Source organism: Mya arenaria, chromosome 15 (assembly GCF_026914265.1).
Source record: "Mya arenaria isolate MELC-2E11 chromosome 15, ASM2691426v1".
NCBI classification, from domain to species: Eukaryota; Metazoa; Mollusca; class Bivalvia; order Myida; family Myidae; genus Mya; species Mya arenaria.
The window spans coordinates 50959663-51087813 of NC_069136.1; the positions used below are offsets into that span (position 1 = coordinate 50959663).

The window sequence follows — 128151 nt, forward strand, 5'->3', positions numbered from 1 at the left end:
TGAGGAAAGGAAGTGTTGTAAGCAGATTAGTTGCATGAACTATTTTAATATTTGCCAAGTAAAGGTAATCTGAGGGTAAAAAATATTTGCTTTCAAAACTGTACTCATTGCAAAATTTCATTTCTGTATCTTTAAAAATAAAAAGTCGGTCAAAGGTCAAAGTCAAGGACATCCGAGGACAACATTAATGCTTGTTTGCAAAACTGTTCACATGGTCAAAATTTCATTACTGTAGCTTTAAAAATTAATAAGTTAGTCAAAAGGGATGGGGCCAGCTTTTGCCCAAGGGGCATTATTTCAGATGTTTTCAATTGCATCATATGATGCTCCACAACAAATATCAAAGGTATGGGCCTTGTGGTTTAAGGATATTAACATTTCCCAATTTAAGGGGGTGGGGGTCCGTCCCTTACAAAGAAAAGAGAACTCTTCCTTGGGCCTCCGCTGAGGTCGTTTGCATTTGCCGCACTGGTCCCTTGCGGGACAATCTCCGTGGGGGGGGGCAGTAATGACCCCAGGGGCATAATTTGAACAAACCTTCACAAGCAATTGTGACTTTACATGTAAACTTGGCTAAAATAGACTTTGCTCATGTAGACTTGGCTAAAAATAGACTCAGCTTAAAATAGCATTTTTTATACTTTCAAGACCCATAATCCAGGCATGCATGGGCAGATCTGGCTGGTTTTCAAAAGGAACCAAGTTCTAATGGATATCTAAATACTGTATAAGTTTCATCGAGATACAATCAAAACTGAAGACTGTATCGTGTTCACAAGCTAGTGTTTACACAATCGCATTTTTTATACTACCAAGGGCCATAATCTAGGCATGCATGGGCGGATCTGGCTGGTTTTCGAAAGGAACCGAGCTCTAATGGTTATCTAAATACTGTACAAGTTTCATCGAGATACAATCAAAAGTGAAGACTGTATCGTGTTCACAAGCTAGTGTTTACACAATAGCATTTTTTATACTATCAAGGGCCATAATCTAGGCATGCATGGGCGGATCTGGCTGGTTTTCAAAAGGAACCAAGTTCTAATGGATATCTAAATACTGTACAAGTTTCATCGAGATACAATCAAAATTGAAGACTGTATCGTGTTCACAAGCAATTGTTTACAGACGCACAGATGCACATACTACGTACACGTTACCATCGCATTTTAAAACAGCCCATAAGCTCTTCTGGCCTTTGGCCAGTAGAGCTAAAAAAAACGACCCCATTTGTCTTGTTTCACCATCTGGAAAATTCCAGTAACATGATTATTATAGCCAGAAAATACCTTCCATTACTAAAAATGGAAACATCTGATATAGGCTGAGTATGTACTTTGTTCAACTATTAACAACTATTTGTTAGAACTAGAGGCGATATTTGTTGATGTTATCAGATGTTTCTGAGGGGTATTACATTGCTGATACCTTAATTCGGACACATTGACATAAATAAGTCATCACGTAAATAAATGATGAAAGAAAATTTGTTTAATTACAATTTGATTTCACCAAATTATCCATAAGGCACAGCTTATATTCAATAATAATTGAACAGTCTTAATATACTTTTATTGTTTTCTTAAAATAAATGCACACTGTCCTGACTAAAATATTCTATCAAAACCATTTTAAAGCTGCCCTCTCACAGATTGAACGTTTTGACAACTTTTTTATTTTTTGTTTTGCGAAAATCCATAGAAACCAGTTATATAAGTCTGCTGACAAAAAATCAGATCACAGATTTTTATATTTAAGTACAAACAAGAGCACCGCGGAGTGGGTGCCAACGCTCGTCTGATGAAATTCCAAGTCGAAAAGGGGGGATAACTCAATATTAATTAAAGGCAAAATTATATGACCTGCTATAAACATGCATAGTGTTAATAGGAACACGTGTAGCAAGTTTAATGTGAAAATGTTGAACGGTTTTTGAGTTATGAGGTAAGGTTAAAGTTTTTGGACGACGACGCAGACGCAGACGACGCCGACGACGCCAAGGCTATCACAATAACTCGACTTTTTTTCTTCGAAAAACAGACGAGCTAAAAATGATGTTTTATGCATTTTTCTTAAACCATTAGTAACGGTTTAAGCCATAAAACATTAAATTTCTAAGATCTAATTTTTTGTCACCAATCTCATATCATTGGTTTGCAGATATTTACGAAAAAATTTGCTCTTTCCAAGACATAAAATAAAAAAGTTGTTATTAAAGATGGTCAATCTGTGAGAGTGCAGCTTTAAGGTTAATATTCTGCTGCAAATCTTAAGTAGAACAGTAACAGGCAATTTAAAACATGACTCTTCTGTGGTTTCAAATGTGAAAATCACAATGTACTTCTGTAATAATCTTAATATTTAACTCCTAAATTTATGCCAGCCCTGATAAATTATCTTCTGGTATTCTCTGAATAGTTTTTGTCCATATTTGGCATACCAGATTCCAAACATAACACCACCTAAATGTCCGGCATGATCAAACACTTTCCAACCAAGGACTATTCCAGTAATGTCCAACAAGACTAATCCTATCACAGCACTTCTTGCTTCAAACGAATGTGGGATGATTTTATCGACAAAGGCAATCGCAAGTTTTTCTTTGGGATATAACAAACACATAATCGCGACCACTGACAGAATACCCCCGGACGCTCCAACAGATGGGATCATACTCTTCATTCCGAGCTTCTGTAAGGTACTTGTGACAGATGAAAATGTCGCACCTCCGAGAAAGATGGCCGTTAGCTGTTCTTTGCCGAAAATCGGGAGGAGCAACGGTATAAACGAGGAGAAAACGTACATGTTTACAAACAGGTGAAGTCCATTCGTGTGGCTTATCCCTGATAATGTCGCTCCCAGCAATGAATTACCTGAGAATATACAACAGATACTGTTTTAGGAATTAATTTCTTTACAAGTCATGTGAAACACAGTTTGATTTTTTACAAGACAGAATACATTTAGCATACCCCTGGGTTCATATAACGGATGAATCTAAAGGAAATTTTAACATATTTTAACTTAAGTGTAAAGTTTGGAATGTTATATATATATATATTTTTTTTTTTAAATGGTTCTTCAAAAAGCATTTTTCAATTTTTTAAAACTAATGTTGCCATGTTTTAATTGAAGAATTTACACCACAGTCGAAAATAACCCAAGCCCGTAAAATAAGCCCTGCACTGGTTAAATGTCTCCCGGGCTTGCTAAAATACTGAATTTCTTAGCTCAAGTAGTACTCTCTTTATAAACATAGTCTGCTTCTGCTGATTTGCGATGTAAGGTCGTGTGTCAAATTGGCATACTTTTAAGCTCGACTATTCGAACAATAAGGAGAGCTATCCTAGTCACCGGAGGCGTCGGAGTTACCACTTATGTTAAAGTTTGCGTACCACCTCAAATATTTTCAAAGTCCATTGACATCTGGCTTTGAAACTTCGCACACTTGTTCACCATCATGCCCCCAACCTATACACAGGAGGAGGTCACTGTATCAAGCATTTTGACAGAATTATGCCCCTTTTTCGACTTAGAATTTATGTTAAAGTTTGCGTACCACCTCAAATATTTTCCAATTCAATTGTCATCTGGCTTTGAATCTTTGCACACTTGTTCACCATCATGCCCCCAACCTGTACACAGGAGGAGGTAACTCTATCAAGCCTTTTGACAGAACTATGCCCCTTTTTTACTAAGAATTTACGTTAAAGTTTGCATACCAACTCAGATAATTTCAAAGTATTTTATATTGTCAATCACTGAGAATAGTCAAGCGCGCTGTCTACTGACAGCTCTTGTTTATATTGTGACCTCATTTCCAGTATAATGCCATTCTATACATAAATTTGCCATGTCCAAAAATGTAATATATAGAGTTTCTTTGTCAATCTCTCGAAAAAGGCCTTAAGGCTAAAACATCAATAAAGAGTTTCTCAATTTATGTTTGATTAATAAATTATGTTGTTTATTTAATGATTTTTGTTGAGATTTGTTGAGGTTCATAAATTTCAGTATAATAAAATCAAAAAATTTCAAATGTTTTTCTGTTTGTTTATAAATATCAATTTCATTCCAAATAATTTAGACCAAATGATAAAATTTATATCAACTGGCTTTGAAATTTAATTCTCTACAAACTTTACATTGATTACTAATTGATTAAACCAAAAGAAATACTAGGAAATAAGTTTGTAATGCATGAGGGTCAACACTCCAATAATAACCAATAATCTCCTATGAAGTAGAGCTAGTCATTCACTGATAAGTCATTCACTGATGGGCCTAATATGGCTTGCTTTGACATGAAGTAAAGGGTTAATTTAGGTATATCTCAGCTGTTCAATTTCCGTCAAAAAATATTAAAAAAAATTCTGTCTAATGTGATATATGGACTTAACACAAGCGACTCAAATTGAAATGACTTTACATATCAACAGATTTACATAATATTCCCTATATATGGTTAACTTACTTGAATGTGGTAGGTGTGTGAAGTATCTGCACATGGTCGGGTAGAGTGCAGGGATTTTCCACAGAAAAAAGACCAGCGCATTTACCGCTACAAAAGTGTATGTAAACTTCTGGGCATGAGAAAGGTTGTTCCATAGAGCATTTATCTGAAAACATGAATTAACATTAGCTGATACCAGCATTGTGATGATTTTGGATATCTTCTTGAATCACAATCAAGATATTATTATCCTGTATGCAGGCCTGGTACTGAGTTTCCTCTATGAAAAGCTTCCAAGAAATAGACCAAATTGATATCGAACCAAAAACCTCATACATATGTAATTTATGGTAAAGGTCAGACTCAAGATGTTAGCACATATGGATAGGCCTTGGCTTTGACCATATCAGCCTGAGTCTGATGTTCAAGTGTTTTAGCCAAAGAGTTAAATGTATGGCAGGGTGCTGGACCCTGTTTGTTTTGGTAGCACCCTTCTGCCTTTAAGGAGATCAGCATGGGCATTTTTCTACCTTCATATAGTTAGTTCATTTCTTTATCAAAACTTATTATAATTATAATAAATACATTCAAACTTAAAATATTTTGCAATGAAACATAATTTAACATAATACCAACATTTTCTGTTAAATTCATATATTAACTTTTCACAGCCTGATACCATGTGCCCATTTCTCCCTTAGCATAATCTGACCCTTTTCTGCAGCAGCCTACCCTTTCTAAGACCTGGCTTAAACCCTACACTTGATACACTTACACTCATCCATTGCCATCGATAAATCATATAACATAATTATCCTGGCTTAAATAACTCGGCCACTTGTTCTACCTGCATGACCTGTGGACTTAAAGTCCTGCAAGTGTGTTGGGTTATCTGACACATAACTGGTGCATAAGTTAACAAAGATTTATATATTTGAATTAAAGCTGTAACAAGGAGTAAGGAATACCCCCAATGTCACCTGGACACAGGAATGTTAGACTAAACTGTTTCCATTTGGAAATAAACTCATGTGTTGACCCTGTCATCACCAGTTTCTATTTGGAAAATGTGGGCTCTCTAATAATTTTATTGAGTCCAAATATATATAAAATATTATTTTTGGTCCGAATCTTTGGGCTCATAGCAAGAACTTTGTGTCAGGGACTCATTTTGTAGCAATGGTAAACCATTTTCAAAGAAGTACAATAATAATAAACAGGGACAAAGCTAGTCTTGTGAGAAGAATTGACTCTCTTTAAACTATCAAATTTCTCCGTATTTTGAGGGAAGAAGTTTTTTTTAAAGAAAAAACATGGTTTGCTTAAGTTGAGGAACCTTAGTTTCCAAAATTTCTAGCTTGATCCCTGTGAATTTCCATGATATAAAGATGATACATACATGGTCTCGAAAGCCCATCTCTTTTTTCTCCCAGTGGGCACCCACCACATGCTCCTTACGAATGGTTTCATACCTCCATATAGTGCAGCCCGTGAAGATCGCTGGGATGGCCTGAAGTACATTATACAACTCTCATGTCAGGGTTGGTATTCATAAAACATCTTAAAGCTGCACTCACACAGATTAACCGTTTTGACAACTTCTTTATTGTTTGCGATTTTTGCGTACATTTCTAACAACCAGTGGTATAAGACTGCTAACAAATGATCAGATCGCAGATTGATATTTGGACTGAGTCATCATGGTCCTTCATGGAATTTCACACTCATAATATTATGGATGCTTTCCACTGTCAACCTTATAAAATAAAGTAAGTTTTTAAATTCCACGGGATATGGATCCCCCGGCGGGTGACCAGGGGATGGGTCAAAATTCCGGGGGATTTTTCTCCTCGCCGAGGGATATGGCATGTATGAAGTGTGATGAAGTTAGAGGTAGTGATGCGGGTCTTAATGTACCAAACACATACATGGGCCAGGATGTTTTAAAATCCTTCCTTGCTGGACAAAGTCACCGCCCTGAGTGGTATGACCAACTATACTCTATCCCTGTTCATTTTCGCAGCATTCAATAATGATTAAACTAAAAGTGTGACCTTGTTTTGAGGTAGCATCATGGGTCTTGCACCAGAATCATCCCAAAGTTAACACATCTGCCATTTTTTTTTAAATTTCTCCACACATGACAAGGGTACAGCCTGGTCACAAAAACTATACCTATGTGTATAAAAGCAGCATTTCAAAATGATTTTGATATATCCATTTCGAAAATTTATGTTTTAAGGCTAAAAGCATTACTAGTGCTTTAATTAGCAGTTGGGAAAGTGGGAACATACCATCTACTATTAATCTTGTAAATTGCTTAAAGGCAATTAAAAAGTAACAACCAATAGCAGAACAAAACAATAAATTGCTTTAATTGTACATTGTATCTCGAAGGCCTACACAATGTACTGCAATGTAGATATTTGACTTTTTAAGTTTGCTATGTAGCTGCTGCCGATCTTCAATAAATAAGTTGTTAATGAATTGGAATTGCCAATTTGGTTGCTCAATCGTATTGTGATTGCAACTATTGAAAATTTGAAATTAAAGTATCAGTACTTACAACTGCAGAGTACAATACATATTGTAAAACTCCCCTGGTTTTGCCTGTTGATGGTATATTCCCTGGTTCAGCTTTTGGGGTAGGATTTTGCTTTTTTGGCTGTTTCCCGCCAAAACCAGTTAAGTTACACTGCTTACATCTTTGGAGAGAGGGAACTTTCAGTGAGATGTGTGTTTTAGAAGCAAGTTGTGGTAAAGACCTGCAACAGAAAGAAATAAGGTTGTTCAGTAGTTGTAAAAATGTATCCGATGTAGGAGGGATGAGACATTTTCATATTTTGCCTCTTGTAGTCATTTGAATTTTTAAGAAAGCATCGTATCTATCACTAGGTATTTAAAAAAGAATATACCTAATTCAGGGTTTCCCCCAGGCCTTTATGGCTTGTCGGGCCCGTCGGGCCTTCTGCCAGCAAGGTTTATTACGATACACGTTAGCTGTGCTGACCTGCTTTAAGCCGCCCAGCAACAAGCCTTTTTCAATTTAAATCTAAAATTTCTAAATCAAAGCAACAGAACTGTAAACAAGCTTAAAATACAGGAAATTGCACCATTTGATTCCTAGAATAGAAAAATCGCCAATGGGAGAGGCCACCTCTTCCAAACGTTCACCTGAATGAAATTTCCGGCGGAAATGCTGTTAATCAATTCTAGACATCATGATCATTTTCAACCTGATCACATGGATAAATCCCACATTGTCTTGATTGTACCAAGTCCTCATGACAAATATCAAGTCCTCCACAGGATCAATTGACAAGTTGACGACACATTCATTGTAAAAATAAAAGTTTCTAAGCATTACAGTAATGTTATTCATTTCATTTAAAGCTGCACTGGTACAAATTTACCGTTTTTACAACTTTTTTTTATTTTTTGTCTTCGAATGAGCAAATTTTTGTGTAAATATCTGCAAACCAATGATATAAGATTGCAGACAAAAAATCAGATTGCAGATTTTCATATTTCCGTTGGAAAATTAATGTTTTATGGCTTAAACCATTACTAACGGTTTAAGAAAAATGCATAAAATATGAATTTTTGAACTTGTATATAAAAATCTGTGATCTGATTTTTTGTCAGCAGTCTTATATAACTGGTTGCCATGGATTTTCGCAAAAATTGGCTCGTTCCTAGACAAAAAATGAAAAAGTTGACGTCAAAACGTTCAATCTGTGAGAGTGCAGCTATAACAATTTAAAACCTCAAAAAAGTGTTCAATGCAGGACAAAATTTCAAGTTGCTCATGAAGTAACAAGATAGCTTTGGTGCACAAGTAATTTCTGCTGCATGAATTTTGTAATAAAAAAAAATCATGATCACATGGCTTCCTCCATCGGACCACTACAAACATTAAATAACCCCCAACAGGTCCGAGGAATAGCTGGCACTTTGACTATTGGTCCAGCCAATCCCAGGTAAAGTCCCTACCCTGTGAACACTTACTGCTGGTAAAATCCCCGCTTAATGCCCCCGCAGCTGGGAACATCCTTAGTCTAAAATAATAGACGTGTCATAAGGGATTCTTCCAATCCCTAACGTCTTAACGGGAATGTGCTAAAAACGGGGGTGTTTTAAAAATATTGAAATTGTTTTAAGTAAAGAATTTTATGGTTGAAATTGATCATAAAGAGTTAAATTCATATTTTGCCATGTAAGTGAAATGTTATTTTGCACTAAACAAGCATTTAATGCATTAAAACAAGTTGTTTCCAATAAAATGAAAGTTGACTGACACAGATAACAATTATGCGAAGGGGAACAACTCGATACAATCGAAATAACTCGGCCTCCTACGACAAAACTTCAAGATAGACCTCGTTATACAATCGTAACAACTCGGCCATGGCCGAAATGTTCCAAGCGATTTAAAACTGTGCCCTGAAGCCTTGCAGGTGCCCTTCATGTATATATCGTTATGTTTTGACAGAATGAAATGAAGAAAAGCTGTCAAACTCATAATTACAAGTTGGATATTTTTTTGTGTGCGTACGGAACTAATATAAAATAACATTTTTTGGTAATATGTCTTGTTATTATGATATTTTATAGACGCTATATGCTTTAACCCGGAATCCTGATCGGAACAACTACCCACTTTTGATACTAAACAATTTGTACGTGAAGGATTTGCCATATCAAAAATCTAAAAAAATCCGTCAATGTACAATTATTTGGACTAGGAACATCCTAAGTAAGGCCCATTCCCCACTATTTTCGACGTTAAAACAAAATCACATCATTCACTCGGCACTGCAGAGCCACCTAGAAGGTAAAAACATGGCCCCTTTCCGCCGTTATCCCCTGTATACCGGGGGGGGGGGCGTGGTTACAAGTAACTGGTGCATTATGCAACACTTCCCAAGTGTTACAGTATCAAAAACATGGGTACGTCTATTAAGTTCGTCACATGGCATTTACGCTTTGAAAGTACCATTTATATCGGGCATTCTTTAGTTGCTTAAAATTCTTTTTACATTATGAACTTTATAAAACAACAATTTAAGTCCAATTATGGATGTATATACCTAAAAAATGCAATTCTTGACAACATCATTGGCGATAGACGTTTGATTACTGTCTGTGAAAGCTTTTTGATGACCTTGATGAATTAACTTTAGCTATAACGTTAACAGTAGGACGGGTTAAAGCGCTCCACGCATTAACCTCCCCTAACATACTTTTCTTCTATATTTGAAACGTATATATATTATTGAAACGAATGTGAAGAGGAAATTACATTTCCCATTCTCAACGTAAAAAACGCAATGTCTGTAAAATAAAACGGTTCATTTTGACACGTTTTGGTCTTTTATAAAGTACGTATAAACAGTTAACATCCGTATATAGGAACCACGACTGGTATCGTTTTAATCCTGAAAAGTGTGATTTTTTTTAACACGAAGTTGCGTGCACATTTAGGAAATATTCTTAAAGTATCATAGATGACGTCTATGCTCATGCATGGCATTTATTTTGCAGAGCAGCAAGATTTCCTCCAAATATTCATCGGAGAAAAGTGTGAATGCTCAGGAAACCAAGTCCCTTGTTGACCCATATACTGAAATGACATACCCAAATGCAGACATAAGAGTGCTCTTTCTTTAATTTAATGAAGGCCTTTAGGGGCACAGCAGTCATAAAAAGCAGTTAAATGGAGTCCACAAATGGTGATGTTTGTAAGCATTATTTATCTACATTTCTCCAGTGATTAAAATAAGTACCAGTTGGTAAAGCCAAACGAAGACACATGTTTCGTATGTTAAAGTTTAAAAAAGACAGCTAGATATGATTCGAAGAGTAACTAGTAGGCTGGTAATGCTTCAGGCGCATGTCCACCAGGCCTTTTATTTAAAAAAATAAAATGTTTATTGGCCGATATTCGTAAAGGGAGTCACGATTCTAATATTATAACTATATGATACCTGAACTACACTGCAGAATCTTCCTGTCGCAGTTTTCCGTTCATTCCATTGAAATGTACCTGTGTATTTGCCAAAAAGATGGCGCACGTAAAAGGTTTCTTGACGTTGATTCCTGATAAAAATGTAAAATTCACGAAATTGACAAATATACAATTCGCACGTTGGAAAGACAAATGATTTATGAACATGTGAGGAGTGGTAAGCACAGACATTTGTCACATTGAAATATTGACTAAGATGAGATATAATAGGAGTAAACTGTTGATATAATTTGCAACACAACAGTATATCTCTCTCTCCTCTGGTCTATAACCAAGTATTAATATCTTTGTTCTATCTATATCAATATCAAAATTCCATAATTTGCTATTATTAATTCAAAAATTCTCCATCGACTCTCAGTATTTGCAAATTTAACCATATCATCAGCATACAAAAGAACAACAAGCTCGAGATAGGACTCAACATAAAAAGCTCTAAATCATTAATGAAAAAAAGAAAACAAATTTTTAGATTTACACCTTGACATCAACCCCATCCATTGCCCATGATAAGCTGACCCCTAAAAGTAGAGCTATTGGCTGCCCTTATGCTACGTTTACACTATGTTCCCGGTGGCCACGGCAGCCCCGTTTCAGACAACCGTGGACAAAACGGGATAAACGTGAGACAGCGTGGGGGAACGGGATATGCAAACGTGACAGACCGTTATTGCCGTGCATGCCGGGCCAGAATTTTAAACTGTCAAAAAAAATGCCACGGCAGCCACGGTGTGGATGAGGAACGTAGTAGGTCGTAGTAAAACGGGGTAAACGCAATGACACGTGACAATACGTGACAGTACGTAATAGGCCGTTACACAACTTATAAATCGTCCGTAGGGGGGCGGGAATCATATGTAATCCCCGGCATCTGAAGTTCCTTTCTGGTTTTGTCACGTCGTGCTTCGTTTTGTCACGGTTTTCACGGCAAGCTAGGGTGGACGATAGCCGTTTCGTTACGTTTCATTTGCGGTGAAAACACAAAATCTTTTCATCTTGGGAATTCATGTTTACTTGTCGAAGCATTCTCAAACAGTGATTGCTGTTGCCTGGGGGATTTTCTTTATACCGTGGACACAAACGTAATCCAAAGCTCTGCGGTGTTCGCGTTCGATACATAGGAGGCCTTGACAAAACGTGGAAAACGCATCAGACCTTGATCAAGACGTGAACAACGGGAGGGATCCTATCAGAACGTATCGGACCGGGACGCAACGTACATGCATCCCTGGTAGACCGCGCCCGGACCTTAGTGCACCTTGGACGAACCACTTTTTCGCCCCTACGGCTTGTCACGGTTACCTCGATAAAACGTGAGGAAACTTAGCACAACCTAACAAAAGTTGTTTATGAAGACAAAAATGGCCAAATTCCCACGGCGCAATACGTTTCGGGCAAACGGGGCTGCCGTGGCCACCGGGAACATAGTGTAAACGTAGCATTATTGGCTTAGTCACGCCCATTACGGTAGCGCTTCATTCGATCAGATAAGAAGATACCCATTCCATTGCCCATGATAAGCTGACCCCTAAAAGTAGAGCTATTGGCTGCCCTTATTGGCTTGGTCACGCCCATTACGGTAGCGCTTCATTCGATCAGATAAGATTTATGGTGTATCTATCTATAAACAGGATATCGGCTAAGGTCCAATAAATCACACCTATACGATGATCATAAAAGCACCCCAAATAGACGTTTAATGATACTATTTTCTGTTGATTTTAACTTGTACGTTTTGAGTGATGATAAATAGCCGTTCAATGATACTATTTCTCTGATGATGTCAAGTTTTACGTTTTCAGTGATAATAAATAGTCGTTCAACAATACCATTTTTTAGTCGATATCAAGTTTTACGTTCTGAATGATTGAAATATCTTTGATTTATTTTTCATTAAGGTCAACAAAAAAAATACCTGTGTTTCCGGTAACCCGACCGACCCCGGTCGATGGAATTACCGAAATCCCGAAATCCCCGTAAATACCGAAATCCCCTTTCATTCTCTGAGGTATATAGCGTTTTCTTTCATATGCCCGGATTTACTACTATTTTTTCCTCGCCGACCCTAATCTTTTTTTAGACATAAAAGTAAAAAATAAACATTTTTAAATACTTTTGTAAAAAATACATTTCTTCAAATATATCGTTATTATTTTCGTTGTTTGTCTTTTAATGTTCCAGGAGAATGTACTTTCATTCCTGATTATGTATTACCGAGAGGGAAAAACAAAATGGCGGAGGGCGGCGAACCCTGTCCGATATCTTAAAATTGCCAAACGCATGTTTACGGTCAAAACACGTGGTTGATCACCGGAGACATATTTTGCTGTCTTTTTAATGAAAATATTTGTTCGCGGTGTTATTTATCCATATCCATGTCCAAATTAAAACTTACTTTTTTACGATAAGGCTTTGCGTATATCATGCAAGCTTCTTACGATTAGGCTTTGCGAATTCATGCAGGCTAACTGCCAGGTTCCAATACACATTTCATTTATCGTTATATTAATTTATCCGCAATTATCAATGGTTATTTATTTCGCCTTATTTAAGTCCCATCAACTGAAATCCAAACAAAAACCTGTGAAAGTTAACACATTTATTGGAATGTGTCGGCTGCAGATCAAACGGTACAATTTGTGACGTCAGAGCACGAGCGGTGATAAGATCAAAAGCGCGTGGCTATGGTTTGTATCTAATTCGGTCAGTCGGATACCGTATGATCCCATTTGATTGCCAGGATTTCGCCTAGGCTGGTACAAAAATACCATACGATCGAAAAAATAATAATCAATAATCGTCGTCTGGGAATCTTAAAACAATGACCGAAATATTTAAATTCACTATAAATATGAATGAAACTTTGATTGTAGTAATGTACGAAAATAAGATAAATCCATAACCACGTTTACTTGTTGTTTTATTAACCTACCTCCACTTGAAGGCCTAGTTTAAGGAGCTCACAGTTGACAAGAAAATCGGCGATTTTCCTCAAGCAAATTCAAAATTTAGTTGATAATTGACTGTTTGGCTAAAACATTATCAAAGATTTGTTGAAATTGAAGTGCTGGATTGTTTCTAAAAAAACCGATCACGACTTATAAACGAGTATTATATGCAAAAAAGCATTAGATTTCATGGGCAAAATTGGCCGGAAAATACGGTAGTCGAAGGTAAGGATATGATTTCAGACATTAAACAATGCTGTTTTATCAGACTTTTTATAAATAAGGAAACGCGTAGATATAACATAATTGATCTGATGCAACAGAAATTTGCATGATATGGAAAGTGTAAAAAAAAAATAAAAAAATCCCGACCTACCGACCCTATTTTTTTCGCCATGTTACCGGAAACACAGGTATTTCTTTTTGGCCTAAAAGTTAAAAATTGTTTACACTTGTTCTAAATGTGCCTGACAGTAAACTATAGTAAATCAAAGATATTTGGGTAACGATTAAACATAAAAAAATTTTATAACGGATAATGATACTTGCACGGTAATGTTCAGAAATTATCTGTTTGATACTGACTTGTTTTTTATTCATCAGAATATCTTTATTCATCATAATAATTGATTTATTCTGAATTCTGTAAATGCATGTCAGATTATTCAGAGTTAAAAATGCTTTGTATCATACCTTTAATGGTACATATTGATGTTTAAATTTTCATAATCACATTTTGTTATTAAATTGTGTAGACAAAGATTCAATTTGTATAACCTTTTTTCACGTGACACATGATCGAAATTGTGTCAATGTTCTTCAACGGGAAGCTATAACCATGCGATGGAGGCCCTGATGCCATTCAGAGTCTTATCCTGTAACACGAAACAAAGAAGAGTTAATGAATATTCTATGGTTTTCCATTAATAATTTTAAACTAGAAGTAAACTTCCTTGTCATCAGTTTTGAAGTGGAAAATTTTCCGAACACTAAGTTTACCCTATAGTTAACGCTTTAGTCCGAGTTAAATGAGAAAACTTCAATGTTTTGTAAAGTTTTATAACTTGTCAAAAATTGCATGCAAATGATGATTTTACTTACTAAGATTTATTGAAAATGTGATCATAAAAGAAACATTGATACCAGGTTGTGATATTTTAGCTTCCAAGTCTTCACTTTTTAAAGGTTTCTTCTAAATTATGGATTTTGTGGTTGTTGTTTTCCAATTATTCAACTTTGAGTTTTAGGGAATAATTTACGGTGCCATGTGAGGAGAAACCAGCTGACACAGATGTTAAGGTTCGTGAGCTCCTAAAATCTAAACTAAATCTTGCACAGGAACTGGTTACTTCAATGAAGATTGAACGCGCTCATCGTATCGGTGCCCATAACAAGAATGGGGGTAAACCACGCCCTCGCAACATTGTGTGCAAATCCACCGAATTCAAGGATCGCGAAACGGCCCGAAAGCAAGGTCGCCAGCTGAAAGGCACAACTTTCTTCATAAGTGAGCAGTTCCCTGCTGAAATCATGGAAGCGCGACGGAGGCTTCTACCTAAACCGAAGGCGGCCAAGCAAGCTGGAAAACGGACCTGGCTAGTGAATGACACGTTATACGTCAATGGGAGTCCGGAAACATCTGACTAGGATACATCGGAGAATGAACTAAAAATACTTGTCTGGAATTGCAATGGTCTAACGGAAAATAAATTGTCTGACGAACATTTTCAATAAAAAAGACATAGTGGCGGCATAGTTATTTATGTAAAAAATGAAATAAGTAAAGAAATATCAATTTTGACACTATTGTATGGTTGAAAATTGATAAAAAAAATACTTTTTATTGGATGATGATATATATTTAATATGTTGTCTGTATTTATGGACAGATGATTCACCAATTAACTCTGTATATGATGTAGATTTGTTCGATATTGTTAGTGATGATATGTATCCTATGAAAATCAAGGGAAAGAATTGCTAGTCGGAGACTGGAATTGTAGAGTAGGTGGTAGGCCGGATTATATTTTGCACGATAATGTAGTATCTGATTTAGACTCGGACGGCTATTTACCTGACGAACCTAAAGTACGGGCCTCGCAAGATCAAATATGTAACCACGAGGGACTTGCATGCTTATGTTTTGTAAGGCCACTAATATGCGCATTGTCAATGGAAGATTAGGCAAGGATAATAACAAAGGGTCATATACATATTTCAGTCGTAATGCAAGTAGCACTATTGACTACTTGGTGATGAGAGAATCGATTTTCCAATCATAAGGCATTTTAAAGTAGGTCCGTTCAATGCATTCAGTGATCATGCGCCGTGATTATTTGAAATTCGAGTTTATGAGCGTAAACTAGATACAACTAGATAAAACCCCGCGACCTGTATTTTTGGCAACTTTGAAACGGAACTGCCATACCTGACTCATGTAAAATTTGGCCGCGACAGAAAAAAGTTTCATTGATCGGCTATTTATAATCATTCAGAAGGTATAGAATCATTAAACGGCTATTTATCATCACTCAGAATGTTAAAATTGGAAACGACAGAAAATAGTTTTGTTGAGAGTCTTTCTCATGTAAAAGGGGGCCGGGGATACACAATTATTGAAACACGTTTTCAGAACGTTACAACATTTACAAAAGTTACATACAACTAATATTGATACATTTACGTAGGTATTAAACCGATATAAACAAGTTTCATTGAACGGCTATTTATCCTCATTCAGAACATAAAGGCTGGAAACGAAAGAAAAATAGTATCATTGAACGACTATTTTGGTTATCATCACTAAGAACGTAAAAGTTGAAAACGACAGAAAATAGTTTCATTGATCGGCTATTTATCATCATTCCGTAGGTAACAGTTAGAAACGAAAGAAAAATAGTATCATTAAACGGCTATTTATCATCACTCAAAATATAAAAAATGGAAACGAGAGAAAATAGTTTCATTGAACGGCTATTTATCATCATTCAGAACGTAGAGGTTGGAAACGAAAGAAAAATAGTGTCATTGAACGGCTAATTATTATCACTCAGTAAAAGTTTGGAACGACAAAGAAATAATAAAGTTCATGGCTGTTTATCATCACTTAGAACGTAAAAGTTGAAAACGACATAAAATAGAATCATTACACGGCTATCTAAAATAGAATCATTACACGGCTATCTATCATCACCCAGAACGTATAAAAGTTGATATCAAAAGAATATTGCATCACTCATAACGCAAAAGTTGGGTCAGTTGTATCAGGCCATTTTCTATCACTTAAGCTCTGCTCTGAATATTTTATGTATACATTTAAAAAGATATAATACATATATGTATGACTTACTTAATACGTTAAATGTTTAACGTGCACTGCCTAGAGATAAAAAGTAGCATACTTATTATTTTTACTTCTGGTGACAGACAACAGATTTTGCTGCTGTACACTCGAAGTTTGTATGATTTTTGGGTTCGAAATTTGTATAATCTTTTAAATTGAATAAGAATTAAAGTAATTAACCATAGGGCCATGTTCTTCGCACCTATGTAAAGAGCAACGATGGCATTTGAATGGAATTTATCGTGTTAAGAAATTATTTTCATTTAAACACTTGTTTAACGCTTGTTGTCTGTTCTTTGCATCAATACCTTTATTTACCTAATCAAGTATGAACACAATATTCAATTGATTTAAAATTATAGTAGTTAGATCACAGGGTCGTGTTTTTCAGAACTAAACCCCGGTATTACCCGAATTTCAACGATGACTTTTAGACATTATTTACATCGCTTCTAAAGTTAGTAATTAAAAGCTAGTTTCTGAAAGCGGGTTGTTTCTCGTTTACAACAATGCAAACATTTATTAAATTGGTAATGTAATTAAAAAGTTAGATCCTAGGGCCGTGTTTTTCTAACTTAGATATGGCCGGAGATGACCGAGTTGTTACGATTGTCATCTATAGTTATTTCTTTCGGTTTTGATGAGCGGTATACATAAGAAATCTATCACTATGGAATACGGTGTTTACTGCTCCGGAAATAACGGGCAATCTGAAATCTGACCCGTTGAATTCATTTTATATTCAGGAAGTGGTAAGCATTTTTATATTTTATCGTCAATAATCACATTCAAACAGAATAATTTCAAGCAAAAATGATAAAGAAATAGAAAAATGACTGAAATTCATTGTATTTTCAAATGCTTCATCGTGTTTGGTCGTAGCGATTATCTTTTTGTGTTTCAGTTTTGATTGAACATGAGTCGTTCCCCAATGTAATATGATACGATCAGTTTATTGCGTAAAACAACTATACAATGTTCATAGCATATACACATACAATACAAGGCAGAAGTTTTAAATCGTGCAAGAGCATATCAAAATTTATTTTCATGAGTAGTATTTCTCTCTGATAAGAGCATGTTTGTTCGTAATCTAGGCGAGCTATTGTTATCTGCGTTCCAGATTTGTAATTCTCTTCTTTATCTTCAGTTCACCAAATATCAGAACATCCATGTACATTCAATATATTTTAACTTGAGTGTCCCAGTTCGTTTTGTATGTTTTAGTACTTGACTCGTCTGTTCGTAATACGTTATAAGTGTACACGTATACACGTTCCCCGTATAATGCAGTTAAGTATGTTGATTTTTTTACTTCAAGTATATAGCGAAGACATTTCACATAAAACTTTTCTATGTCTGTGGCTTGATTCATACCCCAGATTTCCGACCATAAATTAAGAACTGAGCCCACTAACACACATTCTCATTCATCAGAGGATAATGATTAACCTAACGTGGTACGCATATTACCATCACTCTGATGTACAAGAATTACTAACACGTCAAACAGTTTAATTTTCTGATGAACGGGTAGTTCAGTACTTTTACATATTTGATATATTTTATTCAGTGAAAATTATGCATGTTGAGCAATCAGTTTATGAGAACTATTAAAGTTGCCATTTTTAAACAAAATGATTCCTAGGTATTTAAAGGAATTAACAACTTCTATTATATATATATATATATATATATATACTTTTATTTCCTCCATAATGCTATGAAGAGCAAAACTACAGTTTATAAATGTACAACAAACAAGTTTACAACATGACAGTATGCAAATAGAGAAATATTTAAACAACATTCACACTTCATATTGCTTTATCAATATTTACTTAACTCTATAAGTAAACACAACGCACAACTTAGAGACCAATATTAAAAATACCGTTTAAGACAATATCCACATTGCATGCATTTCCTAGATACGAAAGCGAAATATCTAGATAAATTTGCTTAATGAATAGCACATCCTTTCTACACATAAATAATATATATAAATAGTCATAACGATATATCAGTTATGATGTGCCAGCATGTCTTGGTTTATAAAAATTCTCAGAAAACTATGTGAACAAGCTGCAAATAAGGTTCACAAGATATACACACGTGTTTCTTATGAGGCAATCAACAGCACATTCAATCAGTTTATTGCTCTGTATGACTGGCTTTAACGAAATGAAACTAGCATAATTCAATGGAGTGTCAGAGTTGGTGAGAACATATCTCCACAGCACAGCAAATGCCGTTTCGCATCATGAGCACTACAGAAGCAAATTCGATGCACAACTAAATTGTCTATTAATAAATCACAATTAGTGCATTGTCGTATATAGTCCCTTTCAGTTGTTAGGCTAATGATATTCATCTTTTCTTTACAAATGAATCCAATATTATTGCCTTTGTTGGCCAGCAACCAAAGATATGCTGGTTTATTGTCACATAAAAGTTTGGACATTAACTCTCCAACATCATCACGCGAGCACAAGGACATCAACTGTCGCCGTTTCTCAGCATAAATTACATGTTTGTTCAATATGGTCTTTCAACATGATTTCGACGGGAATGTACCATAGAATATATACTCACTTATATAATTTATGAGATTATACTTCTGTAAGAGTCTATATATTTCAGGTATGAATCCAAGGCTTTGTTGGTCATAATTAATGAATCTCACCAGCCTATGATTAAAAACTGTTTTAGCGAGATACGCATTTGGTAAGCGGCATAGCTGTCCTAGGAACTGTAATTTCCTCTTGTCAATACAAGTCTCCACTGATGTAATATCAATTGCACATAGCGCAAAGTCCGTGCTTACTGTGGGCTTATAGGACTGTATAAATTTAACACAGAACATATGAGATCTCTTCAGTTTGACGTTATCGTTTTTGCATATGTTTGTCCATAACTAACTGCCAAATAGTCCTTTTGGTATAACAACGCTATTGTATATAGTTCTTAGGGTCATCGCGTTTAGTGAATATGGGTTAAGCCCGCTGTTACAAATTTTTAAGAGTGTACCTCGCAGTTTTCGACATGCGTCGTCGATAAGTTTTGAGGTTGAGAGGAATGCATCACACAGCAGTCCAAGGTGCTTATAGCTATTAACTTCAGATATTATAGTATTTCCAAGTTTAAAGCATCTATTCATTTTAGCACGTCCACGTTCGTTAAAGACAATAACGGAACACTTAGATGCATTATATTCATAACGCCATCTTTTAGAGTAAATGTCACATATCCTTAACATATCATTCAGTCCGTTAACAGAAAAGGAAGCTAAAATCATGTCATCTGCAACAGTGATGTTGCCAACTTTCATTCGATATAAACATATACCATGTCCACTGGCTTCTAGCTCTTTAATGAGACCGTTGATATACAGGAGGTACAAAATCGGGGAACTCCGTCCGCCTTGGCGCGTTCCTTGTAGACAGACAGACAGACATTTTTATTTAGACTTGTACAATGTACATCATCTACATAAAAATATATATTTTCATAAAACAAGTCAACGTGTATATACAACATGTAATGGTAAATACGTTTTTGTTTTATATAACACAACATACTATGTGTAACAAAGCAACATACTATCATTTACTATGTGTAACAAAAAATGGAGGCTGAACTTAATACTTATCTTTCAACATTCAACAAATTATTTCGAATAACAAGAGCATATTTAATATACAAAACTAGTTTAATTGTAATATATCAAAGTAGGGAGAAAATAGACCTTGGTTTTTAACACAACTTTTCACGTTTTTATACATTTCTGAGTAGGCAAGAAGTGTTGTTGGGTCTAGCTTGCACTCTGTGATCAGTTTGTACATAATGCCGTCGTGCCAAACGGTATCAAACGCTTTTCGGCCATCCATGAAACACAGGTATACTTTAGAGTGACATTCACGTGCATAAAATATACTTTCACGCAATGTAAACGACGCCATCAGGCAACCGAGTCCGTCTTGAAAACCTCCTTGCTGCTTGTTGATTACATCCATGATTTGTTGTTTAGATCTTGTAAGCACGACAGTTTCGAACAGTTTGAATATTACCGATGACAAAGTGATCGCTCGATAATTATCAGGGTTGTCTTTCTTCTTATTACCTCCCTTGTGTAGTGTTATGATTGTCCCCAATTTGAGTGTGCTCGGAATATAAGCGTGACGCAACATCGCGGTAAATAAAGAAGACAACACTGGAGATATAGAGTCACACGAGTGTTTTAAGTGTTCATAATAAATGTTGTCCGGTCCTGATGCCTTCCCTGATGGACATTCTAAAATAGCCTTGCGGATTTGGCGGGGACAAACAGTGGCGTTGGGGTCAGGATGCAAACTTCGAAATTTTTGTTTAACTTCCGCGGAGACATATTCATGCCACTCTCCGTCAAATTCTGTTTTATTAATATTCGTATATAATTTTTCAAAGTAATGGCCCCATTCTTGCGTAAGTTGTAGGCGATCGCGAACTACAGAACCGTTAAAGTTTATACCCGCCCCTAGGCGGTTAACATTACAACGCCGTCTCCTCATTAATTTCCAAAAGCGTTTTTGGTCGAGTTCAGCTGCATTGTCAAGTTCCATATCAAGTGTCGTTAAATATGTGTTTACAGATTTTCTGTGAAGTCTTCGAAAGCGCCGTTTGGCGTTTTTATAGTCAGCACAGTATTTGTTATTACAACTTCTAGGGCGTCCTTCACTACACCACTTGACACGCAATGAGGTCATCGTACTGTGTAAATCTGATAGTTCTTGATTCCAGTATGGCTTTAAATGAGGAACGAACTTTTTTCTCGGAAGAGATATTGATGAATATTCATTAAGTTTGTTCCTAATTATATCATATGCATTGTCTATAGAATCTACTTCCAACTCGCTGTGTATTATATTATTTAGCTCAGTATCATCTTGCAGCAAAGTATTATATTCGGAGATATGTTCCTGGCGTGTTTTGTTCCAGTTGATCTGTAAATTAACATCAACATTTGTATTATTGCTTTCAGAAATAGTGTCTCCTAACTTGAGCGTGCATAATACAGGCGTGTGTCTAGAAGTATTTAAACAATTGTCGTCAATCATTTCACAATGTGTACAAGTGCATACAATTTCAGCAGGTATACAAATACAATCAATCAAAGTTTGACAACTATCATCATAAGACACATAAGAATAACTAGCTCCTGTACATAACGGAAGTGTGTTGAGTGCTACCATATTAGTAGCAGTGAGTATAGTAATCTGTCACGTGTCACAGGGCTATCTGAAGTATATTTCGCATTAAAATCACCAAGAAACACTACTGTGCCCCACTGGGAGTAACTACACCATAAATCATACAACTTATCAATATAATCCCTAAATATCAGACTTGTGTGGTTCGAATAAGGCAGATACACTTGTATAAAGTACATATATTGCAAAGGTGATAATTGAAGCTGAACACCAATCAGTCTGTCATCATCAATTGGTAACGGTGACATTAAATGATCTAGTTGTTTATGCCATAATAGAGCTACTCCACCTTTACCTGCCCCTTTGGCAGATGTAACGCATAAGTCTTTATCACATTTAGCATACACATTGTTATTCATACTTAATGCATTTAAAAAATGTAAATTGTGTGGGTACAGCCAATGTTCTGAGAGGCCGCAAATGTGTATTTTCTTTTCAATCAGCACATCCGACAGGTGACTTGAGAATATACCAGTTACATTCCAAGTCATAACATTAAACATAATCAAACAATTGTTTAGCAATACAATACCATACAATAACCACGCAAAGTTCACATTCATCATTATATGTATTATGTTTAAACTAGCGTTTCAAGGAACACTCTTTTAGAATACAACCCATAAGGTTTCTCGTGATTCTGCAGGGGAGTCGTACGAGTCTGCTGACTAGTGACTATATTGCCACTGGTAGTCGCTCGCTGAAATCTGGGCTGCTGCTGTTGTCGCAGACCTCCACGCTGCTGCACATTGTCCTGTCGGGGCGACTGCCGATCCTGCCGACGAGCATTTGTGTTGCCACACATCTATTGAAATCTTGGTGGCTGGCGCTGTTGTCGTATCTCAAAGCGTGACAGCCAGGGTTTGCACATAACAAATGGCGGCCAGAACCCTTCTTCTCCACCAGAGCCGAAATTGAAATAATTGTTGGGTTGGGAGTAAATCCCCACGAAAAAAATAGAGTCCGATGTGGGGTATTTTAGCGTATATTTTTCCGATACTGACATGAAAAAGTAAAAAAACAAACTGGACGATTTAAAGGGGAAGGGGCGGCGGGTGCACCCACACCACAGCTTTTTGTGTTATTACAATCCAATTTCTACCGATTATCATTGCGGCAATGCCGCTTTTGTAATGATTACATGGAATTTTGAGCAGAATTCATCTCAGAATGACAGTTCGAGGCCAAGTAGTTCTCAAACCCATGAAGGCAGTGTACATGAATTATGGTTGATCTTGTTTATTTTTTTCGGCAGTTTTTTCTATCAATGAATGTTGAATGATCTTTATTTTATTTTATTTTCATTTTTTTCTATTTAACGTACTAGTTATGCACAAATAAAATTGAATATATCACTCCACGACTATTTCAAAAGCCGAACGATTTTGTGAATCCGCCCGAAAAAGCATTTCCAAATATACATCGTCGAGACATTAACCGTTCAAACGTTATAAGTGAAATTATGTTCGAATTTTAAAAAAAATTCGACAAATTTAACAGTTTTTGTTCGTAAAATGATATGTACATGACCGATAAGTTTCCAAAATATTACTCGCGGACGACTACTGTGACGTGAACTTTATCATGTACTTTCTGGGTCGACGTTATATTCTATACACGCTCACGGTCTGACCACTGGAATCTATACACCCCCATTGAATTGTCGTAGAATATATATAAAAAATCTTTATCCACATTTTTTGAGATTTCAGATAATAATTAAGACAAAAGATGACAATTCTAAATAAAATAAATACTTTGCAAGGAAATAAACAATTATATTTCACTGTTCCCAAGTTCGATCGACATTGGAATCTATACAGCTACACCGTAGGACAGACAATGGACTCTTTTCAACTCCAACGTAGAACTAACATTGGACTGCATACAGCTTCATATTAAGACAGATATTGGAATCTAAACAGTTTCAAATTTGAGAGATCTTGGACTCAATACAGCCTCAAATTTGGACAAACATTGGACGTTATACAGCCTCAACTGAAGACAAACATTAGAATCTATACAACCTCAGCTTAAGAGAAACATTGGAATCTATATAGCCTCAACTGAAGACAAACATAAGAATCTATACAGCCTCAGCTTAATACAAACATTGGAATCTATACAGCCTCAACTTAAGATAAACATTGGAATCTATACAGCCTCAACTAGACAAACATTAGAATCTATACAGCCTCAACTGAAGACAAACATTAGAATCTATACAGCCTCAACTGAAGACAAACATTGGAATCTATACAGCCTCAATTGAAGACAAACATTAGAATCTATACAGCCTCAGCTTAAGACAAACAATGGAATCTATACAGCCTCAACTTAAGATAAACATTAGAATCTATACAGCTTCAACTCAAGGCAATCATTGAAATCTATACATCTTCAAGTTGGGACAAACATTGGTGTCTATACAGTCTCAGTATTGTCTTGTACATATACAGCTTTTAAAAAAGTATTTAACAACAGCTTTGATTTTTAATCTGTTTTATTGATCATATATAATGTATTATATAACATGAGGTACACTCAATGTAGCAAACACATGGAGGGAAACCCTTAGATATTTTGTAAGAAAAATGCTAAGTGTTGAGTTCTCTGTAGCCATCCTATATGTATATGCATAAAGAACACATTTTACAACAAAGAATATATCTGTTTTATCTTGAAGGCTAGGAATGGACATGTACCCTATGACACCGAAACAATATAATCAAAATAACAACACATTTAAATTTGTTAAAATGTTTGATAATATAAGAATGGCTATTCAATGAAGAGTATAATAAATACAGTTTAAAATGGTTAAACTAAAATGACACATTTGGTCTTGTTTCGTACAGAAAAATGAAGAGAATGAAGGTACACATAGTGTCAACATAAATACATACTATCCCCAAATAAGAAACTGTTATGATAAAGGTTGATTACTCACCACTTAACCTCATAAAAGTACATGTAGTTACAAGACAAATTTCAAGTATGTGGATGAAACAAATGGAACACATCCAAGTTAACTGAAGAACTCTGACTTTGTCTGGATTTATCTTATCTTGCACTGTCAAAGAATATTTTTTCCATATCCATGTTTAATGGATTATCATTACTATTAATATAGATATTCATTATTGTAGTATATACTTGTTATGTAAGTTAAAATAAATCATGTTCAAATAACAAAGGAAACACGTCCAGATTGTCAACTGTAGTGTGAACTTCATTATTTCTTTACTTTCTATGTTAAGAGAACCTTTCTTTCTGTTCTTTGCCTGAAAAAATAAATAATAAAGATATAAATTAAAAGCATCCCCATTTATCAAAGATCAGCAGTTAGCAATTTTTTGGCAATCTTGGGCATTTATCAGTTTATATGCAATACAGGAATAAATGCTGTTAGCAGGAAATTACAAGAATTTCACATGTATAAAAAACATTTTTGCACAAAGTTTAGTTGTAGAGGATCGTTTAGGATTATGATATAGTAATACTGGCAAATTGAAATTGGAATGCATGATACTTATTTCATGACAAGATTTAAAGTTTAACACAGTATTCACATATATAGAAGAAAACAAATACAACATACATATTATCGTTCTTCAATTCTGCAAGAAAATCCGTATTCGCCACCTCTCGAACACCATTTTTCCATGAGTACATACTGCAATAAAATAATAATATAAAAGAAAATTCTATGAAAAATCTTTCTTTTGCTGATCACCTTCAAAAAATCAAAGTCTTAAAACCTATTGTGCAAATATTAAGATGCCTGTACGATAGTATTAGGCAAAATATATTAAAACATACTTTGTGGTTTGCTTTACTGTCATGATAATATATATAAAGTAGGGATGCAAACGAATATTCGAATATTCGATCAAACGTTTGGTATTCGAATGTCAAAATCGGTATTCGAATATTCGATGTTTTTTTGTTGACTAAATATTTGGCCTACAACTCTGTTGTTGTGTTTAAATTCGTTTGTCTTGTTTTTACAACATTTGGGCCATAATGCCAGAGGTGTGAATGTGTTGACAATGCACTAAACACGCGTCATGTGACATATCGCCGGCTTCTATAAAAAGTCCCCGTAATTTCACAATAACTGGCTGTTAGACAAGTGACACAAAAAATCCAATTATTTTCGGTAAAATGCTACTACCAATTAAGAATTTCTGAATTAAACTAGTTCCCAAATTAGTTTAATTTTTTAGTTTATATAGTAGGAGTCAATCCCAGAACGAGGCTGCTCGTCCTACGGAAAGACCCTCCATTACGCCAATTGACCAGAAATCCATCTAACTTCATGTTATTTACAAATACGAAGGCAGAGGAATATAAATTAAAGGTTTTTTTCTTTGTTCATAAAGTATTACTTTTTGTCTTTCTGAAATGAAGAATTTCAGGGGCTCATTTGGTGAAATTCAGCGTCCGCCGCGCGTAGTTGTTACGACAAAGTAGACCTAAAATGCCACGGCTATTACTTATAACTACTAAATATCCTACTACGAATATTATAATAGTTTACTTAACTTTTAAAAGATGTATTTTGGTAATCGAATATTCGAATATTCGTTCGAAAGAATTACCGAATATTCGAATATCAATTTTGCCATTCGTTTGCATCCCTAATATAAAGCCTGAAGCAGTTAAATATTCCAAAAAATCCAATAAAGAAAAAAGTCCAATTTTAGGATCACAATACACATAAAATCATATTGGAAAATCATGATTAAAAAAGGTCTTTTAAACATTTCTTGTTAACATTACCAGACTATAAGACTCAGATACTCTTTCCTGCCTTCCCTCACCATATTGCTCTCAACAATCTGCATAACCTGAAATTATATTTGAATAATGCAATACTTGATAACTTTGTCATTATCAACTATGACTGTAAGTCTTGGTATAAAACCGTTCAGTTCCCACAGTCTTTGATATTCTTCAAGATATATTACAAAAAGAAAAGGAAAATCTTTACTGTGCATGATATCTGATCTGCTTTTATTGCCACAATTGATGAAAATAAAAATTGAACAAATGAGAGCAATTCCCACAATTAGAATCTGACACTGCATTTAGAATGTTATGCACCAGTCATTTGTAACCACGCCCCGACCCAGTCCAGGGATACATGTAGTCAGGGAAATGGGTCATGTTTTTACCTTCCAGATGGCTTGGCAGTGCCGGGTGAATAGTGTGGTTTTATCTTCGCGCAAAATATAGCTGGAATGGACCTTACCTAGGGTTCCCGGGATGTGGGAGCATTTGATTTGGTTTGACCATTAGTTCTTCGCTGCAAGGCGGAATTTTACCTTGGATAGGCTGGACCGAAAGTCAAAGTCCCCACTATCCCCCAGACCTGGGTTGTGGTTACAATTAACTGCAATAGTGATTTTAACTTTGAAGAAGGTTTGTGGGTATAACACTTGACAAAGTACCATTATGAACCAAACATGCATAAAATAACATTCAAATATTCGTCTTTGATATTTCAAACGTCAAAGTAAAATCATATATCTTTACTGTTAGCATACTTGATCCCAATCCTTTCGTACCACCGCGACACATCACGGTGACGGAGCACTTACAAAGTTGACTTGAGGCTGTTTATCCATGTCGACATATTGGAAGTACAAGTTATAATCTCTTAAAGGAGTTATTATACTAAAACGGGAGCTTGAATTGCTATCCGGAAATAGAACTTGTTGAAATGGTCGCAGCCAACAGTTTCATGGTTTACTTTACGAAAAAAAAAAAGGCTATATAGATTCCAATGGTCAGACCGTGAGCGTCATTCGGAACTCCTCAGCCATTTTTTCAAAGTTGTTTTTGAAAAAAATGGCCGAGGAGTTCCGAATGCGTGAGCGTGTATAGAATATGGCGTGAGACCACAGTTATTTTTACTATATGTTTCATATAGACACTGCAATGTTTACAACACGATCTTGATTTACGCCATTTATTCAACATCAACTAAACGCTTATTACACACAGTACAAGCTTTCAAGTGATACTTAATTTATCGAATGAAGATCGATCGACTTACTATTATAGGATACATTACATCTCCCTTCTTAAGATTTAACAAGTTCAGCTATTTTCTAACATAAATGATACGTAGCATTTTCAATTTAAGATTTAACTAAAATTCACAAAACATAACCAGCAATACATGTATCTTAATTAATGATTAACTATTATAAGCTGTAGTCTTATATGCTGTAGTCATATTTAATGTTTGTCCAGATATTATATATTAAATTATTATCAAGTCTCAATATTCAACACTTTTATAACAAGGGAGGTAATCCTAATAAAAGTATTTTCTTCCAGTCAGAGTTGTCTTTCTTGAATTTGGCATTCTTGTAAAATAGCAATACATATCAACACAAATCTTGTAAAATGACTAGTTGCTTGACTATTTGAGTACAATCAAAATTGTTTAACAGTTATATAGCTTATAACATAAATCAAATGGTGAATATTCATATTATATATCAGATTATCAGAGTATTTACTCTCATTGTGACTGCATGGGATTATTGTGCCCAATTAACACAGCAAGTCACAAGCTTTGATTTTAAATGAAACTATAAACTTTTTAAATAAAAATTTAATCGTGACAGCATGGGATTTATTATGCCCATTTAACACAACATGTCACTTAACCTTAAATGAACATTTATTTCACATAATCTCTGTATCTGGATGATGGCTTGATCATTCTCCCTGACTTAGTGTAGCATGTTGTTGTTGCTGTTGTCGTTGCTTGTGGAGTGGATGGTGCTGCTGATCGTGGTACATTGTTGACCACACCGGTATTCTACAATATGCAAGTGGGGTCAAAGTCCTCGTGTCCATACTCTGGCTCCTGGAACTGAGCTTTGGTTGATTGTAGATGTTTGCGATTTCTACGATAAAGTTCTCCAGTCTTGTTGTTACGTACCACATACGATCTAGGAGATTCATGCGTACGGACAACTGTTACTGGTTCCCAGGATGAGTTCCGATGCATGACTACCTCTTCTCTTTCTGTTAGAGCAGGCTGTTGTTTAGTACCCCGTTGATCGTAGTATTTCTTTTGTTCTTCTTGCATTGTTCGACGTTTTTCCAATGCTTCACTTTGTGCTGTTTTAAAAAGTGGTGATGTAGTAGGTAATGACGTTCTTAGCCTTCTGCCTAGGAACAACTAGGCTGGCGATTGCCCAATGCATTCAATTACAGTGTCTCTGTATATCATTACAGATTTATATGGGTCCTTAGTAGATTCTTTATGGTCTGAACACCTCTTTCAGCATGTCCATTCGATTGTGCATACATTGGTGAACTGGTAGTATGTACAAATCCATAACTTGTAGAGAAGTTCTTGAAGCTTCTTGAAGCAAATTGCGGCCCATTGTCTGTGTAAACCTATTCAGGTATCCCGTATCTAGAAAATTGGCTTTTTAAGTACATAATGGTATTTTCACTGGACATGTCATCTAGTTTGGCTATTTCTGGCCACAAACTGAATCTATCAACTGAAAGCACATAATTATTGCCTTTGAAATAAAAGATGTCTACACTGATTTTTGCATTTTGTTTGGCATTTCCATTTTAACTAATGGCTCTCTGATTTTTCTTCACATACTTCACACTCAGAAGCCATGCCTGGCCAAAATAATGTCTCTCTTGCCCTACTTTTGCACTTAACGATTCCCAAATGTCCTTCATGAATCAGATTGAGCATTTCTAATCTCATAGTTTTGGGAACAATGAGTTTGTGAGACTTGAACAATAGACCATCAGTAACAGAGATTTCATCACGAAAGTTCCAGTATGGTTTTAGATATGTGTGTACTTGATCCTTAGTTTCAGGCCAACCATGTTCAACCGTTTCTTTCAGTTTTATGAGTTCAATATCACTCTGTTTTCTACTTGAAATTGTAAAAAGTATGTCAACAGATTTACAGACAACTCTTCAGTGTTCAAATCTTCTTTGGTTTCATCCAAGTAAGCTCTACTCAAACAGTCAGATATATACATTTCAGATCCTGGTTTGAACTGCATTGTTAAGTCATACTTCTGAAGTGATAACAGTATTCTCTGAAGTCTTGGTGCCGCTTGATGTAGCTGTTTTCTGAATATCGCTTGCAGCGGTTTGTGGTCAGATTCTACAGTCACTGATCTCCCAAAAACATATTGATGGAACTTTGTACATCCATAAGAGATCGCCAAGGCTGCCTGCTCAATTTGCGCATAATTTTGCTGCGCAGAGGTCAAGGCTCTAGATCCATACGCAACTGGTTGGTTGTCTTGTAGCAACACTGCTCCGATACCTTTCGACAAAGCGTCAACCGAGAGTGTCACTGGCAATTTAGGATCATAGTACTTTAGTACAGGTGCACTGCACACAGCTTCTTTCAAGTTTTCAAAAGCTTCATCTTGTTCAGTTTCCCGGTGCCAACTTACATCTTTGGCTAGTAGTTTTCTCAATGAAGTGCTTTTCTGTGACAAATTTGGTATAAACTTGGCGAGATAGTTCACAAAACCTAGAAAAGTCATCAGTTCCTTTGTGTTTTCAGGTTTTGGCATTTCTTTCACTGCACCCACTTTCTCTGGATCTGGTTTGAGACCACCACTTGATAGTAAATGCCCCACATAGGTGATACTGCTTTTTTAAACTCACATTTGTCTTTGTTGAGTTTGAGATTGTTCTCGGCAACACGTTTTAACACTGCATTCAGTCTCTGATCGTGTTCTTCCATATCTTTTCCCCAGATCAAAATGTCATCAATGATAGCTTCACAACCATCTAAGTCACTTAACATGTCTGATACAACTTTTTGATACACTTCACTTGCTGATTTGATTCCATAAGGCAATCTGGTGAAGCTGTACCTGCCATACGGAGAGTTGAACGTGCAGAGTTTCTGACTTTCTTCATCAAGAGCACATTGCCAGAAGCCTGATGTTGCATCTAGTTTCGTAAACACCTTTGCTCCTAACATTTGCGGTAATATTTCCTCTACTGTTTTCAAGGGATTGTGTTTTCTCTTTATGGCTGTATTAAGGTCTTTCGGATCCATGCAGATTCTCAATTTTCCATTGGGCTTAATCACTGTTACCATGGAGTTGACCCATTTAGTTGGACATTTTTGTTTTATGATGACACCCTGTCTTTCCATAGATTTGAGCTCTTTTTCCACTTTTTCGTTTAGAGCCACAGGTACTTTCCTTGGCGCATGTATCACCGGCACTACATTTGAATCAATGTTAATGTGGTGCTCGCCCGGTAGGCACCCTAAACCAATAAATATATCCTCACTTGGTTGCCAATCTTGCTTGTCTATAGTGTTAATGCTATTTCCTTTTGGGATTAAGTTCAGTTTTACACATGTGTCTGCACCAAGAATGGTTTCAACGACTTTGTCCACAATGTGAAACCTCACATTCTTCACAGTGCTTTTGATCTTTAATGGAAGCATAACAGTTCCCACCGTATTTAATGTGTGTCCACTATACGTCTTCAGTACAGCTGATGACGATTGAGTCGGACCTTTGAAGTTGATTTCTTCAAGTGTTTTCTTAGACATCACATTGCACCAGTGTCTAATTGTACTTTAATATGTCATTTGTTTACTTCTGCATCCATAAGAAAATCTTCTCTCAATGCATTGATGTCATATTTTGTACTTGAATCTAGTTCAATAACCATTCCCACATAGAATTCATCTTCAGTGTCTGAGCCGTCATTCACAGTGTGTACATTATGTGATTTGAAGTTTTGTTTATCCCTTTGTTTTGATTTCTGAACTGTTTTTGTTCTGCACCTTTTTGCGAAATGATCAGGCTTTCCACATTTCTTACACTTCTGACCTATTGCTGGGCACCGTTCTTTCGACCCATGTTACCCACCGCAACGGGTACATTCATTTTTATACTTTGATTTATAGTCAGTTTTCACAGCATTAATTGCACTTGAAGTGTTGTTTCCACCGTGCAAATTCATGGTTTGGGATCGCTTTTTTGCAAGTTCGTACTATCTAGCAATGTCTAGTGTTTTCTCGAGGGTTAATGTTGAACCTTCACATATGAGTTTTTCTCTGATCTTATTGCTCTTAATACCGAACACCACACGATCCCTTACCATCTCTTCTGGCTTGTCATAAGCGCAGTCCTTGACTAATGTTTGTAGATCGGTCACAAATTGTTCAAGGGTTTCATCATTTATTTGAACCTTGCTCTGTAATTTGTACCTATTGTAAACAATGTTAGTCTTTGGTTTTACATGGGCTTGAAATCTTTCAGTGTATGATGAGATAACTTTACTTTGTTCGGCTGTAAGGTTCCATGTTTCAAAGATGGTTCGTCCCTTTTCACCGACCCAAATCATAAAGTAGGCGCATTTTTCTTCTTCGGATTTACCTTTCAGCGGCCCGTTGGACACGAAATTCATGTGTACTGTAAACCTCTGCCACGCAGATTCCAAGTCCGGAGACTCCCAGTTCATTTGTGGTGCAGCACAAGCTAACCCGTCCATGATTAAACGTGGATTCGTCGGATTCTGACACCATGTAATGTTTACAACACGATCTTGATTTACGCCAATTATTCAACATCATCTAGACGCTTATTACACACAGTACAAGCTTCCAAGTGATACTTAATTTATCGAATGAAGATCGATCGACTTACTAGTATAGGATACAATACAGACACTAACCTGGCTTTTCACTTTAAAACAGTCCCAATTGAAAAACAAGTAACTGGCTGCTGTAGAACAATCCAAGACACAAAAAATAATCACAAGAAAACATAGGGTTGACCATTGCGTTTTCTCACAAAATTGAGTAGTAATACATGACCCTGAGGTCAAGACGGTATTCACATCCGGATCTTGGTCAACGGGGGGGGGGGGGGGGGGGCAGATAACTGTGGTCTTCAGCCATATACTTTCTGACACTGGTCGAATAAACAAAACGGCAGCCATGTTGGATTTTACGAAGAGTGAAACAAAGCAGCAGTTATCATTAACTAATTCAAGTTCAATATATATTGAAGTTATTCAACAAAAGCCGATATTGATGTTGGCTGTCCATGTATTATGCGGATTTAATTACATGCACATTAACCGTGAGTAACATGGAATAAATGACACGCAAATTTTTCATGTAATTAAATTTCGTGACATGTCATTGCATCATTGCAAATAGAAGTCAAACGGAATTGAAATAGAATTGAATTGAATATATCATATATGCACATAATTAACGAAGCCAATTGTATGAATATGTGCAAAAGCACGTAAAAAGATCAACACATGAAGGTGATGCAGGCATGGTAATTATAGTTCATCAATATGTTTTAGTATCATTAACATGGTAACTAAGTACAAATTACTACAAACGATATATATGGTTTCATAGCTGAATGCGCTGTTGCCTGATGCATCATTACAAATGATGAAAAACACACACAAATATTTCGTGTGTACAGTAGAACTTGCAATGCAACAGTAAATTGTATCCACGGCCCCCGCAGGTCTAGGGGTATAGGCGAAGGAAATGGGCTGCGTTTTCACCTTTCAGGTGGCCCCACAGGGCAGAGTGAGTGAGATGGTTTTGTTTTTACCGCAAAATCAACTAGGTTTAACCTAGGATGTCCGAATTATAGTCATTTCGTAACCTTTCCATTTCGTAACCATTGTGTTAGTCAATTCGTAACCGTTAAGAAATCGAATGGTCATATCGTAACCGTTGGCTCATATATGAGGAAATAATTTAATAACATTTCAGTTCACAAAAATAAGTATAAGTTGTAAGTATGAAACATAAAAATTTGAAGTTAAATCTAGTAGTTGTTTCTGCTTTATTCTTTATGCTTAATATTCTATTCTAAACTATGACAAATAAAAAAAATCAAACTAACTAGTTTTTTATGTTGCGGAGGAAATATTACCCTGGTATGAGTTAAAGGCTGAATATTAAAGGTTATTTTTTTAATTCATAGATGTTTTACCATTTAGATGAATTGTGATGTTACCTTAAAGCTGCACTCTTACTGATTTACCATCTTTACAACTGTTTTTTATTTGTCTTGGAAAGAGCACTTTTTTGCGTAAATATCTGAAACCAATGATATAAGACTGCTACCAAAAGACCAGATCGCAGATTTTCATATTTTCGTTCGAAAATAAATGTTTTATGGCTTAAACCGTTACTAACGGCTTAAGTTAAATGCACGAAACGCCAATTTATTAACTTGAATATAAAATTTGCGATGTATTTTTTGTCAGCAGTCTTATACAACTGGTTTCCATGGAATGTCTCAAAAAAATAGCTCGTTCCAAGACAAAAAATAAAAATTGTCAAAATGTTCAGTCTGTGAGAGTGCAGCTTTAAGCCTTAAATGTAAGAAAATACTTAAAAATATTTTAGTAGTTTAACAAATTATTTCGAATTTTATATGATATATATTTATATCTAATTACTATTCAGTAATGCAAATTATTGGCTTGTTATTAGCGAGAATTTGAGTATACATTAAGTATCGAACAATACACTTAACGAGGTGCTAAGTATACCATTTATCACCTCGTTAACTGATGGTTAACATATGACCAATTGATTTCTTGACGGTTACGAATTGACTAACAGAATGGTTACGAATTATCCAACACTGAGCGGTTACGAAATGGAAAGGTTACGAAATGACCAGATCCCGGATGTCTCAGGGGTGCAGGGGCATTTTGCTGGGATTTCCCAGCAGTGTGCCCACAGGGTGTGGATTTTACCCGGGACTGGCTAAACCAACAGTCCCCGCTAATACCTGGACCTGGAACGGCCGTGACTACATTTGTCTTAAGTGCATAACCAGGACTAGAACGAATAATTGTACGTTGACGGATTTTTTAAGACTTTGATATGGAAAACCCCACATGTACAAATTGTTCTGTACCAAAAGTGGGTCGTTATTCCGGTCGGAATTCGAGGTTAAAGCATATTGTGGTTACAAAATAATATAATTACACGAAATATTGCCAGATAATGTTATTTAAATTAGTTCCGTACAGAAAAAATAAATAATAACGAAGTATCATGACATTGACATGTTGTTTTTTTCAAAACATAATATGATAATGATATATACATGAAGGGCACCTGCAAGGCTGCGCTTTACAGTTTTACAACAATCCGAACATCTCGGCCATGACCAAGTTGTTTCGATTGTAATTATGTCTATCTGAAAACATGCCAGAGATGGCCGAGTTGTAATGCACCATTCAATTTTAACCACGGCCCACCCAGGTCCGGGGGTATACCAGGGAAATGGGCCGTGTGACTGCAGTGGATTTGTCTTCACGCCAAATATAGCGGGAAATTGGCATTATCTAGGGTCCCTTGGGTGCAGGGGCATTTGGTGGGGGTTTTACCAGCAGATTGTCCCCGCTGGGCGGAGATATTGCCCAGGCTTGGCTGGACCGAAAGTCAAAGTCCCCGCTATTCCCCGGACCTGGGGGCGCCGTGGTTACAAATGACCAGTGCATAACAATTGGCATATTTGTTATCTGTGTCAGTAAAGTATCATTTTATTGGAAAGGTAAATCCTGTGTTTTAATGCATTTAATGCTTGTTTTGTGCAAAATATATTGGTACTTGGTAAAATGTGAATGTAAGCCTTTATTCAATATTTTTTGAACCACCCTGTTTTTGCACAAACCCGTTTAGACGTTAGGGATTAGAAAAGTACCGTATAACAGGTCAATTATTTAAGACTAAACCAGGGACCAAACAGTTATACATGCTAAGATCTTACTTAATTCACTTCAAGTAGGTAATGTCAGCACTGGGATCATTATAATTCCCCCATCAGCAGCAGAATTAGTCATTAACGCTTAAATCTGCACTCTCACAGATTAAACTGTTTTTGGTCTTGGGACGAGCCAATTTATTCAAAATGTATGGAAACCAGTGATATAAGACTGCTGACAAAAATGTAGATCGCAGATTTTCATATTTAATTTCAAAAAATGATGTTTTATGCATTTTTCTTAAACCGTTAGTAACGGTTTAAGACTTAAAACATAAATTTTCGAACATAAATAAGAACATCTGCCATCTAATCTTTTGTCAGCAGTCATATACTGGTTAGCGACCTATTTTTCGCCCGTACCACTTTTTCCCCCACCCAGTTAAAAAACAGTCAAAACGAAATATGTTACTCAAATCAGTCTGGCGTTTCATTGCGGCATCATTTTTGACAGATATCAGCTGATTTTTGCGTTCAAATGTTAGTAGTATGTAGAATTCGACCCAAATAAACATTGTTTACACTTCTGACCTTGTAAGTTGCACGCGGGGATGACGTCATGAGGCCCTGTAAGGATCTTTCAATTTTCATTATACCTTGCACTATCAGACGACATTATTGATTTGTCATTATAAAGTATAAAACCGGTGTTGAATTATACAAATACCATAAATTGCCGTATTTAACGTTTTTTCAAAAAAGCAAATGGTAAAACCTGAAAACGATGAAGTAATCGCCAAATTTTTCGTCTAAGGGAAGCAACTCAAATTTGAATAAATCATTACACTTTTGTACGGACATGCGTTGTCCTTCTTCGGAAGTTTATAAATAAGCATACATAATGTACATGTAGGTCATGTATTAAGAAGGAATCCCGGTAGCTTTTCAAATTTTCTGCAAAGGTGGCTTACCGAGTAGGTGTTTATCATTTTAAACATACATAAACAGTATGTAATAGTAAACATATTATATTTATTGATCAATTGTCGTTTTAAACGGTCTCTAGACTTGTCAAATAAAATAAAAATGTTTGAAGAGAGAACTATACGAAAAACATCGTAAGAACAGCGAATGTTTGGGGTGGGCGAATGATTGGTACAGTAGGGTGCTTATTTTAGCGAAATTATAGGGGTACTTTGCACGGGTACTTTGCTCGTGGGAATATTCGGAATCCCTAGCTATTTAAAAAAAAAAAACACAATTTTTGTCTGAAGATCCAACCTGTCTGAGTGTAAAGTTTTACCGTAATATTTTTCTTGTGTCAAAAGTAACGAAGGAAAAATCTCCATTTCCGGCCGAAAAGGGGTCGCTAACCAGTATCACTAGTTTGCAGATGTTTACGCAAAAATTGGTTCATTCCAAGACAAAAAATAAAAAAGTTGTCAAAACGGTAAATCTGTTGGAGTGCAGCTTTAATGGTATTAGTTATTAGTTGATCATCCAGTCTGCTATTGCAGAGGGCAGATTTCACGTTTTGGTGACCAAAAAGTTCCCGGCAAATATTGATTTTTAAAATTTATGATTTCAACATAATCTTTTACAGCAATTTCTTATCTATCATATTTTAGAACATTTGCAATGATTTATTCATGCATTTTTATATAAAAAAAAGAATTTTGTATCACCATACCATTTGTGCTAGTGTTACAATATTGCCGGTAAAAACTTGTTTTTTTTTTAAATATTTTGATCCAAAGAAGTATTTTGTCTTGCACTAAATGGTTCATTTATCTGTAAAACAGATTTTACAGACAAAATAAAGATTGTTTTGTTTTTCTCAAATAAATTTATTGAAACAAACCCAAATTGGACAACAAGACAGAAAATATTTTTTGCAAACATAGGTTTTCTTTTTATATCAGATCAGATAAGCTATAAACATAAATGTTTTGTTGTGGTGATATAAATGTCTCTAGTATGGTGCAATTATCATTACCTTTGATATTAAACATATATATTATAAATTGCTAATTGCGAGTATGTGCTAGTGTTACCACAAGACAGAATGAGTAACATTAGCAGTATGTCACATTAGCAGTTGGACAGAATGTTTCACAACAAAATAAAATACAGACCTACCACAGACTCTTTGAGCTTGATACAGTATAAAACAAACTATATAAATGATTGATAAACACAGTCAATTGATAATCACATAAAAATCATAATAATCATACAAGATTGACGAAGATGCAGTGTGACAGACGTACACATTTTATGAGCTTCTACAGTTGAAAATAGTTTCTTTGACTCTTCATTTAGTTCAAATGTTGTTATAATGTTTTACTCATTTGAGATTTTAATAACCTGTTGTTACAATATAAATCTATTGCTTCTCATATAGTTTTGTTCATGTTGATTTATAAATACACTAGCTGTTGACCTAAGTTTATATGGTGTCAGACTGAATGACGAATCCTGGAAACACTGCTCCCGCAGCAGTTTGATTAAACAATCTCGTAAAAAATATACCAATCTGGATAGAATAACTTCCAATACGAAAAACCAACAATATAACTAAAGATCAGACTGTTGTGTCCTTAAAGGCCTAGTTTAAGCCTTTTAAAAGTGACCCTCCCCCTTTAAGGAATATTTGGCATGATAATCCCCTGCTGTGCATCTCCTTCTAATCACACTCGTTTGACAGTAGGGGCCAATTTCCTGTGTTTACCGGTAGGTTTATCGACTCAGGGCCATTAAGGGTCCATTTCTATCTTAAAATATCCCATACTGCGCAGCAGGATACTCAGATCGGAGATCTGATAAGACAATCAGGCAATTTTGCACCAATCAATTGTAACCACGGCCCCCAGGTCCGGGGGCATACTGGGGATAGCCGGGAAAAAGGGCCGTGTTTTTACTTTCCATGTGGCCCCGAAGGGCCGTGTGAGTGCGGTGGTTTTGTCTTAGTGCCAAATTTAGCGGCGATATTGACTTATATAGAGTCTCTGGGGTGCGGGGGGGCATTTGGCCGGGGTTTAACCGTCAGTTCGTCTCCGCAAGGCGGGGATTTTACCCGGGGTTTGCTGGACCGAAAGTCAAAGTCCCGGCTTTTCCCCGGGCCTGGGGGGGGGGGGGCGTGGTTACAATTGACTGGTGCATTAGGTTAAGATCCATTTACAGAGGTTGTGTACAAATACACAGGGTCATAAGAGATTGATCAGAAATCTTTACCCCGAACTGTATATGCCTACACAGTGACATGGACACTGATCAAAAGATCTCATCATAAAAAAGGCAAACAAACATCCAGAACTTTAAAACCTGTAACAAGAACCACCCCACCTGCAGTAACCTTGCATATAATCCAACCTCACACAGCGAAAGACAATTCTTATAAAATAATGTTTAATGTAAGTAAATTGCAACAGTCAAACAATTCAGACGATTTACACATCATCTTCTTGTCTTCAAGGGTATGTTCTGAAAAAGAAATTAAATTATTACATACTTTCTGTTGAGATATGAGAGTGTTCTAAGTTATATATGTCTGCCTCTAACACAAGAAGTCGTGGGTTTGGTTTGATCCCCACCAGGGGAACTTTCTCATTGCCTCACAAAACTAACACAATACGTTATGTTTTCTACCAAGGGAGCAGATTTGAGAGATTAAATTCACAGAGCTGTCTTCACAATCTTACAAACTAAAACAAAAAACTCGAACTTAAATGCCATAAATTCAAACATTTTAAATTTTTAGCAACAGATCATTTTAGATACTACTCTTACTAACTCTTCTTATTGTTTCGCTACATTCAAAAAACAGTTTTGTTTGAAATACTACAAGAATACAACGTCAATTTATTATCTGTAAATCTATTCATCAGACTCCTTTCACATGGAGCAACATTTAGTTCGTCAACTTGCGCCACAATACCACTGGTCATAATGCACCAGTCAATTGTAACCACACACCCTAGGTCCAGGGGTGGGGTTCAGGGAAAATAGAAAAGGTCTTATCAGATCTCCAGGGGTGGGGTTCAGGGAAAATAGAAAAGGTCTTATCAGATCTCCAATCTGCTGTGCAGTTTTCAATGTTTTATTATGTAAATGGACCTAAACTAGGCCTTTAACTAATTTATCTTATTTTTTATTGTATATGGACAGTTTGAAATTGAATAAAAAAACAGTCACTAGATTGAACAGTTTTAGAAGCACAGAAACAATGTTCTTCAACTTTTATATGCTCGTGGGGGCGTGGGTTTAAAACAGGAATCCAAAAGTAACACAAGGGGAGATGTCCTATTGTCATGCAATAGCACACATTGTTCTGTCCAAAATGTAACACTAGCATTCAGGTGACTAAAATAAGGTAAAGAAATAATAAATAAGAAACACAATGAATCACAAAATGAGCATACAAATATCGACTTTCATCTCAAGCATTCTCTCTTGGTGATGTCAAACTCTGCTTCTGTCCTATGTAACATTAGGGGAAAAGTCCCTTTGTCACATTAGCAAACATATTTCTGTCCCAATTATAACATAAGCATTCAGTTAACTTAATTAAATTCAGATTAAGTATTAAACAGTTAAGCTTGTATCAAAAGCATACAATGGATCACAAAAACAAAACATAAATATGTGTTTTATAAAAAAAGAGAAGGTTTCTGTCCAATGTAACATTTGCAGTTATGTCCATTTGTCACGTTATCATCTATATTTCTGTCCATCTTATAACGTTTGCATTCTTTTGTCCAATAAATAACGATACCAAACACAAAAGCGTTATGAATTCAATATAAACTACGTACCTAATGAATGAATACTTACAAACGATAGTTTACAGACGACATTGTTATGTTCGAATAATTGACTCTGAGAAAGTCATCAAATTTCAACGATTTTCTCGCTTTATTACGCGCTTGTCTTAATGCTAGCGTGACATAATGTTAACGTTACATCGAAGGACAGAATGAGCCAAACTTGGGTTAAGTTTTTATCAACGGTATTCACCACTTTTTTATCATTTCAATGTCAACTGTGAACCAGTCCAATATAAAAGTAATCGCTACCCGGATGTTAACCCTCAGTCGGTGTTAATTATTCACGAATAGAAAAGGTGCTATCGTCATGCTAAAATGGGACAGAATCGATTTTGCGTACATTAACACATTTTTAGACCTAAAAAACTTTATGATCGGGAATGACCAATTTCTTGTTACATGCAATACTGTTTTTATCCGACACTTAGTCTTTGTTTTCAGTGTTTAGGCTTAAAACAGTTAGCAGTGGATCATGTCTGCTAATGTTACACAACAATTGGAGGACAGATTACCGTAACGTTATCACCATGCGCAATTACCGAAAATTTAAGTATATTACGAACGAAATGCAATCATTTTAGATATATTATTGTTTTAATTAACATTTCTTGCAAACATTATTTAACAGACAAGAATAAAATACTTACCAGATGTTACTGAAAAGCATCCTCAAAAAAGTGGTATATTGGTACCGGGAAGATTTTCTGTCTTTTTTTGTCCTAAATACCGGCATATTTTTACATTTTTTTTTACCTTATTTAACACAATATTTTCATTATTTTAACACCAATCACTTCTATAAGGTGTTCTTATTGGGTTGGAAAAGGCAATTGCTGTATATATGACGTTGACATGCAATAACAATAAATGAAAGCAAATGGGCCAAATAATTGCCTTTTTTGTGAAATCTGCCAGAGGCTAGTCCAAATATATGTATGTCGATAGTTGTCTAAAAGATTTTGATATCTCAAATCCTGGACTAAAAGAATCCCGTATAACACATTATTTTAAACTATTAGATGAAGAGTCTTGCTCGTATCTATACTCGCTGGTTACTAAGTGTGTTTTTTTTTACATCAATATTTGCCGAATTAATATCGCATAATTTTGTCAATTTTCAAAAATTTAATATAAGGCCATAATAATTATATTTCATTTCCAATCTCATCAAGCATTTAACTGATTAGTTTGACACATTTTACTTCGATTGTGAAAATAATTGTTTTAATTTATCAGTTTTAATATATATAACTTTTTTCACAACAGCCCATTCCACAAGATCATTTAATGTCTGCGCTTGCCAATCAAATGACTAAAGAATCTCTGCTATCAAAGAAATATGAAATGTATTTAATAAATTTTTAAAATAACATTACCATTAGTTTAAATCAGGGTATTACCATATATGTCATATTAAACAGGAAGGATGAGAACTCGGCGTGCTAAAAAGAACATTTTTTACCAATCAGCCACTTTTTATAATCCTCTCAAAATTCAAATCATAAACATGCAATAGCGATTAGTATCCGCTGCAGCTTAGCTGTTGTATAAACATACCCTGCTTTTTGAAACAATGAAGTTGTCCACCGAAAACATTTATCAATACAGAACTTATATGGCAATTTCTAAGGCACCTGTCTGATGTAAACAATAGGATTTATTTTTTCATAAACGCATGACGAAAGCAGGTGCTCTAAATGAGCGGCAATAGGACAGATTTTCATCAAGTTTAATCTGCATTTTTTTGTGTTTAGGGTTATTTAAAGTTGATCATTGTTCACGCCACGGAATTGAAAGTAGACCAGTTTAAATCAGGGTATTACCATATATGTCATATTAAACAGGCAGGATGAGAACTCGGCGTTCTAAAAAAGAACAATTTTTCACCAATCAGCCACTTTTTATAATCCTCTCAAAATTCAAATCATAAACATGCAATAGCGATTAGTATCCGCTGCAGCTTAACTGTTGTATAAACATACCCTGCTTTTTGAAACAATGAAGTTGTCCACCGAAAACATTTATCAATACAGAACTTATATGGCAATTTCTAAGGCACCTGTCTGATGTAAACAATAGGATTTATTTTTTCATAAACGCACGACGAAAGCAGGTGCTCTAAATGAGCGGCAATAGGACAGATTTTCATCAAGTTTAATTTGCATTTTTTTTGTGTTTAGGGTTATTTAAAGTTGATCATTGTTCACGCCACGGAATTGAAAGTAGACCAGTTTAAATCAGGGTATTACCATATATGTCATATGAAACAGGAAGGATGAGAACTCGGCGTTCTAAAAAAGAACAAATTTTCACCAATCAGCCACTTTTTATAATCCTCTCAAAATTCAAATCATAAACATGCAATAGCGATTAGTATCCGCTGCAGCTTAGCTGTTGTATAAACATACCCTGCTTTTTGAAACAATGAAGTTGTCCACCGAAAACATTTATCAATACAGAACTTATATGGCAATTTCTAAGGCACCTGTCCGATGTAAACAATAGGATTTATTCTTTCATAAACGCATGACGAAAGCAGGTGCTCTAAATGAGCGGCAATAGGACAGATTTTCATCAAGTTTTATTTGCATTTTTTTTTGTGTTTAGGGTTATTTAAAGTCGATCATTGTTCACGCCACGGAATTGAAAGTAGACCATGAAAAGGCCCTCTCTGTTTTTTAGGACCTGCGAATTTATGGTATGAAAATATAATGATTTATGATTTCACCGTTCACAGATCCGCATAAATTCAGATGAATAAGTGTGCAAAGCGCTAATAAGTGTAAATAACGGGTACAACCCAATATAGGGCTGAACTACAAATATTCTTCGTCTGTTTCACTCAAATTTCGCAAACAAATCAAACTTATGTAGTAGCTGCTAGGTTGAATCTTTGCAAAACCAAACCTGAAATATTAAGTGTAGGAATAAGCTGTGATAGCCTTTTACTCTCAAAATGTGCAGACCAAATTTGCAATCCTTCAAATTTTGCACTTCTTTTTTAAATAAACCACCAATCTTTGTAAAGGTGCTCAAGGTACTCCAGCCAGTCCCTGGGAGCTTGAGCCAACGGGGTTTCAATGAATGTTAAATATTTTGACATTTTCATTTCCCAAAGTTTGCAATATTTTGCCTTTCTTTAAACGCTCTATAATAAGAAGTTTTTATAAATATAAACATAACATTACAATATGGGGACTTGAGGATTGGAAATGGTTAACTTAAGTATGAGATGTTTATATGCTTAAGCTAAAAATTACTCCATCCAGGAGAGATTATAAGTCTCATTTGCAAGTTAAGTTACACTTGATGTAAGCCTAAGACTAAAGCTTAAGAAACTTTTGATAACACACTTGACAGTTGTTTGTCGCAGCATCGAATGCTGAAACAATGTTAAAACTAAAACTTTTAAATATGTATAATGGCAACAATGTAAATTTTGTATTATGTTCTTTTCTAAAAATGCTTAAATAATTTTTGACAAAATTTCCTTAACAAATACAGTCGAAACACATAGGCTGAAACTTGCTTGGCTCAATTTTCTCATTGGCTCGAACTAGATGTAAAGGACTGATTTCTTTATACTGAAGCTTAACGTGCCCGCTTTGCTAGAATTCCCCAATGCTAGAGGCCCTGTCCCTGGGAGCTCGAGACAACAGGGTTTCGACTGTATGCTTGATATTTTGACAATTTCATTTTCATGCCCCCCCTAAGAAGAAGAGGGGATTCAGTTGTCCGTAGGTTGGTCCATTGTCTGCCGGTACACAAAATCTTATCCGGGTGAAAACCCAACCATTCCTCAGGGCATATGGTCATCAAACTTAACATGAAGGTTGTGCCTGACCAGTAGAAGATCCCTATTGATTATAGGGTCATCGGGTAAAGGGTCAATGTCACAGTAACCTTTAATGGTGAAAGTTTTTTTTAAGCTTGTCCAAGTGATAATTAATCGATGCCTAGACCTATTGTCATCAAACTTGACATGGAAGCTGTTGCTGACCTGTAGATGACCCCAATTAATTTAAGGGGTCATCGGGTCAACAATCAAGGTCACAGTGACCTTTAATGTCAAATAGATTTTTAAGATTGTTCAAGTGATAACTCAACAGTGCCTTGAACTATGGTCATCAAACTTAACATGGAAGCTGGTCCTGACCTGTAGATGACCCCAAATGATTATAGAGGTCCTCGGGTCAAAGGTCAAGGTCACAGTGACCTTTAATGGTAAAATGATTTTTAAGCTTGTCCAAGTGATAATTCAACAATGCCAAGACATATGGTCATCAAACTTGACTTGGAAGCTGGCCCTGACCTGTAGACGACCCCAATTGATTGTAAAGGTCATCGGGTAAAAGGTTGTCAGAGTGATTTCTGGACAATGCCTGCATCCATGACCAGTAGATGACCCCTATTAATTTCAGGATTCATTGTGCCAAAGTTTAAGGTAACAGTGAACTTGAATGATTAAAGGTTGTCCGAGTGATAACTCGAAAATGTCTGCATCCATGGCCCTCAAACTTGACTTGGAGGTTGGGTCTGACCAGTAAATGACCCCTATTGATTTAAGGGGTCATCGGGTCAAAGCTAACCACTTATTATTTTTAGGGTTCAGCGGGTCAAAGGTCATGGTCACAGTGACCTTGTACGCAAAAAGGTTGTCTGTGTGATAACTTGACAATGCCTGCACCTACAGCCCTCAAAATTGACATTTAGGTTTTGGGTGACCAGTTGATGACTCCTATGGATTATATGGTCACAGAGTCAAAGGTCATGGTCATAACTCATATTCATCATTAAAACTTTGTTGTATTTACTTTTTGCCTGCTGTGCTGCTAAGAGGATACATTTTTATCTGAAATATCAGTCATCATCTGAACACGATTTAAAACTATCCTCACACGTTGCATGGTCATAATCTTAAAACTACCTCAAAGGCATCCAATGTCAATGACAAATCAGCTGCCATTTCAGTCCATGCATATTTCATTAAAATGTCAAAAGAATCCTAACACCATAGCACTCAGGGGTAAGGGCGAGGGCATTATGCTTGACAAACATATCTTGTCCATTTAAGTTTGCTATATTAAGCTTATTTTGCTTTTCATTAAGCTTTCTATTAAAAAGAGTTTATGGAGACTTGGAAATTGTATAAGTATATAACATGTTCATAAGCGTGAGTTTTACTCCATTTAGGAGGGATATGTGTATAAGTATTATGTGCAAGTATTTTACTTAATGCAAGCCTAAGGCTAAAGTTTAAGTAACTTTTGGTAACACACTTGGCAGTTGCTTAAATGTTGAAAGCGTCTACAACACTTTCGAGACCAATCATTATTCACATTATAAACATTTCAAAGTTGAAGAATGGCTTTTAATGTTAAGTTGCCTACTGGATCTTAAAAGAATGAATATCGAGTCAGTCAAAAAATGCATATTATTGAACATTTGAAATTCTGATGTTGCCACTTGAACAAAAGGTTTTCAAGTTGTCAGTTTCAAGACAATATTATTTTCACTTTTAGTAAACAAACACTCGAGAAAATCAAGGCATTGCCACATTCAGCACTTTCAGTGCTTTGATTGTTGGGGTTGTTATTTGTTAGTGGAATGTATGCCACACGCTGGATTTACTAAGTTTTTGCTTGGTCTAAAGCCTTATCTCTGCAAGATCGCTCCTGATACTTATCAGAAAAGTTTGGTAACTAATAAAGAAGTAGAACTATTTGTTGTGGTGTTTTACTGTATATGAATAGATAAAAACAAAGCACATATCAGCATAGTTCCATGTCTTGAAACATGATGGATGTGTATTATAAAAAGTTTTTATTATAATTTGGCAAGTAAGATTGCTTGGTCATATAGAAAGTCTCTCATGAAAGTAGCCATCCGTTGGTTATTTAGCGCCCGTCTTGTGTGGAATTTGTTATTTTGTATAACAAAAAAATAAAAATAAATAAAATAGAAATCTTTATACAAAACAAGATTCTCTTAAGTTTCTAATCTTACCATTTAATTAACATAAACTATATTTCGATAAACGTCGTGCTAAACGTTTAAATACATTACCTATTGTATAAGAAACAGGGGTTAGATTATTAGATAATGCTCAAAAGCTGACTCTGCAAAAAGTACCATGTTATCGGCATTTGAAGAATATTTTGATATCATCTAGGAATATCACCCGGGCAGATAAGAACTAACATTAGTTATAAGGCCATTTTTAAAGAACATCGCTAATAAAGGTTAGCAAAGATCCCCCAGTTTTACCCCAAGAGAAGTTTAAAAAGAGAGATAACGACGATTGATGTCTAACACAAAACTTAACACAGTTATACATCGCGTTAAGAACACAGACATATCGGCCACTTATATTACTTGTGCGATAGATATGTGTGGTCAATGCGGTCAAAAATTGATGATAGTCAATAAACACACAATATAGTTTTTCTTTTTCGCTTGGAACTTTTGAGATAATCGATTGTAAAATAAAAATACAGTCGGATATAGATTTCCCTTTCTGAAAACAAAAGTAGGGATGGCAACGAGTACCCGAGTACTCGATCGAACGTCCGGAAAAAAATCTATAAAAATCACGATTTACAGACGAAGTAACAGATCTGGTTAGTTGCCAAGAGGACAATTTACGGTCCCTCTAATCCCCGCTGTGTACACAATTGACCCTAATAAATTAGTTGAGAGTTGCAAACTGTCAGCAAAGGGCCCCTATTTCCAATTAGCACTAAGGTCAATAAGCGAAGTTTTGATAGCGGAACTTTCAACTTCACAATTCTATTGTTTACCGATTAGAGTCCTTTCACCAAATAATGGACGATGACGAGCGAACGAGTAGCGACCGTTACGAGCATTGATTTCTTAATGGGCAATGATTATTACAATTGATTGGTTGAAATCTTAAATGAAGAATTATGAATTCAATTCAATTCAATAGTTTATTAGCACAAACATTCAAGTTCATCGCCTTTACTTCTGGCGGTAACATTTATTTACATACATGAGAAGAGCATGATATTATAATACACAGATTAATAACACTATTAGGATATTGATAAATATTATTTAGACATGGCAAAAACGAAGTGTATTTTTTATCTTCTGTTTTATTCTTGTTACATTTATTTCGCTTGCGTTTGAACTCTTTTTTGTCATGATAGCAGTCCTTATTAAACCACTTCTTATTTGTTTATTTATGTTTACTGTTTTTAAAATTTCCCACGGTCTTGCCAAATATAGAATCAGCTGTAGTAAACAAACGATTTGTAAATTATTGTACTACAGTATCAATTGACACCGTGCCCCGTGAGTTTACCTTTACATAACGGGTCCTTTGCAATGTCAAAGATAATTTTAGAATGATTTTTTGTTGGCGTTTCGCTATACTTTTTACTGGCATTCTTGCTGGTATTTATACATAATGTGAACGAAATACAGGCATGCTAAGAAAATTCGTTAAGTTAATGTATAGTAAACCTATCGATGAAATTGAACATTTCATGTTTAAGAATAAGATAATCTACGACACTTACACACCTATTGGTGCAGAAAGTGAACTTGCCCACATTTACATCGTTGCCTAATTTGCCGTCAGCTATAAGAAAACCCGTAGCCTGACAGGAATAAAGCACATTTTGCCCTCCAAAGTCAAGTAATTTATCGTTGCTTAGCCGGCGTAAGTCATTTTCATTATTTTTACTAATAAACGGCTGTTTTTCATCTATATTGGTCATGTATAATGAAATCGTACTCAGCCGAGGTGCAACAATTTAGATCGGCCGTACAAAAAGTATAGCCAAGGTTGTCATATTTAACAATAGCTGATTCTATCGTTTCAAAGAAATCAATATCAGCTAAATTATTAGAAATAAAAGAGTTTGTACTATTAGGAGGCCGATATGCATGACATATATAAATATTATTGTTAACTTATGTGAGAGTACAGAATGGTCTAACTTTACCCAAATAATTCCATTGTCGCTCTTACTATCAATTGTAGTATACTCCTTTAAAGCAGTTTTTATAATAACAAAAAATGCCTTCACTACATCGTCTAGAGCGTTTTGATGTTTTCCGTCCGTAAATATGATCACAATTATAGTTAGTTATGTCCAAGTTAAGATAATTATTATTGGAAGGAATCCAGGTTTCACTTAGACAAATAATGTCATAATTTTGTATGAAGTTCTTCAGCTACTATTTTGCGTCTAAGTCCATGAATGGTTCAAGATGCTATATCAATTAAGCACTCCTCCTTACGTCCCTACTGCTCTCCACTGGCTGGGTGTGTGTATAGGCTCCCGTTGGTGTACAACGATTTTCCAACGGACTTCACCTCTTTTACGGCGTCCTATGCTCGTATCATGGCGTCATGCAATGGCTTGCAGGCGTCGGGAACGTCCTTCGGTAGCTGTGCCCCGATACCAATGTTCTTATTTCTAAGGCGTTGCAGGGCGGACTGCTCAATGGATGTCATACGTACCCTCTTCCTCTCCTGTCCGTAGTGAAACTTCTTGATATTCGGGCGAGGTCTGTCGGTGAGCCGTATCGAGTTTGAATTCCCTAGGTATATCCATGGCGTCATGTACGGTATTCGTGCAGTCTTCTTTTTGACCGGAAGCTGCCTGAATACCAGGTTGTCGCGCTTGGATTTAATTTCAAAGTCTAACAGTTGTTTTGGTTTCTTTTTGAGTTTGTAAGGATTTACATTTTTATCGAGTGAGGAGCAACTTTGTTTAGTGTTTTAGTTCTTTTTCTATTTCTTCAAATTTTGTGGAGATGAACTGTGAAGACGTTTCCGTTTTTTTGACACGGTGGTCGATGTCCAACTGAAGTAATCTTTAATCAATATTAAAGTTAGTTGAACTAACAAATTTAATATTTGAATCTTAGAAGATTTAATTTGAGAAGATTAGCAATGATGTTTTTCCATTAATTGTCTCAGTTTCAATCCAACAACAAATGAAATATATAAAGAACAAGTTCAAAAGCGCTGTCCGTATCTGTGAAGTTCCGTGGATGTGAACCGCTTACTGATTCGTTGCCTTCCTCGTAACCAAGTTGAAGTTATCCACTGCTCGATCTAAGGCAATATTAAAATTTGCTCAGCCATTTTTAAAGATAAAATTGTGTTATCCAAAGGTATTTTGTAAATTGAAAATACGCCAGATAAAACGTGATGAGAAAACAATCTAACCAATATTTGAACTGATCACGTCCGGCAATGCTGTCGGATTATGTAACCACTATGCCACTTAATCTTCTTTACTGAACGAACGATAAATCGATAAATGAATACGTACAATTTTGAACGATATTTATTTGGTCACGGATCGCAACTTTTTTACCTATCTGCCATATTTGACATTAAGCGGAATTCGCAAACCATAACTATAACTACTTAACCTGTTAGTGTTGTACAGCTTAAAAGGTAATAGATGGCAGTTCTGGGAGCTTTCAAGCCTGTTTTTAGTCTTAGGATATTTTAAACGTAACGTTACGTACACTGCGCACAGCTTTACTGACTATGAAGAGGAACACAAAACATGGTTTGACGCAGAATGCCGAAAAAAGCAATCATTATATAAGCAGTCGTTACAGACTTTTCTATGTCACAGAAATGACGAGTGTAAACGTCAATTCCTACAACACAAACGTGACTACAAATTCCATGTTAGAAAGGTTAAACGGCAATTTAACAGGAATAGAGCTAGGTCGATGAATGAAATGCGTTACAAAAACAACGCGAGTTCTGGAAAATATTTAAAGGCCCGCGTAATTCTAAAACAGATACGGATACAATAAAAAGTGAGAACATCCTTAAACACTTTGAACAACTCTCGCAGGGAATGGCGAACGATGCACCAGATGTAGCTGAATTTGTGGAAGGATTTAACGAAAGGGAACGAATCGCCCAACCATCATAAGCAGAACTCGACTATCGAATTACACTCGAAGAAGTCCGGAAAGCGTGTAGTAAACTGAAACGCAACAAAGCAGCTGGTGAAGATAATTCGTTTAACGAGTATTTTTTAGAGACAGTATGGTCCTTCCATTCGCAGAACTCTTTAACCAGATTTTTAAGAACGGTGTGCACCCAAAAAATTGGTCAATCGGAGTTATTATTTCACTCTTAAAGAAACAACCTGCTGACGATCCCAACAATTACAGTGGGGTAACTCTGATAAGTTGTCTTGCGAAGTTATTCACTACTGTTATAAATGAGCGTTTAAAAAAATGGGCTAATGCAAATGATAAACTTTCAGATGCCCAGTTTGGATTTAAGCAAAAGCACGGAACATCTGATGCTGTTTTTGTTTTCCATGCCTTAATAGAAAGATGTCTTACTGACAAGAAACCGTTGTATGCTGCGTTTGTGGACTTTCGAAAAGCATACGATTCTGTCTCTAGAGTATCATTGTGGTACAAGTTAATTAAAGCAGGAGTCGACGGCAAGATGTTTACAATATTGCGGGGTATGTATAATGACGTTAAATTATGTGTTAAATACTGTGAAAATGTCTCCGAGCTCTTTGTCAATAACATAGGCTTATTTCAAGGGGAGATAAATTCCTGCAGAATGTTTTCCATTTTCTTAAATGACTTGGAGCACTCACTTCAAGATAACGTGTTTTCTGGATTATCAGTAGACGAAATAAACATTTTCCTTATATTGTACGCTGACGACTGTTTATTGTTGAGTAAAACACCGGAAGGGCTTCAAGACCACCTCAACTCGTTATCATGTTATTGCGAAAGGTTGAACCTACATGTCAATGTAGAGAAAACAAAAATAGTTGTTTTCCAAAAAAGAGGGAGCGAGCAGCTTTGAACAATTTCATTTGGACCTATTATGGCACAGTGGTCGACGTGGTGGACGAATTTATTTATCTTGGATTCATGTTCAGTTCGAACGGGTCTTTTAAAAAAAAGGGATAAATGCCTTAGCGTCTAAAGCGGAAAAATCTTCACACTCGTTATTTGACATTACAAAGGGGATTGAAGTGCCGTTAAACATTATGATACACCTGTTTGATTCATATGTGACATCAATTTTTTGCTACTGTGGTTCTCAGCAGCCGAAAAGGCGGAAATGGTCCACAGGAAGTTTCTCAAACGAATTCTTGGTGTCAATATGTCAACAGTGAACGCAGCGGTCTATGGAGAGACCGGACGCTACCCGCTAATCATTACTAGGCAATGCAAAATTATCAAGTACTGGTTTAAGCTTGTTACAAATTATAACGGGAATTGCATTCTTAGCTCTTTGTATAATGAAGCCCTTAGGCAGTGTGAACATGGCGTTGAGAATTGGGTTTTTAAAGTGAAACATTTACTGTGTTATAACGGCTTTAATGATGTTTGGTATTATCCGCAATCTGTGAATGTAAATGTATTTATGGTTTTGTTAAGGCAAAGACTGTTAGATCAATACATTACTTCTTGGAGATTAGCTGTAAATGACTCACCAACTCTCGCAATATATAAGGAACTTGTATTTGAGTTTTCTCCACACTTATCAATTATAGAAAACAAGAAGCATAGACATGCATTAACAAAATTAAGACTATCATCCCACTGTTTAGAAATTGAACACGGGCGCCATAGAGGAATTGAAAGAAGAAATAGACTGTGTAATTTGTGTGACAAAGGTGTGATCGAGGATGAATACCATTTCGTTATCGAGTGTGAAGCATACAATGAACTTAGACTAATATTTATTCCCCCTAGATATAGAATTCGACCAAGCATGTTTAAATTTGCGGAGTTACTGTCAACTAAAAATAAGGCAATTCTAAACAGTTTATCTAATTTCTTGTGTAAATGTTTTATTAAACGTCTTAACTTGATAAATACTATAACTTAATAAAGCAAATCACAGTCCTGTCAATAGTATTTGTTAACATATCGCTCTCAGCTTATTTTATGTATGTTCACTATAATGCACTGACTAGAATGTTTTCGTTAACTTTGTACATGCATTCATTATCGTGTTTATTTATTTGTACATTTTTGACGTTATGCCTAAACTTTCTATTGAATCATCGATATGCTGTATATGCATAAGATAATAAACATTCTGTTCTGTTCTGTTCTGTGATATTTATCTTACCAAAAAGGTATCGAGAATATAAACTAGATAGCTAGATAATTATCGCGAAAATTAAGTGGTTAACACGTAATGATTCGCGAACGTTAACAGGTTATTTTACGGCAGTTATATGCCTACATAATGATGGGTTTATTCAGTGTAGACCCTAAAATATCAATATTGATTAATAAGTATGTAAGTCGGTTCAAAAGCTCTGACAGTAAAGTTTACGTTACTTGTTCAGTAATCCAACTTCTGTAAATAAATATTACTTGACTGTAATATACTGTAGAGGGGTCGTGTCGTAAAGTAACGAACAAAAATAGTCTGCCTCGAAAGCACCTGTGGCAGAATGAGGAGTGGAAAATATCTAATTGTTTCCTTCATTATCAAAATAGGAGAATTATACACACATGCAAAACGCCACAATACCTTAACAAGTGGGTGATAGTCTTTGTCCTGTGTTGCAATTCATAGGTGCTGAGATGACATGACATTGACAAAATGTAAGGCATTTGCACCATTTCGTCTTTTATTTATTAACAGATGAGATGTTAAGGGTGCAAATGGCTATATAGATTGAAACATCACTAATTATAGGAAGCAACAATGTAGTGGTAGACAAAATGTGCTGGAAATCAATCGAGTTTCTCTTAAACACATATCAAAATTATACCGGCCGGATGTTGACACTAGTGAACTAGATTTCGGATGTACAAATTCCGGTTAACATTTTTGCTTTTCACCAAAGGTTGGACAATTTATACTGCTGCCCAATAGTTATTATAATAAATGTTAAAACGTTGAATATGCATTGAAAACACTAACCATGCGCTTTCCGTAAGAGGTGTACGCCCTATTGGATAACCGCAAGGTGATACCCGGAAATTTCTGTTGTGGCAGTGCTTTTGTCAGGTGTCGGGTCAACTCGGCACAATTACCTTTTTTCGGCATAGTCCTTTTCGGCCTACTTTTGAAAGGAAGCGTGCCTATCAAATGCCGACTGGAATTGTGTTGTTCACACCTTATTTACGGATTATTAAGAGCTGTAAAGGTGTAAGTTAACGGTGAAAACACCTTTGATAATTGAAAAATTCAAAGGATGTTAATGATGTTTATAAATTTATTGAAACTAATTATATTGCCTTATGACTAAAAAGTTTAACGAAACTTTTTAATATTGAAAAGATATAGAATCACATAGGAAAATGAGTTAAAAGAGAAAGCAATATATAGCTGTGGTTAAAAATATTAATATTCATTGAAAACTCATTTGTAAAATGATAGTATTCCGTCAGAATGTGATGAAAATTTTGTATCGTTGTGGACATAACATCACCCATTCTTGTTATGTATTTATTAAGTTATGTGGTTAATTTCATAGTACAGGAAATGGTTATTTTTATTTCAAATCATATTTTTCCATCTTTCTTGTCCATTTTGTCTCTTGAAGAAAAAACATGTGTGTTAATATTCTAAACAACATCGATTTTATCAAATATATATATTAATATACGTACTTTGGATATTATGTTTTATTAATTCATGATAAAAATAAGAATGATAAGTATAAGAATAATAATAGTGATAATAAAAGTCGGCCGAAATGGAACAGGCCGAAATGGTAACTTGGCCGAAAACGACCAGGCCGGAAAAGTAATTGGGCCGAGTTGACCCGGATTCCTTTTGTCACTAGTAGTATGTAACCCATACTAGTATGTTTTCTATACATATTATGTTCGAAAGAAATGGAAATGGAATGAACAGTATTTAAACACAAGGCAATAATCCGCTAGAAGAATTGTATTTTGGAAAATAGTCTCAATGAGTTGAAAATAATGTCTATCAAATTAGAGATTTGAGATGACCTTTTTAACCCGAATAAGTTTTAAAGTATTAAATTATGCACGGGCTTAATTTAAAACAATAATACAGATAAACTGAAACAAATGAGATTTAACTCTCATTTGCTTTACTATAAGCAACTTGTTAATGTGGATACAAGTTGTTTTAAACTTTTACACCTGGTTTATATTAATTTATGTTGACTGCACTAATTTATTCCATTTAGATTTATTAAAATATTTATCATTCAATTGGATTTTCTATGATCATTAATATGAAATAAGGCACTGCTTTGGGTGGGCTCTATGAATGTTATAAACTACAGAAACTGCTAATGCCGTACAGTTTTTCCTAGGTAAACACATGTAAAAGGCAAAATTGACCTTACGACAGCGGCTTCTAAGCCACGCCCCCTGATATCAAGGGAGCGACCTCTGTCTATGTCCGTCAAACAAACGAGGAAGTAATGGCGTCTCGCGTCGTTTCGCTTTCAGATATTCCTGACAAATTATCATAAATGTCACATTACAATGCGAAAAAAATTGAAGTCAAAGGAATTTGTAACTGGCTGCTACATCGGAAGGCTCGATATATCTTTAGAAAATGACGATATCTAACATTTACGGGGTGAAATCTATCCAAGTCAGAGAAAATCGGATAGCCGCCATGTTGTCAACATTGACATCGATACAAAGGAAAAGCGTGTGTGTGACGCATACTGTAAATGCAAACAGGGTAAGTTTAACTTTTAATAACACCGGTCCTTCTTACAGTATTGTTGAAACAAAGATTAAATCATCGCACAATATGAGTAAATCATAAATGGCCCGAATGGGGAACCCGGAAGTGACATTAAATAACAGTTATATGCCAGCTATACAGTATAACCTTGTACTCTACAGTATGAGCAGAAATGGTTTATTGGGGTTATGCATAAAAAGTTTCAGTTCTAAGCGATTGAACACTCCCCCTTATGAATAATAATGTAATAGTTGACAAGTGACCATCGTGGGTGATACCAATCTGTAACTTTTGCATTGCTCAAACATTCACATGCTTTGATTTTTGTTCTTACAGAAATTGTGAAACATGTTCACACACTCTGGCTGTAAAAGTAGACCTGGGAGGAAATGTGCCCCCGGTGTGGGGCTCGAACTCACAACCACCAGAACACTAGCCCGGCGCTCTAACCAACTAAGCTGACCGGGCAGCTGGTTCTAACCCACACACACTACCCTCCCCCCATTTACCGGTTAAGGCTGGTGGAGGGTCTCCTGCTATTTACCGTTGACACCATTAAAGTATTCTGATTGATGGAGATAAGGAAGTCCCCTTATTATTGTCTTCAACAAGCCTACCGCCACAGGGGACCTAGCATAAGACCGGAAACCGCCCCCCCCCCCACACACATGATATTTGCCAGTCCAGGCAATGTCAACCGCAAGAGAAAACCAGCGATGACAAGTTTTACAAATAATCGGTAGGACCTATTTTAAAGCTTTTTATAACATTTAGTTTTACTTTGCTGTACCAAAGTAATGGACTTTGTCCAGAGAAAAACAACAACCACAAAACATTAGCTATTATCTTGTCAATATTTCATTATGATATACATGTAGAAAGCAAACATCAAAGGCAGTAGCATTTACAGCTAGTATTAAAATATTTAACAATACATGTAACTGATTTATTTTAATATTGGCATCTTTTATTTATTTCAGGAAAGTGTGGTCTTTTGAAGAGAGTTCTTGAAGTTGTTCAGCATGTTGTTTTGATGGATTCTTGGAAGGATGTACCTCTATGATGTTAGCTTCAGTTCTGGAGTATAACACCAGTTGTTGCATATTTAATATCAGATTTATTAAATACATTGTTGTTTTGCAAACATTACTTAAACTTTGATATTTCTTTGGTGTTTATGTATGATATTGTAGGTGAATATCTCTTTATTGCAATGGCAAATATATTTTAAAATATATAGCATTAGCAGAAGTTATTTTTCACTGTTAAAGCTGCACTTTCACAGATTGATCACTTGGACAACTTACACAGGATTCGATTGCATTTATCATATTTTGGCTCGGAGAAGTTTGCTTTGTGATTTATATATTAGGTCTTAATTTAAAGAATGCCAAAATAAGCCGATTCTGAGACAAAAAGTGTCAAACTAGAATTCTGTGAGAGTGCAACTTTAAGAATACTGTTAATCGAGTGTGCATGTGATCCGGACTCTGAACATTGGATGAAATATCATTAAATATTTTAGATTTACGTAAATGGCCCAAAATATAAGAATAACAATGAAAATATGTACATGTTTGACTTATTCTTTATTCATAATAAGTCTAAGTCTTTACAGCACATGTTTGGCAGAATCAAGTTCTAATGAACATAATAATTGATTTAAATGTACAGTGAAATAAATTGTTTTATACAGAAAATAATACCTTAACGATTCAGACCGATCTGTTCTCGTTTTTTTTTTTGGTGGCTCAAATATTTATCTGAGTTTTGGAGGAGGCCTAGCTGGTGTGAGCTGGTCAAATACAGTAGCTGCTTGAGGGTCAGGGTTTTCTTGATTGGATTTCCCGTCGACAAAGTGCTGATATGAAAATAAGAAATCTATGAAATGTGTCGGAATGACAGCTACAAAAGCCATTGTTTACATAGGAACCATACGAGTAGATGAAATTCGGAAGCATGCGATGGTTCAGACAAAAATTTAGTTGTACGATAGTTCCTGATTTACTTTGAAAGCAAAGCAGTTTATAAAAACTACATAACGGTATCAACAAAAATACCTCTATCTTGAATGAAATTTATCGTGTCCATGTTGAACCTGATATTAAATTGCCATTAACGCCGATTTGACAACACAAGCCAAAGCATAAATGTACGATGTTTATAGTTTAAAAATAGTAACACTTATTTAGGTCATGCACGGACAATTTCAGTATTAATGAGCGGATTGAAATAAGTAGTTTTGTTAAAAAAAAAACTTTTGTACAGACGTATAGATGTTTCGCCTTTGAACGATCTTTCAAAATTTCCAAGTTCAGCTGTTGATGAGGTCTTCCACAGAGTCTGATACAGCACTAGCATTTTTCTAAATAACTCGCTGGTTTCGAATACGGAACGAATTGGAAGCCATCTTTAGTTGGCCTGGCTACCTTGTATCCGAATTACAAGTGCCATGACAACACCTTTTTACCATAATACTTAAAAAGGCGAGGAAATGCCAGCGCATGTATATGACGGACTCTGGTCAGTTTGACGGACAAAATGGCGGATAGCAACACGGCTTATCAGCCCTACATTCTGATTGGCTGATAGGACCTGTCAATCAAATCCTGTCGTAAGGTCAATTGATTTTATAGGACATACCGCGAATATGAATATGACCAATTAGATAATTTAGATGCATCACAAGTAAGGTTAGGACAATGCCTAAGAAATTGAATATTGTAATGGTGGAAAAACTCATAAATACAAACACATAAAATATGCTCATTATCACAATACTGAATATCATACAATCTCGTAATAATGATTCCTACTTTAAACATAACAAGGTGACTATTACTGATTGAATTTACTTAAAATTAATTATCATAGACTCTACAATTATCTGACAATCAACCTGTACTCAACTATTTTAATATGTAAAAGAGCATTGTGTATATTTTAAATTTTTTAAGCTTCTGCAAATAACCTGGATGACTGTTTGACCCCCTCAGCAGTTTGAAATGAATATAAGTCCCATGCAGTTGACGTTGTTAACGCCATGTAATCATTGAATATAACAATGTATGCAAAAAGTATGAACATATTTAATTATTTAAAGTGACACTCTTATTAAAAAAATATATTCACATGTATACCTTACATACATTTTGAGTGATAAACCTTCAACAACTTACTAAATAATGCATATATGGAAAGTATTAATTACTGATATCAAGAATGTAACCGTGTATTTGATAGCAGAAAGCGCAAAAAATTAAATGATTGGTGAATGCTAAAAGAGTTACTGTGGTCTACTATAGTCTCATAAGGTAGAAATATGCTTATTTCTTTTTAATTAAACTCGGTATCCTTCGTACGAACCATTGTTTTCGACATTTATTCATCCTTTTTGGATAATAAACAATATTATTAATTGTGGTAGATCTTATTTGGGAGTAAGAGTGTATCTTTAAAGTATGAGACTTTAAACTGAATTATAAACATTGAACAATTCATCTTTAACATTTAAAAATTAAGCACATAGATTAATCCATGAAACATTAGTGATTGATATTAATATATAACATATATATTGTAAAATTGTAATACATTCACTATGTTGCAGTATTAACAGTTCACAATATAGAGGTGCACCTTCATTTATGATATATAGGTGCAGTTATGAAAAGAGGCATTCACTATTTATGAAAGAGGTGCACATCCATTTTATGGTTTTAAAAGAAAGGTGTTTCTTTTAGCAATATATCTTCTCAATTGAAATGGTTTATTCAAGAATAAAAATGTAGAAAAATGTATTCCACAATACTTTAAGAATAAAGAAGTGCCAATAATATGTTATGAATATAAAAAGCCTTAGAAAATTCATATTTAATTATAATAAAGTAGTAGCAGAAGATGACATTTCTTCTTCTTGAGATTGAATTGACTCAATGTATCGCTACGACCCTGTTGGACATATTGTTACAGGAGATTTTAATTTTATTAAAAACAATCTCCATAGAAAACTGCTAAAGAAAGGTATTAAATACCGGATAGCATCTGAAATTAATTTCCATACATGTAAATTAGAATTGACAGAAACTTTATCCAAATATTGTGAAAGCTGTAAAATGCCGTGGATAAATAAAATATTGTATCTAATAGATAAGAAATTAGAGATTTTCAACAATAAGTCATTGGCCCTCCCCCCAAAGTCTATTTCGATAACTCCAAAGCTGATCATAGATATCAAATCCCTACATAAAAATGGTATTTGTACCAGCTGACAAAGCAGCTAATAATGTAATCATAGTTTGACGTTTATATTATATTAATACTATCATTGAAGAGTTACAATATTCAAGAACTTTCATTCCTAGCCAACTCGATAAAGAAAGAGTTATTAAAAATCATATTGATTATAATGCTAAATTTCAAGTTGCGTTGAATGATGATCATAAAAACATTTCTGCAATACACTGGTTACATAAGTGCATAAACAAAGTTTAATTTTACTAACATCCTGCTAGACTGCTATTAAGTTTCATGTGAAAAAATACTGTAGCAAAGTTTATGATAATTCTGGAATTAATCTCTTTTAATCTTTAGATTTAGTTAATGATTTTGAAAGAAGACGATATAAGGTCTCAGTGCTTAATACTTATGACTTTTCAACGCTCTATATATCTATTCCGCAATCTTTAGTTACAAACTAATTGACTCCTCTTATCGCAAAAACTTTTGCGAGGGAGAAAACTACTTATATGCCAGTTAATGATAAAAAAGTTTTTTTTACCAATGATCGCTCAGATAAATATATTTATTAGCCATGCACAGATGCCATTGAAGTTTTAAATTTTGTACTAAATAATTATTTTCTAAAATTCGGTAAATGTTTATATAAGCAAACAATTGGCATTCGAATGGGTACCAATTATGCACCTTTACTTGCAGACCTTTTTTATACTGCTATGAAAGTGAATATATGTTGAAATTATCAGTCTGGAGATCTCACTCTTGTTGATAAATTAAATAGCACTTTTTAGATATATTGATGATATTCTAAGTTTGGATAATCGGGTGTTGACAGATAATATTAAATCGATATACCCTTCACAATTGCAACTTAATAAATCTAATGCATTCGATTTTAAAGCATCCTATTTAGATCTGCAACTCTAAGTAAAGGAAGATATATTGAGAATGAATCTTTATGATAAACGTGATGATTTTTAATTTTTTTAACAATTAATTTCCCTTCTTTAGATGGAGATATTCCTAGTTCACCACCATATGGTGTTTTTATTGCACAGTTGATAAGATTCACTCGAATATGTAGAGATGTCAAAAATATCAGCACTCGCAGTAAACTTAAGACAGAAAAACTTCTAAAACAGGGTTTCAGATATTATAAATTAAGGAAAACTTTCTCAAAATTGGTTAATGGTCATTATAATCTTATCAAAGTACAATAGTAGTATTAAATCACTGATTGCTAATAGTATTGCTCATCCCGATTTTTATGGTGATGTTTTAAAGAAAATTCGAAACATTAAAATGTTTCCAGCAGGTCGTTGGGCAAATAGACTCAATGAATTACTTGGATTTTATTTAAACCGTAGATATAAAGGCAATACTTTGAAGAGTACTTGCCTTCTAGTTTTTAAAGATAAATTCCTGACACAAAACATAGGGTTGAATATAGCGTTCTTACATAACTAAGCTTTCAGTCCTTTGATGTTACGAATTTTCTGCTGATTCATGTTATCTTTAAAACAGTCTTTGGCTCACTCTACTTAGCTTTCAGTCCTTTGATTATATGAAAATTGTGCAGAATTATGTTATCTTTAAACCGACATTTGGAAGAAAAGATAAGCTAATATATGTCGCTTTAATTTTAATAATGTTTTCTTTATTTGTTCCCAGTTTTAGTACAATGGTGCTTTTTATTATGAAACTCTATGATCACACAGTTTTAAACCTTTTAGTTTAAAAGGCAGACTGTGTGTGATACTCATAGTTTCAAACAATGACTGCATCGTACCTTTGAAACGTGTTTGCATTAGGTGCTCTGAATTGTATTCCTCCGTCTGCAGATAGAGTTGTGATCTCTCATCATCGAAGTACTTGGTTTGCCTATGATTTATTATTTGTTTTATTATTAAGTTTCCTCAAGTTAATGCATACTTTCATAAGATTTACCTCTTACGTTTTTTCTTTATTCTGGATTGTTGGGATAAGAATGAGGTTTGTGCTCGTAAACTGGTTTAAACCCCAAGCAAATTTACATTTTACTGACCGTTCCAAGGCGGTACGTAACAATCCTTGATAAACATACCTAGTTTTTTATATAGTTTATATATATATTTAAGCACGGTGATTTTTATGGAGTTCTGTGCTGTTGTTCCATGTTTCTTGTTTGTGATTTTTTGTTTTTGTGTTCTATGTCTTTGGCGTTTACCCAGTGCCATGAAACGGGGTTAATGTTTAAACTTTTGGCTACTGAGCTTGTTTCTGTATTTTTTCACATAAGTATCTATGTTTAGACCAGGACGTATGGATATAGAGGTGCACATCTTAATAAGATACAGGTGCACCTGTTAATTTTAGCGGATTTCAGTAACATTCTCTCACCAAGCCATGCTGTTTTATGGAAAGGGTACAGCACTTCCCATCCATGGTTTTAGTCGCTACTCTCACTCAGCCTTGGTGGTGTTTGGCGGGATGGGTCGCCTCTCTCACAACCCGGGCAGACTATTTAGTTACAATATTTAACACAATCTATGGCCCACAGCAACACCATCGGCCCGCAACCGCCCATTCATCTTTCAATCACGATCTCGCACTCCACCATGGTTTTGCTTGGCAGGAGCGGAGACTCCTCCTGCACCCTCCCCGTCCATCCTTTAAGTTACTCTCTGTTACACTTACACGGTGTTGCTTGGCAGGACAACCCTGCCAAACCATTCCCATCAATGTTTTTAATGTTAATCTCTCAGCCCTGCTGTTTGTTGAGAGGTGATGACACCTTCTTGTCCATCCTTATTTTCAGAATATCTGAAATAGCGTTGTCCATATAAACAGCTGCTTCAGAGTCTTTGACGATATTTGTTTTGGCGACTCTATGAGTCATATCCCACTTGTTATTTTCCTAGCCAAGAGTGGCAGATCCCAGCGCTAAGTATATGGAGCGGCAAAGTAACGCGCACCTGCTAGATAGTTAAAAAATCGATGCTTTGTTGACAGAAGCCGATCTGAATAAGTGTTTCATGAAACACTAGTTTAATATGAGAATGTTATTGGCTAAAGATAATTTATATGTAACTTTTGTGTTTTTATTTAACAATGCAGTGTTAAATATTGTGGAGTTACAGTAGAAGAATATATTTAACATAGTTATGAATCAGTCGATTTGTGGCGTTAAGGGAACAACATACATAACCAAATGTAAAAAAAAAAGTTATTGTGGCTAGAAATGGCCATGATGTTTGTCCGCACCCACCCTATCACTTTTTCAGTCACAATTTCCCACTCAACCATAGTGTTGCTTGGCATGAGAGGTCATCCCTCCAGCACCCTCCCCTTCCAACTTTTGAGTTAAGCTCTGTCACACAAACACGGTATTGCATGGCAAGACGGAAAACCCTGCCCATCCATCTTCTTTGTTACAATCCCTCACACATCTATGGTGTCAGCCCGCTAGCTCCCTATCAACATATTCAATCACAATATCTCATCCGCCATAGTGTTGCTTGGCACGAGGGGTCACCCCTCCCGCATATTTTATTTAAAATCTTTCACACAATCTTTGGATCAAAGCAAAACCATTCATCTTATCGGTCATAATCTCGCACTCCGCCATGGTTTCGCTTGGCAGGAGGGGATACCCTTCCGCACCCTCCCCGTCCAACTTCTTAATTTAATAACAATCTTTCACACAAAAGTGGTGTTGCATGGCACAAGAGTTCCCCTGCCACACAATTCCTGTATATCTTTTTAGTTTCATTCTCTTGATGATTGAAAGGTGTTCCCATCCTTTGATCTAAGTCATAATCTCTCAGCCATGGTTGTGGCTCACAGACACCCCATCCATCTATTCAGTGACAAAATCTCACTCAGCAATAGCGATTTCTGAACTGGTCAACTTCATTTCATAAGGTTTTGAAATTGATACTTTCATTTACTGATAGTGTTTTTACAAAACAATCATATCTGTTACATGTACGTGACAAGCTCTGCTATGTGTACCGGTGTAGTCCATGGTCGTAATTAAAACGGTAATCAAACAGGGATAAATTATTGCCAATTTCTATTCGATCAGACATTGTCAAACATTTAAATAGTATTGTAAAATCCATATTGTCAACTAATGGAGAATCAACTAAATAGTGACCTTCGTTTAGAATGGTTACTAATGCGTATGAATTTCTTGAATGAAAAAGTGAATACAAAATATATATCTCCGAGAACCTAAAGAAATATGATTTTTTGTTATTGTTTGTTTTATTCATAGTAATTTTTTATAAGCATGTAACTCTGAACTATTTTGGTAATTACTGGGGCATCTCGTAGTTTCGATTTACACGGGAATATAATCTTCACAGAAACGGCCGATTTGGCGACGACGAAAACTACCGAACGCAGTTTCGTTACGCTCTGATGAAATTTTGGTGTCCGACATTCACGCGCTCAATATGGTTTATGAACAGAAAATATTGGTTCTATGACCTTTACGTCTTTTTTATGGCTCATAGTGGCTGCAAAAAAGGAGTGCTAAGTGTATACGCGCATACATGTAGCCTAAATAGGGCTCTGCCGAGCTTCGCTCGGTTTAGAGCCCATTTAAATATATAAAGCATCAAGATATGTTAGTATTACAGAAAAAGATCAGCAATTAATTTTATTATTTAAATGATTCTGTTGTAATTATATTGAAACATTTTACCATAAAAACAAACCAAGTATCAATACGTGTTAAAAAAAGACTAATTCCACAATTGAACCGGATATTTATAGTCAAAACATCACTTAATGTTCCAGGTTGGTTCATTTATCAGTCATTTAATATACTTTCGGACAGGTTAACCAAACTTGATTTAAATAGATGTTGTTTTTAAAACAAAAACGACACAAACCTTCCCTTAGATTCAGAAGCAATAATGAAAAAAGGTACGGAAACAATGATGTAAATTGAATGCGGTCCCTGCTTCGCTGTCTTCGTGTTGATAGATACTTTACTCAAATTCGTTAAAAACGCAAATGCAATTCGGTGTTCGTGTTACCTGATACAATACGCACATGTACAGTGTGTGTATACCACGTGATAAATAACGTCACAAATGCTACGTCGGAAGGCAACATTTTGCTTCGAATGATGACTTAAAACAAAGATAACTTTTTTTTTCTTCACCATTATAAATGAAACAAAGGGCAGTCGATGCCGCTTAAAGAGCACCGCCTTCGTTTAATTACCGGAGTTTGATTTGGTGACTAGTTTCCTGAAACACTTTCCGACAACTTGTGTCCAAAATAATGTTTTGACAGTGATACATCAGGCGGCGGCTTTGTGAAAAGGTTTGTCGAAGTGTTTTAAGAATCAAACTCTGGTTAAAGGCTGACTGCAGGGCTACGAAGCGGCGTAGACTGCGCCATGTTTAATTTAATATGCTGAATAAATAGTAAAGTTATCTTTGTTTAAAGTCTTCATTTGAAGGAAAATATTGCCTTCCGACGTAGCATTTATGACGTAATGTATACGTGATATACACACACTGAAGTACAGGAAGGTCAATTAAGCTGACTTACGTAATATCAAATTATGCCATTTCATTGACTACAATAAAATAAAAGAACGTTAGTATTTGCTCAGTGGAGCATTTTGTAACCCATCAATATGCTCTTATGCCTGCTTGAAAACAAACTATATAAAACCAAATCAAATGACCCTGAGTCATGAGTTAATATATTGTATCCTGAATGAACTCGAGCATATATGCGGATCTACATTATTTCAATCGATGATAGTCTCGCAATTTGGTAAGGTTTTGTCAAATTCAATAAATTACATTAACCTTTTAAAACAAAATCTTTTCTTGGTTTTCAGCTGCTGAAGGAAAAAAAGCGAAAGACAAAAACAGGTAAGATGATACATATAATAAGAACCAAAGAAAACGGTCGTCTCGTAAATGAGGTCGGATGATCCAGGTTTATAATCTGACAGTTATTGTATTTAATAGCCTTTAGTATGAAAATTGCCAGGTCATTTAATAATGATTGAAGGACCATTATTTGATATTCGATACAAATAGAATTAAAACATCCGTTTGTACTATGTCTTTGTAGAAAACAATATCATCAAAATCATTTGCAGGAATACTATTTTAGGTCGGGATCCTCAATCTCGTTTGCCATGGACGAATCGGAAATCAAGCAAATAAGTCAACAATTAACAACCGGTACGTTTAAAGTCCCAGTATGTTTTTGTGATGTAAACTTACTTTTTTGTATGATTATCCAAATTAAATCTCCAAACAATTCTCTAAAACAATGCATTTGTGGCAATAGCAAAACCAAAAGTATAATCGAAATTAAGGTATTAGCCGCGTAATACACACTTTTATAAAAACTTTAACCGACAACATAGTTATAATCACGGTACAATATGGGACTTTAATCCAAATTTTGAAGATTTTTTACCATGAATTAAAAAAGTTATTTATGTTTCATTACACCCACCCCCAAACTCAAAGGGCTACAAAGAGCGACAAGTAAATATTTTGTCTATATTTGATTTATTTTCGCATTATCAGAGATTATGCAATAAACACAACAGTTTCTGGTAAAATGAACTTCCGTTTACAGAAAATTTAAGTTCAAACGAACACATTATTGATACACTTGGAAAAAAATCATTATGATTGATCTTGTGAGTCTTCGGAAAAGAGCAGTTTTTCGATGTTTGAAAATATATAGCAGTTTTATAAAATTCATAAAAAATAGTTAAATATATGTCAAGCTGCTGAAATCATTTTAAATATTATCTATGATGTCTATTGAACAATTTAAAAGACAATTTATGATTGTTTACCGTCCAGTTTTGAAGAAAATATACATAATGTCATGTAATCGAACATTTTTATAGCTCATAAAATGCTTAAATATCAACCTTTTTCTTGTAAAAAAAAAAGCTTAATTGGACTTATTCATAAAATGTACTGTTTAAAACAAATTAATTTTACTTATGATTCTAACTCAGAATACAGAGTTCAAAGGAATGAGAGCCTTTTTAAACTAAACTATGTGAAGAAACAAGAATACTAAGCAGACGGAAATGCCCCTCCAAAATGTCAGAGGGAAAGTTCTCAAGTAATGTTATTTTAATTTTATAACATGTAAACACTCTCTGTGGGTATTTTGATGTATATCTGTTTTATTTTGTCATTGGTATTCTAACATTTAGATTTGTTCACAATAATTCTTCACTCTCCAACATTTGAAGTTTGGTCTGTTCCCATGCTATGTACTTGAAGTGTGTGCACAGATGATAACTACTCAATGCTGAGTCAATGCTGATTTGGTTTTCATGCCCCTTCAGGTACTTTACCCATCTAGAATGTTTAGTGCTGTAAAGGAAAAAGGTTGCACTTTCGAACTAATTATTATAGATAAATATACTGATATACATATACAAAATAAAATATAATCAGTTTAATATTTCTCGACATTATTTAAAAAAAACAACAACAAGCTGATACATACATGTATATATAAAGAAAATTATTAAATTTATCAATACAATTCATCATCATCATCATCATCATCATCATCATCATCATCATCATCATTACCACCACCACCACAACCACCACTAGCACTTGATCACCACCACCACCACCACCACCACCACCACCACCTGGTATCTACATGTATTATGGTATGTTAAAATTCGGCACGTTCCAAAACACATCATTTTTAAACACAATTTTAAGTCTAATATTTTTCTAAGATAAAACAATCAAATTAAAGATGACATACTCATATCATTTACATAAATAATGTACATAAGTACTTATAAAAATATGTAACATGTACATAAACTTATGTGAAGACAGGTCAGCATGTTGATATCTTTACATGTACAGATATCAACATGCTGACCTGTCTTCACATTTAGCTAATCAAAATGATTTAAGAAATTCCAAAGATAAATTTAAAAACAAACGTTTTTGAACACATCAACGTACAAAACTGCGCAAGGATACTTACATTCATAGCCCTTTGATACGAATATCTGAATATCCCAGTTCCATGCTGTTTGTTGACAGTTCGTTTTTTCGACAGAAAATCTTCTCTTACGAGAATAATTCACCTATAATCCATGTTTTACTGTAATGACTTAAATCGTTAGATGTATCGTAATCAACTGTCAGCGTGCACTTTTAGTGTTTATTTATTTTAAACGTATATTCATGAGAAAAACATCAACGACATTCCAAACACTGCGATGTAGAAATTCCATTATTGACCTATGAATAGCGGGGAAATACCTTCTGTTTCTAAAAATAGTAACAGCCAGTACAGGCCGAATACGCCCGATGTTAGTCGCGATCTGTTACGGCGAGTGGCGATATATGTCGATGTTACCCGATCTTTCCCGAGTTGTATTACATGGCTAATACCTTAAGAGCGCAAAACGAAATTTGATTATCACGTGACTTTCTAAATGTCAAAATTTCTATGTTGCTTTATTAACTATTGATTTTGATTTCTTTACTTAGAAGTTATGGGTTTAAATATAGTTTTTTAGATATTAACAAAAAAATCATTCTATTATTATAAAATACTGTTATACAAATATTTCATCTGAAAACTAAAAGTATATTATACTGAACACAGGGAGGTTTTAAGACAATAGTTAAAAGTATTGACACATTAATTCGGCAATTTACTCTGAACAACATCGATTATTTCTCATTCGAAAATGCTTGTATCACATTTCATTCAGAAACAGGAGATTAATTTTCGTTAAGTGAATTGCCATTTGAAAATGTTCAGTTTTTCTCTTGTTTTTTTCTCCAAAAAGAGTCCGACAACTGCTCATATACTGTTTGCAAAGCGCTATGCGCCGCCCACTTTAACTCGTACGTGTATAGTGAGTCAGTGGTCGAGTTTTGGTTTTGTTGGTATATCCCATACATTTCTTTTTGATCGCTTGGACCTCGGTATTTAATCAGAAATTATCTGAGACTATAATAGTTATATACGCATTTTTTCTCTAATTATTTAATCCGAAGTGGCACTGTGCCTTTAACTGCAATAGATACAGGTTAACCTTGTCTTTAAATTACACATGCTCTGGGAACCTAAAAAGTTACATGTGTTGATGGATAAATTTCCTAATAGGGAAATTGAGACTTGTCAAACTAATAAAAAAAGTGTGGTCAGAAAATATAATATATCGATACCTGTTAATTGTAGTATTTGTATATTAATTACAAAAGTAAAGTTGTTGTTTAAAAGTAAATCTCATATGTTCATGTATGATTTGTTCATAAATATGTTAATAAAAAGAGACGAACTAATAAAGATCTAGCACATGCAATATATATTTTCAGCTTCTCATCTAGAACGATTAGCATTGACCCTGAATTTTTCAGTGGAACAATATAGCAAGCTTCCGAGTTACAAGGTGAGAGTTGGGGAATAATGATTTCTTACACACCTGACAGGCATTTCCGTTTCATTTAGCCGTACAGTTAATTCCGTCTGCCACACCAATGAGTCACGCGAAACACGCACCACTTTTAATTTCGGTTATCTGAAGAAAAATATGAAAAATAAGACGTTCCAATATTATCGTATATATATTTTTACTAGAACAATCTTGAACAAATATGAAAATAATAATAATAACCTTTAAAATCGCCACTTTAAAGGGAACAATTGACGTCAACATTTAATTTGAAATAGTACGCGGGGTGACGTCGCCAATCTAGATCGCACGCGCCATTTCCTGAATGAGCAAACTACATCAATTTGTTTAAGAGCGGTATTTGAAGCACACATGTTATGTTAGTGCATTTGTTATTACAATTGATAACCTGAATTATAATTGGATTAGAAACAGGCTTTTTGTGCGAAGAGGTTAATTAAGTTCAAGAGTTTGTCACCCTGGAACAAAAGAAGAACTCATCTTTTATTATTTTTGTCCACGAGTATGTGTATGAATAACGAGGAAAGTCAGCGTTCCATTTAAAGATATTAAAGATTAAATTAAACAGTGTAATATGCAACATCATATCTTTTTGATAAAACTTATAACAATAACTGATAATGAAGACAAATTTAAACATTGCAGTATGTGACACTTATAAATTGATTAATATGTTACAGATCTCAGCCTACCGCCTGCTTAAAGCATGGCATGATGTTGTGGTCGAGTGTGATGAAAACCCAAAAAAGCTTCTGGCCGATGCCTTATTAGCATGTGGATTCAGGGACCTCGCTGTCTCATCCTTTGGACAAGAATTTGTATATGGTGAGCTAATTTTGTGGTATTATAATTGCTGTCAATGAACAGTTTCAGTCCAACCAAACCTGCTTAATTTCGATGTGAGATTTGAGTTCTCATACACAGGTTTAAGGGATAGATACAGACAAGGAATTGAAGAATTAATTACACATGCTACTGCGAGCATTCTTGGCAACACAAACTACATAAACTATGACATTTACAAACATACTTTAGGCTTGCTTAATAGCTAAAAGGTTATACAAAGAAAGAAAAAAAAAGATGGATCATGCATGTTATTGAAGGTACATACAAACTCAATATTTAATGCATTGTTCTTTAAAATGGTTAGCTATCCTTCGATGCATACCCCAAAAACTAGTTAATACTTACGTTTATAACTACACGTGCACGCTAAACCGTACGCATTCGGTATGTTAACATTCTTAACAGCTGCTAGAAATTACAAACAAATGGTGTCGATATACGATTTAAGAGTGTCATCATGCATACATATTATAAACAGCATGACAAAATTATTTAGGGGCGCTCGTTCGTGATATGTGTAACAAATGTTAAGGGAAATACCATTAATATCAAAGTAAAGGAACTTCCGAAGAAAAACATTTTTTCATAGAATGTATACAGTCGACTATTCATACAATTGAAGTCGAGTTATTTATATAAAAAAAACCGTGCTAATATATAAATGCATTTTCCATAAATGCATTGTTTTGTAAGTAGTTGAAGGTTTATCCCTAAAAATGTATGTTTGTTTGACATGTGTATGTATTGATTTTAAATAAGAGTGACACTTTAAGGGATACATCTATTTTGTTTAGATACGGATACATCAAACCTCAATCATGATTACAGGCTTTTCAATGTTTCGTTTTTTAATAGACATGGACATATTTAATCCGTAAACTTGGCTTTTTTATTCTTACTTTGCCGGCTTATACGCATTTACTAAAACGTGTCGTTTTTAGGAGACAAATGGAAATTAACGGTTTTGATGAGAGTTTGTTTTATACTAAGCATCGTCAGTTAATCGAAATGAAGACAATTTCAATGGTTTAAATAAACGGCTATAATTTAAAGAGATTGTTATGCGTTTATTTGATATATTAAGTAAATTTAAATGAATATGTCAGTGGTGGATATGTATAACAATTATAAGAAACTTGACTTTCAACCATGGGGTTGCAGTTTAAATCTCACCACTAAAGTACGAACCGTCATCTGGGAGGGACGTAAAATGGGTGTCACGTGTGGCTGTACTCTAGAGTAGATATCACCAGGGTTACATAATATATCGGAAATATGCCACCCAACCAAACAAATACTTTTTGTTTGGCCGATGCCTATTGATACGCCAGGGGCATAGTTAAATGATACGTGCAATGGTTCCAAAATGAACATGTCTTTCCTTAAATACGATTCTACACAATACCCTTGGTGGATTCAACTTTTTACTACTGTCTTTATAGTTGTTAAGGAATTTTGAGTTCATAAGATTGCCTTTTCGTTATACTTACATATCGTTTCCTATCGTGTATCGATATCTTTAACATCAATGACATAGTAACAACATAGCTTATTGATTTAAATCTAATGCTTCCATACTGTTGCGTAATTTGCGGACAAAAATGTCAAACAACACAACTTTGATAACATGATTCATAACATGAGATTCGTATCCACTTAAAATGTCCATATTTTCTTTATATTAAAATTAGCGTACACGTGTTTTGCTGTCACATCACATGGTCATACATCAATACAACCCAAAGTGGAAAAGTGACTGTTCTAATTATGATAATATCAATATACACGCTAATTAATACAAACACACGTAGGAAAATCATGTATATTATTTTACCATTTTTTATCTTCATGTTTAACTGTGTATAACAACTATCTGACAATAAAACTAGTAAACATGTTCCTTCATCAGAACCATTGTTTTCGACATTTGTTCATCCCTTTTGGTATATTAAAACAATTATATTAAATGTGTTAAAATTCATTTGGGAGTAATAGTGAATCTTTAAGGTTCTGTTCATTCATTTATTTGAATTTATTTCCTTTGGGAAATTCATTCTTGGTGTTCTAGCTGAAGCACGGACAAAACCAAATCCCGAAACAATCAGAAGGATTCAGGAGATCGAGTTGGAAAAGCTGTCATATATTTCCTTTATATCAGAAAATGAATGTCATCACAAAGGTATTTCAAAGACAAATATTTAGTTAAAATTTAGTATACGTACATGTGTGAAAATTGTCATTTGAAAGAATGCACGTTGCGTGTTAGATACATGGCAACATTTCTGTATGAACCCAGCATTTTAAATGAAACACAAATTTCTTTCTGGATTTCTTTGATGCCTACCAAACCTACCCTCTCCCAAGGCGGTACCCCAACAACTGGCAACTGTTTATATTCAGGTTGGAGTCAGTAAACCAGACATGCTTAATTGCATTCCGAACAACAGATGATCCAAATACCAGAAATGTTTTCGGAGGACCTGTATGAGAAATTGTAAAACGTGAAAATTTATGTTTAGTCAAAACAATAGTAATTAATGATCTTTATATATGGAATAACAATGGAGAAGTACTGCCCATTTTAAGACATATTTTAAGAAGAACTAGTTGCCAAGTTATGTCAACGGGACAGAACAATGCAGGCTTCCAGAATGGGGATTGTTGCTATGCATTAAATTTTCATTTACTCAGATTGAGCACAGATTGAATACTGCCTGTTTTGATGATTTGTAACCCTTGCTGCGACCAGCGGCCTTGATAGTTTCTTATTGACAGCCTTCTAGAGCGGTGGTTGTGGCTGCGATAATCATAAATGAATGCGTTTTGTTTTTTGTGTATTCGATGTTCCAAAAAGGCAGACACTTTTTTAAATTCAGCGTGTAAACAATCCGTTTCTCGAATTAAATAGGGCATGTATACAGATCTTCGTTATGACAATTGATCAATGTTTTACATTTTGGTAAGTTTTCGTCCATGTTTTATTTTCTATTTATATATATATATATATATATATATATATATATATATATATATATATATATATATATATATATATATATATATATATACCTCTTTTAACAATTAATATTTCTTGTTTTTGTTTTTGCAGCTTCCGGAGGAACAATACCAAAGACAGAAACAAAAACAATACAGGAATTCGAGTTGGAACCTTCTGATTACCAAGGAGAACACTTATCTCATTCCATGCGATCTGAAGATTCAGGTTTATACTCACAAAGTTAATCTTATTATATACATGAAATGTGCCATACAATGACTATTGATGAGAAATTTAATTAAAAAACCCGTAAGTACTGTGTTTTTTGACAGAGAAACGTAATCCTTAAGTTCATTTTCAGGAAAGAAATTTAGATCGGGACTCACAAACCGTTTTGCTATGAGCGATGGGAAAATCATGGATTTGAGTCTGGAAATAGAAGGTACCACTCACTTTATTAGATACACGCCTACTTTGTCTATGAGTTTCACTTACTTTGGGGACCTAAATGCAGCAACATGTATTGCTGGATATATTTTATAAAAGAGAAGTTCGGACTTGTAAAATCACCAAAAGCAGTGTCGATATAGGCTTCTTGTAATTTATTTTGAATGCCAATCGTTCTGCATGGTCAAAGTATTTGTGGCTTCCTTGCTCAAAATAAAATGTAAATAAGAATAAATCTATTATATTGAGTTTAGTGACATATTTATATTTTGTCCATTGACATATAATATAACACAGACCTAAAATGTGATTCGAGATGCATATAGAGAATAAATTATTCAACATTTAGCACATGAACATTCTATTTTCAGTCATGGATTTTGAAGATTTAGCATTTCACCTAGGGTTTACATATATCCAGTGTATAGTGTTTCGGCAATTACGTGATGAGGTGAGGATCGATAGATAACGTTTTCCTTCGTGAGGAAGATATTGTCAGTCATCTTATTATTGCCATTATTGAACTATAAATAACGGGCAATTAGCTTCCGTTCATCCAGTTCAGGCCGAAAACATCTGATGTTTGTCACAAGTGGCGATTTGTATATATGATTTTTTCAGTAATTTGAATTCCGACAGTAAAATAGATATTGCACTTGCTCGTGTTTAACTACCCAAAACCCGAACATCTTTATGACAAACCTGTCAAAACTTAATTTCTCCGAATTCGTATTTTGTTACTGTTTTCATAAACACCAACGATTTTACACCTGTTCAAACAGTAATTTTCCCTAAAACACCCCACATTAAAGTAAAAATCCCTATATGTGTTCCACTGCTCTTCATGCTCAAAGTAAACAATCAAACTCACCGTTTTAATGATACATTCTGATAAGCAAACTCATATATGATCTATGTATAATTTAAAATGTTAACTATTAACAAAGATAATTATTAACATTTATTGTGCAGTATATGACACACACATTAATTGATATACATTCTACAGGGCATGGCTTACGGCCTGCTTAAAGTATGGCATGATGCTGTAATCGAGTGTGATGAAAACCCAAAAGAGCTTCTGGCCAATGCATTATTAAAATGTGGATACAGGGACCTCGCCGTCACATCCATGGGAGAAAGTTGTGTATATGGTTAGCTAATATTTTTGTATTTCAATTGCTGTCACAACAGTGTCAGTCTAAACAAAACTGCTCACTTTGGATTGAAGGTTAAGTTCCCATAAACTATGTATGGGATAGATACCAAGAAGGAATTGAAGAATGAATTACAGTTGTTACTGCGAGCATTCTTGGCAACACAAACTACATTAAACATGACATTGCCAAACATACTTTAGGGTTGCTTGTCAGCTAAAAACCTTATACAAAGAAAGATAAAAAGCTTCATAAATCACGTTGTTGAAGGTACATACAAACTCAATATTCAATGCATTGTTCTTTAAAATTGTTAACTATCTTTTAAAAGCATACCCCAAAGACTGTCGCATATTTTTATGAACAATTTGTAAATGGTTAGCTATTGTTGTTGTTTTTCATTGCTTTCAATGCTCTTAACCAAAACTTTTTTTCTTTCAAACTTTATATGAAAGGTTGAGTACTCATTTTATCGGGAGATGAAATTCTGAGTGTTTCTATTGACCGTTTCAAGACGGTTCTCCCATATCGATCAATATATAGAATGTTTCAAAAAAATATTGTTATTTCTTTGTCGTACATATCTGTTCGATATGTCTTTGTTTGCGGCCGTAATACATATTATTACACAGCGTTTGTGTTAATGGTCGTCGTCATTGCCTTTTAATATTAACGTGATAATAGAATTGCATGTTCATTCACACCAAAGTTACTACAAGTGTTGCCAATGACAAAAGAACCCAATGTGACTCAAGACTACTTAACCATTGTTGTGATAATGTTCCATGTAATTGTTCATCGTTACGTTAAGTTTATTGATAACATTTGTATCTACATTTTGATTTCGTTGCAATGTGTAAATGCCTATAACTGTTCAAACGTACCATTACAAGATATGCAGAAATAGCAATATATTCAAAATCCTTTCTAAGAAGTATGCTTTAAAAAAGACCAAGTGGTATCGAGTCGCTGATAATTAGATCACAACTAGTAAGGAATGCTGTAAAATATGTTTATAGTCACAAAATTCACGTGTTGGATGGCAAATAGTTCCAAAACGTAGTATGTGTATTCCGTGAATATTTAACACATTAAGTGTAAATAAATACTGATATATTGTAAAGTCACGTGCAGACATTTATGATCTCGAGATCATTTTTTATCCGTTATTACTTGTTGTGAAATATATATATGTATTTTCCAGATGCAATCAGAAAAGAGCCGAAGCCGAAGCAAAAAACAATTAAAAGGATAAGAGAGATCGACTTTGAAACCGATGTTTCATTGAGATATATGGAAAAGGAAGTACTTTCTTTACTTTCCAATGGTTCGGAATTTTTCAGTTTTAGATATATTATATTAATCTTTTGTCTTTCTTATTAGTAGCAACATTCCTATGCTCTTATATGTAAAAGTCCTTTGTGGAATTTGCTAGGACACTGGCAATTGATGTGTATGGCAAGGAAGCATTCTTTGATTAACTAAATATTGTTTGTATTGTTGTATTTCTCGTTTTTTTGAAAGAGATATTTTTTACACACGCGTCTCAGTTCGTTAACTAACATGACCAGCTCTGACCAATGCTCGTTCTCATTGTTTGTCTATAATTATAATAAAATCACGTCGACTTCAATGGTTGCACTTGCCTTATTGATATGTTAATAATACCTCTTCTTATTTTCAGTTTAGTTTTAAACTATTACATTGCTTTTGCAATTATTAAATCATTATTATACTTGAGGGATCAATGGACAAAAGCCATTTATTACACCTCACTTTTGTCTACAATGGTAAAATCCCATTACCTTAAAAAGAGATGTTATGCCTATCAGAAACATTTTCAACCTTTTTGACACGTGACCAAGCAAAAATTCATTGTCGGGTGATTGCAGTCATGTTTTGAATGTCATATAAGAGCAAATAACTGCTTCAATATTTTAGCCAAACCATGACGTGATTGCCTCCCTTATACACATACAGCAGTGACGTCACTATTCAATGTGTACACAAAAATATCAGACGACAGAAACTGTCAGATTTTGAAGGAATGCTAACGCCTCGGGGGTGACATTCTGCTCTCGGGTTGACAATATCAATGTCACACATGCTTATATATTTATATAAGATGCATTTTGTTCTAAAGAAAGTAAAGCAAGCATTGGATTGATATATCAAGACAATGCGTTGCATTTATACTTTACTTGTTAAGATGAATAGCGAACACACACATGTATTCAATGCTTGTTGAATAGAGAAGAAGTGTATATTGTCAAGCGGAATTCAACACATTTGTCATATATATTTCAGATTGAATTTATCTACATAATTAAACGTGAAAATATTTTGCAGAAAAATATCATATCAATGCTGATTTACATCTATCCGGAGAAGTAAATACAGAGCCAAAGCGTTTGGAAGATGATTTACATGTACCCGGAATAGAGGTTGAAGACGAACATGGCTTGGAAGATGAGTTACATTTAACCGGGAAAGATGTTGCAGAAGATCATCGTATGAAAGATGATTTACATGTACTCGAAAAAGAAGTTTCAAAAGAACATGGGATGGAAGATGATTTACACGTACCAGGAAAAGAAGTTTCAAATGAACAGCCTATCGAAGATGATTTACATAAACCCATAAAAGAAAGTGCAGGAGAACATAGGGTAGAAGATGGTTCACATGTTATCGGAAAAGGTGTTGAAGAGGAACATCAATTGGAAGATGATTTACATTTAACCGGGGAAGATGTTGCAGAAGATCATCGTATGAAAGATGATTTAAATGTACTCGAAAAACAAGTTCCAAAAGAACATGATGAAAGAGAAGATTTACATTTAATCGGGAAAGATGTTGCAGAAGATCATCGTATGAAAGGTTATTTATATGTACCCATAAAAGAAAGTGCAGGAGAACATATGGTAGAAGATGGTTCACATGTACCCGTAAAAGATTTTGCAGGAGAACATCCTGTGGAAGATTATTTACATGTACTCGGAGAAAGGGTTGCAAAAGAACATCGAGTTAAAGATGACTTAAATGTACCCGGAAAAGGTGACGCAAGAGAACATCCTGTGGAGGATGATTTACATGTACTCGGAATACGGGTTGCAACAGAACATCGTGTGGAAGATGATTTGCATATTACCGGAAAAGAGGTTTCAGGAGAACATCGTATGGAAGGTGATTTACATGTACCTAGAAAAGATGTTGCAAGAGAAAATCGTTTAAAAGATAAGAAACATGTGCCCGGAAAAGAAGTTGAACAGAAAAATCTTATGAAAGACTCTTTACATGTACCCGGAAAAGAACTTGCAGGAGGACATCGATTGGAAAATGATTCAAATGCTCCCGGAAAGATTGTTGCCGAAGAACACCATACGAAAGACGGTAACATAGGTCTAGTGACGGTGTCGGCCTCTAACCTAAGATTTTTTAATCATTAGAATAATCTCTAAAAACTTTCCGTGTCCTTTGAAAAGGATACAAGTAGTGGTTTCTTTCCAGGTGGCGGACAAAAAACTCACCTTTCCACTGGTTACATGTAACTAAACTAGTATAACCCCAAAAAGGAAGTCGACACAGTTTGCACTGAATAATTTATACTCAATGTGTAAATAGGTAGATATACTATTAAATAGATGGATATTAGGCAATTGTTGAGTTTATAAGCAAGTAATTATATCTAGCATATAAACATAAACTAAATGGTTTAAAGATGAATACTATTATCATAATGTTTCTTTTGTTTTGACAGACAATTCAGAGGTCTGGGATCGGTGTTTCGAGCAAGGAAAACTTTACATAAGAACATTGTTGAGAAGAGGGCTTTTTCCACCAGCTGATATTCTGGACGAGCTTTGTGACTGCTATGGACGAAAATCACGTATCGTTAATGACCTATGCTCATTTGCAAAGCAAAAAATCAAAAAAGAGATTGAATCAACATTTCACACCAAAGTTGTTGACATTTATCCATCATTCAAAGATGGTGCAGAAAACACAATCGTTTTTGTTGTTACCCTTAACAAAAGAGTAAGTGAGGCCGAAATACGTGAAATGATAACTTATGCTGTGGAAATTAAATATTTAAACGCATACAACAAAGAGCCTACGCTTCTTGCACAACACATACTCAAAGAGCAAATATATATGACAAAAGATGAACTACAAAATGTTCAGTCATGCCAGGAAAATATGGAAGAAGAACTGTTTGCTAAACATTACTATTTAAGTATGATCACGTCCGCTCCGGTTAAGTCGTATCAATACTCTGAATGTGATCAACATATAAACGTTGAAAGAAAAGTATGTCTGCAGTTGTACATTCACGCAAAAGGATTTATACCGATTTGGGAAGATCCCTTTGAGAAGCAGTACCGAGGCATTGATACTGATATTATTGAGTGTGTCTTTATTTCCTTTGGAAGAACTGCTCGTGAGCCTCATGACAACATTAAAATGGGTTGCTTGATTCAAAGAGAAAACATACCACCGGGTTCTACGGATATTATACATCCACCGATTAAAGGAGGAACGCTCGGGGGTTTCATTGAACATCCTGAACTTGGACTTTGTGGTATAACTTGCGCGCATGCTATGATTTATAAACGTGAGTTTGAGAAATGTGTAGAACATAACAATAAACTTTCTTTGCAAGACTGGCCTGAGGATTTGAAACAAAAGACGGCTGTTTATCAACCAGACCAAACTTCTTTAGATATTGGCGTTTTGTCAGAGGCATATTATGACACCGGAAGTCCATCAAGACCAGGATTTGATATTGCTCTTATCAAAATTCGCAATCGTCACCCTATTAATGGGAAGTTTCCCGTTGTGGAACAACAAGGTCCGGTATATTATCACTATATTAATAATTGAAATGAAATATACTTTATCTCATTTATAGAAATGTTTAAGTATGGTCGTTTGTTACAACAGCTGACGTTTAGTGCTTTGTGACAGTTTTCGTACTTCCGATGTATTTAGTGATTATGAAATATAACTTTTCCTGAATGTCTTAAACCTGTTTTACGTATAATGCTATCTTAGGAGATTAAGACTTATATGTTTAATATGCATTACTCAGCTTAACTTAAGGCTTTGTATGGTTATCGGGCGCTGTACGTTGCGCGTCGTAAGTACGTTGCATGTAACACTAGCAGCGACATTTCCTACCCAAACAGGGCTGTGTAACTGGAATCAGTGGTTTTATCACAGATTTATCTGAAATCTGAAAATAAATAATCCAGATCAAAACATCAATTCTTAAGCGTTTAACTAAAATTGTATAACCACCCTTCTGTTTTCATTTTGCGTATTAGAGTTGAATGAAAACAGATTTCAATGCACTCACTTTGCAATGTTTAGTTATACTTAATACAATTAAACTGTGCATTTCTTCGAAAATATATAGTGTTGTTCCTCGTGAATGAGATACTTAACTAAGAAGTTAACGTAAACATGTCAACAGTAAATACCCTTTTCAAATGTATTGTAAATATAATATAACCTTGGTTCAAACAATTACAGCATTTTACCTTGTTTTAATACCTTACCATCTCCTACCACTAAAGATACAAATATTTATTTGTTAAGGTCTTTCACTCCTAAAGTACGACGTCAAGCATTTTCCATTGATATTCATCCTATGGTAGTTCTATGAGAGCTTTTACCTAACCGACCAAATCTGTATCTATAAAATATGCTGACAACTTAATTTCTTAATTTGCAATTATAGGCATTCGACGCGAAGTTGGTAAAGTATTTGAGTCTGGAGCAAAAGTAGACTACACAACACTTGCAATAGACCGCCACATCGAAGTATGGAAATTTGGCAGTGCAACCGATTCAACAAGTGCTTTTATTTCAAGTGGACCGGTCACCGCTCGGGAGATTAGATTTGGATGGCAAAACGATGGTACGTTCGAAATAAAACTGCACAAACAGATTCAAGTCACAAGTTTAGACCCCCAAGTCCCATTTGCTCTACGTGGTGATTCGGGCGCTTTAGTTTTTCATGAACAACCGCCGGATAGACAATTAGTATGCATTGGAATGGTCGAGGGTGGTTTTGATGGCAACCCTGAATTGACAGTTGTTGCACCGATTATGCCTGTTTTAGATAGGCTAAACGTGCAGAGCATTTATACATTTTCTGACACGAAACTTTATGAAATGGAAGCACGGCTAGAAAGGAATTTCACTCAAGCGATGACAGCGAATCAGGCTGTTCTTTTTGAGATATTACAATCAAACACAGCTGAAATAATGCATGAAATTCGAAACTTGCAACAGGTGCCAATGGATGAAGATTGACACTTATATAAGGGATGTAGTTTAAGAAACATAAGTACTAAAACAGTGTGTAAAACATTGACTTGCTTATAATACAAACTAGTAGTTAGTTGGCTTTGAACCTCATTACAGTATTGTTTCATAATTCTATACCAGCTGCAAGAGTAGCGTTAGATGCAAGGTTATAATGTATAGTCAAGCTATTAGGACTTATTTAAATCATGCTTATGAGACATAATGTACACGTTCTTTTAGAAGAATTTAGAAATTCAACGCAAAATATATGAACTGTAAATAATAGTAAATGCTTACAAATAATCTTAATTATTAATCATTTTCAACAATGTTAAAACATTTTCAATGATATAAATGAGAAATTGATGCTTTCAAAATAAACCGGGGTCAGATGTAATGTTATTTCTGAGCTGATTATTGTTTTCATCATTACACAATGACTTGGTAGTAGATGAAAATATCGTATTTTTACTAACTTTTTGTTTCAAAATCATATTATTCTGATGCTTCATGTTGTTTTAAAGTTATAAACTTTCATAGATAAATGACTCATATTAATCTCTAATACTTCATTTTGATATGAAATTGTACACTTTTAAATATATCAATGATTTCAAAGATATAGAGAACATAAACATAAATATTACTGAATAGAGAACATAAACATAAATATTACTGAATCTTTAAACGTATACTTTCCATGCCAGGACAACCGAGGAAGCTTTTAAGTTTATATTATTTAAGATATCTGTTATACATACATTAGTCTTTTAGTGTTGATTTTGGGTCTTCTTATCAAACCATGTTGTAACAATTGAACTAATTTCAAGTTGTTACATTTAATGTTGTTTACGTAAGTAAGAAACGTTTAGTTAGATATATATACTGTTTTACCTTTGATAAAAACTAGTAAATGTTTGTTACTCTAACCCAACCCCAACAGGTTAATGCCATGTGATCAGTCAGTGATTGCCAAATAGTTATTAAATTCTTGATCCTTTATCCAATTTATTGTCTGAAGAAATGTTATGTACTGCTATAAACAGGTGTTGATAAATTATTGTCATACATTATGATCTTAAGTTTGGACTATATTCAACTCGTTCAATTATGTTATGTTTATGTAAATAGTATTCAAATAGTTCTATGTAATAAGTAAAAACTTGAGTTTTCAAATTACTCTTTTTGTTTTGTTCCCTTTGTTGTATATTTTAACATGCAATGTATGAATATTTTTTACGGAAACATGTTAGTTGAGTTCAAAGTATTAAAATGTAGTTATACTTATTATAGATGTCTATATGGTTAGGTAGGCACATCATATACTGATGTCTAATTTATTATTGTATTCTTATAATTGTCGTGGGCTTAACAATACTAAAAAACGCATTGATATACTAAATTTATTTAAAGAAAAAAAGGTGATATAGCCTGTTTTCAGGAAACACATTTTACAAATGAACAACAATTTATTGATTATGGAATGGCGAATGATTTTTAGTAATGGCAAATCTTATGCTAGAGGAGTTGCTATTTTCATTCAGAAAACTTGAATGTAAAAATTTGTAATGTAGTTAAAATAATAGTGGAAATTTTGTTCTGATTGAATTATTGTATAATGATATGATTTTCTTGTAGGCCATTATATATGCACCAAACAATAACTGTCCTAATCTCTTTGATATGAATTTTGATAAAATAGATACATTTAATAATGTAGATCAGTATATAATTTGTGGAGATCATAATCTAGTGTTAAATCAAGAATTAGACTACAATAATTATAAATCTATAAATAACAATGTTAAAGCTTGATAAAGATTGGTTAACATCAGTATAGGATAGACAACAAGTGGACGTTTCTATGACATATATGTCATTGAAACGTACATGAGGTGTCTATCCGACTTAGACCACGTGAACTAAAGTAAGGAGGTTTGGTTCTTGTCTTCAATCTAAAGACTCATAAAATCCTTATATCATTTAACGTTGTTTACCGCAAACAATGCGTATTTTGGTTTGGCTCAATCAAGAATTTTTTATAGTTAGAGAATTAATGTGGGAAAAGATGTAATGTTTTTTTCAGTATTTTTAACTGTTGTTTGGATGTGTAATTATCGCCACTGTACTAGTTACCATTGCTAGTGTTTGCTAATAGAGATAAGTAAAAAATATCTAAAATGAGTAAAGCATCATGCACAAGTCAGCGTTTATCGTAAATATGGCGAAATTTAGGTTGGTGCAGTGGGAGGGGAGTCTTTTGGTGATAATGTTGACTTGATATTTATTCAGCGGACGATACACCACAGTCGGGGTTGAGATCGCCATCCCTGGACTTTCTTTATGCCTAGACGTTTTTTACGATATCATCAGGTTGTCAAAATATCCTTTATTTTTTTGCCAAACACACCATGCCTCGACCCTTACCTGGTGAGGCAAATCTTATACAGGTGCATTACGTACACTTAAATAAACCCGTGAACGACTCGAGTACGGGTAATAACATCCCATTTTTATTTTTATATCCAGTATGAAATAGTGTTTCCAGATTGATTAAAGTTTTGATCAATCAAAACATGCTTTAACGTATATTCAATGACTATCATTAGACGATGAAAGAAGTTATAAAGGGACTGTACACCATATTGGCACCAAATTTTGTTTTTCTGTAACGAACCTCAGGACAATAACTTTATACAATGCTGTACTCTTTGATATCATAATTGTAAAAAAATCAAGTATCTAGAACATATTTTTGACTACAGAACAAACAATTTTTATGAATTTAATCAAATAGAATACCTATACAACATAAGAAACACAGATTTTATAAAGTACCAAACACTTGTTCGATCAATTCAAATGCATGTTAAGACTCAGCTGGCTGCGGATGGGATATTTCATACTAGTAGTCAACAATTTAAAGGAAAAGTTGAAACAACAAAACAAACAAATAAACTTATGTATTCACTGTTGTTGCAAAATAGTTTTCAACCGACTTTTGAAACAAAATGGAAAGTAAATCTTGATTCAAATGAAAATCTGGAATGGAAAACCATTTATGGTAACATTTACAAATCAACGATAGATACAACATTGCGTAGCTTCAATTACAAATTCCTTATGAGAATAGTACCGACGAACCAATTTCTGTTTAAACTCAAATTAGTCGACTGTAGTCTATGCACATTTTGCAATTCAAATGTAGAATCAATTGAACATTTGTATTGGGAGTGTCAAAAAACACAACAACTATGGAATTAACTAAACAACTTTATTGCATCGACGTTAATGAATATAACAATTTACAAACAAGAAGCCCTATTAGGCATTTTCAAGAAAAGCAAGTACAGTAATATCTGTAATTTTCTAATTATCTTAATGAAATTTTATATCAACTCAACAAAATGTAATGACAGACAACTGTCCTTCGATGCATTTTTGCATTATCTGAAAATAAGAATAAAAATAGAAGAGCAAATAGCATTAAACAATGATAAGTATGAAACCCACAGAAGAAAATGGGAAGTACTCAATAGTTTAAACAACTTATATACATAGGAAGACACATCTAGCCTAAACAACGCATATTACATCATGGTTGTTCTAACCAACATAGAAATGTTTAAGTGTATGCATATTCTTGATATATACGATATATGTTTAAAATAAATGAGAAAAAAAATCGAGTCGGAGACCGGGTTCGAACCGATGTCGCCAAAATTGCAATTTAGTGTTGTATCCACTGTGCTACGAAGGCTTACCCTAACGAGGTGGAATATTTAAGTCATATACCTAACTTGGTAATATCACGTGATAACATCGACTAGCCAACCACACATAAGGATACCTAGTAATCTTTTTAATGGAAAAATACGAAAGAAACTGCGAAAAATAAATAATTTGTAAACTATGTGGTACTTCAGTTAGTAAGTTTCAATGCCTTGTACACATTGATACCAAGTTTATGTCAGTATTCGACAATATTCTTTTTCTAGCTCCCTATTTCATCGTACGGAGTACAGCCCCTTTCAAAAATAGGTGCCTGATAAATAACAGATTATTTTTCTTGGCCTATGAATTAAATTCCATGCTTAACTGTTCATCAAATCGTGTTTTAGAAGTTGTATATATCCTTCTGAAGGTACAACGTGTATATGAGAAATGGAGCAATGAAATAGCGAATGCCGATCGGCTGGATTAGAGTGAGCGTGGTCTAATGTCTAATAGAGGCTTGTTATATAAATATAGAGAACGACATGGTTATACCAGAAAATATTCAGAGGTTATTAAACATATGCCAGCAGGGTAGACTTGATTGTTTTATTAAAAATAATATGGTGAATTATGTTAGAACGTGGGATATTGCTAAACATCTGATCATTCAATTGTTGTTTTAAAATTATGTTTTTTTAATAGCTAAGAATGGCAAGGGCCTTTGAAAATTTAGTAACTCACTTTTCTTAAATGGATTATTTAGAAAGTGTAATAAGAAAAATTGATGAGATTATTATACAATATTTTGTTCCAGTATATGATTGAAATGCTCATTAGAAATGGACAGATCAGAGATACAATTTGTAATAAATAATGAATTATTTTTTGAATCAATGATAATGGAAATCAGAGGGAAAACTATATCATACACTAGTTATAAATTGAAAGAGAGAAAAAGGCAACTGGAAAAGTTGTTACATGATATTTTAGAATTACATAAAAATATTTCAGATACTAATAAAGATCAACTAATTGTTTTAGAGACAGAGCTGAATTAAGAAACAATAAACTAAAAGGATTTGTAATAAGGTCTAGGGCGAATTGGATAGGAAATGGAGAAAAGGCTACAATTTATTTTATTTTTTTTAGGAAAAAAGAACAATTGCTGATAAGCATATACCTTTTTTCGAAAAAGATGAAGGTTCCGATATTTTGGAACAAGAGGAAATTTTGAAAGAAGCCTATACTTTTTATAATAATCTCTATAAGGAAAACTTATCATGTGACTTTGATATACAATCTTAACTTAATAATTGTAACTATAATGTACTTAACAATCAGCAGTCAAATTCTTTAGAGAGACTTTAAACATATGAAGATGTTTCAGATTCTGTCAAACAAAATAGTTCTGGCTGTAATGGTTTTACAGTAAATTTTTATATTTTTTTTGGAAAAGATATTGGAAAATTTATTTTAAGAGCAATTAATCATGCTTTCTTTGTCTAATTCATTTTCTAGAAATATCAAATTGAAACAATTGTGTGTATACCCAGATACATTGGAGACCTATTACACTTTTAAATGTTATTTACAAGATAGCTTCAGGAAGTATAGCCCACAGATTGAAAAATGTTTTAGATACCTTAGTTTCAAGATCAAACAGGATTCATAAAAGGTCGAAATATAAGTTAAAACAAGACGCCAATGAGGCAACGCCGCATTAAAGTCGGATTTTTTATTCGACGATGCAATTTTGCAAACCTAGGATTTGAGCTAGTGACCTAGTATTTTTAACCAAAAAGACCCATATTTATATCGTTCATACAAATAACCTGATCAACAGAAACTATTCCATTTGTGTGAGGAAAAATGATTATTTTATAAATACATCAGCTTTTCCAATGAGATCTGCCCCAGAAGCATAGTTCTTGACCCTAGATGACACACTTTATCATCTAAGATTTCATGTATACAAATATTTTTAAAATGAATTAAATTATTTATTTTTTAAAATACGGGTAGATATGAAATTCATGATTGGGATGTGTGTGACTAAGATATCCTTGAGAAAAAAAATGTAAAAGTTTCAAGAACATTTGAGATTTTTTTTCATGAGATCGGGAAAATAATTCTTAAGATTTGACCTAGTGACCTTGTTTTTGATCTGAGTTGACCAATATTCACAAGTGTTTAAGACAACATGTAGACAAATTTTCTGAACAAGTTTCATAAAGATTTGACAAAATAATGAATTTTTATGTGTATGGATTTTTTTCTCCTAAGATTTGACCTGGTGACCTACATTTTGACCGGGGATGACCCATATTAAAGAACTTTCAAGATATTATGCAGACAAATATTCTGACCATTTAGATTTGACAAAAATTGTTGAATTTATGACGTGGAAAGTTTTTCGTAAGATTTGATTTACTGACCTAGAATTTGACCCAGGATTACCGATATCAAAAATAAGCAAGATATAACGCAGACAAATATTCTGACCAAGTTTCATCAATATATGAAAAAAATGTTGAATTTATGACGTGGAAATATTTTCCCTAAGATTTGGCCTAATGACCTAGATTTGGACTCGTGTTGACCCATATTAAAAAATATGCAAGATATAATGCAGACAAGCATTCTGACCATGTTTCATCAAGATTCGATAAAAATTGTTGAATTTATTACCGTGAAATATTTCTTCTAAATATTTGACCTAGTGACCTAGTTTTTGACCCCAATTGACTCATATTCATTTATATTCAAGATAACATGCCGACAAATAGTCTGACAAAGTTTGACAACCATTGGATACAACCCTTGATTTTATTACATAAAATGAAAACTTAAACGCAGAATTGTTAACGCCCGCCCGCCCGGTCTTCGCCATTCTATAACCCGTAATTTTTCGATGAAAAATCCGCCTAAAAAATTGTTGTTTGATATTATGACAACATGCGATGGTAACAAAATTCCTGGCTTAATGATGTTGATTGATTTTGAAAAGGCGTTTGATTTCATATCTTTCAATTTTATTGAAAAAAACTTCGTTCAAGTTTTATTATATGTTTTAAAAAATGGAAAATACTTTTTATGTATAATACTGAAGTTGCGATTCAATTATCAATCACCTTTCTGATTTTTTAAGATAGGAAGAGGATGTAGACAAGGGGACCGTTTTTTTCTCCATATTTGTTTATTATATGTTCAGAAATTCTGGCAATTATGACAAAAAAATCAAACTGTCAAAGGTAAGCTATTGATGGTGAAAAATATAAGATCTCACAATTTGCTGATGATACATCTCTTCTGTTAGAAGGTACTGAGAAAACGGTGAAAACGGTAGTAGATTTGTTGTATCATTTTTTCACAATTATCAGGGCTTAAAGTTAATCATGAAATAATAACTTTAAATTGATATACCTTTATTAGAATATAAGAAATTTATTTTTCTGTGTGAATGGAAAAGGTTTGTTATAAATTACTGATTTCAGAAACCGCCTTCAGTTAGCATGGAACATTTATGAAAATACAAATATCTCAAATATATTTTTTAGTAATTGGGCAATTGTTAGAAATTTGTTTTTGTAACTTCCCTTTTCAGAGTTTAAGTTCTTTGTACAAAGGAATAAAACAATGTATCAAATGAACAATTATATCATTAATATGCATGTTTTTTTATGATCTGTTTTCCTTTTTTCTTTCAGTCATTGTTTTGGTTTTGATTCCTTCTAACATTCGTAGTAATTCAATTATTACTGGTACATAACTAAAATGCATTCTTATATCATTATTGCAAATTTGTCTTATGTTATGTCATACTATGTTATGTAAAATACATACATATTGTTATTAGTACAGTCTTATTTGAGACTTCCTAAGACATGATTATATAATTATCATTGTAAATAAAAAGACTTAATCATATGTCAATAAACTCCTTTCTCTATTTCTGATGTTATTTTATTAGCCTAGTGATATTATAAATACCGAAGTACCCGGGTAAACCCGGGGGACATAATCCTCCTTTGGTGTTGGTGAGTGGAACAAATGACAAACAGACCAACAAACAAGAAACATACACGATTTTTGTGGTATGATTAGTATTACGAGAGAAAATAAAGTAGGGGTCCAGTTATTTAGCTGAAAGCCTCGAAAGACCGACTATTTACTATGCAGTGTACCAGCATATACATACATAATATATATGTGAAATGTGGAGGTGTATTGGATAAACAATCTCAGTGGTTACATACCAAGTTTGAGCTTCGCTCTTGCATGATATGAAACCACTGAGGGTGTATATCCCATACACCCACAGCATCTAGCAGTGTACTTAACTATAAACCAATAAGTTATCTATTGTTTTGAAAAAAAAAATTAAGCGGTTTCCTTGTGTTTTCTAGCTCTGTGATACGAGTTGACTCGCAGTAAACCAATATTTGTTATATTCGTCTCAACGAAGGTGTTTTGTTTTTCATATGTCAAACGTATCACGAAGGAAATAGCCGTCTCCCGTTTCATTTCAGATATTTGCCAACTCTATATAGAAGCCCAGGGTGTTTTTTTTTATTTTTCAAATGCTTTCGATAAAATTGTTTATAGTCTGATATGACATTCACCCTTGATGTTCCGGTGATAGAATCTAAGAGGTTCAATGTTTGTGTCCAAGGAAATATCATAGCAAAAACAAGAAAATGCAACCGATTCATTTACAAACAGTATTTTTATTTAGAGAGTATACCGTATCGCTTAATGAAGAAGTAAGAAAAACGGTTTGCCTCATTTTTTGATATATAAATCCTTATTTTAATAACTGTTTGTTAGTCATTAATTTGATACGGTAACTAAACTCATCCAAGTCTGTACATACTCCAGTAAATTTGCTGAATTTCTTGAACAGTTGCTAAATACATCGTAGGGTGGGGACATTGTTAGTCCTTTATTTCCGAAACCACCCAGACTCCGGGCGACATCTCAAGACGTCCCTCTTAAAATGCAGTTAAAGAATTAAAAAGTAAATGCCGGCCGATTTTAATGAGCCTTCGTGCATACACTCGTCAATGACTGTACTTAAACGTGGTCTATATCATTTATTATGCCCCCGAAGGTGGGCATATTAAAATCGCACCGTCCGTCCGTCTGTCCGTCCGTGTGTCCGGCTCAATAACTCGTGTCCGGGCTGTAACTTTCCCTTGTATGGACATATTTTAAAATAACATGTGCCACATGTGTTCCACATACCAAGACGACGTGTTGTGTGCAAGACCCGTGTCCCTACCTCTAAGGTCACAATTAGTGACCTTTTATATGTTTAGAGGCAATTTAAAATAACTTGCCATATGTATTTGACACGTAAAGGCAATATCAACTTTTCATGTACTGACCTTGTTCATAGGTCAATGTCACATTCGGGGGCATTCGTCACATACTGTGACAGCTCTTGTTCATTTTTATTTCGCGTGGTTTGAAGATTAATAACGCATAGTGGACAAGTGTATTTAGGCGGAAACGTTAATAAAATCATAAAATAATTTCATTTTACGGCTCCTTTTTATAAAAATAATAAGAAATCTCATTTGTTGTTTACCATGTAGCCGAAACAACACAAAGAATATTTCTTTCTTCATGTGTTTGATTGACCTTCTTTCGTAAAATAAACTTAACTAATTTTATAGGCGAGCGTAACGGAATGTATTGGTCAGATCGTTGAAACTTTATCGAATAGTATTGTGTTTAATATGTCTGTTGTTTGATAATTGACCCAGTGAGAATAATAATTACCCGAGTTTTTTTTTTTTTTTATTATTTTTTTTTTTTCTATCAAACAAAAGACATGGTCAATACCATATTATCCAGTTAAATAATGTTTGGCCAATTAAAACCGCTTTAGAAAATGCATACCATATATTGAATATAATAATAAAATGATACATTTTGGATCAATACAGGAAATGTTATGTAATAAGAATGAAAGTGAAAAATTGTGAAATACAAAATTGATTAAAAAAAGACATGACCCTAAGTTCCCTTAAAGCTTCACTCTCACAGATTAACCGTATTTACAACATTTTTATTTTATTTTTTCTCCTGGAAAGAGAATTTTTTTGCGTAAATATCTGCAAACCAATGATAAAAGATTACTGAGAAAATATCAGATCGCAGATTTGCATATTTCTGTTCGAAAATTAATGTTTTATGGCTTAATTCCGTTACTAACGGTTTAAGAAAAATGCATTAAACAATCATTTTAACACTTAGATATAAAAATCTGCGATCTAAACTTTAGTCAGCAATCTTATATTTCTAGTTTCCATGGATATTTGCCAAAATTGGCTCGTTCCAAGACAAAAATTTGAAAAGTTGTCAAAACGTTCAATCTGTGAGAGTGCAGCTTTAAAGTACTATTAACAGTAATGCACCAGTCAATTGTTATCACGCCCCCATCCCAGGTCTGGGGAATAGCGGGGACTTTGACTTTCGGTCCAGCCAAACCCGGATAAAGTCCATGCCCTGCGGAGACGGCCTGCTGGTAAATCTCCGCCAAAAGCCCCCGCTATCCAGGGACCCTGGGTAAGGCTCATTCCCCGCTATTTTTGGCGCAAAGACAAAGCCAACGCATTCACCCAGCACTGCGGGGCCACATGGAAGGTAAAAACACGTCCGATTTCCCCGGCTATCCCCGGTATACCCCCGGATCTGGGGGCGAGGGCGTGGTTACAAATGACTGGTGATTAATAAAAACAGCAAAACTTTATTCGGCTTTTCACAGTTAACATCCATAATTACATTAGTTAAATATTCTTAATTTACATCGGATGATGTTCACCTTTTTAATATGTGAGTCCAGCTTCGGTCGATCCAGCACACTTTCATTTACCTGGAAATCGACAAATGGTGTAATGCTGTTATGCTGTATTTTTTTACATTTCTTAAGAAATTACGGGCCAAAAGTTATTTTGAATAAACGTTAACTTGTAACATTGACCAGTTAACGATCGTGACAAAATAAGTGGACTTGGTCTTTCCCTGTATACAAATAGTGCAGCTAATATGCATTATGGAAATTCAATGATGTTAAATGGCCAAACTAATGTATAAAGCTTATGTTTAGCAGAAAAGATATAAACATTGATACCATTCAACCATGTGCACAAAAACCTGAGAAAAAGAAGTATGAATTACTAAACAAACTAGAATGGGCTTTTGAGAAAAGCGCATGTCTCCCCCGAAGGCTTAGTAAGACTTAGAGGTGTAAAGTACTGATACATCTGGCTGGAAAGCAGGGTGTGAGAATTCAATAGGGATTTCCACACAATAAGCCCTAGTTAATGATCTGAAAACTATTTTTCATCTTTCAAGCACTTGACCTTGACATGTGACCCCAAAATCAATAGGGATCTTCTACACCTCATGACCAACCTTCCTACCAAGTTTGGTGAACCTAGGTCAAACCGTTCTCAAGATATTGAGCGGCATTGGTTTTAACTTTGGGGGTCGCCGTGACCTTTGACCTAGTGACCCGAAAAACAATACATGTCTTCTACACCTCATGACCAACCTCCCTACTAAGTTTGGTGAACCTAGGTCAAACCGTTCTCAAGATATTGAGCGGAAATGTTTTTTACATTGGGGGTAGCCGCGACCTTGACCTTTGACCTAGTGACCCCAAAAACAATACATGTCTTCAACACCTCATGACCAACCTCCCTACCAAGTTTGGTGAACCTAGGTCAAACCGTTCTCAAGATATTGAGCGGAAATGTTTTTTACATTGGGGGTCGCCGCGACCTTGACCTTTGACCTAGTGACCCCAAAATCAATAGGGATCTTTTACACCTCATGACCAACCTTCCTACCAAGTTTGGTGAACCTAGGTCAAACCGTTCTCAAGATATTGAGCGGAAATGTTTTTTACATTGGGGGTCGCCGCGACCTTGACCTTTGACCTAGTGACCCCAAAAACAATAGGGATCTTCTACACCTCATGACCAACCTCCCTACCAAGTTTGGTGAACCTAGGTCAAACCGTTCTCAAGATATTGAGCGGAAATGTTTTTTACATTGGGGGTCGCCGCGACCTTGACCTTTGACCTAGTGACCCCAAAAACAATAGGGATCTTCTACACCCCATGACCAACCTCCCTACCAAGTTTGGTGAACCTAGGTCAAACCGTTCTTAAGATATTGAGCGGAAATGTTTTTTACATTGGGGGTCGCCGCGACCTTGACCTTTGACCTAGTGACCCCAAAAACAATAGGGATCTTCTACACCTCATGATCAACCTCCCTACCAAGTTTGGTGAACCTAGGTCATGCGGTTTTCCAGTTATCGATCGGAAACGAAGTGTGACGTACGGACGGACTGACGGACTATCGGACTGACGGACAGGGCAAAAACAATATGTCTCCCCCAGAGAGGGGGAGACATAATTGTAAGAGTAAAATGCTTCTAATATAGTTTCTGATACTTTCAGTTATAATAACAATAACACATCGCGTAAATATACGTATTAATGGTAGCATTATATGGACGAATGGTTTTCAATCACATCGTCACGACACACATGACATGTTGCAGTACAAAATTTAATTGTTATTCAATTTCCAAAATGAGTTGACTTTGAATAACAAACACCTTACGAATATATGGCCAATTTCTCGAAACTACTTAAGTCTGTTATAACACGATTAAGTTAAGCTCACTATTTCTGTGTTTTTTTAAATTTATGAAATATTTACTGTTTAGGAAGCTTTTTTACTGTTTATTCAAATTATCTGTCTGATAATTACGAAAAACTAAGTTTTACGTATCAAAATCAGGACAAATAAAGACGATTTTCAACACAAAATAAGCTGCTTAAGAATTTTCGAGAATTCAGAGCCTGGTGTGCAATTGTGTACCCCGATCATTGAAGTAGATTGAATTAAAGATATAAATATATATTCTAACCATATGATAACCAGTGTAGTAGCAATAACACATGTACACTTCATGTACCAAATTTACTGTAGTGATAGGTAGTTATAACTTGAAATATTTTTTGTTTGTGATGTCGACCGCGGTGATTGACGTTCTCGCTGTGAAAAAGTGGTGTTTACAATGATTTAAACTTTCTTTTGAGGTATGAAGATGGAGACAATGTATTTAGTAGTACTTTACTAAATCAGCTCAGCAGTTTGTGGTAAAAAACAATAATTTGGTATGGATATTTGACGGATATGAATTGAGGTATTGTCCATGGCAATTTTTACTGTATACTCGACAGCATTACAAACGCATATCACGTTTGAACTGGAATTGGCTTGCTTACCGCTTACTGTATCGAAGCCTTTCACCTCGACAGGTAACAAACGGGACGTTTCCATCACACCGTCTGATGAACTGTTGACAGCTGACAGTAAAAAAGTTAGAGATGGGAATTCTTTGGATTTGACTTCGATTACTGAGAATCCAACCGATGCCGTACCTCCTAAATCACAGCTGTCTAAAAAATATATTATGGATACATATTCTCAGTTAAAGTGTCGGTTTTCCGACAAGCTTCAAATTTCCATGCACTAATCCCGTTGGTCATACAAGGCATAAACTCCAATTAATCACATGCGATTAAAAATATTTGAGAGCGGAGAACACCCAGCTGAATGATCGTATAAGTGCACTGGATAAGGGCGATGACCGTATGTAACACTTAAAACAGAACAGCCACCGTATCAGCCTGAGAATTACTTGGATTCACGAAAACGGATGGGAAGATACCGATATAATGGTCCTCAAACTTGTGTCCGACACGAGGTGGAACTGTATCTGTGTCATATAACATATCATCTAGCTCTCGACAGTTGAACAGGTAGAAGACCATATAGCCCAATAGAGTTCAAATTATATTGGTCGGTTCAAAGTAACTCGATCTTGTTTTTGTAACAACAATAAGTTTTTCCGAAAATGCATCTGGAAACATTTATTTGATAACTATGTTACTCTTACTCTTTGATACCGAAATTTCAGAAACATATCCTATTACGGGGAAAGTATAAAGAAATATTCTGGTTTAAGTTGGGAGCGAGAAGACGCCGGTACAGTCAAGGCAATAATTAAATCCTAAGCCTTATATGCACAATGCCACAAGGATTGATACATCATCGGATGGATAATTAAACGTTTATCGGAGACACTGGTAACATCACGTGATAATGTGATCCACCAATCACGCAACAGCCCTTTGTCGAATCGTGTTACTCACAACTTTCAAAATTGTATTTGAGCAAATATCAACATTTGTTTTAATGGTTCCAGATGTCAGTATCTTAGTTTTAACACTCCTAATAACGCACCACACTTTATTTCGTAATATATCTTTTCCCGAAAAAGTGCATTTAAGAAAACAAGTCCCTTTAAATGGCTCGCTCATGATTTTGACCAAAGACTGTTTTCGCGGTAATGCATCAGAACATATTTGTTATTATTTTACTCTATTGTAGAAGCAAAGAAACAATTAAAGTAAAACAAAATCATGGTTTTAGTGGGATGCAAACCCACGTCGGTGAAGTCAACCAAAAATAGAAAATCGACGCTTTAACCTTTAGGCCGCATTGACTGATAACATTGGTAACATCACGTGATAGTGTATTCAACTAATCACGTAACAATCCTTTGGCGACTCGCGTTGAAAACGTCTTTTAAAAGTGTTGTCTTCATAGAAAATATATGAGTAAAAGTCAAATAATGGAAATGCATGCACTGCGCAGCTGAAAAGTAACGCACGTATGTCACCTGATCCCGTGATATATGTCTTCTGGCGCACAACAGCAATCGGAGAGGACAAGGCAAGTTCACAGGAATAAGAGGAATATCATTATAAAGGTACGTAGACATCATCGGTAAGTCATGTTCTGTTCAATAATAATAGAACTTAAGTCTTATTTGGATGATATTACCGAGAAACAACTTCAAATTTCCGATGCTTTGGCCCAAAAACGTTCTTTGTTTCCACTAACATTTCACAACAAATAGGCTCGGTAGGTTCGCATAACTTTTTTCCTATTTTTTGTTTCTAAAAACCCGTATTACTGTACCAAACCAATCAATATGAAAGTTTATCCTTGTTGCAGAACGTTTTCATTATTAAAATGACAAATTTTAATGTTAATGTTTACTCATTAATGAGCATTTGTAGGAAATTATGAAAATAAATCCACTCTAAGGCAAAGATAGGGTTGATCAGGTTGGTGGAAACAAACAACGCCTTGGCTTAGTGTCAACTCAATAACCAAGCATGGCGGCACAAACGCAGTTAATGTGCCAATATTATTCAGAATTGCACAATAAAGGCATCAATTAATTTTAACAGCGTAATTGGTCTTAAACAGTTTTTATATAAGAAACATTTTTAACCTCCCGTGTGCAGTTTATGAACCTTAATCTAAGTGTACAAATACCCGAATTATATCTAAATACATTCACATAATTAATTGATGACAATAGTTCAGCAGTACGTGAGCAACAGCACATTATGGACTCATGTTTTCTTTTTTAAAGAATACGGATTTGCAATTTACAATTCCATGGTCAGGATGATGATTAAAATTCCTCCCGAAGGATTATGCATATGGTTGAACATGCGATATATTTTCTGTTGCAAACTATTGACTATTTACAAAAACATTTGCAGTTGCAATTAAATGGATAAATTTCGATGTAAAGAAGAAAGATGTGTTTATTAAATGTAAGACGGAATAACGTTACGCATGTGTGCATATGCCTGGAAGTTAATTGGCCTTATACAAAACAATAAAAACAGTTAAGTTTTTAATGATGGGATTGCAACATTGCGTTGTAACATGCAAGAAATCTGAGTCATATCGGTGTTATTTCAGAAATTACCGTGACGTTGCAATAACTTGATATATCACACCTTAAATTAAAATGGAATTGTAATCGTAAATTGGATATGTATTGGTAGCTATGGAGACAACTAAAGACATATGATAATGGATATGCTAATTGTTTCATCAAAGTTTAATGTTAACTGGGGGTGAGGGGGGGGGGGGGCAGGCCTCGTAGACAAAACAAACACAAAGATCCTGTTTAGAGGTAATTTGTTCAGGCCTAACAGACATTAAATAAGAGACACGTCACAATACACACATAAAACACTGTACATGTATCGAAATATATTTTTATACATATTGGGGGCCGATTCAATTTTAAAAATAGTCGTAAAATAAAATTATCTAGCGAGTTTCTTTTTGTTGCATACGTATTAGCCAGTATTGAAAAGAACTAAAAGTTGCTGAAATATTTTTAATGTGTCGGTTTATGTAACGTTTATACAATTTTAAGATTATTAAAGTTTCGACCCTTTAATAAAAAGGGCCGATGGAGTTCACTGGTGGTTTGAACCAATTTTCGGATGCTCAGTCTACCACTTGTCCACACATTTATGAGCAAAGTCACTAAGACCTCAATATTACAAATAAAGAAGTCACGAACAAATATCAATAGTTATTAAATGATAAATAGGTTGTCTGTATTTATTTACATCACGGCACTGTCTTTAAATAGTAAGTAAAAACACTTTGTTTAATACTTTTGGGGACTTGGATGTTATTATAAGTAATTAGCTTTACTCTTGTACCACCACTGATCAAAACCTAGGCCAGTATTAACTTGAACACAATGAAGAATAAAGCGAAACAAATGATACACACTGATTATTTACTGAAATAACTTCTTTTTCGCAGAAACCATTGATTCAAATTTGCATAAAAATTAGAAACACATCGTGGTCAAGTTATTTTCGAAATTCATATTAAAAATACACAAGAGCTACGACTAATCTTCCACTCCCAATTACCATAAAGACGAATCATGATTAACAGAACACAAACGGTTAAAGTATAAAACAACACAGAAATATCACATACACAACAACACAGACATACCACATACAATACAATACATATATATATATCACATACAAAACATACACAGGTATACCAGATATAATACAACACATATATATCACATAGAAAACAACACAGACATACCACAAACAAAACAACACATTAATATCTCAAACACAACAACACTGACATACCACATACAATACAACAGACAACACATATATATCCCATACAAAACAACACAGCCATATCATATACAATACAACACATATATTTCACATACAATACAACACAGACATACCACATACAATACAACACAGAAATATCACACACAAAACAACACAGACATACAACACACAAAACAATACAGACATAACACATACAAAACAACACAGACATACCACACACAAAACAACACAGACATACCACACACAAAACAACACAGACATACCACATACAATACATCACAGACATACCACATACAATACAACACAGAAATATCACATACACAGCAACACAGACATACCACATACAATACAACACAGAAATATCACATGCACAGCAACACAGACATACCACACACAAAACAACACAGACATACCACACACAAAACAACACAGACATACAACAAACAAAACAACACAGACATACCACATACAAAACAACACAGAAATATCACACACAAAACAACACAGACATACCACACACAAAACAACACAGACATACAACAAACAAAACAACACAGACATACAACAAACAAAACAACACAGACATACCACACACAAAACAACACAGACATACTACACACAAAACAACACAGACATACCACACACAAAACAACACAGACATACCACACACAAAACAACACAGACATACCACACACAAAACAACACAGACATACCACACACAAAACAACACAGACATACCACACACAAAACAACACAGACATACCACACACAAAACAACACAGACATACAACACACAAAACAACACAGACATACCACACACAAAACAACACAGACATACAACACACAAAACAACACAGACATACCACATACAAAACAACACAGACATACCACACACAAAACAACACAGACATACCACACACAAAACAACACAGACATACCACACACAAAACAACACAGACATACAACACACAAAACAACACAGACATACCACACACAAAACAACACAGACATACCACACACAAAACAATACAGACATACCACACACAAAACAACACAGACGTACCACACACAAAACAACACAGACATACAACACACAATACAGCACAGACGTACCACACACAAAACAACACAGACGTACCTCACACAAAACAACACAGACGTACCACACACAAAACAACACAGACGTACCACACACAAAACAACACAGAAATATCACACACAAAACAACACAGACATACCACACACAAAACAACACAGACATACAACAAACAAAACAACACAGACATACAACAAACAAAACAACACAGACATACCACACACAAAACAACACAGACATACCACATACAAAGCAACACAGACGTACCTCACACAAAACAACACAGACATACCACACACAAAACAACACAGACGTACCACACACAAAACAACACAGACATACAACACACAATACAGCACAGACGTACCACACACAAAACAACACAGACGTACCTCACACAAAACAACACAGACGTACCACACACAAAACAACACAGACGTACCACACACAAAACAACACAGACATACCACACACAAAACAACACAGACATACCACACACAAAACAACACAGACATACAACAAACAAAACAACACAGACATACAACAAACAAAACAACACAGACATACCACACACAAAACAACACAGACATACCACACACAAAACAACACAGACATACAACACACAATACAGCACAGACGTACCACACACAAAACAACACAGACGTACAACAAACAAAACAACACAGACATACAACACACAAAACAACACAGACATACCACACACAAAACAACACAGACGTACCACACACAAAACAACACAGACATACAACACACAATACAGCACAGACGTACCACACACAAAACAACACAGACGTACCACACACAAAACAACACAGACGTACCACACACAAAACAACACAGACGTACCACACACAAAACAACACAGAAATATCACACACAAAACAACACAGACATACCACACACAAAACAACACAGACATACAACAAACAAAACAACACAGACATACAACAAACAAAACAACACAGACATACCACACACAAAACAACACAGACATACCACACACAAAACAACACAGACATACAACACACAATACAGCACAGACGTACCACACACAAAACAACACAGACGTACAACAAACAAAACAACACAGACATACAACACACAAAACAACACAGACATACCACACACAAAACAACACAGACATACCACACACAAAACAATACAGACATACCACACACAAAACAACACAGACGTACCACACACAAAACAACACAGACATACAACACACAATACAGCACAGACGTACCACACACAAAACAACACAGACGTACCTTACACAAAACAACACAGACATACCACACACAAAACAACACAGACATACCACACACAAAACAACACAGACATACCACACACAAAACAACACAGAAATATCACACACAAAACAACACAGACATACAACAAACAAAACAACACAGACATACCACACACAAAACAACACAGACATACCACACACAAAACAACACAGACATACAACACACAATACAGCACAGACGTACCACACACAAAACAACACAGACGTACAACAAACAAAACAACACAGACATACAACACACAAAACAACACAGACATACCACACACAAAACAACACAGACGTACCACACACAAAACAACACAGACATACAACACACAATACAGCACAGACGTACCACACACAAAACAACACAGACGTACCTCACACAAAACAACACAGACGTACCACACACAAAACAACACAGACGTACCACACACAAAACAACACAGACATACCACACACAAAACAACACAGACATACAACACACAAAACAACACAGACATACCACACACAAAACAACACAGAAATACAACACACAAAACAACACAGACATAACACACAAAAAAACAACACAGACATACCACACACAAAACAACACAGACATACCACACACAAAACAACACAGACATACCACACACAAAACAACACAGACATACCACACACAAAACAATACAGACATACCACACACAAAACAACACAGACGTACCACACACAAAACAACACAGACATACAACACACAATACAGCACAGACGTACCACACACAAAACAACACAGACGTACCTCACACAAAACAACACAGACGTACAACACACAAAACAACACAGACGTACCACACACAAAACAACACAGACATACCACACACAAAACAACACAGACATACCACACACAAAACAACACAGACATACCACACACAAAACAACACAGACATACAACACACAAAACAACACAGACATACCACACACAAAACAACACAGACATACCACACACAAAACAACACAGACATACCACACAAAAAAAACACACAGACATACCACACACAAAACAACACAGACATACCACACACAAAACAACACAGACATACCACACACAAAACAACACAGACATACCACACACAAAACAATACAGACATACCATACACAAAACAACACAGACGTACCACACACAAAACAACACAGACATACCACACACAAAACAACACAGACATACCACACACAAAACAATACAGACATACCACACACAAAACAACACAGACGTACCACACACAAAACAACACAGACATACAACACACAATACAGCACAGACGTACCACACACAAAACAACACAGACGTACCTCACACAAACAACACAGACGTACAACACACAAAACAACACAGACGTACCACACACAAAACAACACAGACATACCACACACAAAACAACACAGACATACCACACACAAAACAACACAGACATACCACACACAAAACAACACAGACATACAACACACAAAACAACACAGACATACCACACACAAAACAACACAGACATACCACACACAAAACAACACAGACATACCACACACAAAACAACACAAACGTACCACACACAAAACAACACAGATATACCACACACAAAACAACACAGACGTACCACACACAAAACAACACAGACATACAACACACAAAACAACACAGACATACCACACACAAAACAACACAGACATACCACACACAAAACAACACAGACATGCCACACACAAAATAACACAGACATACCACACACAAAACAACACAGACATACAACACACAAAACAACACAGACATACCACACACAAAACAACACAGACATACCACACACAAAACAACACAGACATACCACACACAAAACAACACAGACGTACCACACACAAAACAACACAGATATACCACACACAAAACAACACAGACGTACCACACACAAAACAACACAGACATACAACACACAAAACAACACAGACATACAACACACAAAACAACACAGACGTACCACACACAAAACAACACAGACGTACCACACACAAAACAACACAGACATACCACACACAAAACAACACAGACGTACAACACACAAAACAACACAGACGTACCATACACAAAACAACACAGACATACCACACACAACACAACACAGACATACCATACACAAAACAACACAGACATACCACACACAAAACAACACAGGCAAACCACACACAAAACAACACAGACATACCACACACAAAACAACACAGACGTACCACACAAAAGAACACAGACATACCACACACAAAACAACACAGACATACCAAACAAAACAACACAGACATACCACACACAACACAACACAGACGTACCACAAACAAAACAACACAGACATACCACACACAACACAACACAGACGTACCACACACAACATAACACAGACATACCACACACAACACAACACAGACATACCACACACAACAACACAGACATACCACACACAACACAACACAGACGTACCACACAAAACAACACAGACATACCACACACAACACAACACAGACATACCACAAACAAAACAACACAGACATACCACACACAACACAACACAGACGTACCACACACAACACAACACAGACATACCACACACAAGAGCTACGACAGCAAGAGTTACACAAAATGGTCAATATATTTACATTCCTGAAGGTCGTTTTGAATACGATTTTATTGAGATGGATTTTTATTTTTTTGGATGTTTTAAACAATTTAATGACGCGAAATGTAATCTTCATCTTCATTAAAGCTATTTTAAACATTATTAATAATATAAGTTCGATTACGTTTAAAGATATCCCAAATAGAATGTATGTCACAAAATTAAATTGCTTAAACTTAAATTAAACAATGCAAACTAGAGGAACAGGTCTTCAACTTTTCCCTATGTCAGGGTCAATGTTAAAGGCAGAAGGGTCAAGGTCTCACGACCACTAAATTACCCTGTTTCAGGATAAAAAGGCAGCAGGGTCAAGTTCTCACGACCATTAAATTACCCTGTATCAGGATAAAAACGCAGAAGGGTCAAATTATCACGACCACTAACTTTACCCTATATTAGGATAAAAAGGCAGAAGGGTCAAGGTCTCACGACCACTAACTTTACCCTGTATCAGGATAAAAAGGCACAAGGGTCAAGGTCCTAGGACCTCTTACTTTACCCTGTATCTGGATAAAAAGGCACAAGGGTCAAGGTCTCACGACCACTCACTTAACCCTATAACAGGATAAAAAGGCACAAGGGTCAAGATCTTACGACCACTAACTTTACCCTATATCAGGATAAAAAGGCACAAGGGTAAAGGTCTTACGACCACTAACTTTACCCTATATCAGGATAAAAAGGCACAAGGGTCAAGGTCTTACGACCACTAACTTTACCCTATATCAGGATAAAAAGGCACAAGGGTCAAGGTCTTACGACCACTAACTTTACCCTATATCAGGATAAAAAGGCACAAGGGTCAAGGTCTTACGACCACTAACTTTACCCTATATCAGGATAAAAAGGCACAAGGGTCAAGGTCTTACGACCACTTACTTTACCCTATATCATGATAAAAAGGCACAAGGGTCAAGGTCTCACGACCACTAACTTTACCCTATATAAGATAAAAAGGCACAAGGGTCAAGGTCTCACGACCACTAACTTTACCCTATATCAGGATAAAAAGGCACAAGGGTCAAGGTCTCACGAACACTAACTTTACCCTATATCAGGATAAAAAGGCACAAGGGTCAATGTCTTAGGACCTCTAACTTTACCCTATATTAGGATAAAAAGGCACAAGGGTCAAGGTCTCACGACCACTAACTTTACCCTATATCAGGATAAAAAGGCACAAGGGTCAAGGTCTTACGACCTCTAACTTTACCCTATATCAGGATAAAAAGGCACAAGGGTCAAGGTCTTACGACCACTAACTTTACCCTATATCAGGATACAAAGGCACAAGGGTCAAGGTCTTACGACCACTAACTTTACCATATCTCAGAGTAAAAGGCACAAGGGTCAAGGTCTTACGACCACTTACTTTACCCTATATAAGATAAAAAGGCACAAGGGTCAAGGTCTAACGACCACTAACTTTACCCTATATCAGGATAAAAAGGCACAAGGGTCAAGGTCTAACGACCACTAACTTTACCCTATATCAGGATAAAAAGGCACAAGGGTCAAGGTCTTACGACCACTAACTTTACCCTATATAAGATAAAAGGCACAAGGGTCAAGGTCTCACGACCACTAACTTTACCCTATATTAGGATAAAAAGGCACAAGGGTCAAGATCTTAGGACCTCTAACTTTACCCTGTATCAGGATAAAAAGGCACAAGGGTCAAGGTCTTACGACCTCTAACTTTACCCTATATCAGGATAAAAAGGCACAAGGGTCAAGGTCTTACGACCACTAACTTTACCCTATATCAGGATAAAAAGGCACAAGGGTCAAGGTCTTACGACCACTAACTTTACCCTATATCAGGATAAAAAGGCACAAGGGTCAAGGTCTAACGACCACTAACTTTACCCTATATCAGGATAAAAAGGCACAAGGGTCAAGGTCTTACGACCACTTACTTTACCCTATATCAGGATAAAAAGGCACAAGGTTCAAGGTCTAACGACCACTAACTTTACCCTATATCAGAGTAAAAGGCACAAGGGTCAAGGTCTCACGACCACTAACTTTACCCTATATCAGGATAAAAAGGCACAAGGGTCAAGGTCTAACGACCACTAACTTTACCCTATATCAGGATAAAAAGGCACAAGGGTCAAGGTCTTACGACCACTAACTTTACCCTATATCAGGATAAAAAGGCACAAGGGTCAAGGTCTAACGACCACTAACTTTACCCTATATCAGGATAAAAAGGCACAAGGGTCAAGGTCTAACGACCACTAACTTTACCCTATATCAGGATACAAAGGCACAAGGGTCAAGGTCTTAGGACCTCTAACTTTACCCTATATTAGGATAAAAAGGCACAAGGGTCAAGGTCTTATGACCACTCACTTTACCCTATATAAGATAAAAAGGCACAAGGGTCAAGGTCTCACGACCACTAACTTTACCATATATTAGGATAAAAAGGCACAAGGGTCAAGGTCTCACGACCACTAACTTTACCCTATATCAGGATAAAAAGGCACAAGGGTCAAGGTCTTACGACCACTAACTTTACCCTATATCAGAGTAAAAGGCACAAGGGTCAAGGTCTTACGACCACTAACTTTACCCTATATCAGGATAAAAAGGCACAAGGGTCAAGGTCTAACGACCACTAACTTTACCCTATATCAGGATAAAAAGGCACAAGGTTCAAGGTCTAACGACCACTAACTTTACCATATCTCAGAGTATAAGGCACAAGAGTCAACGTCTTAGGACCACTAACTTTACCATATCTCAGAGTATAAGACACAAGGGTCATGGTCTAACGAACACTAACTTTACCATATCTCAGAATATAAGGCACAAATGTCAAGGTCTAACGGCCGCGAAACAAGAGAACAACGCTACAAAACAAACAAACATTACACATTCACGTGAAATTTATTTCCCGCAATTATGACACATACTGATAGTGCAAGTCTGTATGGCTTATATGTCCGGTCGAAAAATATTGGTTATACACAGCATTATAGCTGGACGACTTCATTTACTTATGTAGTAGAAATTAAATAAATTAACTCTTAAAACGGAATAAAACACAGTATAAATGTAGTTATTTTTTCCCCAATCAAAATAACAGTAAACAAGGAAAGCTACAACACCAGCGCTACAATGCAACATACAATACATGACTATAAAGATATTGTCAATGGTATGTGTTGTATGGAGGCTATTCGTTGCCAAAAGTCCGTGTAATTCCCACAATGTGCTTCTTAATCGTACTAAATATCTCTTACATTTGTCAATGTAGACGTGCTATTTTTTGTTTCTATTCGTCAGTTGTTCCGTATTGATTTGTCATTTGTCATTATAGTAGTCAAAATGTATATTTGTCAGATCGACCCTGTATAAACTCACTAAAACATAGATCGTATAACTTGCCTTTAACAATATGATGATGTAATTTAGAAAGCCGAATCATGCATATATGTAAAACTGCAATCCTACAGTCGACACTCGCATTCGTAAAATGAACTTTTGCAGTGCAACAAGTCCAGGTTTACAAAAGTCAATTGACAAGTCCAGAATTACAAGGATAGACGATTTCGCCTATACCTTATATGGTAAATGTCACCGAAAGAAACGAAGGTGAATGGGCGGAGCTAACGAATCAGATTTGCTTTCGTTTATTTCCGTCGAATCAAGCAAGGGAGATAACATCTTCGCCTACCTCCTGTAAATTCCCGGTTGTAAGTCCGAGTACTCTCTCTTTATTTCACAATAAAAACTAAAATTAACTTTATCTTTTATTTTATTTTGACGATCAATGTTCCTAAATGGGTTTTAAATCACCATATCATTTAGTCAATTGCAGTTGGGTGTATCTGAGCAGGGCTCACGGACCCAGATTTATACTGCCACTGTCAGTTTTTTTTTACTTATATACCCAAGCAGGCAAAAATTGTTCATTTATTTTATTTACAAGTGGACCATGGGCGGGTCGTTCAGTGGGGGGGGGGGCTGTAGGGCCTGTGCCCCCCCCCAGTTGGCCCGCAAGTAAACTTAAAGGTTATTTTTTTGTCAATATTACTCAGAAAAAAAGTACTTAATTACGCCATAATGCACCAATTCAGACTAAAAATATTTGATAAATTCTAGGGGGAGTACCCCTTAACCCCACTTCCCACATTTTAAACATATTAATGTCATGCCCACTCGAGGGATCATGTCCAAAAAGTTGTGCCCTAAGTAACGCCCCTCTAACGCAAGTCCCTGTTCAAAACCTGCTCCAGCAAACCCACGAAACTTTTGATGGACATCATAATGATATTCACCTAGTTTTGTCTGATGTTATACATTTACTATCTTAATAAGCATGTATGGTGTAAACGTGTAATTTCAATACATCATTGAAATAAAATATCCATGTGGATGGAAGAACAGCCCTCCAACCCACTTGTGTCCCCCAGTTATGAATTACGGGATCTGCCACTGTGAACCATAACAATCAAGTGGGGGATTTCAAGAACATGAAAAAATAGATATCGTGAGTCTTAGATTAGAAAAACAAACGCGCGATTTTTCCCCTCCAAAAGGGCGAGGTCCGCTTCACCTAAATGTGAAAAAAAAGCACTGACTGTTGAGTGTGGGTGGGGTATAAAAGCTAGCAGCAAGTTATAATTGTTTATTAGCAATAAATTGACTTCATCATTAAAATACTTTATTAATTACCTATAAAATAATATTCGTTACAGTATAATGTACGAGTTATATGAAGTTGTAATTTTAGTGTATTTTATCCATACAGTTGCAGCTACCAGGTAAGAAACCTCTGGGGCATCTTAGTGAATAATTTCCACTTAATGAAAATTTAGATTTTTTTCTTCGTAAATTTTAAAATATCTAATATTACTTGCAATCTTAAACATTGCAAAAAGGCAAGAAAGTGTCCTCTAATGGTTGAATTTAAAATAGTGTTTATAGTAATTTTAAGCTGCACTCTCACAGATTAATAGTTTTGACAACCTTTTTTTGTCCCAGACTCGGCTGATTTTGTCAGCAATGCTTTCTATACAAATAATAAGATTACTCAAATAAAACAGATCTAAATTGTTTGGAAAACTGCCGACATTTTTCATTTTTCTTAAAACGTTACTGTAGTATCACTTTTAGCCATAAAACATCAATTTGCGAACGTAAAACTGAAAAACTGTATCTGATCTTTTGTCAGCAGTCTTATACCACTGGTATCCAGACTTTTACGCAAAAATTGGCTAATTTCAAAACAAATATAAAAATAGTTGTCAACGCGGTCAATCTGTGAGAGTGCAGCTTTAAAAGAAAAAATAAGACAATGGGACTTTTCATTTTTGAAGTATAATTTAATGCTAATGACTTACATTTTGTTGTGTTTGAGTCAAGTATCATTTTGCATACATCTCATTTTATGTCATATGTGCGTATTAATTACTATTATATAGACAAAACATGTTGTAATATCATATAATATTTTATTCGACATGAAATAATTTATAATCCATCCTGTTTCCAAATCATAGTCCATAGTGTCATAATATAGATGATTTGTAATGTCCATAATAAGGTTCGCAATGTCCATGGTCCAAAGTATCCATAATTGGTTTAAATAGAGCCGAGTGATAGCGGAAATTTCCGAAAGACGTAAGGAGGAGTTAAGACATGGTTTAAGGCGGAGTTAAGACATGGTTAAGGCGGAGCTATCTATAAATAAAATTAAATTCATCTCGTAAACATGTTCAACTGCGAATGAAAAGTTACCACCATACAATGCATTTTGTAGAACTACGAACTGAAATCTGTCTTCTACACACCGCAATGTAAAACCCGGCATGTGACTTTCACAGAATGACGTGTGTTTAACATACACAACTTTATAAACACGACTGAATCGTCTGATGAATAGATGCAACGAGAATAAAACTCCAATCGGTACAATGAAAAATGAAATTGTGCAGTGTAAAATGTAAACATACAACCGATGAGTTGGCGGTTGTAAAATGTAAATTGGTAAATCATCAATGATACAAACCTAAAATACACACATACATGTCTGGACTTTTGGCAACGAATAGCCTCCATAGTGTTGAGCTACCGCCTCATCGAAAACTGATCTGTTAATTTAGACATGTTAATCTTTAGACCAATGGTTTGGTAAGGCCAATGAAGAGACAATGTAAAATTATTAACGTTTTGCCTCTCAAATCGAACATTATGGAACTAACATCATCATGTGCCCTTGACAGAGCATGGTTAAAGGACAAATATAAGTATACACGCACGTTTGAGTGGCTTCAATAGACCTCTTATAATTAGATCACATATTTGAAAGTAACTTTATCCTGAAGCTAGAATTAAACATACGAACTAGAGATGAGAGATATGATACTTGGTTCTCGTACATAAAACTGTAATAACCAATAGTTCCATTCATGACAGCATTTTCCAATAGCTAGGTAGATAGTATACACAGATGGTCAAACATTTGGCATGGTGGGATGACGCGACGTTTATATCGGGAGTTTAAGTGTACTCAAGGTTCTTTTATATTTGTATATATTGAATGCCTTAATTGAAAACTAATCAGTCTTCGATTAAGTGCAACAGCTTTTCACTCGCCATTTGAATGCAATCACATTATTATGCTCTGTATTTGCTAAGTAAATATTGACCATGGTCCGTATAAGGGGACTGTGAACGCTTCATGCTCTGGTGTAACATATACAACATTTACTCGTGCTCCTTTGAAATAACTGTTTTATTTTATTTTGTCAAGGGTTTCTCCATCCAAGGAATTATTTCTCATTTGTACCTCTCAAAACGTTTTTGTTAAATGATAAGCTAGATTGCTGATACTGGATTGACATTAAAGCGCAATATACTGATTAATAGTCAAATACATCAAACGACCGCAGTCAATTAAAACGAACACGCATGTATTGGATATGCCTCGAATTCATGTTTTATTCAAATAAACTAATGCTTCAGATAGTGTAGATCCTACGGTTAATTATCATCCTTTTATGCTGTTGAATTTTTAAACGTCTTGAGCATTAATAGTCATATGGAAAAAAGTAGCCTTGCCTGTAATGAACGACGAATATACAAACAATCAACAGGGAGATCGAAATAATAATGTAATACAGTCGAACCCCGTTTGCTCGAACTAGCTTGGATCGATTTCTTTCTACTGAATGTAAGCATTGCCGCTTGGTGCGCATTTCTCGAGGTATTTTCCCCGGCCCCTGGGAGTTCGATTAAACGGGGTTTGACTTTATTTTATGAAAACTAAACTAAAACCAAGTTTACAAAACTAAGACCATTGTTAATCCGACAATTTCTTACAACTGCATATACAATAGTTCTGCTTATTTTCCAGTAAATCTCAGCAATCCGTGATCCGTTTATTCAATGATGTTTCAATTTGATTCCATTTTAATTGCATATTGTTGAAAGAATTTGACTCTTATAAGTTTGTAGTGGTACCATGAACTCTCTTACATAAATATTTGGTATATCTAACCAAATTGCGAACGACAGATATACCTATCAATATAATGCGTTGAATTTGAATGCCATCAAAAGTATTGGCTTAATCAACCGATATATCAGTATTGATTAAAAAATGGATTCAAGGTTGTCGCTTGTCATCGATACAGGTTTTGATATAATAAAAGGTTACTATGTGTATTGTCTGGTGCATGGACATGTGTGTAAGTGAGTTATCTGGTAAGGGTACATGTGTGCGTGTGTTGTCTGGTACATATACAAGTGTGTGAGTGTGTTGTCTGGTTTATGAACAAGTGCGTATGGGGGTTGTCTGGTACATGGATACGTGTGTGAATGTGTTGTCGGGTATATGTGCATGTGTGTGAGTGTGTTGTCTGGTAAATGTACATGTGTGTGAATGTGTTGCCGGGTATATGTGCATGCGTGTGAGTGTGTTGTCTGGTAAATGTACATGTGTGTGAGTGTGTTGTCTGGTAAATGTACATGTGTGTGAGTGTATTGTCGGGTATTTGTGCATGCGTGTGAGTGTTTTTCTGGTACATGTACATGTGTGTGAGCGTGTTGTTTGGTACATGTACATGTGTGTGAGTGTTTTTTAGTACATGTACATGTGTGTGAGTGTTTTTCGGGTAAATATACATGTGTGTGAGCGTGTTGTTTGGTACATGTACATGTGTGTGAGTGTTTTTCGGGTACATGTAGATGTGTGTGAATGTTTTTAGTACATGTACATGTGTGTGAGTGTTCTTTTTTTGGTACATGTACATGTGTGTGAGTGTTTTACTGGTACATGTACACGTGTGTGAGTGTGTTTCTGGTATATGTCGAGTGTGTGAGTGTTTTTGGATACAAGTACATGTGTGTGAGTGTGTTTCTGGTACATGTTCGAGTGTGTTTCTGGTACATGTTGAGTGTGTGAGTCTTTTTGGATACACGCACATGTGTGTGAGTATTTTTCTGGTATATGTCGAGTGTTTTGGGGTACATGAACTTGTGCGTGAGTGTGTTTCTGGTACATGTTCATGTGTGTGAGTGTTTTTCGGGTACATGTCGAGTGTCTGAGTGTTTTGGGGTACATGTACATGTGTGTGAGTGTGTTTCGGGTACATGTCGAGTGTCTGAGTGTTTTGGGGTACATGTACATGTGTGTGAGTGTGTTTCGGGTACATGTCGAGTGTCTGAGTGTTTTTGGGTACATGTTCATGTGTGTGAGTGTATTTTTGATACATGTTGAGTGTGTGAGTCTTTTTGGATACATGCACATGTTTGTGAGTGTTTTTCTGGTATATGTCGAGTGTTTTGGGGTACATGCACATGAGTGTTAGTGTGCTTCTGGTACATGTTCATGTGTGTGATTGTGTTTCTGGTACATGTCGAGTGTTAGAGTGTTTTTGGTACATGTACATGTGTGTGAGTGTTTTTCTGGTACATGTCGAGTGTGTAAATGTTTTTGGATACATTTCATGTGTGTGCGTTTTTTTCTGGTACAATGCGAGTGTGTGATTGTTTTTCTGGTACATATTCATGTGTGTGAGTGTTTTTCTGCTACATGTTCATTTGTTTGAGTGTTTTTCTGCTACATGTTTATGTGTTTGAGTATTTTTCTGCTACATGTTCATGTGTTTGAGTGTTTTTCTGCTACATGTTCATGTGTGTGAGTGTTTTTCTGCTACATGTTCATGTGTGTGAGTGTTTTTCTGCTACATGTTCATGCGTTTGAGTGTTTTTCTGCTACATGTTCATGTGTGTGAGTGTTTTTTTCTGTTTTATGTTCATGTGTGTGAGTGTTGTTGTAGTACTTGTACATGAGTGTGAGTATTTTCGGGTTCATGTACATTAGTGTTAGTGTCTTGTCATGAATACATACATGTGTGTGCGTGTGTTGTCTGGTACATGTTTATGTGTTTGAGTAAGTTGTCTGGTATATGTGTATGTGTTTGAATAAGTTGTCTGGTATATGTGTATGTGTTTGAGTAAGTTGTCTGGTATATGTGTATGTGTTTGAGTAAGTTGTCTGGTACATGTTTATGTGTTTGAGTAAGTTGCCTGGTATATGTGTATGTGTTTGAGTAAGTTGTCTGGTATATGTGTATGTGTTTAAGTAAGTTGCCTGGTATATGTGTATGTGTTTGAGTAAGTTGTCTGGTATATGTGTATGTGTTTGAGTAAGTTGCCTGGTATATGTGTATGTGTTTAAGTAAGTTGCCTGGTATATGTGTATGTGTTTAAGTAAGTTGTCTGGTATATGTGTATGCGTTTGAGTGTGTCCTCGGCACTTGCGTTAAAATAAAATCGAATTTTGTTTCGGGTTACCTGACTTCACAAAACTTCCAAAGGCGAACTATTTGTAGATAGTTAATTGCTTGTGTTTGTTCGTGCGTTGTTGTCTTGTATGTTTTAAGTGCGCGTGACCTCTTGAAATTCTTAATAAAACGGCAAGCAGCCTAAAATAAGCTAATACATTTAACACACAAGTAGATATTTTTAAAATTTGAAAGGTTTTGACAGATTAACGGTTATTTGACTTTCTTCTAACATTTGACTTTTTGTATTTCAATTTTCAATTTAAATAATTATAGGATAATAATCACTCAATTTAAGAGATACAATTCCTACAAGAAATATACAATTAACAAAACAAATTACTGCAATATTCTGAAGTTTCCGCTAGTCTTCTGATTACTGATTTTAGTACCACTTAACCAGATGCTTTGCCACTTAAGTATATTGCCCCTTTGTACTTTACAAAGCAATTTAAGAGCATTCATACATGGATAGAAATACAAATGTCAAATCTATTAGTGTGTATGAGCGTTATAGACACTCAATTATGTTATTTCTTTAAAAATACATGTTTATGCATGCGTTTTCCTGCAATATTTATGAAATGCTCTCAAGAGATTCAGACTGTAAAATAACATCGTATAATGTGTTTGTTTGAACATGAATTCACATCAATATTTAACAATATTTTGTCTACCAGTGATTTTATTTGTATTTGAGAATGGGCGAGAGTGATCACTTGTGCACATACGTATTTACTTTGTTGAAAAAAACTTCTGAATACTGGTATTCTAACCATCTAGCGGATAAATGTAGGACCTTGAACATATTTTTTTTCATTTATTTTCATCAGGTTTTAGTTCGCGTGATGTTTACAGGCTAGTTATTATGTTTGGTTCCTCCGTGTTATTAATCTCTTTGGCCTTGGAATCAAACACGCGTAACGAACCTCAGGTCGTGACGATCTAACTTAGTTTTTCCATACTGAGGATGTGAATTGTTCACCGCAATGAACTATTTCAGGAGAATTCGTTCTCTTGTTACATCCATAACTACTTAAATGAGGTTTCCATTGGCAAACATTGTTATGTTATGCATTGCGATATGACTCTATTTTATGACATCAAAATGTAGGTAAACTTTAAAAGTTATACAGCGATGTCATGGGTAAAATGCCTTGTTATTATTTATCTAGTAGATAAATCTATTCCAGCAAATATACTGGAACCTCGACCAGATTCATAACAACAAAGGCATGAAATACTGCATCTCGTCTACTTTAATAGAATGAAAGCAAACTTGACTAAACAAAAACACTCGTTCTTTACTCTCTTTCATGTCCAAAATCGGTTAGATAACTAAAATGCAAGTAAAAGGGACATCGGCAAGATGACTGTAGGTACCGGAATCAGGCAAATGGGGCACACATCCTAAGTTGGGCTTCTAATTAAACGCACCCCCTTAGATAGCAAAAGGACTGTTTCATGTTCCCTACCTTAGACGATCAATCATATTGAAAAACGAACATTGTACCGATTTAAAATCTTGGAAGTTTTTTTTCTGTTGACGTAATAATAACATAATTATAAAACTTGAATTATCCAAGATTCAAAATCGCTACAACGTTTCTTTTTCAATATATTTTATGTTAACAGAAATATATATATATATATATATATATATATATATATATATATATATATATATATATATATATATATATATATATATATATTGTTTTTGTTTTTAGTTTCTTACCATTCGAATTCAGAAAAGTATCTTACTTGACTTTGCAGTTGTTGGAAAATAATTATGTTTAACCCAGCTGGTCAAGATTTGAAGGGAATTGATGCTGCGATATTTTAAAGATGCCAGTTCAATTATGGTATGTAATTTTACTACACTTGCTTTTTTTTTAATAGACACCTTTATGCATTTTTTTTTCAGAAATCCCCAAAACGGAATGGGTATTTTATCCATCAGAAAAAAAATTCTAAACAACGTTTTTACTGTTGGTATAAATCCGCAATGGCATGTTAAATAATCCCTATGTAAATAACGGAAAAAGTAAAATGACTGAAAAGCTAATTCCAAAATACTAACTAATGTTTTAAGATGTTGTAAAACATATTCTTACTATCTATGCATGAAATGTTTTTTCCCGTTTGAATTGTTCCCGGTATGAAAATTTACAGGGGAACATGCCCGTTGCCTTTCCTTTGGCGTGCCGTTTCCAAACAGGGATTTCTAAAATCCATAAAAGCAAGCAGAATTTGGTGCTCTACAACTGAAATAAATTTTGAAAGTACATTTGGTATACTTCATTTGACTGGTCACTTGCAAACCTTTCATTGATATTTCTAATCCTTTGTGCGAACATGTCAGTCAACGCAGTTTCTATCTTACATACTTGACATAAATATAACGACAACTGCACATTCTAGAAGAGTAATAAGATGTGACCCAGATGTAAAATTATCGGTCGGTGCCTAAATTAGTGTCAAATGTATATTTAACTCGTAACGACATGACAAAACAAAATTAAGTTTCAGTAGCTTTTAGAATTAAACATAAGCATCAATTAAAAACAATTGTTTTAAACATGATTATTTAAGCAGATGACAAATGTTGTCATATTAGTATAATTTGTTGTCTTTGCTCTTCACACTTAACGATCGATAGCTTTCACATGTTCTATGTTTATAGTTTAGCTCTTGGGTGAAGCACAAAATACGTAATCCTCTTTCTTGGATGTTTGGTATACAAAGAGTCATAATCTTAGAAACCTCACTGGGTTTAATGTTTTATGTGCAAGAGCATTGATTGGCATTTTAATACAAGACGTTTGCAAAAACTTTATATGTCTGGAGAGAAAGGATACCTCGTATTTCTAAGAAATAAAACGCGGTTACATCAACCTTGTGACTTGAAGATCATTTAAGCGTCTGTGCAGCACAGTGGATTCTATTTATTCAAGTCATATGATAGCAAATAAATGAACATAAAGCCTTTCTTTTTTTATTAAGAGAACATCATACAGTTTTTGTATTTAGGGATTAAAGGTGATATGACAAATATGTCGGCTGATGAAGCACACGAAATTACATAAAATGAAAAACAGATGAATACCATAGCTGTGGTTAAACCGGATCACACAATGTACAGAATGAATCCGTATAATAGCAAATATATCACGAGGGTTGTAAAAAGAAACAATTATTATAATATGTATTTAGTATTTCGGGTGTACCTAGCAATTAGTGAACTAATACGCATTTTAAAAACTACAGAAGCAGGTCCAATAGTGAAATGTTAAACATTAACCCCGTTTAATGGGACAGGGTTAACGGCAATGACAAAGAAGAAACAAACAAACAATCAAAAATTGGAAACGTGGAACAACAACCCCACAAATAGATCGACTAACACAATATTTCCTATGTATAGCAAGTCATACTTTGCTTTCAACTACTGAAGTGCGCCCCATTAACAGGGCAAAATCATGTTGGAAAAACTTCTAAAGATGTCATAAATCAGTATTAGAAGATAATGTGAATCAGATTACGCATTATCTTTCTAAATATTTCTGCATGTTTCGTCTCTGCAGGTTTGCGATGAATGCATTTTGAGTATCATTAAATTTTTATCAACAACTTTATTTAATTTGCTTGTCTGCATGTTTATCATTTCAAATGTTGAATATATCATTGCCATTTAAAAAAGGTGGTAGTTCCTCATAACATTGTTATCTACTGTTCAAAGGGCTAGTTCCTCATAATACTGTCGTCTACGGTAGAAAGGGGCAATTCTTCTTAACATTGTCATGTACGGTACCTAAGGTTATTACCTCATAACATTGTCATCTACGGTACCTAAGGTTATTTTCTCATAACATTGTCATCTACGGTACCTAAGGTTATTTCCTCATAAATTTGTCATCTACGATACATTAGGTTATTTCCTCATAACATTGTCATCTACGGTACATAAGGTTAGCTCCTCATAAAATTGTCATATACGGTACATAAGGTTAGCTCCTCATAAACTTGTCAATAACGGTTCTGAGGGGTAGCTCCTCAAAATACTGTCGTTTACGGTACAAACGGGGTAGCTCCTCATAACACTGTCATCTACGGTACAGAGGGGTAGCTCCTCATTACACTGTCTTCTACGTTACAGAGGGGTAGCTCCTCATTACACTGCCTTCTACGTTTCAGAGGGATAGCTCCTCATTACACTGTCTTCCACGTTACAGAGGGGTAGCTCCTCCTAACTTTGTCGTCTAAGGTGCAGAGGGGTAGTTCCTCATAAAAATGGCATCTACGATACATATTGGTAGTTTGTCAAAAAACATTGTCATCTACGGTGAAGAGGGGGCGCTCCCCTATCTTTACCATCCTCAATACAGAGAGATGATTCCTCATAACACTGTCATCTATGGTACAGTGGGTATAGTTCCTCATAACACTGTCCTCTATGGTAAAGAGGAGTAGTTACTCATACCAATTTATTTAAAACCTATTTAGTGTACATAGTGGTAATTCCTTAAAGTATTGTCATCCATGACTTACAACACTTGACACATGTGTGTCTTGTGTTAATGACTGTGGACTAGAGCCATTTAACGGGGTATAGGTTAAACGTTCGAATACGGGTCTTGTGTCTGTAGTTTTTTCGTATAAATGGTGCTTGCCGCTAAAAGATACGAACATATTTGAATAAATGCATAAGACTCAACAAAACTTTCTTTTGTTAACCATTCAAGTACAATCAAAATCAGTTTGCCGTTTGGATTTCAATGTTTTACAAGGATATCAATATCCGATAGCTGTTGAACACTGCCTGCCAGATGTAGTATAAAGTAATTTGAACATAGAACAGGTATTATTCTTTGCTGGTTTTAATATGCTATTTCGATTTACATTTTAACACGTTTTGATTTTTATGTTGGTAGAATATACAGACACAATTGAGGAAGATGTTCTATTCAATATGATAAATCTAATCAAGGAACTGCATCAAACGGATCAGTTTTTATTCTATATATAAAGGTCAAAACGGAAATTAGAAACTGACATGTTCCACAGGATTGGTCATTGAATGTTATGTTACTAAAATCATGTCACAAGGCTGGTTCCGGTTAATTGAATGTCGACATATTCTACATTACATTTTCATATAACTCAGTGTGACAATTTCTGTCTTATTTCCCCACCCAATTCACTGCTCAAAACCAAAAACAAAGTGCACTCTTTTCTCCTTTAACAAAAACATATTGACCATGAACATGACTCTTGTATATATTTATGTTTTATCATTTCCACTAAAACAATTACATAACATAAAAATAATCAGTATATTATTTCATGTAACTATTCTTAAATGTTTCTACTGTGAACGGTTATTATTATCAGTGTATTGTTGATGTCTGTCCTCTGTCCGTTGGCTTTCTTTAATATTTAATTATTTTTCGCATTTCCACATTTTTTCAATGTTTGATTGGCTAGCTATTGTTGCAATCTTCTGTTTCCTTGCAGCTAGTGCCAATTTATTCATGTACAATAGTCCTAAACTGAGTAAAATTATGTATGTTTACCAAGAGGTCATGGGTCCGATCCCCGGCCAGGAAACATTATCGTGGTGAGTTTGACCAGGATACGGGCTCGAAAGTGGTTTTATATAAAATTATAAATATCTTCCAAATCGACCAAAATTGAATTGATACGAACTAAAATCTAAAGCAAAATAAGCATAATGATGGAAGATACAGTTATAAGAGTTTATCAATAGTTTAGTATTCATTATCAATACTTTAGTACTCATAACAATCAAAAGTTTAGGTACTAACACTGTGGTGATTTCTATCAATATTCGTCCTTTTCTTGGATCGTTCATGATAAGTTTTGACGTGAACAGGGCGGCTTTCTCACGGGCAAATGGTGACAGGTGCCAACCGCTATCATGGTAGCAAGAACATGAACAGGACACTTCATTTACTTATCCGGTTGGCCGTCGTTCTGTAAGGTGCTGAAATAAATATATGCGGATTAATATCGATAATATTTCATATATTGATGAGTATCGATGAAATAAAAATGTATTTTTTACAAACTCATTTGCAGGTAATACATTTGATTACATCATTGTTTATTAATCTTATAAACATGTCGGCATCAAGTAAGACTATCAATATTTATTTGATGATTTAAAATAACAGAAATTAGACCGTGTGTGACAAAAATATAAACTAATTTCGGATACACAGAAGTTCGTCTTATGTGATTTGGGACGAAAGAGGTTTACATACTTCCATATTTGGATGTAAACTACTTAGGACGAAGCTGGTTTTCAATTGGCTCGTCACTACCTTGAGCATTCTTAAATTAAATATCAAGAATCTGTGAAGATAGACATTTATAAGAAAAAATCATCATTCACGTAATGTTGACACTGTCAATGCTTTATACACAAGTCCTTCGATGTTATGTATGTCTGGTCCACCGCCTACATTTCTTAAGTTTTCTTTTACGTTTTTAGGAGGAATAAATTCAATCCTCCTACCAATCCATCTTGGTATCGCCTGTCCCAATTACAAAGACCCCAGTGACATATTTTAAACATATCGAGGAAAAATGGCAACAAAATCCACAATCTAGACAATGCAGACGAATTTGACGTAGGACATTGACGGGTGAGCATATATTTTGATTGACGGGTGGTGACTGGTAACGTGAAATGCGGATGAATACATATACATCTTATTTCATAAGTGTTTTGTTTCAACGATATTTGAAATCGTAAGTAGCAATATCAGTTTAAATGTCAAAAACTAGTTTGCTAAACACGTTATTGTACAGTAATGAAATATACATTCCAATCAAATATTTGACTATTTTCAACTCATTTGCAAAAACATGTATTTATGGAAAGTGGCGAACTGAAAATGTACATGCACCTTGGGTATATCCGTAATGTTTTGTAGTGAGTTACGGAGGTCAGACACCGTCAAGAACATATACGATCGCGATTTGCTTGCCGGCCTGCACGCGCCTTATGAACTTTTCCGTTTCCTATAAACTGAACCAATCATTCCTGCGAATAAGGTCAAAGTTCCTTTTATACATTAACTGAATATGCGGTCTTAAAGCCCAACGTTATGTGTTGGACGCCAGGCAATTATTAGTCTGTTTAGTATTAGTATGTCATTAATCATAGTGCCTTTAAAATGTGATAGTTAGGCGACTCGGTCTGTTCCTGTAGTTTCTATTGTTTTGCTTACAATTTGTGTAGATGACATGCCAATGAACAGTTTGGCGTTGTATGAATAATATAAATGAAGCAAACGGGAAATAAACAATTGATCGGGTTTAGACGCAAAATATTTCCGCATTTTACGTTCTGTGTTTTTTTGTATCTTTAAAAGTATCGGTTGACGCGTTTAATTATTTCTAATTAATGCTGCTGCTTTTTCTCTTTCAAACATATGCAATCATGGCCTTGGTTTCAAACCTTTATTATCTTCGTATCCAGACGTTTGAGTCATAGTACCAATAAAACATCTTCTTTTTTCGAAAGTTTAATACCGATTGGTAAATTTAACTCGGAAAACTAAAATGTGCATCTACATCATAGTGTCATTCTCAAACGTTTTCAATTGCCAAATATACGTTCAAATACTGTAAAGTCTATCTAAATGTTCTTGGTATGAGGGCATTGCATGATTTAGGGCATAAAATTGCTTTTATTATATGTGACCAGTCACGGGATTTTTGGCCCGAAACCACTTTTTGGGCGAAAATGAGATATGAGTAATTTCTGACTGTACTATTATTTAGGATAAAAAAATTGAAAAGAAAATTCAAAAATCCTATTTTCAACGAAATTATGACAAAAACTAGAAGGGCACTTGGTTAAGAAACAGCTGGAAATTCGGTTAAGTTCCAGAATTTATTGAAACATTTGTATTCACAAATGCAATAAATATTCATCACTACAATATACACAATTCCCACATTATAACGACAACAATATATTTTCAAAACCATTCTCAATTATTATTGAGAATATAAATGAAAATTAATTGGTTACCATGGCAACCATTATTAAAGAAGGCGTTTTGTGGTTAAATTTGCATTTAAATATACAATAAATGCCATATGAAGCATTCAATAATAATTAGATGTGTTGTTTATCTCAATGAATGTACCCAAAATGGTTTTAAACAACATTTAAGTGACAAACAATGATCCAGATGCCTGTGGCTAAAAAGACAGTTAAACTGCAACTCAAAATTAATTAGTAAAATCCATCAATAATTGTATTGATAGTTGGCCGCGGTAAGATGATGAAAAATAGATTTATGTCCTTTTTCAGTCATCATAAGTATGCAAAAAGAGAATATCTGCTGGATTTTGATCTGTTTACATTTTCAATGTCAGACTGTCAAATTTCACTTCCGCTTTCTTTTCCTGCGATCAATTTCCATCCATTTGACCGAATTTAGAATAGATTGCATTACATTAAAGATATACACATTTGTAGAATTATATTATTAAACAATGAAAATAATTCTACTTACCAACAAATTCCTTATTTAGCTTGACCTACATCCTCAAATTTGGGTTAAAAAATAGCTCATGACAACTACGGGAGATAACACCAAAAGTAATAAACAATACGAAAGAAAGTGGTTAAAAACACTATTTCTATGAACATTACATTTTAAAGAATATATTTGACTAAACAATCTAGGGTGACAAATTGTTTAATGGTTGTTTTTACGATAAAAACTTCATTACTTTCTTATTTTTTACGCTTCAACTTTGCTCACGTTTTTCTCGAAATCGAGGCTATCGGTTTCGGGCCAAAAGTCTCATGACGCGTAATATTATTATTTGGGTATTTGAATTTAAATGATATATAAGGAAATTATTCTAAAATAACCATAGTGGTTGTTTTGCGTCAGATACATATTTCAAATACTTAGTAAACGAAAGTAATTTATTCAAACGACGTGCAACAATAACGTGTCATTATTACAAAAATGATTATAATATTTGCTGTTTTACAAACACGGAATATTGATTGAACATAAATAAAGAAAGAAAATGATATTTCATTTTTGATTTTTTCGATTGGGCCGTTTTAAAACACAGGCTGTGATTACAGCCAAAATAAGTCTAGATGAAACCCGTGATTGCTATCAGAGAACTAATGGTCATCAATTTCAAAATATAACATAGCGTGTCATAACTGGTATTTAAACGTTTTAACTCCGAGCCGTACAAACAGTTGTATGGGCATAACCGGCCTGCTCGCTTTAGTAGCTCCTGAATATTGAAACTTTGACCAAATGTGACAAAATTGACATAATCTATTAATTTTTTACCATAATTACACTAATACGTCCACACATAAATACACTCTTTACCTTACTTGGTTTAGAGGCTAAAGAATGTCTAACAGACACTGAACAAGAATCATACAGCGTGTAAGGTTTTCTTATATCAACAACATTGACAAATCACTAATGTATCAACATATATTATAATCAATAAATGCATGGGTCACCGCATTAGAATGGGCAACGAAATAGTATTTCTCTTGGAGTTAACACTACATTTAAAAAAGCAAATGACCAAATTGGCGTTGTGTGGTCTTGTACATTAATTCAAATCTGAGTGCTCTTTGTAATATTGTAACAACCATTGTACCACACTATCGCTAGTTATATTGACGTATACTGCAATAACTTTACCGAAGTAACATCATAACCTGCCACTCAAAATTTCTGAACATATTATCTGATCTTCCTTTACATACCTAAATAGAAGAATATAAAAGGAAAGATAGCCATTCCAAATAAAGCGATAATGCGCTTCCTTCAAATACCTCTTCCTTCACATATCTGTATGCAGCATAAAGGGCACTTTTGCCGATTCACAATAAAGCGAGAGTTCGCTTTCTCGCATACCGCTTCCGTCATATACCTGTATGAAGTATAAAGGGCACTTTTGCCGATTCACAATAAAGCGATAGTTCGCTTTCTCACATACCGCTTCCGTCATATACCTGTATGAGGTATAAAGAGAACTTTTCCGATTCACAATAAAGCGATAGTTCGCTTCCTCACATACCGCTTCTGTCATATACCTGTATGCAGTATAAAGGGCACTTTGCCGATTCACAATAAAGCGATAGTTCGCTTTCTCACATACCGCTTCCGTCATATACCTGTTTGCAGTATAAAGGGCACTTTGCCGATTCACAATAAAGCGATAGTTCGCTTTCTCACATACCGCTTCCGTCATATACCTGTTTGCAGTATAAAGGGCACTTTGCCGATTCACAATAAAGTGATAGTTCGCTTTCTCACATACCGCTTCCGTCATATACCTGTTTGCAGTATAAAGGGCACTTTGCCGATTCACAATAAAGCGATAGTTCGCTTTCTCACATACCGCTTCCGTCATATACCTGTATGCAGTATAAAGGGCACTTTGCCGATTCACAATAAAGCGATAGTTCGCTTTCTCACATACCGCTTCTGTCATATACCTGTATGCAGTATAAAGGGCACTTTTGCCGATTCACAATAAAGTGATAGTTCGCTTTCTCACATACCGCTTCTGTCATACACCTGTATGCAGTATAAAGGGCACTTTTGCCGATTCACAATAAAGCGATAGTTCGCTTTCTCACATACCGCTTCCGTCATATACCTGTATGGAGTATCAAGGGCACTGTTACCGCATCCCCATACAGCGAAAAAGCGCTTCATTTACATACCTGACTGGAATATTAAAGGCACTATTGCCGATTCCACATAAAGCGATAATGCGATCCCGTCGCATACCTTAATGGAGTATTATTGGCACTCTTACCGATTCTCCATAAAGCGACAAAGCGCTTCATTCACATACCTGAATGGAATATCGAGGACACTATTTTCGACTGAACATAAAGCGATAATGCGATTCCTTTACATACCTTAATGGAGTATTAAGGACAAGATAACTATTCACATAGCTTCTTGTTTTAATATTATTGTAAATATTCCTGCAAAAGGTTCTGATATTTAATCATTCACCAGCATAAGATAAGGATTGTATCTACAATACTACACCGTATTCATCAGTATTTTATCAAAATAAAACATGTAGTACACACAATTACAATGCATTTATACTCGTTTTAATGGCCGTTTCGTTTGTTTGATGTCTTTGACTCTTATAAACTGTTTGAATTATTTATCAATGTATATATGATATCATTTTAATCAGATTGGGGCAATGGATAAACTGTCAGATGTCAGAAGTTAAAGGCCAGTTCATTTTGTATTGAATACCCATATGACGCATTGGTACATTGCTGCAAAGATATATTACAACAAAACACGTGATTCTTTCCATTTATACTTCTTTTGGAAGTATCCGAAGTATAACCTATGGTATCGGTTAAAATGAACATGTTCATTTACAGCAATGAAAAGTGGAACACTGTCAACACTGTCATAATAATCTCAAATCAGCATAAAAAAACAGGAACTATTACAGGTACCATACATCGAATACCGCTGACAGTAGAAAAGTAAATACATTTTGAAGCGGAGACCATTCTAAAGCACAAGGAACATCTCAAGTATGAACATAGTAATTCCAGTTTAATAGAAACTGTTAATTGGCAGGATGAAATCGAGAAAAATAGGTTGATAATAAATTGAAAATGACTATATATGAATCCGAAACTAATGACCAGTTCCAATAAATTTCCCTCGGATTCCCTCGGATGATATGTTGCTTATATCGGTGCCTCTGATACCATTGGAAAGCATCTTGCTTGTATCGATCCCTCGGATCCATTCTGATAATAATCACCCTATATAAGTACCTCGGATTTCCTCGGACACCCTCGGATAACATTAGTCTTGTATCGGTGGCTCTGATTCCCTATGAAAGCATACTTAAATTAACTCGGACAACATCCTTCTTATATCGGTGCCTCGAATTCCCACAAATAACATCCACCTCATATCGGTTCCTCGAATTCCCTCGGAAAAAATCCTCCTTATATCGGCTCCTCAAATAATATCCTCCTTATATCGTTTCGTCGAATTCCCTCGAAAAACACCCTCCTTATAACGGTTCCTAGGATTCCCTTAGATAGCAAACTCCTTAGATAGCTAACTATATCGGTTCCTCGAATTCCCTCAGATAACATCCTGTTGATTTTCTCCTCCAATAACATCCTGTTTATTTCTTTGTCGAAGATACATCTTGTCAACGAGGTATTGTAGTTATCTAGTGACATTTTTACAGCCCTATGTCACCCGCATATATATTTTGCTTAGATATGAAAAAGGCAAATAAACATATACAAGCAAACCAATTTTATTCCGATTAAAAAATAACCTCTGTTCTTTCTAATATTTTAAACATATACATGTACCAACATATTCACATTTGAAGCAAAATGCATAGGACTACTCTTCTGAATAAATTTTAGGAAGAGTGTGTGTAAAATACGACTTGTTGTGTGTTTTTTTAGAAATATTATGTAAGGAATAATTTTTATCAGATTGACCTATCTTCATCTATATTTTACAAAGACAAACGTTTGTACTAATTTTGCTGGTTCAATCGTTAGGTGGCATCGATTTTGAAGACAACTATGTTTTTGCCAAGTTGTCCAGCTGATGAAAAAAGATACTAAGGGACATTTTCATACTTTCGAAAAACATGATTTGAAAGGTTTGGCGGTTGGCAGAAAGCGAATGAACGACCATGAATCTTTTATCACTCATCTTTAATTATTTAATTTAAATGTTATCTGAATTGCATATCAATATAATGGATAATTAAGGTGAATAAGTTAATTTTCTATCATGGAACCTTCTTGCATAATGTGATTTGTACGGCAAGTTGCATAAACCTCCACTGCAAAAAACAGATCAAACAAAAATGTTACCAGGCGTTTAATAATATTGGGTACATTATTGCTATGCTATAGGCACAGATGTCAAACAAGACCTTAAGCAACGTTCATCGTTATGTAGTATGGCAACATTTGGTACAACATGTCAACTATAAGTGATAATATGCATTATTATAGCATAGTAAAATTAATAATGATATATAGGGTGCAACATACTGAACCAAATTACAAAGTACAATGTTATCTATCATGATTATTAATTCCAATTCAGTGTAAATGCCAACGGGTATCATAATCGTTAAGCATTTAAACGGTTTGTTTTGAAATGCACACTAATTATAAGTATAGACAAGATCTCGCTGTATCCTGCGCATGCATACAACCTCAGTATTATAATTATAAACAACTAGCATGTTCATTTTGAAATACTCATGTATAAAAAACATCAATATCTTCATCATCCGATGACATTGACTCAACATCTGTTTAGTTTGCTGACTTCCAGTGAGGTGAACTGACTTTGAGACAGGGGAATGATCTGCCTTGTGCCAAGTCCAATTAAGTAAATTTTCTTTTGAACATAGATTTGTAGTCTGCTGTCATATAACATGTCTTAGTTAGTTACAGATTTATGCCTCTTCCCTTCTGTCCCGTTGTGGTTTGTACAGCTCTAGAAAGGAGTCATTGTCAGATGTCCCCGATGACACTTTTGGGTGATGATCGCCTAACTTATTCAATTAATATGCAGCCCCTTTATGTGTTTGGACATTATGTTTTTTGTGTCCTTTACAAAATTCTTGAAGTCTGCCACATATTTGTTTTATTGGAACCGCGACATAACGGTTTGTCTGTCTTGCTAAACTTACTAGTGTTCTCCATTAGGAGGGAACAAACACGGACGTTGTTTATGCTGTTTATGATGTCCTGACATTTTGAATAAGGGTTTTGAGTTGTGGTACTTGTGAACGTATGTACAGAAGGAATGATGTTACATACTGGTTTCTGTTTAGCCACTGCAAGGGTCAGTGATATCTCTTGCACATTACTTTGAACAATTGGTCTCGTGTCAAAGGTGACGACAAAATTGTCCCAACGAATATATAGTTTAATATAAACATAGCTTCCTACAGTAGTTAAGCTCAATGACTAAGGCGTAAAAAACATTCATTGTTTCCACTAACCCGACCGACCCTATTTTTTCCTCCCGACCCTACACTTTTTTTCGTGTTTTGATCAGTATTTTCTCCGCTTTCAGACAAAATTGCGATGAATGCAACACGTTTCGGTATTTTAGTCGTGTCATTTTCATCTGGGTGAATAGGTGCTTTAAAATATAAGTTGTAAAAAGCGTCTAGTATACACGCGCTTTTAATACAAGCGTCTATTAACACAGACCTTAAAACAAACGAGGATGGCGTCAGTGTTGGGAATCAAACTTTTAAAATGTTCACATGCCGAGACTCGTTCGTTTTTAACATCATATAGTAACTGTACATCGATTACAGACATTTTTTCACAAGTTCATCCATGCAAAACGTCCAGTGATAAACAGAAAATTGAAGTGAAACTGACAGGTTCGTCCTCGGAAGATGGAGCAGAATTTTAAAGATATCCTATAAAGGCAGCATTGGCAAGGAGACAGATGAATCTGATCGGCCATCGTTGAAACCTATGGTAGCTTCCACTAGCACAAAATAGCGACCTCATAGCCCCGACGGTGAGGAAGTAAATGCAACAATTACAGACCAGCATCACAAGGTATACATTCTCTTAAAAATTAAGATACGGTATCTTAAAAATATTAAATTAAAAAAAAATAATGTACAAAAATGTGTGTCAGAACAATCAATTTTAATCACATTTATATTTCTTGTTTTTATTTTAATATCTTATTTAAATATTATTGATAATGTTTGGTATTGAAACATATTTATTGTTATTGTGTATAAACTGTGTTTAAGTTTGTTTTTCTTTGTATAAAGGATTAAGGCAAAAGAGCACAAGATTGTTTACCTTTTTCGTTATTTATTTTATTTTTTTCAGGGAGCTGAACAACTTGCTATTCCAGATGATGTTGATATTGACCAAGCCAGCAGTAATAGTGCCACTGATCAACCTGTTCATGACTATGCTGATGATTTACATGGTAAGAAATTGCTTATACTTTATATTTAATTTTTGAAAATCTGCCTCATTCAACTTAAACAAAAATTAATGCGTAAAGGACGAGGGAAGAGAGGGTTGATAGCTTACCCAGATATCACTGTTCACTGCAGAGTTATGAGTTTTGTTTCTATGTAAGTAAATTGAGCTACAGAGTGGATGTGTGTTGTCATTGTGGGGACACTGGCGGTGTGATTGATACCACTTTGAAAGCCAAATTCAAATCTGTGTTACCCATTTATGAGAACTGCCTGGATAATGGAAAACATTCAATAACCCAACGCCCATATGGAAAATAATTCCTGTTGAATACAATTGGAACATTCATATACATTATATGTGGAAATGACACCGAGAATAGAAATGTGAAATTCCTCTTTTGTTTTCTTTGATAACATTGTAATTGATTGAAAGAGAAAAACCGATACAAAATCCGACTTCCGTGTGTTTATATCTGAATAAAAATGTGTTCTATTTTGAATATTAAAGAAAGCATAAGACATTTATATATAATATTGTAACTGATAAATTGTGCTGATGTCTAAAGGAATGTTTGTGCCTTTGTGTGGATTATTTTAGTAATTTTCTAAATAAATGTGAATTTATTTATGTG

At 35.0% G+C, this 128151-nt stretch overlaps 3 protein-coding genes and 2 long non-coding RNA genes across 6 annotated transcripts; 3 read left to right on the forward strand and 2 right to left on the reverse strand.

Moving 5' to 3' along the window:
- Window positions 1-1806: 1806 nt before the first annotated feature.
- Window positions 1807-9599, reverse strand: LOC128218753 (presenilins-associated rhomboid-like protein, mitochondrial). The gene is made up of 5 exons (XM_052926442.1): window positions 9544-9599; window positions 7020-7218; window positions 5853-5963; window positions 4475-4619; window positions 1807-2873 (listed from the first exon to the last, which is right to left on the reverse strand). Exons 1-5 carry the CDS (start codon window positions 9570-9572, stop codon window positions 2362-2364), a joined length of 996 nt encoding a protein of 331 aa, XP_052782402.1. The 5' UTR covers window positions 9573-9599; the 3' UTR covers window positions 1807-2361.
- Window positions 9600-17511: 7912 nt separating this feature from the next.
- LOC128220752 (uncharacterized) lies at window positions 17512-76044 on the forward strand. Its single transcript, XM_052929260.1, has 10 exons — window positions 17512-17524; window positions 65373-65406; window positions 65654-65724; window positions 68884-68957; window positions 69662-69806; window positions 71896-72006; window positions 72937-73050; window positions 73187-73267; window positions 73644-73723; window positions 74282-76044. The coding sequence occupies exons 3-10, from the start codon at window positions 65679-65681 to the stop codon at window positions 74429-74431; spliced, it is 801 nt and encodes a 266-aa protein (XP_052785220.1). The 5' UTR covers window positions 17512-17524; window positions 65373-65406; window positions 65654-65678; the 3' UTR covers window positions 74432-76044.
- LOC128220753 (uncharacterized) lies at window positions 55002-56522 on the forward strand. Its single transcript, XR_008258846.1, has 3 exons — window positions 55002-55279; window positions 55622-56024; window positions 56266-56522. It is a non-coding gene; the product is annotated as an uncharacterized LOC128220753 (long non-coding RNA).
- LOC128220754 (uncharacterized) lies at window positions 56116-57143 on the reverse strand. Its single transcript, XR_008258847.1, has 2 exons — window positions 56992-57143; window positions 56116-56362 (listed from the first exon to the last, which is right to left on the reverse strand). It is a non-coding gene; the product is annotated as an uncharacterized LOC128220754 (long non-coding RNA).
- Window positions 75661-81229, forward strand: LOC128220751 (uncharacterized). 2 transcript variants are annotated; one of them, XM_052929257.1, is made up of 4 exons: window positions 75661-75756; window positions 76779-77819; window positions 78187-79278; window positions 80170-81229. In XM_052929257.1, exons 1-4 carry the CDS (start codon window positions 75723-75725, stop codon window positions 80745-80747), a joined length of 2745 nt encoding a protein of 914 aa, XP_052785217.1. In that variant the 5' UTR covers window positions 75661-75722; the 3' UTR covers window positions 80748-81229. The 2 variants fall into 2 exon arrangements, with proteins under 2 accessions (XP_052785217.1, XP_052785219.1); XM_052929259.1 differs by having other exon boundaries at window positions 78196-79278.
- The last annotated feature ends 46922 nt before the right edge of the window (window positions 81230-128151 follow it).

What these genes read in the sequence shown, in the direction of transcription:
- LOC128218753 (XM_052926442.1), bottom strand. Translation starts at nt 9,572, where the DNA reads ATGATGTTGTCAAGAATTGCATTTTTTAG. An exon ending in AGATGGGCTTTCGAGACCAT is followed by an intron (nt 4,620 to 5,852) that starts GTATGTATCATC and finishes TCATGTTTTCAG; the next exon opens with ATAAATGCTCTATGGAACAA. An exon ending in CACACACCTACCACATTCAA is followed by an intron (nt 2,874 to 4,474) that starts GTAAGTTAACCA and finishes GTATATTCTCAG; the next exon opens with GTAATTCATTGCTGGGAGCG.
- LOC128220752 (XM_052929260.1), top strand. Translation starts at nt 65,679, where the DNA reads ATGGACGAATCGGAAATCAAGCAAATAAGTCAACAATTAACAACCG. An exon ending in TGGACAAGAATTTGTATATG is followed by an intron (nt 69,807 to 71,895) that starts GTGAGCTAATTT and finishes TTGGTGTTCTAG; the next exon opens with CTGAAGCACGGACAAAACCA. An exon ending in TTCGGCAATTACGTGATGAG is followed by an intron (nt 73,724 to 74,281) that starts GTGAGGATCGAT and finishes TACATTCTACAG; the next exon opens with GGCATGGCTTACGGCCTGCT.
- LOC128220751 (XM_052929257.1), top strand. Translation starts at nt 75,723, where the DNA reads ATGGAAAAGGAAGTACTTTCTTTACTTTCCAATG. An exon ending in AGAACACCATACGAAAGACG is followed by an intron (nt 77,820 to 78,186) that starts GTAACATAGGTC and finishes TTGTTTTGACAG; the next exon opens with ACAATTCAGAGGTCTGGGAT. An exon ending in TCCCGTTGTGGAACAACAAG is followed by an intron (nt 79,279 to 80,169) that starts GTCCGGTATATT and finishes TTGCAATTATAG; the next exon opens with GCATTCGACGCGAAGTTGGT.